Source organism: Lepidochelys kempii, chromosome 1 (genome assembly GCF_965140285.1).
Source record: "Lepidochelys kempii isolate rLepKem1 chromosome 1, rLepKem1.hap1, whole genome shotgun sequence".
In the NCBI taxonomy this organism is placed as follows: domain Eukaryota; kingdom Metazoa; phylum Chordata; order Testudines; family Cheloniidae; genus Lepidochelys; species Lepidochelys kempii.
The window spans coordinates 325,829,560-325,973,738 of record NC_136380.1 but is presented as its reverse complement, the minus strand read 5'-3'; the positions used below and the strand labels follow the sequence as shown (position 1 = coordinate 325,973,738).

General features: G+C 44.8%; 1 protein-coding gene across 1 annotated transcript; it reads right to left on the bottom strand.

Moving 5' to 3' along the window:
- Positions 1–135,655: 135,655 nt before the first annotated feature.
- CCDC71L (coiled-coil domain containing 71 like) lies at positions 135,656–138,852 on the bottom strand. Its single transcript, XM_073331822.1, has one exon. The coding sequence runs from the start codon at positions 138,615–138,617 to the stop codon at positions 137,919–137,921; it is 699 nt and encodes a 232-aa protein (XP_073187923.1). The 5' UTR covers positions 138,618–138,852; the 3' UTR covers positions 135,656–137,918.
- Positions 138,853–144,179: the final 5,327 nt, after the last annotated feature.

Genomic DNA, 144,179 nt, shown 5'->3' with positions numbered 1-144,179 from the left:
TCTGTGTAAAGCTTTGTGTTTTCAATGGGTGGGAGCAGTAGGTGGCCCTTGGCTTGGGGAAGCTAAGGCAGCAAGTTGTTTTTAGTGGAACTACACACACCCTTTTCTGTTGATGCTTTCCCCCCATAGTTGCCCCTCATCCATGTGTGTAAGGGATAACAGATTACAACCAGGGACCCACAAAGCTAGTCTCCAGCCCCTGGGCCAGTCAGGTTACATTAGAACTGTGTACCTGAACTGTCCTAAGTCACCATAGTTTTCTTTTGATGGAGGTTTTAAATTTTAGCAATGCCCTACTTTGATATATAACAGACTCTTGATTTTTCCTTCTCCTCCTCTCCTGGCTGACTAGGTATGTCTACACTGCATCTGGGAGCAAGCCTCTCAGCCCGGGGCCACAGACTTGTGTTGGCACGGCTTGTCCTAGCACAGTAAAAGTAGCTGTGCTTTGACATTGCAGTTCAGGCTGGAGTTCAGGTGCTGAAGCCCACTCACCCGTCCCCCAAGCTTCAGATCCCGAGCCACATGGCCTACACAGCGATTTCTACCATGCTAGCAAGAGTCTGTGGGCCCCAAGCTGGGATGCTCGCTCCCAGATGCAGTGTAGACATACTCTCAAGGAGCCTGACCCCTCCACGCTATAGCTGTGGCGTGGTGAGGAGCTTTGGTTCTGGAGCAAGAGGAGCTGTGACCTGTCTCCTCTGTGGCCAGGAGATTCTGAGGGGCTGTGGCATAGAGCATTGTGACAAGGGTACTGTGGATTTGTTACAATATGAAGAGTAATCCTTTGTGAAAGCCTTTTTCAAATACTTCCACTAGTCTTTGTACTGTAATGATTACTAAGAAGGTGTATTTGGTTGCCAGAGAGTGACATTTCCCAAATGTGAAGTACTGTACATATGTCTAAGGCTAACACAAAGGCCAAGACGAAAAAGTCGCCCGGCTCCATTCTGCTGGAAGATGGCAGTGCAGATGCACAGATTTGTGAGAATCAGCTGCTGCTCCTGAGCACTTCCTCTGGGTCATCAACAGAAGTTGCAGGGAAAGAGGCAAGTCGGGAGTGCCTGGAGCACTTCTCAAGCAAGTAATATGGCAAATGAACAGCCTTGTCATTAAAAAGAAAAGGAGGACTTGTGGCACCTTAGAGACTAACAAATTTATTAGAGCATAAGCTTTCGTGAGCTACAACTCACTTCATCGGATGCATAGCTGTAGCTCATGAAAGCTTATCCTCTAATAAATTTGTTAGTTTCTAAGGTGCCACAAGTCCTCCTTTTCTTTTTACGGATACAGACTAACATGGCTGCTGCTCTCAAGCCTTGACATTGTGCATTCTCCAGGCCAGTGTTTAGGTGGGTAGGTCAAGGTGAAATACAGCATGCACCAAAGAGGTCTGACGCCTAGGAGGAGCACTGTGGGTATCTCACTAATAAAGAGCATACATAGGGAGAGTGGCACAAGTTTCCAACACCTTTATTTATGGAATCGAATGACAGTGTTACCGGAGGAGGTGGGGAAGGGAAGATGCAAGATTTGAATAGCTAAGCTGAAGACAGCAAAGGACAGCATATAGTTGAGGGAAATGACAATTTCCTTTCTCCGTGTTGTAGCCTTCCTCTCACTTTCTAATCAAAATCCCTTCTGTCCAGGACTTTGTCACACAGAACTTTCTGCAGTCTGTCCCTCCCCTACCAGTGCAGTTTCCTAAATCACACCACGGTGGAAATCAGGAAAGGTCTTGGAGGTGCAGGATTAGATTTGAGAATGGTCCATGTGCAACCAATGAAAATGGATTAAGGACTGAAAAATTATACCACACACACATAAAGACGTCGGCTATATACAATGGCATAAAAAAACCCATTCCTTTCAGTGCACTCCCCATGGTGTATTTGTAAATTGCAGTCATGCTGGCTGTAGTAAGGGTCTCTGATACTCAGTGTATACTCATCTCAGTAGAGAGAGGTTTGAAAGAAATTATGGATAATACAAAAGGGCGGGCCAGGGCTGCAAGTTCTGTAGATTCAGTCTTTGGGAACCACTTAATCAGCCAGAGGGGACCCTGTTAAGATGCAAAAAGAAAAGGAGGACTTGTGGCACCTTAGAGACTAACCAATTTATTTGAGCATAAGCTTTCGTGAGCTACAGCTCACTTCATCGGATGCAGTGATAGAAGATTTAAAGTGTGAAGGTCTCAACACAGCAACCGTGAGGCTGGGAGGTTAGAGTGTCGGCTGAAACTCCTAACTCTATTAGAGATCTGGAGAAACCTCGGGGGAGATAATTTTCAGGAACTGCATAGTGGCATGACTGCATCCTGTCCCTTTCTACCATTCTTAGATTATATCCATAGAGATTTTGAGCTATGCATACAAAAAAAAAAAAAAAAGTTGACCCCAGCAGCAGGAGCAGCACCTGATGTCTTGGCAGACTGCCACCAGCACTAGACCCATCAGGGCCAGCCCAGATTTTGGCACCTGAGGCGGGGAGCTCAAATGTCGTCCCCATGCCCCCTCGCTTGTACCAAAACTCAGTTCTGCCTTCTTCCTGTTCTACTCCTCTCATGGTACTGCTCTGCTACCTACCCCAATGAAGGGGAACTAACAACTTAAAATGCCTTTTTCAAAAATTAAGTAACACTTAACTTTCAAATGCCTGAACAGCAAATGTAATGTTTTCTTGTCTGCATAGTAAACACTGGCATTTTTATCTGTTTGAATAATCAAAGTGGGGCTTTCCATGCCTTCTTAGTTGCAAAGATTTGAACTGCTTCGTGCTGACGGTCCACAGTCTGGGCCAGCTCATGCTCTACTGAGATGGTTGCAAGGCTGGCCAGCCTCTCCTGTGTCATTGTGGAGCTGTGATACAGGAGGGCCAGGGAGCAGTGGGAGAGTGCTAGAGGGGAAATATATTAAGCTCAAGGCTAATTAAGGCATGGTTCCCTGTAGACTAGTGAAGGTGGCTGCAGGTTAATTGGAGCACCTGCAGTCAATTAAGGCCCTGTTAGGAACCTAATAAAACCCCCTGCTTCAGGCAGACAGACCAGGACCAGGACATGGAGGTGTGCTGTGAGACTTGGAAAATCAGAGAACCGAACTATGCGGGACCCGGCTCCAGTACAGGAGGGAGACTCCCTTCCCCAGCATCTGAGGAGTGCAGGTACCCCACCCCAGGGAGAAGAGGGTAAGAACCCACAGGGGTTGAGTGGGGCTGGGGCTCAGAGTGAGGAGCAAACCCAGACCCCTCCCCCACTTCCCTCCTTTACCACCTTCCTGGGCCACTAGTGGGGCCATCAACGCCCCAAAGACAGGGGTAAGGGGTGGCATCTTAGCTCCCCGCCAAGAAAAGCACAAGGCCCACCAAACTAACATTGGCCATCTTGTCACAGAAGTGTAGATGTGTTTTTTATTAACTTCAGCTTGGAGAAGCTGCATTCTCAACTGGCAACTGTTTTAGGAAGTGTTAGAAGTATGCGCAGAGCAACAAAAGCATTTGGAAAGAGGGTGCTCATCTTATTTGTGCACATATATTCCAAAACAGCCTTTGGAGTTGATCCTGCTGAAATATATCTTGAAATGGCTTTCAATTCATCACCTAAATCACTCGCATCAATATCGTGCATGGCATCATGTGTCAACACTGTCTCTAGTGCCCTGCATTGCGGGCGTAGATCTTCTTCAGGTATAGTGAGGAGTTTTGGAATATCATTCAACATTCCGAATATACTGCTGTGTTCCTTGAGCTGCATGAAACGTTCTTCAACTGACTGTATTGCACAGTCTAGCAACTGGTTAAAGAATTCAACTTTGAATTGTTGTTTGGGGGTCTCTTATGGGATTATCCCAGGCCTCGTAATCAAAATGTCTTCTTCTTTGGTGACTCTTGTATTCTTGAATGGGTGGAAAAATAGCTTCAGTGTGAAGTTCCTCTGCCAACTTCTGTACGCGCTTCAGAACGTTTTGAAATCCCTCATCTGACCGGTAAGACTGTAGGTATGACTTTGCTCCAGATATATCAAGGTCAACACCGTGGAGTCTCTTGTTTACAACATTTATTTCAAACAGTATGTCAAGCCACAACGCTAAGCCACACAGAAATATGAAGTTATGTATGTTTCTGGTGATTCCATTTCCCTCTGCCACTCTTCTCCCACAAACAGTTCCTGTGATAGCATTATCCTCCATAACGGCAACTATGGCATCATCTATCTTCCCAATTTAGTGTTTGATAGGCTTTATTGCCTCCACTCAACTTTCCCATCGTGTGGCACTCAGTGGTTTCAGTATCAGAGGATGTTCCCAGAAGTTGCTTCAAAATTTGCCATCGATGAGTTGATGCAAAGAATACATAGATGCTTTGAATTACATTACAAAGTTTAGCAGCCTCATTAGAAGCTGATGCTGCATCACTGACCACCAAGTTCAATGAATGAGAACTGCATGGGACCGAAAAAAAAAAAATTGAGGGTTTAACTCTCAGATCTGTGTCTGCACTCCTCTGTTCTTTCCTCTCACGTTGGCACCATTATTGTAGCCCTACCTCTCACGTCAGCTATCACAATTCCTGCATCTTCCAGTTTTTTTAAGAAGCACATTTGTCATACCAGCTCCTGTAGTATCATCAGTGTCAATAAATTCTAGAAAATGCTCTGACAGTCACCATTGCAAGGACATTTTCACTAGGTTCTGTTACAAAACGCACCATTAAAGTCATTTGTTCCGTATGGCTGATGTCAGTGTGCAGTCCAGAATAACTGAGTAATATCTTGCTGACTTCAGATCTGTCATAATCTTTTGTTGCCAGTAACTGTATGATCTCATTTTGAATGGGTTTTCCAAGGTAGTGGTGTGTGTACATTTCTTGGGTGGTGACTCTTAGATGCTTCTGAAGTACAGCATCAAACTCTGCCATCAGCTCCAAAATTTTAAGGAATTTTCCATTGTTTGGCACATACAGCTGATCTGAAGTGCCACACAGTGCTAGGTTTTGGGTAGCAAGCATTCTCACAATGGCAATGAGCCTTTTCAGAACATTTTGCCAGTAAAGAGACTCTGATGCAATCTTCTCGATGCTTATCTATGGTGGCCTTTAACCTTAGTCTCTTCTCAAGCTCTTTCCACCTATGGAAGCCAAGATTCCAGTTGGATCATTTTAAGATAATTCACTGCAGATGAAAGATGCCAGCTTGGAAGTCCTGGAGACTGATATCCTTTGTTTAAATCACAAAGAGGTTTTTTTAAAAAAAAGAGCTATCGGGGGAGTTTTACTAATGGTGGGGTTTTACACTCGGGCAAGATGCAAATGACTACACAAGGTGCAAGGCAATGGAAACTCACCCCACTGTGTCTCAGACAAACACAACAGCCCTCAGCATTTATTCTAGCCTGTGCTATAGGTTATAGGTAATATATTTTATGTGGCATAATGGTTGCTGCACATCAGCAAGTAAAAAACCTTTGTAAGCATTTAAAAATATTCTCAAAGATGAGAAACATCTCAAAGTTAGTAATATTTTATTTCTTTTTCTCACACACAACTTCGAAAAAAAATCACCAGACTACTTTGGGGGGTGGGGAGGAGCACAGACAGACGTCACTTCCAAATCCACGCCTTTTATGCCAAGTTGCAGCCTAGAGTAAGTTTTTATGCCCAGTTAATAAGTCTCTGGAAAACTGAGTTTAGAACAGAAATGCTGACACATTAGCTAGCACGGTTCAGTTACTAGTTGATGCCATTGCCCCTGCCTGGCCTTGGCCAGCTGTCTAGCCCAGTGGTTCTCAACTCGCAGCCTGCAGGCCGCTTGTGGCCCAATCAGCACAGAGCTCCGACCCATGTGATATCCTCAGGGCCATACAGATAGCATATACATTGTGTGGATGCACCCAGAATAACACAGACAGCTGCATATGCATCACACAATGATAAATAGGTTGAGAACCACTGGTCTAGACAGACACCAGCCTGTTGTGATTGGATCCAACCACTGGATTCCATGTGCACTGGGTCTGGGCAGTGACGGGACACGTTCTTAGCTCTGTGTCTCACTGGTGACTCCCGGCTGCAAACCCCATGGCTGACACCCTTCTTGGGCAGTGGATCCCACAGTTCAGCCATCTTAGAGGCTGGAACCAGTGCTGCAGCACTCCTAAGGCGCCAGGGATAAAGCTAGTCAGGAATTTTTCAAGTAATTTTTTTTCCCCAAAAAAGTTTGGATTCATCCAAACCAAAACTTTTAGTTGAGAAAAGGGCATTCTACTTCTCCCTGTCTCAGATCTCCCCTGTTGGAGCCAGGCCATTTAGTATAAATAATTAAATATCCATTGGGCCAGAGAGAGAGAAACTGACTCTGTAGCTGGGTAGTTAGGGCCTTCTCTTGGGTTGAGAGAGACTCAGGTTACAAGTCCCTGATCTGAATCAGGCAAAGCAGGAACTTGAAGTTGGGTCTCCCACACCCCAGCTAAAATTCCCTAACCACTGGGCTACTGGCTATTCTTGGGTGGGATTCTCCCTCTTTTTTGGGGGAGTTTGTGATATCGAATTAAAACAAAATTTCAAAACCTCAATTTTTTGTGAAACAGAATTCTTGCTCTCTCACCAGCCCTGTTGAGTTGCTTAGTCATGTTCCCTCCAGAGTCCATGTGGCTGGGGGAGCTCTGGTTTCCCAGTTGCACCTTTTGGGGATCACATGTCAGTAAAGCAATGAACACAGACTTAGCAAAGGTATTTCTTACACACATGCACTTCACTCTTACAAAAGCGTACACATCTATGGAAAACAACAGACTCCAGAATGCAATACCTCTGCTCTGATCTCACCAGTCCTGAGAGTCCTGGGTTTGGTCCAAGTCTTTAGATTGGGCAGCCCTTCTGGCCTTCTTGGGTTGGCCATCTTGCATCTGACAGCAGAATAGTCTCCCTTGCTTAGAAAAGCACCCCTTTGAAAACTGACTCTGTGCCCTATCTTCTCACATGCTTAAAGCTGGGGGTGGGGGAAGAGATCCAGGCTCCTGCCCTCCCACCTGTCAGTTTCTGTGTAGGGAGACATTCAAAGTCAATGGCTCTGCTGGTAGAAACTCCATTGTTCGAACAGGGAATAGTCATTTGATGGTGATAGCTCTACTGGTCTGCCACCACTTCTCAGACGTAGTGTATGTCTCCACTTGGAGCTGGGGGTGTGATTCCCAGCTTGAGGAGACATACCCACACTAGCTCTCATCAGGCTAGTGCACCAAAAATAGGAGCAGCCACTGTGTTACAAGAGCTCATCTTAGAGGATCTGTGAGGATTTGTTTTAAATTTAAAATCTTTTGGGAGAGAAGCAGCTGCAGAGTGGGTCGATACAAGTTCCTTCCTCCCCACTTTTCTGGGCTGACAGCAAAGCAGCTATACTTCTGACTGACCTACTCAGAGTTGGTGAATAGTATTATCTGATAACCCACTAATGCATACGCAAAGTCAGCTCATGTCTCTACATAGGGGACCCTATGTGGAGAGGGTCCCACAACATCAGGCTTTGCATGTATAGAGTCTGGGTCAGTCTCTGCTCAGACAGATTATTTCTTTGTTTGAGTTGCATTAAGATGGCAGGGTGATATTTTTATTTGAGTGATTGGAAGCAACAACAATCTTGAGAAGTCATTTAACCAGAAATACCCCTTCCAAAAAGGTGCTTGAGTTTCCTGTGAGTTTGTCCTGCAGTGCTGTCCTTGGGCCTTGCACACAGGCTGTCAAGTCCATCACTGAGAGCAGGTTGCTTGGAGATTAGAAGTCGCACAATGTTGCAGTACTGACGCACCCAGGGGGCATTTACACAGCCATCATGCTGGAAATGCGCCCTTTACTAAAGTGGAGAATGACAAGCAGCAGCAAAGACCAAAGCTGCTTGTCTCTTGAGAGAGCATTTGCATCCCCTCCACCAGATAAAAAGCAGAAGCTGATAAAGACAGCAAACTCCCTCCACTATTCCCTTTGAAGTCTAGCAGGGAGGATGTTTTGTTAACTCATATCTGGTTTTAAAACAGCTGGCATGAAAAGTGCTGCCTTTTCTTGGTGCCTGATTCTCCTCCTACTTATATCATTGTAAATCAAGAGTGGCTTCATCCTCAAATGTATATGAAAGGAGAATCAAGTCCTTTGTTTTTAATTATACATTTGGGCATGTCTACTCTGCATCTGGGAGTGATCCTCCCAGCCCAGGGCCACAGACTTGTGCTAGAGCTCAAAAAATAGCTATGTAGTAGACATTGCGGCTCGGGCTGGAGTTCAGGCTCCAAAGCTCCCCCCAGCCCAGCTTCTGGGCCCAACCCACAGGATCAAATCACTGTCTACACAGCTATTTTAGAATGCTAGCATGAGCCCCACTAGCACAAGTCTGTGGGCCCAGGCTGGGAGGCTCAGGGCTTGCCTTCACCATGGAGCTAAATCGACGCTGCTGGAATCGATGCAGCGGCATTGATTTAGCGGCTCTAGTGAAGACATGCTCAATCTATGGGAGAGCGCCCTCCCATCGATTTCTGTACTCCACCTCAACGAGAGGCGGAAGCAATGTCGGCGGGAGAGCATCTCCCATCAACATCGCGTAGCGTGCGGACCCTGCAGTAAGTAGATCTAAGCTACGTCGATTTGAGTTACACTACCAACGTAACTCAAATTGTGTAGCTTAGATTGACCAGCAGCTGTAATGTATACCAGGCCTTACTCCCAGATGCAGTGTAGCCATGCCCTATAAGGCCAGGTCTATACTATAATATGTGACCATACTTGAATGCAGTTATGAATCACAGAGTTAGATGACACAAGGCTAAACATGATTTGTCCCAGACTACGCTGATCACAGGTCTGTTCAGCATTGTGTCATCTGACTCAGCTGTCCACAACTGATCAACCATAGTCAAATTCCAGAGTGTAGCCCACGCCTAAAGGAGGAAGGAAAAAAACAACACATCTTCATGAGCAAGATCATCAGGAAAGAGCATGAGCCAGCCCCTCACGTAGAAGAGGCCAAAATAAATGTAATCCAATTCCAGTGGTGGGAGAGTATCACCTTGTGTGATTGCCGTGTACACTTTGGAGTTACGCAGAGCTATGGAAAGTCTTGTGTTTAGGCCTAAAACTTCAGACAGCTACTGAACACCATTGAGGCCAGGGCAAATCTCAATATTAATTCCCATGTCCCTAATTTTCCTAGTTAGAGAGATGGTCCACTTAAAAATTCCATTTTAATAGACATCCCTAACAAATGACACAGGGATTCTGCTCTATTTTCCATTTCTCAGCTTGGAAGACTGAACAACCATCCAAACTCCACTGTTCCTAAACGTAGGGAAAGTTGTTTCATTTCCCAATCACTTATGACTTCTCTGCTGAAAGACCTGAATTATACAGACCTTCTAGAAGCTCAAGCTGATGGGTATGGGATAAGTGAAGAGCCTATGTTATTCACCTGTGGTTGTAGAGTGGCAAGGAGACAGCAAGGGGAAATAAAGTAGAATGTTTTCAAGCAGATTTTGCCTTTTCTTTAAAGGGCACCCACATAGAAGATGACTCGTTTCCCCTTCTGTTCACCCACTGTCCCTTTTTCTATCAACCAAAAATACAGCTTTGTTTACTAACACTACTAAAAAAAATAAAGCTATGTCATCAAAATAATTTTGAAAACTACTTAATTTTACTTAAAGTATCTGGCAGGAACATACTGTTCTTGCTCCACTCCCTTAAAGCCCCTCCCACAAGCTCTCACCTCACAGCAACATTCCCACCAGGTATATCACATGCCTCATGTACCTCCTTTCATAATGTCACTCTGATTCCAGGAGTTGACCAAAAGTGGGATTGGGCAGGGTCAGGGACTCACTCAAGAGGATGAATGAAAGACCCTTTCCCCCCGAAGCAGGGTGTGCTGCCTTGACATTTACAGTCACTCAGCAGCATCCAAATGCTGGTAGGATCAGAAAGGATAACCAAGGACATTGCCTTTCTTCACACTGTGTGCAGTAGAACGCTGAAAAATTCAGCAGTGTTCATAGGACCAATGGAATAAATCTGAAGGACACTGTGAATCCCTGCAAGGAGAGCAAGGAAAGGACTGCAGAGGAAAGCCAAAATTAAAGCAAGTAGTATGTTCTGAGATGATGCAAGGCAGAGCTCAATGAAACAGGGGCCCTAAAGGGAGTGAACATGTCAATGTGTACGAGATGAAAAACCAATGGTTTGGATGAAATTGGCACAGCTAAATTGGAACCCAACCCAATGCTGCAAATGAGTAGCACTAATTCAGGTAAGTAGTTCTTTTGACACTACTGACGCTCACTCTGGATCCAAACTAGTGCTCGTTGAAATCAATGGCATAACTTCCATGATGGGAGCAGGATGGAGACTTCTGCAGGCAGGCATCAGAGACAACAGTGTTTAGGGAGAGCACCCTCCCGTCGATTAAAGGCTTAAAGAATATTTTTAGGACTCCAGGAGACGCAGTTTGCTGGATAAACCCACTTATAACCTGTCATAGATGGAGTCATTACTTCTAAAACTAGGGCAAGTCTAATCCTTAAGTGATCCAAATAAATTTCGTATTTAAAGAATTTCCTTTATGAAATCTGCAGCATCCTGAAAAATAACCACATTGTACCTGTTTCCAACAGCATTTTTAGTTTTTTGTTTTGTTTTTAAGTATATGTACCTAGAAATAGACAGCATTGTCTCTATGTCATCCAAAGGTGATGTCATTCAGTACTGAGAAGCTACTGGTTCCAAAGCACAGTTTGAAAGGTCCAAGAACAGTTGACAGGGGACAAATAATTTCTTTTTCCTTTATCAGCTTGTGAATATAATGCACACACAATTTTTTTAATAAAAAGAACAACTGTTCATATCAGTTAAAGTGCTAACTGTAACATCAGTCAGAAAAATATGTACAGAACTGGTTCACATTCCAATGTGCCTTTATAAATATCCTTGATAGTCTTTTGCATAGACACTCTGATCATTTCTGCTAATGACTTTTAAATTGTCTCTTCCTGTTATGTTGTAGGGTTTTCATATAACATTGATATTCAAGTATGTTTTCTTCCTATGCATTCTTCATCCAGCACATACATTATGATCATTGTTTTTGTGAAGAACCATTTCTGTTTAGCTGAACTAGACTAGTCTTTCTGTCCTGCATACAGAAAGGCAAGTCTGATTTACTGTTTTAAAATTAGAAATGTGCCAAATTGCTCTGCAAATGTGGGATAACCATTGACCTGCATCTAGGTTGGATATTTTTCCAGGCTGACATGTCATGTCTATTTTGCCAGTTATATCATGTATTTCAACAAACCTAGAGAGAAATCACTTTCTGAAAAATGCAGTTACAACACAGAAGTCTTAAGAGACTGCTTTAAAATATATTCTTTCGAATAAAACCAGTCTTCTTACCCAAACAAAGTGTGATGTAATCTCTTTATTGGAATTTGTCTGCTTTTTTGATATTGCCTACAAAACACACACATGTACATTCAACAGGCTCCCAGTGAACAGCTGACTGTACCATCACCCATTCCACATCTGTGGCTGTTAAACAGATCTAGGCCAATAACAGGTGTTGAAAAGTTATTTCTTCTGTTCATTACACAAGATGATACACTAATAGATAATATACCCTAGATAACAACTATGGTTCTGATACCACAATCAGATTCTTGCAAGTGCACTCTTCCATCTATACGGAGACCCATTAACTTCATTGTATTTGTATAGATCAGATTGTAGGATCAGGGCCTCTGCCATCTTTGACCCACATCTAGACCCCAAAATTTCATATAGAATTGCAATTTTGGCAATTTATTTTTGGCATCAGGAGATCCTAGCTTTGACTTTTGTGGTTTGTCTGCTCCATCTCTGCCCTCCACACATGCTTTGTTTTCATCTGAACAGGAGGCAGAGATGCACAGCCAGATCCCATGAAGGGCCCTGTCAGTCTGTGCCTTGGCCAGCAAATACATCACTGAAATCCCCCACCACCCAAACCAAGAGAAATATCACCATCACCATGAGAGCCAGATCTACACTTGTCCCCACAGCAAGAACCCCACACTTGGTTTTGACAACTGCCTCAGACTAAAAAGCAGGCAAACCCCATTACATCAGCTACAAGCATGGTTGAGATTTGGTTTTGTTTAGAATATCCCCAGGTTCGATTATCATTGGGCTTTACGGTCTGTTACCATTCAATTTTTAAGTTCTCAGCCATTTTGACTTTACAGATTACACCCTTGTGACAGTATGGGCTTTTACGGCAGTGAGGCATATATCTATGCCATGCCAATGGTCCTAGACCCTTGTGACATCAGAGGTAACTAACCAATCACCATCTTTACTCTACAGCTGATTTGCATGCAACAATTTCATTGGTTGTATGAGTGAGATTGAACAGGTGGTGGATTACTTGGCCCACCTATCGCACCTGTACAACAGCACTGGCTTTCAGCTACTAGTATTAGTGTAGTCCTTCTGCCAGCTGGTAGACCTCAGCAACAAGGGCCAGGTTCATATGCTCAGGGATCCCCTTAAAACTAAGAAACACCACTGGCTTGAGCCGCACCTAGAGTTACTGGGATCACTAAATACCTTCCCTCAATGCCCTTCATAGGCAACGCTTCCCCACTTGTTAGCACCCAGTCGGTGTATAAAAGAAGGCAAGTTTTATTGGGAGAAAAAGAAACAGCACCTACTTGGGAAAGTATAGCAACACTACCTGTATGCATGACAAGTTAAACAGGCTGCCACCGTAACTTTGGCAGGAGTCAATTAACTCAGTTCCCCACCTGTCCAGGTGAACATCCAACAGGCAATTGTCCGGTTACCATTGCACTTCCCTCTTCTCCATCTGCTGAACTCCACTCACAGGCGGGGATCACTGGGTAGCAATCTCAGAGTCCTGGTGCACACTGGAGTAGACCTTTCTCCAGTCCCTTGAGAAGTGCAGCCTGGTCCTGTTCTGAGGCTTCTCCACCTATATCAGCTATAGAAATTTCAGCTTCATTTAGTAACTGGATAGGAAGGGGCCTTACCAGAGTTCACTCAGTTCTGCTGCTGTCATCACTGGCTTCCATGAAGAGCCCTCTCTGCATTGCACCCCATTTAGAGTCACCTTAATCACCATCACCTCTCTACAAAAGTCCTCTTACCAGCACAGAGCATTCACTGTAGGGAAATCAGTAGCATATAAAATCCTTAATCAGACTCCTTACCACTAAAAACATACTCCCTATAATAACAAAAACGGTTGAGAAACACCACTCTAGAGCTTTAGGCCACAGGGCTTACAGTAGGAAAGCATTTAAGGTAGACTGAGCTGCCTGTTAACACAATTTAGCAGGTGGCAATTGTTAGGATATAGATATTCAGGCCTGTCTGTAAAGGCCTATACTCTAAGAATTTAGGTGTATTCTTATCACTTGGCTAGTGATAGAGGTATAAAAGAAAGAATCAAAATCACTGTCTGCTGGTGTAAGGGCCTTCTCTTACTGTGACAGTCTGAGGCCCTGTTCTTAGGCTAAGGCCTTTGGCTAAGCAGCAGAGGCAGCCATAAGCTGGGAAGCAAACAGTCACATCCTCACATTCCAAACTAGTCACACTGAAATAAGGTGCTATTGGGCTGTTAGGAATACAATCCTGTCCTGATAGTTCCTATCACCTCCAGAGAAAGGGAAGTGCCTAGAAAATGTAAAAGGAAACTTAGTTTGATAGCATCCTGTCTGGCAAGAACTCACTTATCAATAGCTGGGATGTGAAATCCTCACTTCTGTATTGTTTTGTCATTATAGTTCCCACTTTGCTGCTGTTTGTCTGTATAATCTCTGTCTGGTTCTGTGATTGTTCCTGTCTGCTGTATAATTAATTTTGCTGGGTGTAAACTAATTAAGGTGGTGGGATATATTTGGTTACATAATCATGTTACAATATGTTAGGATTGGTTAGTTAAATTTCAGGAAAATGATTGGTTAAGGTATAGCTAAGCAGAACTCAAGTTTTACTATATAATCTGTAGTCAATGAGGAAGTGACTGGGTGTGGGTGGGGGTGGGCATGTGGGTGTGTGAGATGGGAACAGGGAATGGGGGTAAGAAAATTGGAATCATGTTTTGCTAAAGGGGGAGATGGGAACAGGGAATGGGAGTAAGAAAATTGGAATCATGTTTTGCTAAAGGGGGAGATGGGAACAGGGAATGGGAGTAAGGAAGATGGAATCATGTTTGGCTAAGGGTAGGAATGGGATCAGGGACACAGGTGTAAGGCTCTGTGGTGTCAGAGCTGGGAAGGAGGATACTAAGGAAGAAAACTGGAATCATGCTTGCTGGAAGTTCACCCCAATAAACATCGAATTGTTTGCACCTTTGGACTTCGGGTATTGTTGCTCTCTGTTCATGTGAGAAGGACCAGGGAAGTAAGTGGGTGAAGGAATAAGCCCCCTAACAGCAATGAAGAGGATTCCAGCATCATGCAGACAGTCAACTCTCCACAAACCATAGTTTGGGAACCACAACTATATTTTTAACAGCTCTGATGACTAATGCAGAGTTGAGAGAGATGGTCAACGAGACCCGATTTATTTATTCATTCCCCTGAGCTCCCAACAAAATCATCAACACCACACACTGAGCCTGTAGGCCAGGCAACCAGGCTCCAAATGAGGCAGCTGTTGTGAAAGCCTCCAAAATTCTGCTAGGCCTCCATAGCAAAAGAACTATTTGAAAGAGAGGCTAATGTGATATACGCCATCATATGCCAGCAATGCCCCTCTGCCATGTACATTGGTCAAACTGGACAGTCTCTACGTAAAAGAATAAATGGACACAAATCAGACGTCAAGAATTATAACATTCAAAAACCAGTCGGAGAACACTTCAATCGCTTTGGTCACTCGATTACAGACCTAAAAGTTGCAATTCTTCAACAAAAAGACTTCAAAAACAGATTCCAACGAGAGACTGCTGAATTGGAATTAATTTGCAAACTGGATACAATTAACTTAGGCTTGAACAGAGACTGGGGCTGGATGGGTCATTACACAAAGTCATACTATTTCCCCATGTTTATTCCCCACCCCCCCACTGTTCCTCAGAGGTTCTTGTCAACTGCTGGAAATGGCCCACCTTGATTATCACTACAAAAGGTTTTCTCTCCCCCCCACCCCCGCTCTCCTGCTGGTAATAGCTCACCTTAAGTGATCACTCTCCTTACAGTGCGTATGGTAACACCCATTGTTTCATGTTCTCTGTGTATATAAATCTCCCCACTGTATTTTCCACTGAATGCATCCGATGCAGTGAGCTGTAGCTCCCGAAAGCTTATGCTCAAATAAATTGGTTAGTCTCTAAGGTGCCACAAGTCCTCCTTTTCTTTTTGCAAATACAGACTAACACGGCTGCTACTCTGAAAGGAAAAGGTGTTCTAGGCAGGAGGGGAGGGATCTGCACTAACCTGCATGCTTTCCCACTGCACGAACCACATGTCTTCTGTGGCTACAGTTACAGAAGGCTATTGCTGCTGCTTAAAGGAGCATTACTCCCACTGTGCACTTGGTCTCCCCTGGGAATGGGAGGAGCGAGTCACATGGCAGCACAGCAGTGGGCCAGCAGCCAACAGACTGTGCCAGTGTAACTCACACACCTCCTGGTGGCACCCATCTAGTGGCACCAAGACCACTTAGAAAGAGATAGAGATTAATGAGTCTGCTCTACAGCCTTAACTAATAGCCATATGGCTTTTAGCTCATGCAGTAGGGGCTCATGCACTAAGCTCCAGAGGCCCCAGGTTCAATCCCACCTGCCGATGACCACGGCCTGTCTGTTGGTATTACACCAGGACGGCGTAGAATTCCCCTTGTCAGTCCTTGGTCTTACAGATTTTTAAATTCTTTCAGGCAAGGACAATGTGTTTTTATGTTTGAACAGCACCCACCACATCTCAAGGTACCACTGCCCCCTTTCTGATTGTAAATACCTAGACAAATTAGGTGTAGGGCATATTCCAGCACCAACTGCCTGTGGAACTTGAGGACATAAAACAAATAATAATGCCTAGCTCTTCCATTGCATTCATAGATCTCCAAGCACAAAGAAAGTTTTTATTCCATCGCTATTTTTTTTCTTAAAACAGAGAAGAAAAACCTGCTGTTCTATCTGCCCTGTAAATTGTTGCTGCAATGGACTAGCCCAGCGGTCCCCAACACTTTCAACCTGTGCAGCGCTTATTTAAAAAGAGGCAGTTCCCCTTCCCACGCCTAATTGCACACCCTTTCCTTGCTGTCACCTGAAAAACTAACACGCTTCCATTAATGGAACAGATCTCATTGCTTGATTATGGGCCCCTCTTTTTTTTCACCCCCCCCCCCAATCTGGGCCATTTCCTCCCTCCAGGTGTAAGACTTTACCAAGTCTCCTCGTGTTGCCTGCAACCCCCTGTGCTCTGACACTTCCAGGTGACTTTGCAGTTTAGTTCTGTTCCACTTCAATATCAATGTTGTCAGCAAGTCTGATCAGGGCTGACGTTTGCATCAAAGAAAGGCTGCGAAAGAAAGACTCATTACCAGACCACCCCCTCTGGGGTACAGGCCTACATGGAGAGCTGTTGGCAGGCATACAAGGAAGATTGGCTTGGAGACTGATGCATGAGCAATTTAATCTTTATAAGATGGGACAACCAGCTCTCATTTCAATAGCACATTGCTTCACAGACCACCTGGGAGTTCTCCTTGGCCCACACTTGGATCAATGGGGGAACACTCCATTTCTCTGAGTGCTCTGCCGCTTGCATGCATTTGCCACTGTTGCTCTAACATGTATGTGAGAACTCTACAACATAAGGCTAGATCTTTGTAAGGGAAAGGAAAATGTGATGTGCGTTCTTTGCTGAGATGGCTGTGCAGAGTTTTGCAATTTATAATACGTGTTATGCTAAATGGTGGTAGTGGCTGCCACTGGGTGGGTTTTAAAGCCAAAGACAATCCCAGATCTCATTAAAGCCAATGGAAGTGCCAAGCACCCTCTTTCAGGCTCAATGGAAGGAGCAATTAAAGAGCTGCAGACAATAGGGGTTACTGCCTGAGGCACTAAACTGCATGGTCAGGTCCAAGCAGAACTAATTCAGGTAGACTAACAGGGGTCTCCCTGGCTGCAGATGCAGGGACGTGGACGTTAGCTCGCAGGGACCAGCTGTGAATGTTGTTCTGAGGGAAAGCAGAGATTTCTTGAGCTTATACCTTGTTTGAATGGCAGATATGGGGATTTCTGAGTGAGGAAACTGCCTGCTGTTGTTTTTCTTGTGTTCAAGGAAACAGGACTTTTAGGTGCATTTTTTGGGAAATAAACAAGATTACACCAAAAAATACTCCTGACTTGTATCCTTGATGTCTCACCCTAACAGAAATAACCCTGCAAGGCCTCAACTATCTGCCAGCCACTTGGGCCTAAGAGGCAACATAAGCGAGAAGTGTCAACAATTTCTGAAGATAAGATGCAAGTCTGAAAGGCAAATTATATTTCACTTGGCAATTTTGAGTAGTCATGAAATACAAAAGCTATGCTTTGCCTATGGTTTAGTGGCACCAAACCTCTTATAACACATGGGATCAATTAAGTACAGTACTTGGAACTGATTGTTCAGTCATTTTCTGTGTTAAATTTTATTCTCTTGCCCAAACACAGCACGTATTTCAGGTTCCTTCACTTCAGATTGTCACATAAACTGCAAATTGTTAATGGTTTGCAGGCAGTTATTGCCCTCCTCCAATGACATTATTGACATGAACTGGGACCGTATAGATCATTGTTGCAACCAAAGTCCTGTAGTGGCACCAAATCTTGTATAAAGGGGGTCAAATGAGGTGTCTAAGACAAGGTTATGGTTTGCTGCTTATGATTATGCTATCTGTATATGTGTATCATTTTTATAGTTGAAGTTATGAATATTGGCTCTATACTGTCTGTATTTCATACTTATGCTATCCTTCTGGGTGACACCCCAGACAAGTTGGTGTCAGCTCTGCCTAGCCTGCTTGATGGCCCATTAAGGACTATCAGCTATACAACTGACCCACTGAGAGTAGACAGACATGCCTTGGGACTCAGCAAGGTATGCAGGCACATGCCTATGGGCAGAACTCTGAGGTGTTTCCATGCCATGTAATGGACAGCTTGTCTTTGGAACCAAGAAAGATTGACCACATGGCAAGAGAATATAAAAAGCTGCTGCAGCTCCTCCATCTTGTCTTCAATCCTTCTTCTTACCTCTGGAGGAACTTTGCTACACTGAAGCTTTGAACCAAGGACTGATGACCCATCCCAGCTGTGGATGTACTCCAGAGACTTGATTTGAACCTGCAGTTTATTCCATCACTGCTACAAGCCTGAACCAAGAACTTTGCCATTACTGTGTGTAATTGATTCCATTTAACCAATTCTAACTCTCATCTATATCTTTTTTCCTTTTATGAATAAACCTTTAGATTCTAAAGGCATGGCAACAGCGTGATTTGTGGGTAAGATCTGATTTGTATATTGAGCTGGGTCTGGGGCTTGGTCCTTTGAGATCGAGAGAACCTTTTTTCTTTTACTGGGGTATTGGTTTTCATAACCATTTGTCCCCATAACGAGTGGTACTGGTGGTGATCCTGGGAAATTGAAGTGTCTAAGGGAATTGCTTGTGTGACTTGTGATTAGCCAGTGGGGTAAAACCAAAGTCCTCTCTGTCTGGCTGGTTTGTTTTGCCTTGGTGTGCATAGAAACCTCAGCCTTGGTCTGTAACTGCCCTGCTTAAAGCAATTTGTCCTGAATTGGCACTCTCAGTTAGGTCCCACCAGAACCAGCATCATTACACCTCCCACTGTCAATTCCTAGGTAATTAATAAAGTGTCATTTGTCTATTTTCGTGATAGAGAAAAGGCAATATACACTTTTTGCTATTTACACACTTTATGCTTAGGGGTTTTCTTTATCTCTTAATGGCTACAAAAAAATCCCAGAACATTTTGTAAGATCACATGGATACATGCTATAGCCAGAACTGGTCAGGAATCATTTTGATTACATGTTTTTGTCAGAAAATTCCGATTGGTCAAATCTGAAACTTTTCATGGGACTGTGCCAGCCTCGGTGAAATGAGTCAGGAAGGTTTTTCAGGTCCAGGATGGAATTCCTGGTCAAAGGCAAGAAGAGAGAGAGACCCCATTGCCCAAAAAAGCCAATAGCCTGGTAGTTAAGAAATGCCCCTGGGATGTGGAAGATCCAGCTTCAGGTTCCTGCTCAGAAGCTAGTATCTCGCATCCCACCTGAGCTCCTTAACCACCAGGCTACTGGCTATTCTGCAGTAGGTTTTGCTCTCCCCTAGGTTTCATGCTGAAAAATTTCAAAAGGTCTCAGTTTTGTCCAGATGCAAAAGGGGAACATTTTTGAAGTCTCAAAATTTTTCACAGGACAGGAAATCCATTTCCTGCTCAGCTCTAGCTGTAGCCTCTGCTTATATGTGTATAAACTCAAAAATTTAGGTCTTCCTCCTCTTCATTATTTGTTCCATTATGGACAATGCTGGCTCTCCCTGGGCACTTGTGCCAATTACCTTGACTTCTCATCCATGCTTCACTTCCTTTTCTCCTCCTAGTTACTTCATTCCTAAGCTCCTCCCCGCCATATACAACTCTGCACTTCCACTCTCATTAAGCAGTCCAAACCCACAGAAAGATATGCACAGCCAAGCAGATACACACGGCAGTACTGCCATCCCCAGAAGTTCAAAAAGCATGAGTTTGACCCCTCAAAATCACACAACTGGGCCCAAAATCCTGAGATTTTTAAAAATTGATTCTATTGTGGTGGGTTGGGTCCGCCTTTTGATTTTTGAACTCCCACTGCACACCCCCAGTGTGTTTGGAACACAATTACTGTTGACAACTCTCCCAACTCTGAGTAAGGTGGTTTTATTCCACACTGCAGTAGCGGTCACTGGCTGCCTGATGATACAGAGCTTCCAGCTTCTCCCCCAACCTGAATAATTCTAATTCATTCATTCTGTATCTCCCACCACCACATCTGCCTGTCCCCACATAGCAATTAGTGATGCACCTCCTACCTCCTACATCAGTTAATTATGCACTCCTAACCCCCCACATCAATTCTGCACCCACACCAGTTTTGCTCCTCCTGCGGCTCCTAGGATTCTTTACCCTCCCTCTCCCAGGCCTGAGGAGGCAGCTGCAGTGGGGTCTTCTTCTCCCTCTTCCCAGGCTGGGGTCAGGGGCAGTTCCAGGAACTGTTCACCCCTTTCCCCGGGCCTGGTGTTGCAGAGATGTAGAGGGGAGATGGAGGAGCGGCGAGCAGACTGACCTATTTTTTACAGGAGGGAAGGAAGGAGCAGAGGTGCCTTGAGCTGCTGGGTCCGCCCCTCTCACGTATCCAGAAAACTCCTATCAGCTTCACAGCAGAGGGGGGAGAGCTCTGCCTGCCTCCTGAAGCAGCCCTTATTGGCTGCCTTCCCCATTTCCCTGCCTCCTGGGGAAGAACAGCCAATCACAGGGTTTTTGCCCAGGAAGAGCTGAAATACAAGAGAGGGCTGGAGCTTCTCCTGAGACCAGCTACATCCAAAACACAGTTACAAGGAAATCTTGAGATTTGGCAACACAGCGGTTGTATAACGGGGCCCTACCTGCATGCTCAGAAAGTGAGATAACTAAGGGAACCCAATAGTAAGGCTGTTTTTGGCAGCAGAATAAGGCTGGGATCCCCATCAGAAGTAGCTATGGGAAAGAAGAAAACAGAAGCAGAGTATTGGCTCTAGAGATTTGAGAAGGGAACTTTGTTCCTCCTCTCAGTTCTTTGCGTGAAATCCTGGCCCCAGTGAAGTCAGTTGGAGTAATGCCTTGGTCATTTGATCATTGGTCTGTTACCTCTACAAAGTAAGTATGCACACACAATTCACTTGCATTTGCATTCCTGCAGGCGATATTAGGTAAAGTCCACACTACTTTAAAGTGCATTTCTACTCTGACAAGTGACTAAAAATGGAATTAAGAGTGATATTTCTTATCTCTAAGTGACTCCACTTTTGTCAGATTAAAAGAAAAAGAACTGAGAATAGCACGCAAATCCCTGACCATCAGACCCCTGCGCTACAGTTAGACCACTTTGCATGGTAGAAAAGAAATGGTTTATGAGATTATATTGTATTTCTCCTTCCACTGCTCACCACTTCTAACAGCTGGTGTCTACTTTTATAATTCTGTAGCATTGCTGATGCTGTAATGTCATTTGCATAATTGCAGCTTGAAAGAGCAGGGTTGTACTTTGCAATATTCTAGAATTCAGCATGGTAATAGCCACCAGATTGACTTTAAATGAAGACAAAAAACTCTATTAACTAATGTTTGGAGACACCTACTCAGCCCACTATAGGGAATCTACTACACCATAAGCATTACTACTGTGAGTGTTAGATACATGTATAAATTAAGAAATTGAAGTCTTAGTAATGGAGAAAGAGTGTTAGACAGTTGAGCTCTCTTCATCCCATTGTAAATACAGTCAAACTTTAAAATGGATTTAAGAAAAGTAAAAAATGTCTGTCAAACACAAATCTGAAAAAAGAGCAATTACCATGTTTAACCTCCCAAGGATCATTGCCATCCAAGATCTTTGATCTGTTTTATCTGCATTACGAACTGGAGTGGCATAAAAGGATGTACTGTGGAACAACCTCTTTTCATTATCTTCAACAGCATGCCATGTGGGAGGTTATAAAAATGGACATTCTCCTTCAAGTTCTGCTCTTGCTTGTAATTCTCATTATTTTGACAAATTATAAAAATGTTTTATGGGAGCACAATCAAGGTCAAGGATTGGTGGAGGACTCCTGCATTTTCTTGAAATGCTACATTATTTTAGTACTTACAGTCTCTAGGAGTGATACTTGTAGCAGAAGCAGAACTTGTTGACATTTAGGCTTTAGTCATTTCACACATGGTCTGTCAAAACAGTAGCAATGGCAGATAAAACAGAAAGCATCTGCAAAAAAAAATACCCTTATTTTGAGGAGTGATGGGTTTCCTGCAATTGGTCTTCAAACCCTTTCAGTTAGGACTCTAAAATGCAGACCAGTACATTTTAGGGACTATTTTCGAAAGCAGAAGTGTCCCTACATTGATGGACTGCATTGCCCCTTATTGCATCAAGAAGCATAAATCAGTGTGTGCCTGTGAACATGCTCTGAAACAAAATGTCATTAAACAACATAATTTGGATACCAACACTATTTGATAACTGACAAGTCTTGAAGTGTCACAAATAAAGGAAGGCATTGAAGAACCAGACAGGGCTAACTATTGAGCATCACACATTACAGGGATAGTTTTCAAGACCCAGAGCACAGGCTAAAATGAAACTTTTATAATTCCAAGACACAAAATTACATTAAAATAGAGTTAAGGTTGAGAGTACTTAGTTATTTAAATGTGAAAAGATTTACAGAGATGGTGTAGTTATTCCAAAATGAATCATTATAAACCTAAAAAAGAAAAGGAGTACTTGTGGCACCTTAGAGACTAACAAATTTATTTGAGCATAAGCTTTCGTGAGCTACAGCTCACTTCATCGGATGCATGCAGTAGAAAATACACTGAGGAGGTTTTATATACACGGAGAACATGAAACAATGGGTGTTACCATACACACTGTAACGAGAGTGATCAGGTAAGGTGAGCTATTACCGGTGGAGGGCCGGGGGGGGGGGGGAACCTTTTGTAGTGATAATCAAGGTGGACCATTTCCAGCAGTTGACTATTTCCCCATGTTTATTTCCCCCCCTACTGTTCCTCACACGTTCTTGTCAACTGCTGGAAACGGCCCATCTTGATTATCACTACAAAAGGTTCCCCCCCCCCCAGCCCCCGACCGGTAATAGCTCACCTTACCTGATCACTCTCGTTACAGTGTAACACCCATTGTTTCATGTTCTCCGTGTATATAAAACCTCCCCAGTGTATTTTCTACTGCATGCATCCGATGAAGTGAGCTGTAGCTCACGAAAGCTTATGCTCAAATAAATTTGTAAGTCTCAAAGGTGCCACAAGTACTCCTTTTCTTTTTGCACATACAGACTAACACGGCTGCTACTCTGAAACCTGTCATTATAAACCTAAATTCAGATATAAGGTTACAACAGGTTTCAGAGTAACAGCCGTGTTAGTCTGTATTCGCAAAAAGAAAAGGAGGACTTGTGGCACCTTAGAGACTAACCAATTTATTTGAGCATAAGCTTTCGTGAGCTACAGCTCACTTCATCGGATGCATACTGTGGAAAGTGTAGAAGATCTTTTTATACACACAAAGCATGAAAAAATACCTCCCCCCACCCCACTCTCCTGCTGGCAATAGCTTATCTAAAGTGACCACTCTCCTTACAATGTGTATGATAATCAAGGTGGGCCATTTCCAGCACAAATCCAGGGTTGAACAAGAACGTCTGAGGAGGGGGTGGGGATAGGAAAAAACAAGGGGATATAGGTTACCTTCCATAATGACTTAGCCACTCCCAGTCTCTATTCAAGCCTAAGTTAATTGTATCCAATTTGCAAATGAACTCCAATTCAACAGTCTCTCGCTGGAGTCTGGATTTGAAGTTTTTTTGTTGTAATATCGCAACTTTCATGTCTGTAATCGCGTGACCGGAAAGATTGAAGTGTTCTCCGACTGGTTTATGAATGTTATAATTCTTGACATCTGATTTGTGTCCATTTATTGTTTTACGTAGAGACTGTCCAGTTTGACCAATGTACATGGCAGAGGGGCATTGCTGGCACAGGATGGCATATATCACATTGGTGGATGTGCAGATGAACGAGCCTCTGATAGTGTGGCTGATGTTATTAGGCCCTGTGATGGTGTCCCCTGAATAGATATGTGGGCACAGTTGGCAACGGGCTTTGTTGCAAGGATAGGTTCCTGGGTAGTGGTTCTGTTGTGTGGTATGTGGTTGCTGGTGAGTATTTCCTTCAGGTTGGGGGGCTGTCTGTAGGCAAGGACTGGCCTGTCTCCCAAGATCTGTGAGCTCGAAGGCAGCTGGGAGTGCTGGTAGCGTAGGGCCTGAGGAGGGAGTCTACATAGCCAGACAATCCTCCTGTCAGGGTCCCAGCTACCTTCGAGACACCACTTACTTCCTGAGGAAACTACAATCCATCAGTGATCTTCCTGATAACACCATCCTGGCCACTATGGATGTAGAAACCCTCTACACCAACATTCCACACAAAGATGGACTACAAGCCATCAAGAACACTATCCCCGATAATCTCATGACTAACCTGGTGGCTGAACTTTGTGACTTTGTCCTTACCCATAACTATTTTACATTTGGGGACAATGTATACCTTCAAATCAGTGGCACTGCTATGGGTACCCGCATGGCCCCACAGTATGCCAACATTTTTATGGCTGACTTAGAACAACGCTTCCTCAGCTCTCGTCCCCTAACGCCCCTACTCTACTTGCGCTACACTGATGACATCTTCATCATCTGGACCCATAGAAAAGAAGCCCTTGAGGAATTCCACCATGATTTCAAAAATTTCCATCCCACCATCAACCTCAGCCTGGTCCAGTCCACACAAGAGATCCACTTCCTGGACACTACAGTGCTAATAAACGATGGTCACATAAACACCACCCTATACTGGAAAACTACTGACTGCTATTCCTACCTACATGCCTCCAGTTTTCACCCTGACCACACCACATGATCCATCGTCTACAGCCAAGCTCTGCAATACAACCGCATTTGCTCCAACCCCTCAGACAGAGACAAACACCTACAAGATCTCTATCAAGCATTCTTACAACTACAATACCCACCTGCGGAAGTCAAGAAACAGATTGAGAGAGCCAGAAGAGTTCCCAGAAGTCATCTACTACAGGACAGGCCTAACAAAGAAAATAACAGAACGCCACTAGCCGTCACCTTCAGCCCCCAACTAAAACCCCTGCAACGCATTATAAAGGATCTACAACCCATCCTGAATGATGACCCAACACTCTCACAAATCTTGGGAGACAGGCCAGTCCTTGCCTACAGACAGCTCCCCAACCTGAAGGAAATACTCACCAGCAACCACATACCACACAACAGAACCACTAACCCAGGAACCTATCATTGCAACAAAGCCCGTTGGTAACTGTGCCCACATATCTATTCAGGGGACACCATCACAGGGCCTAATAACATCAGCCACACTATCAGAGGCTCGTTCATCTGCACATCCACCAATGTGATATATGCCATCCTGTGCCAGCAATGCCCCTCTGCCATGTACGTTGGTCAAACTGGACAGTCTCTACATAAAACAATAAGTGGACACAAATCAGATGTCAAGAATTATAACATTCATAAACCAGTCGGAGAACAGAGAGACTGAAGTGGTCACTTGATTACAGACATGAAAGTTGCGATATTACAACAAAAAAACTTCAAATCCAGACTCCAGGGAGAGACTGTTGAATTGGAATTCATTTGCAAATTGGATACAATTAACTTAGGCTTGAATAGAGACTGGGAGTGGCTAAGTCATTATGCAAGGTAACCTATATCCCCTTGTTTTTTCCTACCCCCCACCCCCTCCTCAGACATTCTTGTTCAACCCTGGATTTGTGCTGGAAATGGCCCACCTTTATTATCATACACATTGTAAGGAGAGTGGTCACTTTAGATAAGCTATTACCAGCAGGAGAGTGGGTTTGTGTGTGGGGGGGGGAGGAGAAAACCTGGATTTATCCTGGAAATGGCCCAACTTGATTATCATACACATTGTAAGGAGAGTGATCACTTTAGATAAGCTATTGTCAGCAGGAGAGTGGGGTGGGGGGAGGTATTTTTTCATGCTTTGTGTGTATAAAAAGATCTTCTACACTTTTCACAGCATGCATCTGATGAAGTGAGCTGTAGCTCACGAAAGCTTATGCTCAAATAAATTGGTTAGTCTCTAAGGTGCCACAAGTACTCCTTTTCTTTTTGCGAATACAGACTAACACGGCTGTTACTCTGAAACCTGTAATTAGTTAAGATGAGCTATTATCAGCAGAAGAAAAAAAACTTGTGTAGTGATAATCAAGATGGCCCATTCAGACAGTTGACAAGAAGGTGTGAGGATACTTAACTTAAGGAAATAGATTCAATATGTGTAATGACCCAGCCACGTCCAGTCTCTATTCAAACCCAAGTTAATGGTTATCTAGTTTGCGTATTAATTCAAACTCAGCAGTTTCTCATTGGAGTCTGTTTTTGAAGCTTTTCTGTTGCAAAATTGCCACCCTTAGATCTTTTACTGAGTGACCACAGAGGTTGAAGTGTTCTTCTACTGGTTTTTGAATGTTAGGATTCCTGATGTCAGATTTCTCTTAATCATAGAATATCAGGGTTGGAAGGGACCTCAGGAGATCATCTAGACCAACCCCCTGCTCAAAGCAGGGCCAATCCCCAATTTTTGCCCCAGATCCCTAAATGGCCCCCTCAAGGGTTGAACTCACAACCCTGAGTTTAGCTGGCTAATGCTCAAACCACTGAGCTGTGTCTATTTATTCTTTTGCGTAGAGACTGTCCGGTTTGGCCAATGTACATGGCAGAGGGCATTGCTGGCACATGATCGCATTTATCACATTGGTAGATGTGCAGGTGAACAAGCCCCTGATGCAGTGGCTAATGTGATTAGGTTCTATGATGGTGTCACTTGAATAAATATGTGGACAGAGTTGGCATCGGGCTTTGTTGCAAGGATAGGTTCCTGGGTTAGGGTTTTGTTGTGTGGTTGCTGGTGAGTATTTGCTTCAGGTTGGTGGCTGTCTGTAAGAGAGGACTGGTCTGTCTCCCAAGATCTGTGAGAGTGAGGGAATCATTTTTCAGGATAGGTTGTAAATCTTTGATGATGCGTTGGAGAAGTTTTAGTTGGGGGCTGAAGGTGACAGCTAGTGGCTTTCTGTTATTTTCCTTGTTGGGCCTGTCCTGTAGTAGGTGACTTCTGGGTACTCTTCTGGCTCTGTCAATCTGTTTTCTCACTTCAGCAGGTGGGTATTGTAGTTTTAAGAATGTTTGATAGAGATCTTGGAGGTGTTTGTTTCTGTCTGAGGGATTGGAGCAAATGCAGTTGTATCTTAGAGCTTGGTGGTAGACAATGGATTGTGTGGTGTGTCCTGGATGGAAGCTGGAGGCATGTAGATAAGTATAGTGGTCAATAGGTTTCCGGTATAGGGTGGTGGTTATGTGACCATCGCTTATTAGCACAGTAGTGTCTAGGAAATGGACCACTTGTGTGGACTGGTCTAGGCTGAGGTTGATGGTGGGATGGAAATTTTTGAAATCATGGTGGAATTCCTCAAGGGCTTCTTTTCTATGGGTCCAGATGATGAAGATGTGATCAGTGTAGGGCAAGTAGAGTAGGGGCGTTAGGGGACGAGAGCTGAGGAAGCGTTGTTCTAAGTCAGCCATAAAAATGTTGGCATACTGTGGGGCCATGCGGGTACCCATAGCAGTGCCGCTGACCTGAAGGTATATATTGTCCCCAAATGTGAAATAGTTATGGGTGAGGACAAAAAGTCACAAAGTTCAGCCACCATGTTTGCCGTGACATTATCGGGGATACTGTTCCTGACGGCTTGTAGTCCATCTTTGTGTGGAATGTTGGTGTAGAGAGCTTCTACATCCATAGTGGCTAGGATGGTGTTTTCAGGAAGATCACCGATGGATTGTAGTTTCCTCAGGAAGTAAGTGGTGTCTCGAAGATAGCTGGGAGTGCTGGTAGCGTAGGGCCTGAGGAAAGAGTCTACATAGCCAGAGAATCCTGCTGTCAGGGTCCAAATGTCTGAGATGATTGGGCATCCAGGATTCCCAGGTTTATGGATCTTGGGAAGCAGACAGAATACCCCTGGTCAGGGTTCTAGGCATGGGTCTGCACAGATCTGTTCCTGCGCTTTTTCAGGGAGTTTCTTGAGCAGAAGGTGTAGTTTCTTTTGGTAATCCTCAGTGGGATCAGAGGATAATGGCCTGTAGAATGTGGAGTTAGAGAGCTGCCTAGCAGCCTCTTGTTCATATTCCAGCTTATTCATGATGATGACAGCACCTCCTTTGTCAGCCTTTTTGATTATGATGTCAGAGTTCTTCCTGGGGCTGTTGATGGCGCTGTGTTCAGCACGGCTGAGGTTATGGGGCAAGTGATGCTGCTTTTCCATAATTTCAGCCCGTGCACGTTGATGGAAGCAATCTATGTAGAAGTCCAATCTGTTTCGACCTTCAGGAGGAGTCCACGCAGAATTGTTCTTTTTGTAGTGTTGGTAGAAAGGATTCTGGGGGTTAGTATGTTGTTCAGAAGTCTGTTGGAAATATTCTTTGAGTCGGAGACGTCGAAAGTAGGATTCTAGGTCACCACAGAACTGTATTATGTTCGTGGGCCTGGAGGAACAAAAGGAGAGGCCCCGAGATAGGACGGACTCTTCTGCCAGGCTAAGAGCATAGCTGGAAAGATTAACAATATTGTTGGGTGGGTTAAGGGAACCACTGTTGTGGCACCCTGTCGCATGTAGAAGTCAGTCATAGAGTCAGAAATAAAAATCCAAGACTTCTTCTCTTCCAGTCCCATGCTCTATTCAACTGATCTGTGATAGGAGGAAGCATGTTTGAGCACCAAGTTTGAAAACTACTTATTAAAAAATCCCATGATACTCATGTGTGTGTGTTATATATATATCTTAAAATATAAGATCTTCTCCATTGTGTCCAGATCCACCCTGCCCCCATGCAGGTCACCTCTCAAGCCTCCTTCTTTCAGTCAAGAAGGTTAAATTCCAGACAAGCCCCTGTGTGCTACGGGGCACTTCTTCAGCTACCCAGTGAGCAGCAGAGCCTAGCCTGTTTTCATGGTCTCAGTCACAGACACACACAGACCCTTGTTTTTCCACCACATGCACCTTTAATTCTCTGTTTTCAAACAGGGCAGGACATAGCACAGGTATATAGCAGAAAAAGCCAGCTACCCAGGTTCTCTTCCTAACCCAGCTCAACTTGAGCTTTCCCCTTGCTTCCTGTTCCTCCAAATTACATATCCTCCCAGTTACTGACGCAATTGTCTCATTAGACCCGCAGTTACCACCAAGTGTCAGTAACCTCCGCTACAGACAGGTCGATTGGTTTCAATCAAATCTACAGCTCTTTCTCTGTGCTGCGGCAACTTCAGGGACCAGGGTGCTACAGTTCATAGAATCATAGAATCATAGAATATCAGGGTTGGAAGGGACCCCAGAAGGTCATCTAGTCCAACCCCCTGCTCAAAGCAGGACCAATTCCCAGTTAAATCATCCCAGCCAGGGCTTTGTCAAGCCTGAGTTAGCACTCTGTCACAGACAGGGTTGCCAGATGTCCGGTTTTCAACTGGAACACCTGGTTTAAAAGGGACCCCAGCAGCTCCAGTCAGCACCACTGACCGGGCCATTAAAAGTCTGGTCAGCAGCACAGAGGGGCTAAGGCAGGCTCCCTGCCTGCCCTGACTCCGCGCGGCTCCTGGAAGCAACAGCATGTCCCCCATCCAGCTCCTATGCATAGGAACAGCCAGGGGCTCTGCACGCTGCCCCCATCCCAAGCGTCAGCTCTGCAGTTCCCATTGGCTGTGGTTCACAGCCAATGGGAGCTGCAGGGGCAGCATATGTGGACGGAGCAGTGTGCAGAGCCACCTGGCCATGCCTCAGCATAGGAACTGGAAGGGGGACATGCTGCTGATTCTGGGAGCTGCCTGAGGTAAGCACTGCCCAGAGCCTGCACCCCGACCCCCTCCCATGCTCCAACCCCCTGCCCCAGCCCTGATCCCCCCTCCTGCCTTCCAAACCCCTTGGTCCCAGCCTGGAGCACCTTCCTACACCCCAAACCTCTCATCCCCAGCCCCACCCGAGAGCCCACACTCCCAGCTGGAGCCCTGATCCCCCCACATCCTAATCCCCTTTCCCAGCCCGAAGCCCTCTCCTGCATCCCAAATCTCTCATCCCTGGCCCCACACCAAAGCCCGCACCCTCAGCCGGAGCCCTCACCCCCTCCTGCATCCCAATCCACTGCCCCAGCCCGGATGCCCCTCCTGCACCCTGAACTCCTCATTTCTGGCCCCACCCTGGAACCTGCATCCCCAGCCAGAGCCCTCACTCCCTCCCTCAACCCAACGCCCTGCCCCAGCCCGGTGACAATAAGCAAGTGAGTGAAGGTGAGGAGAGCAAGCAACAGAGGGAGGGGGGATGGAGTGAGCAGGGGGCAGGCCTCGGAGGAAGGGCGGGTAAGGGGCAGGACCTTGGAGGAGGGGTGGGGCAAGGGTGTTCGGTTTTGTACGAGTAGAAAGTTGGCAACCCTAGTCACAGAGAGTAATATAATTAATGCCAATCAACATGAGTTTATGGAAAATGGATCCTGCCAAACTAACTTGATATTTTTTATGAGATTACAAGATTAGTTGATAAAGGGAATAGTGTTGACATAATATAGTTACACTTCTGTAGGGTGTTTGACTTGGTACCACACAACATTTTGATTAAAAAACTAAAATGATATAAAATTAACATGGCATACATTAAATGAATTAAAAGATGACTACTCGGTCTCAAAATGTAATTTATAAATGGGGAATCATCATTGAGCTGGTATGTTTCTAGTGGGGTCCCCAGGAATCTGTTCTTGGCCTCATGTTATTTAACATTTTTAAATGGAAGAGAACATAAAATTACCACTCATAAAGTTTGCAGATGACACAAAAATGGTTGCAATGGTAATAAAGAGAGCAGGTCACTAACGTCGAGAAATCTAGATCGCTTAGTAAAGGGGGTACAATAAAACAATATGCATTTTAATAGGCTAAATGTAAATATATACATCTAGGAACAGAATGTAGCCACACTTACAGGATGGGGACGCTATCCTGAGAAGCAGGTACTCTGAAAAAAATTGGAGGTACAAGGTGGTTAATCAGCTGAACATGAGCTCCTTGTGCAATGCTGTGGCCAAAAGGGCTAATGTGATCCTGAGATGCATCAACAGGGAAACCTCAAGTAGCACTAGAGGGGTTATTTTAGCTCTGTATTTGGCACTATTGCAGCTTCTGCTGGAGTACTGTATCCAGTTCTGGTGCCCACAGTTCAAGAAGGATGTTGATAAACTGGAGAGTGTTCAGAGAAGAGCCACGAGAATGATTCAAGGATTAGAAAACCTGCCTTACAGTGACAGCCTCACGGAGCTCAATCTATTTAGTTTGACAAACAGAAGGTTAAGCTGTGACTGGATTACAGCCTACAAGTGCCTACATGAGGAACAAATATTTGATAATGGACTCTTCAGTCTAGCAGAGAAAAAAAGTGTAACATGATCCAATGGCTGGAAGTTGAAGCTAAACAAATTCAGACTGGAAAAAAGGTATCAATTTTTAACAGTCAGGGTAATTAACTACTGGAACAATTTACCAAGGGTTGTGGTGGATGCTCCATCACTGACCATTTTTAAATCATGATTAGATGTTTTCCTAGTATCTATGCTCTAGGAATCATTTTGGGGAAATTCCATAGCCTGTGTTAGCCAGGAGGGTGACTACACAGTCACTATCATCCCTTTTGGCCTTGGAATTTATGACATTCTTATCAGTTTTATAATGAAACTGACAAGAAAGTCCATTTCACTCAGCAGCTGCTAGGGCACCCAGGGTCTGTGGCTCTGGAGCAGCGATGCCATGCAGACTAGAAGCCTGGGGTTCCCAGTCCCGGGGCAGACCACAAGGCAGAGCTGACCAGCAGGCCCCAGGATGAGCTGGCAGGGTTCCGCCAAAACCCTGAATGCGATCTGACAAACATTCATCAAACCCAGCTCGCTTCTGAGAAAAATTTCAGGCTCGGCAAACCAGTTTTTGTCAGAAAATGTCTGACTAGCTCTCCTACCACATAGGTTATAGTTAGAGACAGAGCTGGACCCAGAGATGTACAACCCAGTTCGAAGTCTGGATCTGGAATTTATACACATGCCTGCCCCAACCCATCACTTTCCTTCCCTGCCCTGATAAGCTTGGAAATGTCCAGATTTGAGATCACTGTTCAGCCCATTAGAAAGATGGGTGCTAATCAAGACATTTGGACCTGGCTTACTCCAAAGCTCAGATATGTTTGGGTTCAGGTTCAGGCCTATATCTAGTTAGTAAACATTTTAAAAAAGAACACCAGAACATAAGAACGGCCATACTGGCCTAGACAAATGGTCCATCTAACCCAGTATCCTGTCTTCGGACAGTGGCCAGTGGAATGCTTCAGAGGGAATGAAGAGAACAGGGCAATTTTGAGTGATCCAAGCCCTATCATACAGTCCCAGCTTCTGGCATCTCAGGTCATCCAATGGAATTTGCATTTTCCACTGAAGGGAACACAGGCAATTCTCTCATGAGCAGGTGGCCCTCTCCTGCTGTTACACCCCTGAACAGTTTCAGGAAACCACAGTAAATTCCTCCTAATATTGCATAGAATTCCCTTATCAGAGCAGAGAGTTAACATCTATAGCAAATAGCAAAAAATGAGCAATGAAAATTTCCACATGGATCCCACCTACTGGCAAAAATCCCACACTAGATACAAACTGTAATAAACTTTGCTTACTTGTTGGGCTAACTGAGAAATTCTAGTACCAGGAGAACAAAATGAGATATTGAAAAATAATTATTTCTACTGATAAAGGGGCAGTTTGAGTTGTTCTGTGCACACCCAGCATGCAAAAGGAAAAGCAGAGTCATTTATTAGGGGGTCAAAGTTATGATGCAATATAAGTAATGAACAGAGAATCAAACACTGTAGTGCTTACAAACTGGGAAGGCAGGGAGCCCTGTAGGCCCTGATCCCTCTCCTTTCCTTAGCACTTGCTACCCTGTCCAGATGACAGTCAAATTATATAATCAATCAGCATGATCTTTTTTTCAAGTTCTCAGTATCTTACCCCTGTGCTGTGACAAAGCTCTGTCCTTGCCTCCATGGGTCCCACGTTTCCTGGTGGATTTCACTAGCCTCAGAGGTTCACTGTGACCCTCCACGTAACCCTTCTCTCTCTCTAGAGACAAGGGTCACAGTTACAGAGCCATTTTCATCATAAGCCATCAAGGGAGGTGAGGAGAAGTTATCCTTCCTTGCACAGTCTCTGTTGTCTCCCAGTCTCAGTGATTAATCAGGGGGCAAAGGTGACGGGAGCTTGGGCCTACCCTCTACTCCAGGCTCCAGCCCAGGGACCCTAATAGTATCAGCTATGGTAGCTGACCTTTTAGAAACATGACATGTACAATTCCCTGGGCTACTTCCCCCACAGCAGCCCTCACTTCCTCAAGCTCCACTTCACCCTTACCTCAGGGCCTCCTTCCTTGTGCCTGATATGGTGTGTACTGCTCAGTCTCTCCAACAGCACAACTTCCTCCCACAGCTCCTGATGTGCACACCCACCTGACTAACTGGGAGGCTTTTAATTAGTTTCAGCCAGCCCCTGATTGGCTTCAAGTGTCCCAATCAACCTAGCATTCTCCCTACCTTCTGGAAAGTTCTTAATTGGCCCCAGGTGTCTTAATTGACCTGGAGCAGCTGCAATTTCACTTATCCTGGTACCAGCGATTTGTTTAGTCTGGAGCTAATATATCTATCTCCCACTACTTTTCTATAGCCATCTGGCCTTGCCCCATCACAGTGCCCAAAAAGCTACTACTCTGGTGGCCTTGTTGCTATGGTTCACTTGATCAGAAGCACTGGACTCACTATCTAACGTCAGTCAGTAAAAAGAAAACACTGTTCAAGAGTCCAGTTAACAAAATTCAGTAGCAAGATTAAGGCAGGTTAACACCTGGATGGTTGGCTGAGAATTTATTAGGTTCTAAATGGTTTGTTTCTCTGTGATAGAAATGTTTACTTTTAACAATTAAAAATAAAAGATTTCACAGGGTTCTGATTTTGCCTGCGTGCTCATGGAGCTATGCAGTGTTAGGTGGGGGGGAACTTGATTACTATGTTTGGAGCAATAGTTATGAAGGCCCACATTTTCAAAAGTGTCCACTGGTTTTCTGTGCCCAACTTGAGACTCATTGGGCCTGACTTTCAGAAGTGCTGAGCACCCACAGCTCCAACTGAAATACTCAACTTCTGGGCAGGAGGTGGGGCAAAAATCAAGCCTTAAGTGTGTCCAGCAGAGCACCAAAAACTGAAGCACCCGACATTTGTGGACACTTCTGCAAATCTGGGCATAAGAGCCTAGTGGATAATTAGAACTCTAACAGCGGTGTTTCCACTGAGAGAAATTGATCCAACTTGCAAATTGCTGTCTCTCTGAGGTACTTGTATGGCCCCTAATATCCTAATATCTGAACATATTACAATCTTTAATGTATTTATCCTTACAACACCCATATAAGGTAGGGAAATACTATTTTACAGATGGGGACACAGCAAGACTAAGTGACTTGCCCAAGGTCACAGAGGTATCTGTGGCAAAGCAGGAATTGAACCCTGATTTCTTATGGCAGCTCTCTACCCACTGGACCATACTTCTTCTCCAGCTCTACTTCCTCTACATTTCAAAATATTTGGATCCAAGTTTTTGGTTCAAGCCAAAGTCTAGTTCAAACTACATGAGCACCCCCCCACACACAAATCCCCCAGCAGATATTGAGTGATAACTCACCCTAGCAAGGAAACACAAGATAGAAGCAATACAGTATGAGTAGAGCTGAGTGGATGGCTCAGTGGTTTGAGTATTGGCCTGCTAAACCCAGGGTTGTGAGTTCAATTCTTTGTAGGGGCTATTTAGGGATCTGGGGCAAAAACTGGGGATTGGTCCTGCTTCAAGCAGGGGGTTGGACTAGATGACCTCCTGAGGGCCCTTCCAACTCTATGATTCTATGAGTGGGAACTGGATTTTTAGTTTTGTGAGAGAATCAGCAAGTTCTGAAATTTTCCTGTTATGAAGAAGAACAAAAACAACAAAATTGAATTTGCCATGAAATTAATTCAGGAAAAAAATCATTTCTTCAAGTTGAACAAAACATTTTGTTCCAATTTTAACTTTTTTCATTTTATATTACACAAAATTTTCACAAACTGAAATGAAAAATGTCATTTCAAAATTAAAAAATGATATGTTCTGTTCCAAAAAGTGATCAAAATGCTTTTAGAAAACTGCCTTTCCAAATAAAGGTTTGTTGAAATTGGCACGTTGGTGTGAAAGGGTTCGCTTTTGATAAATAGGCACTGTTCTACAGGAAAACAGTCCATCAGGAGATTTCCAACAAGCCCTAACTCTCAGAAAACCTTACCATTGGCTGATCAGTGATCATGAGGATATGGCACAGGTACCTAACACTTTCTGACAACTGATTAATTCTTCAGTAAGCTCTGGAACCAGAAGGCTGAGGGCATATCTACACTACGTCTGGAAGCACGCCTCCCAGCCCTAGTCAGACTTGTGCTAGAGGGGCTCATGCTAGTGTGCCAAAAATAAAACTGTATAGACATTTAAGCTCAGCCTGGAGTTTGGGCTCTCAGGCAAGGGGAGCAAGGAGAGGGTGGAACTGGTGGCAGTGGTGGTGCAGAGCTGACTTTGCAGCAGAACCTGACCGGACCAGCAGCAGTGTGGCAAAGGAGACTTCACAGCCTCCCAACAGGCAGTGGCAATGAAACAGGGCTGGCTATGCAGTGCCCCAAAGGCAGCAGTGGCACAGAGCTAATGTCACAGAACTGAACCAGGTAGCTGCACATCAGAGTGGGACCTGGTGTTGTAGACATCTCTGGACTGGAGCAGACAGGCTGGGGAGACCCAACTCTTGACTACCACAGAGTCTAATTGGGCCTATGAGTGAGGCCTTAGGGAGTGAAGATTGTTGTGCGATTATGAGTTTTGGAACTGTCAAGGTTCCTTCCCCACACTGAACTCTAGGGTACAGATGTGGGGACCTGAATGAAAGACCCCCTAAGCTTATTCTTACCAGCTTAGGTTAAAAACTTCCCCAAGGTACAAACTTTGCCTTGTCCTTGAACCCTATGCTGCCACTACCAAGAGTGTTAAACAAAGAACAGGGAAAGAGCCCACTTGGAGACGTCTTCCCCCAAAATATCCCCCCAAGCCTTACACCCCCTTTCCTGGGGAAGGCTTGATAAAAATCCTCACCAATTTGTACAGGTGAACACAGACCCAAACCCTTGGATCTTAAGAACAATGAAAAATCAATCAGGTTCTTAAAAGAAGAATTTTAATGAAAGAAAAGGTAAAAGAATCACCTCTGTAAAATCAGGATGGTAAATACCTTACAGAGTAATCAGATTCAAAATGAAAAGGAGTACTTGTGGCACCTTAGAGACTAACCAATTTATTTGAGCATAAGCTTTCGTGAGCTACAGCTCACTTCATCCAGTGAGCTGTAGCTCACAAAAGCTTATGCTCAAATAAATTGGTTAGTCTCTAAGGTGCCACAAGTACTCCTTTTCTTTTTGCGAATACAGACTAACACGGCTGTTACTCTGAAACCTCAGATTCAAAACATGGAGAATTCCCCTAAACCCTTAAAAAGACACAAAAACAGGAATATACATTCCATTCAGCTCAGCTTATTTTACCAGCCATTAAACAAAAGGAAATCTAACACATTTCTAGCTAGATTACTTACTAACTAACAGAAGTTCTGAGACTGCATTCCTGATCTGTTCCCAGCAAAAGCATCACCCAGACAGACAGACCCTTTGTTTCCCCCCCTTCCCGATTTGAAAGTAGCTTGTCTCCTCATTGGTCATTTTGGTCAGGTGCCAGGGAGGTTATCTTAGCTTCTTAACCCTTTACAGGTGAAAGGGGTTTGCCTCTGGCCAGGAGGGATTTTATAGCACTGTATACAGAAAGGTGGTTACCCTTCCCTTTATTTTTATGACAGGAACACAACAAACCAAACAATTAATAGTTGGGACTATGGGGTCAGCCATATTCCTGATGTACCTGTAGCCTCCTCCTGGGCACTAAGGTCCCCTCCTGGTCCCCTGACTCCTCCCTCTTCAGATGCCCAGTGACCAACCTTAGCACCAGTGGGCTCTGGGTACTTTGAGCATGGTTCCTCCACTTAGTGGCCTTAACTAATAGACAGTCCCTATAAGGTCTAGGACATTACAATTCATACATACAGGAAATCAATGACCAACGGACTAGGACAAACACTGTTGTATCCCCAGAAATGATAGCACTAAATTAAAAAGAGGGAAAGGGAACAGGTAAGGAAATCAAGGATAGCAAATAAATAAGGACCCAACCAATCCCACAGCAATGAACACCACTGTGACAAGGCAGCCCATTGGTGCCAAGGGGCAAAGTGTTCACGGTTCATTACCAGCAACTCCTGTCTCAAACCTGACAAACTCACTACACCTAATACACCACTTTCTGGGTATTTATCGCTAAAGCACAGCATGCGAGGTCTCTACTGAAAGCTTGTAACTTATTCATATTCTTAATAGCTGTAAGATGTGTGTACAGGTAATGTTTAAGGCAGTGATATTCAGACCTCAGTGGTTCAGGAGCCAAATTAGCAATCAACATTACCCAAAAGAGCCACAGTAGTGTGAATTCATTGTTTCATTTACTATAGTACTATATATTCAACAGCTCTTCATGAGCAAGGAAACGTGATCACAGTAATAGCATCCTGATTGGTTAATAGTTAGATTAGTTAATAATTAAATCACACAGAGCCACTTGCGGCTCATGAGCCTCAGTCTGTGTCTCACTGATTCAAGGAATAATGTAACTGTATTGAAAATTATACCCTTACAGTCACCATCACAGACAAACTCAACATTGAAGCTGATTGGAAGTGAAAAGGAATGATATGAAGGTGAGGAGATCAACCTGTCTCCGAATAGAGCCAAGTGACTGACACAGTATATCACAGGGTAGAGAGAGACACACTGGATCCATTCACTATGGAGACATCTTGTTTCATGAAAGATTGGATCCTGGCTCCTGGGAAGCCAGTCAGCTCTGCAACAGGCTGAACATTGCAGAGAGAACCTACTCTATTAGTAGAAAAGATAACTATTAATAAATGTAGGCCCCAGTTTGCGTTTTATGATTTTGTTTTATATTATAACCATTTGTTTCCATCACTCTCTCTCATTTCTAGTGGAATCTCTATTCTTTCTTAAATAAACCTCCTTTTGTTTTGTTATAAGTGCTCATAAGTGCTATGCATTCTACAGGAGTGGTGATATATGGTAAAACTGGTAAACTGGAGTACACTGATCTTTTGGGAGCAGAGGATCTGGAATTTCTGTGAATAGCCAATGCAAGGGGCTGGATATCACAGGGTATTGCTTCAAGAGGATTTACGGACTGGGACGCACCTCTTATTACCCTGTAAGACCAAGGCAGGGCTGGCATAGCCCACAGGAGAGTGCTTGAGTGGCTGACTGGCTGGTGGTGTTCGGGAGCTAACACCCCACCACCACAGGCAAGACTCTCACTGGAAGCAGGGGGCAACAAGGTGACTCACAGTCCTGGGTGCCCTGAGAACAACTAGCCACAAACTAAATAAAAAATTAACAAAAAAGCTTTCTCTCTCTCTCTCTCCTCCAAAATTGTCCATCCTCCTACGACTCAGCTCAGGTCAGGGCAACCCCAGCCATATGCAGGTTCTGTGGGGCCTAAAAGTTGGTTGCCCTGGTTGCCATTTGGGCTCCTTATCCAGTCCTAGCAGGCTATGTCTCCCCTACAAGCAGAGGGGAGGCAGCAGGCTCAATATCTGCCTCTGTGGTGCTGTCCAGAAGCTGCTGAGAACTGATGCTTTCTGGCCTCAAACTGGCCAGGGGGCTGCGCCCCAATTAAGTTTAGCTAATTTTATTTGGTTAATGTATATGGTTATCGTGTTTCTTTTGTTATACATTTTTCCTGTTTCCCAAAAAAAAGGTACTTTGGGTTCCATATTCCCAATGTGAGCGGGCAAGAGTCCCACGCAAAGATGACCAGGGAGGTTTTATTTTAATTTCTCAGGCGTCTGGCTCTGGGAACAGCTCTGGGTGGGGTCTCCAGCCATAGTTTTATTTATTTTAGAAAAGAACCTGTGGACAGACCGAACCCCCAACCCTTGTACCTGCTATTGGCATTTGGCAGGAGGATGACACTTGATGGAATTTCTACACTACCTCTGTGGTTTGATTGCTACTTCTGTCATCGCCCTCCCTGGGGCTCAAATAAATGCAGAACTCAAAGCACCGTAACCTGCAGCAAGACTGCTAATCTTGTCAGGTTTCAGAAAGCTAGGTAAGGTCAAGGTCTGGTCAGTATTTGAATGAAAGTCCCTGAAAGAAAAGGTCCATGGTCTCCATAGCTTTAAAAAGAACAGGAGGACTTGTGTCACCTTAGAGACTAACAAATTTATTTGAGCATAAGCTTTCGTGAGCTACAGCTCACTTCATCGGATGCATTCAGTGGAAAATACACTGGGGAGGTTTTATATACACAGAGAACATGAAAGAATGGGTGTTGCCATACACCCTGTAACAAGAGAGTGATCACTTAAGGTGAGCTATTACCAGCAGGAGAGCGGGGTGGGGAGGGGTGGACCTTTTGTAGTGATAATCAAGGTGGGCCATTTCCAGCAGTTGACAAGAGCGTCTGAGGAACAGTTGGGGGTGGAGGGAGGGAATAAACATGGCGAAATAGTTTTACTTTGTGTAATGAACCATCCACTCCCAGTCTCTATTCAAGCCTAAGTTAATTGTATCCAGTTTGCAAATTAATTCCAATTCAGCAGTCTCTCGCTGGAGTCTGGATTTGAAGTTTTTTTGTTGTAATATCGCAACTTTCATGTCTGTAATTGAGTGACCAAAGAGATTGAAGTGTTCTCCGACTGGTTTTTTAATGTTATAATTCTTGACGTCTGATTTGTGTCCATTTATTCTTTTACGTAGAGACTGTCTAGTTTGACCAATGTACATGGCAGAGGGGCATTGCTGGTGTCCACGTGCCCTGATGTAATTCAATCAAGTTAGAAACTGGTTTTGTCAAACTGCTGACATTTGTGTGTGTAGACCAGGCCTCATTCTGGAGGGGTGCGAGCATCAAGCTACAAGATACAGTCCATGTCTTCCTACATTTGCTATATGTCAAATTCACTTGCCGGTACAAGGCATGAGTATCACTCCAGGTGCCAGTTTGGCTTGCTGCTTCTGAGGGGGTTTAGCCAAAGGCTTCTGCCAAATGAGGGCAGCTTTAATATTCACGAATGGCTCCACTGCAGCCACTCGCAGAATCTTCCTAAAGATATGCTGCTGATGGAGCATGTCCCCAGGCTACCCTAGACAGGCCCTCTCACCAGCCAGTGCTGTCTAGTCCTGAGGCTGTGCTTGCTGGCTACCCTCACTTTCCTCCCAAGAGAAGTTGTGAGTACCTTGCAATGCCACAATACCTCCTCCTCTCCCCAGGAACAGTTCCAAACTTTCCCCTCACCTCTTGTTCTCAGTTCAGTGAGGCTTAGGAGAGCACAGCCATTTTTGCATCCTGCTGCCCCTAAAATACACCATGTCTCCCTCGTACAGGGCAGAATCTGTACTACTTGAAGAAGTTCCATCCTTTACTGGGAGAGGCAGGAATTCCTATCTCCAGGAAATCATGCTATACACTCAGACGTGCTTCCCTGTTGCCTCTATTAGCCCAAATGCAGGTGAACAAGATTTCAAAAGGGAAGGGTCCAAATCATGAAGGAAATCCAGACAGTTTTCAGGAACTGCCCCCTCCTTCCCAACACCACTTTAACATTTCAACTAATTTTGCTTGTACTCCATGTGGCACTTCATCACATTGTTTAACTGTGAAAGGTAAACTCCACATTCATGAGAAGAATCGTGTGTTAATGCCACAACACAGCTTGACGTTAAGTGGCTTAAAAGGCATTTATGACTGTAGCAGTGTTTCATTTGAAATCCAATAGTCATTTGTAGCATTTCTGCAAAGAACTAAAGGCAGAAGAACAAAATCAATGACACACGGGTAGATATCAACCCTGGCTGAAGAAGAATCTTAACTAGGGCTGTCGATTAATTGCCGTTAACTCACGCAATTACCTCAGAAAAATTAATTGTGATTTAAAAAATTAATCATGATTAATCGCAGTTTTAATCACACTGTTAAACAACAGAATACCAATTGAAATTTATTAAATATTTGTGCATGTTTTTCTAAGTGGGTGTGGGGATGGGAAGTTTTGCCAAGATGGAGGTTGATTAGTTGTCTGTGTGAACCTGTACCAGAGTAAAAGGTCTCCTTTCTCAGTTCTTATCTCCTTGGGTCTCCCTACTACAATGGCGATGAGGATAAAACGAAAACATCAACCAGAAAGTTCTACACACTGTGTGAGTAAGTGACAACCTTCTTTTTTCATTGCAATAAAAAAAATACTGCATATGGAAAAATGAAAGAATATGATGCAGAGCAGGAGGACTGGATTCAGTGCTCAGAGAGACTCTCCCCGTATTCTCCCCGCAAATGATTCAGAGGATGATAACAAGAAATGCGCCATTTTAGTGAGCATTTGTGAAGCAAAACCATAGATTAATTAGAAGTTTGGTGGCACAGGAAAAGCCCAGGGCCAAATGCTTTGATGAAGTGGTTAAAGTTGTCACTCACCATCATAACCCCATGCCACCAGAGATTGTGCAGTGTTTTAAATTTACCGGGTTCTCCCGCCAACCTGGAATGTCCATGGCAGTTATTGTGGCAGAACTGTGCGTCTGTCAGAGCCCTGGGGTTTTGGAGATACATTAAATGCCAGGCTGTGGGATAGATGTGTCTGTGGCAGCAGTTGAAAGAATTCAGACACATCTGTTGGCAAAGTCCACCTTTGATTTTAAAAAAGCTCTGGAAATAGCACAAGGCATGGAAATAACTGCTCAGCCTGCTTTGGATTTACTGGGAAGCACTAAATAGCATGTAGTTAGCCAAACAGTCACAGGCACCAGGCACAGACTGTCCAGCGTTCTACACAAAGCAAATGAAACTTTAAGTAAACAGCGGTACCTCCTTAAGAACACACAAAATTGCTTGTCATGCAGGGAGAAACATGACCATATCTCCTGCCCATACAAGGATATGGAGTGCTGGATTTGCCAGAAGCGAGGTCATCTTGCAAAAATGTGCTGTAAAAAATGGATACATGGGAAGGAAAATGTAGGTCATAAGGCAGAGGTTCATAATACTGCAGAGGAGGAAGAGGTGCCAGAAGCCAAGGACTCAGTGTATACTATGTTTAATGTTACCAGCAAAAACCAAAAGGAGAAGCTATTGCAAGTGGATGTTACAATTAATGGACAAAGACTAATCATGGTGACAGGTACAGGAGCTTCCCGTCTATAATCAATGGCATTGCTTTTCTCCAGTTGTGGCCAAAGGACAATACACCACAGTTGGGAGTGGTAACAGTAGCATTAAGGCTAGGTAAGGTCAAGGCAACAGTAGCATTACACACGTATACAGGAGAACAAGTTCCAGTGAGAGGTATAGTCAGCGTGGAGATGACACAGCAGGACCAAAATCAATGCTTGCCTTTAGCAGTAGTGAAGGGGAAAGGCCCCAGCCTCATGGGGCCAGATTAGTTAAAGGTATTAAAATTTAATAGGGCAGACATCAACCATATCCATACGCTAAGTGTAGAAACGCTTCTTGAAAAACACTCAGGAAAGGTCTCTGAAAGGGGCCACTGGCAGAATTTAGGTGGATCCAGATGCTAAACCACGTTTCTTTAAGCCATGGCACATAGCCTAAACCACATGCCATAAGGTAGACCAAGAACTAGACTGATTACAGGAAGCTGGTATCATTGAGCCTGTCCAGGTGTCAGACTGGGCTGCTTCTTTTGTCTCAGTGTTGAAATCCAACGGTGGAGTGAGGATATGTGGGGACTACAAAGTCATGGTCAACCATGTGGCCAAGTTAGATACATATCCACTTCCTAGGGTTGAAGTTCTATACACTACCTTATCTGGGGAGAAAACTTTCACAAAAATTGTTTTAAGTAATGCATACCTCAATATCCATCTGGACAATAAATCTAAACCCTCTGTAATGATCAATGCTCCCAAGGGATTGTTTTATTACAACCGCCTCCCATTCAGAGTGTCAGCACCTGTAAGTATTTCTCAAAGGACGATGGACAATGCATGCCTCAGGTCTGTGTATACTTTGATGATATCTTGATTACAGAGGAATCTGAATTAGAACACTTGCAAAACTTGGCCCGGGTATTACAAAAATTGGCTGATGCAGGTGTGTGTCTTAAGAGGGAGAAGTGTATTTTCCAGGCTGCTGAAGTCATTTACCAAGGATACAAAATTAATGCAACTGGCTTACATCCAGTAGAGGACAAGGTACAGGACCAGTACCAAGGCACCACCACCAAAGTCAGTGTCCAGATTGAAATCCTTTCTAGGCCTGTCAATTATTATGGTAATTTTTTACCCAACTTGCCATCCATATTGGCCCCCTTACGCAAATTGTTACAGAAAGGGATAAAATTCCAGTGGGATCAAAAACAAAAAACTTTTGCAGAAGCAAAGTAATTGCTAAAGTCATCAAACCTTTTAGTTTATTCTGATAGTCATAAAGAACTAGAATAGTCTTATGATGCCTCACCATATAGGGTGGGAGTGGTACTAGCCCACCTCATATCAGATGGGATCTGAGCATCCCATGAGTTATGCATCAAGATCACTAGCTCCAGCAGACAAAAATGTATTCCCAACTAGAACAAGAAGGGCTAGCAGTGAATTTTTTGTGATAAAGAAGTTCTACTCTTACCTATATGACAGGCATTTTGTTAAAGATTCAGACTCTGAAAACCTCTGAAAGGTCTGTTCTGTGACAGCAAACCTGTACCCTTTATGGCATCTGGGCTCTCACCTTATCAGCTTCTGACTACAATTGCTCTGAGCAAACTTCCTTTACTGGCAAGCCTGCCAAAAGGACCTCAGCCAACAGAAACATCCTCCTTATTGAACTACTGTCCACTTCTCTAATCGAAACAGCACAGGTGAAAAGAGACACAGAGAGAGACCCATTACTGTACTGAGTGTAGAGAATGGGTACAAATGGCTGGACAGAGAGGGTAAGCACAGAGCTCTAACAGTTTTATTGACAAAGGAGTCTAAGTGTCGAGGATGAGTGCTTATTACTAGGGTCTCGGGTAATCATATATCCAGTAAGTACACTTGTGATGTTAAAGTTCTTATATGAAGCACATCCTGGTATTGTACTCAAAAAGGGCCACGCATGCAACTATGTGTTGGGGCCAGGAATGGATTGGGAAATCAAGATGGTTGTGCAATAGTGTACGGTTTTGCAATCCAGCTGTAATGCTCCACTGAAAGTTCCTTTGCACCCATGGAAGTGGCTTCTACGACCAGAGGCGAGGCATCATGTAAACCAGTGGCTCTCAACCTTTGCAGACTACTGTATCCCTTTCAGGAGTCTGATTTGTCTTGTGTACCCCAAGTTTCACCACACTTAAAAACTACTTGCTTACAAAATACACAAAATAACAAAAGTGTCACAGCACACTGTTATTGAAAAATTGCTTATTTCTCATTTTTACCATATAATTACAAAATACATGAATTGGAATATAAATATTGTACTTACATTTCAGTGTATGGATTATAGAGCAGTATAAACAGGTCATTGTCTGTATGAAATTTTAGTTTGTGCTGATTTTGCTAGTGCTTTTTATGTAGCCTATTGTAAAATTGGACAAACATCTAGATGATTTGGAAGACCTCTGGGTATCAACCACCAGGGGTATGCATACTCCTGGTTGACTGGAAAGGCTAAGATCCAGAACCCCTTCCCTCTGTGGATAGGTGTCAGGAATCAGGGCCTGCAGCAGATCTAGTCTCCTGGCAGCTTCATCAGTACAGCTGGCCTGCAGCAGCTGCCTGATTAGCCAAGCCATCTGATTGGCTGCTGAGGCCAGCAGGCTGGCTCTTAAGCCAGCAACAGCAGCATTTCTCTGGCTTCTCAACACTCATGCTCACCACTCTGTCTGCTGCACCTTGTTCCTGCTGCTTTGACATTGCACCCAGTTTTGCCTCTGCTCTGCACCTGCCTCAAACCCCTCCTTGCCTACTACCCTGCTTGCTTCAGTTCCTGACCTCTGTTCTCACTGTTGGCTCTGGCTCCTGACTACAGATGCTGGCTCAACCCTTGGCTCTGGTATCCAGTTTCTGCCTTCTGGTTTTAGTCTTTGCTTTGGCTCCTGATGACTGACTGCAGTTCTGATCCCAGCCACTAGGCCTGCTGCCTGTTCTGGCCACTAGGCTAGACTGCCCTGATCCTGGGTTGACTGACAATAGGACTGAGACCATCTTCCTGTGTAAAACAAAGAGTGGCATGGGGGCAAGATTTAATACCGCCCAGGTAGCGCCCTACCCTGGCACCTGTGCAAACCTGATTGTGGTGGCCTGCAGCCTAGTCGCTGTCAGGAAAAGGGTGCTGCCAGTGAGAGTCCTGAACTACACCCATTAGCCCATGGGGCTGTACCGCTCTCAGGACATTGCATGAGACCTTCACCTTCACTGGGAAGACATGTGATCCCCAAAGAGAGACCAGATGCCGTGAGTGCCCCTACCACCTTTGAGAGCAGCATTAGTGATGGCTCAGGAGAGGCCTGCCTCCAGGAAATAGACATGGGCACTGTCCAGACTATCACAGCACAGAGGGAGCCTCTGCCCCAGCTGATTCAGAAACACTCCTCTGCCTTCTCCAAGCACCCAGCTGAAATGAGGTGTGCAACCCACATCCAGCATCGGATCACCGCAACCACGCCTGAGCTCAAGAGAGGGTCCCTCCGGTCCCACTTGCCTTATACCAACCGATGAAAGAGTTGCTCAGTGAAATGAAGGAAGCAGGTGTTATCAGAGAAAGCTACAGTCTCTGGGCAGCCCTCATTGTCTTAGTAAAGAAAAGACAGGAAACTCTGTTTCTGTGTGGATTATTGGAAACAACCAATTTACATATCAGCATGCATACCCACTGCCCCGCACAGTGGGGGCGTTGGCCACCCTGACATCCACCTTCCTGTTCTCCACCATTGACCTAGGTAGTGAGTATTGGCAGATACTGAAAGTGCTGGAGGACCAGGAAAAATGGCCTTCATCACACCAAGCCTCTATACATAGGGTATCTGCAACCTGCCCCTTTCCTGTCAGCCCTAGAAAAATACCCTTTCACTTAGCTGCCTACAGGGCCTAGCTACTGAAATACCTGCAGTGCTTGCCTCTGAGTTGTGGTACACCTGGCATGCTACTGGCCCCTTTACCAAGCAGCCCCAGTATTCTAACATATTATAATATTTCATAGCAAGTAGCTGGGCAACCTGATTTGTGTAGCTCCATCCTCTCACCTACTTCAACCTATTGTCAGAGCTCATTAGTTGTGTCACAGTTACCACTCAAATGTAAACTCTTTGGAGCAGGGACAGTGTCTTCCTAGGAAGTCTTGTGAGGATGACTGGTTGTAGAGAAGGGGGATGTTCAAATATTTATGGATTTTTTTTAGTTGCTGAACCACTGCTGGCTAAGAAGGGCTTGCAGGGTTCATTTTAGAAACGTATTTAAAAAACTGTCAGAGGCATCCAGAGCCTGACTTGGGTGTGTTGGTTGTATAAGTCAAAATAAATAAACAAGAAAGCATCTCAGGGAGCATTTTAAACACTGGGGAATGGGGGGAGAATCAGAGAATATTTTGTTTCTCTTCAAATCAAAGTGCATAAACTGACAGTTTGGCAAACCAATAATTATTTTAAAAAGAGATTAAATCAATATAGTTGAGCAGCTGGTAGAAGGCCTCCTAGTCTCACAGATTCTAGGTTCACTAATCAATAGCTTTCGGTAGCTTGCTGCCCTGCAGCCAATTGTGAAGCCTGTCAATGATGTTGAACTGCTAGATGAAAACATAAAACATAATAAGTGACAAGATTAAATAATTCCATAGTCAGTTGGTTGGAACCTTTTCAAAGTTCATGTTCCCTGCTCTATCTCCTGCTGTGATAGAGAATTGTAATAGTTCTAAGCAGGGCCAGCTCTACTGTTTTTGCCGCCCCAAGCAGGACGTCTGAAGACAGAAGCTGCCGCCGAATTGCCACCGTGGCAGCCAGAAGAGTAAAGTTGCCGCCGAATTGCTGCCACAGTGCAGCCTGCAGAGTAGAGCTGCCGCTGAATTGCCGCTGCCATGGAAAGACAAGTGCCGCCCTGATGGCCCTTTCACAGTGCCACCCCAAGCACCTGCTTGGAACGCTGGTGCCTGGAGCCGGCCCTGGTTCTATGTGGGTGACCCCTTTTCCGGAAGTGAAGCCACAGCTGTTACTGCTTTGTCATTAAGCAACCTCACGGACACTACAGACAAAGAGCATTCTGCTAAAACTAAAATGACTAGTAATAAATTAACATCTGCTTTAGGGTAACTAAAACAGGATTCATACTCCTAAAAATCCTTAATGTTTTAACACTTGTTTGTGTGCATTTTCAAAGTCAGTCTCTGAATTCTGTTGAATTTACTCTATTATTTTAAATTGCATCATGCAGAAATTATAATAAATGTGGTCTTTAACCTAGAACAGGACCTCCTGGTTTTATTCTCTTTCTCTACCAACAGAAGGCAAGCCTAAGGCATTTCAGTTGTACAGTAGATGTTATTAGAAGGAGATTCTGTGGGCCTGTAGATTTAGGATATCGGTTTTGTCCTGTATTTGGTAAGCAATACTTTTCTGTACCAATTATACAGTGGGCAGCGCCCACAATGCCCTACATGCTGTACAGTATAACAAAATGTACATATAATTATGATGGCAGGTGGTGATAGGTCACATCTTGACAATTCAAAGTGTTAATGACACAATTCTTTAAATTTATATATGTACCGTTCCCAATCTCCTTGCAGTCATGTTGCTTTAGGTACGTGTATGAGGGACAGTCAATTTTTTTAAGTTGTTTTTTTCAAATCAAAATCCACAGAATTAAAAAAAAAAAAAGATGATGTAGCCACTTTTTGTCCTTGTTACTCTAAGACCCTGCATTCCACGAACATCACACTAGTCTCTCTCAGTTTGGATTTAGCTGGATAAATCACTTCAAGAGGAGTCACATCCAATAGCCATCATGACAAAGACATGAAACCTTTGTCCCCTTTGTAGGTGTATAATTATATAGGACTAATAGTATGAGTCACAGTGGTGCAATTCACCTTTCATCCAGCTGTGACTAGGCAAAGAAAAAAAAGTCACAAATTGTATTTACTCATTGGTTAAAGAGCTAGAACATGCTAAATCAACCATGATTCACCAATGGTGCATCACAAACCCAAGTTCCTTGGGTATGATTTATACAGGGCTTTTCTGAACAGCCTACGTTGCAACGTATTATTGCTTGATTTTTCCACAGCTATTTTTAAGCTATTGTGTAAAGGCCTTGGGGAAGGCAGTGGGCTAATGTCACGTACAGTATTTCTTTTCCCCTTTCTGTACCTCAGATTACCTCTCTGCTGTGGTACAGGTCAGAGGTTAGTCTTTTCAGGACTTTGAGATACACGTTATACAGAGTTAAATCTCTGATAGGAGAATGACTCAATCCCTAAAGGAAAATATATTAAAATTATCTATCTATATGGATACATAACAGTTTATAACCCTTACAACATGTGTGAATATTGTTAATAACTCTTTTAAAGACAAGACTTTCAGGAGAAAGGTGGGGGTCCCCCAAGTCCCAAGATTTTGTACTTGTCACTATCTCAAGTTCAAATGTAAAATATAAAGTATGTGTGCAAATATGAACACTCCCCTAGGGCTCTTCTCTATGAAGATTTGCCCTTCTCTCTGGCACGGTGCCCAAACACTCTATAGGGTACACAAGCTCCTTATAGTCTGGGAAACAAGTTATAATTCTAGTCTTCTTCGAACTCTCTTTGAGTCTCTCCAATGATTTCTTGTGATGTGCACAGCCTACAGCAATTTTAGGTGTCTTCTTTTCCAGTGGGGTGAGGAAATCCAACAAACTGGCAAAGCCCCTGCACCACTATCCTTAGAGCAGACCCTTCTGGTCTTTGCACTGCTGCTCCATCACTGGGTTTTCCAATTTGACTCACCCTCCGTTAGTGTTCCCATTGGTTCCTCTCAGAGATTGATTCCTGGTATGCACTGCCAAGCTGCTTGCCCACAATGGAAATCACTCAAATTGCTTCAAAATGCCTGCCACACCCAATTTCTGACCAATCCAACTGAGTCACCCTCCTCAGCTCCAGCAAGTCTGCAGGCACAGGCTCCCAAAACAAATGTAAGAACTATGTATTTTCCCCACTGCATGGCTCTTCCCTTATTTATACCACTCGCTGCTGCAGTGCAAACACATGGGTTACAGTAGCTCCAAAGAACTATCAATGACTTCATCAGCTAGAGAGGATGGGGTTTTTCGTTTGTCAAGCTAACATCATCAGTGTTTGACTAGTTATTTTACCTGACTCTTTTATTAAAAAACAAGATGTTCAGGTTTTCTTACTCTGAAATGCCAGGTTCTTTTTGTGGAAAAGGTGATATTTACTCTGTTTTATCATTCCAAGACTTCAATCATCTCTAGAATGGAACTAAGGTTGAAAATATTTAAGTAAGCAAAGGTGTCACATTCCGGGATGCAGTCCAGACCAGTGGGGAGTTATGTCACCACCTGCCCCGCATCCTTGGGTGCCTCACAATAATTTGCTGTTGTACCTCCCAACCTGGGCTGCTCACAAATAGCCAAACAGTATGCAAGTCACACCCTGAGTGTCTGTATATAGTTGCTGACCTGGTCCAGCAACTCTGACCCCAACAGCCTGTCAGCAACACACCAGCCACACTGGCTCCCACCAGCCTTGGTTATTACTTGCCAAGTGATCCCAACACACTCCCAGTCCTGAATTTTCCCCAGAACATGTGTTCTGCACTGTCCTGTGCTTTCCTGGACAGTTCAGATATTATAGGTCAGTTGCCCCTGTAAGGGATCAATGTCCAACAGCCTGCTACATTAAATGGAGTTACCAAACAGCTCAGTTTAAACACAACAGTTTTAATTAAAAATAAAAAGTTTATTTAACTACAAAGAGATTGATTTTAGGTGAGTACAAGTATAAGATATTAAAGTCAGAAATGGTTACAAGAAAAATAAAGATAAAACTCTGGTAGCTAGCACTTAAACTAGATGTGGTTCAAGGTAAAATCCTTACCACATGTTCCCAGCAACATTGCTAACCAGATTTTCATGTCAGGATCCCTCCCAAAGTCTAAAGACTGGTTCCTTTGTCATCTTAGATGAGAGGGAGAGAAATAAAGATAACCTATGGTGGTTTTGTCCCTAATTGTTATAGCCCAGTCGCCCTCTGAAATGCATTTTCCAGAGGGCTACCCCTAAATAAAGATCCTTCCAGCTGTATTTTTAAGTGATAAAAAATTTCACCCATGAAAGAGGTTCCATATTGTTGCTTGCTAAAATGCAGAATGATCTCTTCCTGCCCCACTTTGTTGCCAAAGCATGGCCATGTGACCAGTGATGGCCAAACAACTTTGATAACACCTGGCTAAAGGCATCAGCTTGTCTTTTGTCTTTGAGAAACCGGTTTACCCCTCTCACTTTCCCAAGGACCCTGTTTACTACTTATATGTAAATCGAGGTAAACACACATTTTGTTGTTTAGGATAGACCTGTTTAACTACATCTGCCTAGTTAGGACTACATAGGTTTGAACTTGTGCTAACATTACACAGGGGAAATTCATAACTTTACATAGAATGTTGCTACATACATTTCACCATGATATTCTTGACCAATGAGTTATTAGTTTTCATATGATACCTCACAAGGCATATTTTGTACAAAAATTATTACATTTGTGTGTAAGGTGTGAATACGGCGCTGCATTCGGTCATAAAAGTTGTAATTATCCCAAAACCAAACACTGCAAACCTCAGAAAATTCAGAATGAAGGTCACATAAAAGAAATAAGAATATTTTAGGGCATGGAAATGTACAGTTAAGTCACCCACACAACTTTTAACTGTATTCTATAGCGATACCATGCAACAACAATACAGTTATGATTGACACATTTTAGTGTCTATAGCCTCAGATTAGATTAACCTGATTTTTAAAAACATTTGGAATGTTTTCACATTTTTCCATCTAATAGTGTCAGTATCAGGCAGAGTTAAGGTTGTTTGGGTGCCTTAACTGCATTTCCATACTTTAAATATTTTTATTTCTTTTACATGTAGCCTTTACTATGAATTTTCTGGGTTTCTAATGCTTGGTTTTGCAGTAATCCCTTCACACCTCTTACCCTTAAATTATTGATATGTATGCTTAGCCTTAATTCTTTTTTAAACATAGTTTTTTGTCTTGGAATTTTGTATTTTTAAAAAATTTCACCCATGAACACTAAATGAGAAGCCCAAAGATAATGCTACTAAATGATATTTCTAATGATTTCTAAGAAATACTACTTAGCTTTTATCTAGCACTTTTCATCGTAGATCTCAAAGTGTTTAACAAAAGATAGCCAGTTTCTCTATTTTACAGATTTTACAGGAAACTGAGGCACGGGGCAGTGAAGTGACTTGATATACAGTATCAATCTTCAATCATTTAAAAAAATTAACTTTAAAAGGGCAGATTCACTGGTACACTGGAGCAGTGCAAAGCAGCTAGAGCATACTGGCCAGTTAAGCTAGGTTCATAGTTGCTTTCCGTTGTGAGAGCAATGCAAAGTAATGAATCTGGACCTTAATTTGCAACCAACTTACTGGGTTAGAGGGCTGCGTTAGTGAGACAGATGCTATGTGAAGAGAGGTAGGAGGAGCCCGGTCGCAAAGTGTCTGCTGTTTAAGGGTTTCCCCCTGCACTCCTCCTTCAGTTCCACCAGCAATGGTGTCTCTGTGTGCAGTGGAACAAAGTCAGCAGTACTTTGGTGAGCCTTTCAAGTACTGACACCCAGTTCAGCATGCAGACACAGCACATTTAAATTGCAGGGATAGTTGGGCTAAGAAGTGTATCAGCGAGAACTCATGGCCCATGTCCAGTCATCCTCATTCCATTGAGTCATTACAACCAACAGAGTTGTTGTATGCAAATTAGCTATAGAAGAAGGGTGGTAATTGGTTAAATTACTTCTGATGTCACAATGGCCCCACTTAAAAGTTATCTTAGCTGTTGACTTGACCCTATTTGTAGTCTATATAATAACATTTAGAATCAACAATCCATAATTTAACTTAATTACAATTTAGTTTCTTGAAAGTAGATTAGATTTCAATTAATTTTAACTATATGGAAATTTTGAAGAGTGTTTAATTCTGTTATTAAATCTGGACAAAGAAAAGACTGACAGATGCTAAATTTCTTAAATGACCCAGTTTTTAATTCATTTTTAACTCATACAATAATTAAAGGGTTTACTTTTAACGTCTCAGAAAATAAGTGCTGTAAATTTGGGGAGGAGAGTGGTTTTTTTCACAACATAACAGAGGTTGAATCCCTGCTTTAAGTGCAAAATTAAACTCAACCTCAACTCTGGAGTCACAACCAGCGTGCATCCATAATGCATAGTAATATACTTGTTTTCATCTTTAAAATTATAGTGCTTGTGAAAGGTGCTGTTGGCCTATTTAACTTCCTAAGTGGCTGGTGAAAAGTGCTGGATTAACACCCCTGGAGAATGAAGTCTTCTCGCTGTACAAAAAGAACAGGCACGGCACAGAAATAGGGACTTCCTCATGCTGCCAAGCCAATGTGCCTCAGCTGTAACCTAATATGGTAGCTCTCATGGTAAAAGAACAGTTTAATCTCTGTACTTATTCAGTCTTTAGCCTCTCTGTTGAAATTGCTAAAGTGTTTGACATTTAGTACCAACTATGGCAGTGGCTTTTGTGATCTACGCAGTAAGAAATGGACTCAAGTTACAAGCTCATTTCAAACAGGCCACCCATCTGGACTGCATTCAAACAAAAGAGGAGATGAGTATCCTATTCCTAATCCCGAGTCCTCTAGTTCCTGTGGATGGGCTTTATTGATTCACGAAACTTCTTTCCCAAACATATTAATGATATAATGCCTCTGAGTACAGTAAGCCAATAAACTGTCCATATCCAACAGAGGGCAGAGTTATTTTTAACTAACAAATTATTTGCATTGCACTACTATGTTAAGAAGATGTTTATCAGACAGTCACAAGGCACTAGTAATTACCACACCAAGAAGTTCTCCAAGTTCCAGCATGCCTGTTTACGTGGCTACTTTCAAAAACAAAATACTTCCTAAGGGTGTGTACAGGCTCTGGTCTTTGTCCCTTCTTCCTTGTAAGGAGTCTTAGGGCATGGCTACACTAGCGAGTTAGAGTGCATTAAAGCAGCACCCTGTGCTCTAACTTACAATGTGTCCACGCTGGCAAGGCACATAGAGCACCCGGACTCTGAGGCTAGAGCGTTCCTGGTATTCTACCTCGGCAAGTGGAATAATGTTTGATGCGCTCCCGCTGGAGCGCCACTGTGCCAGTGTGGATGCCCTGGTCTGTCAACGCTCTCTGATCGGCCTCCAGAAGTGTCCCACAATGCCTGTTCTAGCCACTCTGCTCATCACTTTGAACTCTACTGCCCTGCCCTCAGGTGACCAGCCGTCAGACCCACCCTTTAAATTCTCTGGGAATTTTGAAAATCCCCTTCCTGTTTGCTCAGCCAGGCGTGGAGTACTCAGCAAATCTTTCCACGTGACCATGCCTCCATGCACCAGATGATCCCCAGTATGGAGCAATGGCGAGGTGCTGGACCTCATCAGTGTTTGGGGGGAAGAAGCTGTCCAGTCCCAGCTGCGCTCCAGCCGTAGGAATTACGATACCTTCAGGCAGATATCAAGGGACATGATGGAAAGGGGCCATGACCAGGACGCAGTGCAGTGCAGAGTTAAAGTGAAGGAGCTGAGGAATGCCAGCCGCAAAACCCGCAAGGCAAACAGCCACTCCGGTGCTGCCCTCGTGACCTGCCGTTTTTACAAAAAGCTGGATGCAATACTTGGGGGTGACCCCACCTCCACTCTGAGTACCACCATGGACACTTCAGAGCCTAGTTCAACAAGGCAGGAGGAGGAGGAGAAAAGCGGGAGCAAGGGTGCTGAGGAGGAGGAAGACACCCCAGCATCCCCAGATGCATGCAGCCAGGAGCTGTTCTCAAGCCAGGAGGAAGGTAGCCAGTTGCGGTGGCTGGGTGCTTGGGGAAGGAAAAACACCAGAGGACGTGCCTGATAATCGGCTTTTATTTTGGGAAGGAAGTTATTCGGTGCGGGCTCTTGGGGCAAGGAGGGTTAGGGCTGCATGCATGCCTAGATGCAGAATAGGGCATTAATGTGCTCTCTCACATCGCAGTAATCGGCATCAGTGATCTCTTCAAAGGTCTCATCCAGAAGTTGGGCAATGTGCTTGCTCAGTTTCTTGGGAGAGCCACTGTGATCTTTGTCCCAGTCAGGCTAATATGTCCACACCACTGTGCCGTGGGGGCAGGGGGGGACCATTGCTGCACACAGGCTAGCTGCATATAGGCCAGGCTGGAAGCCGCATTGTAGTAAAAGACCCTCCCTTGCTTCCCAGGTTACCCTTAGCAGCGAGATATCTTCCAGGATGAACTCCTGTGGAAAATGTGGGGACAGTGTTTAGTATAGGGGCCCCCTGCAGCTGTTGGCTCTCCCCAAGGCACGGAAACCCAGAGGACAGTACGGCCGTGAAACAATCAGTCACGCTTGACCCTGTGCTTACTCACCATTTTGGGGCTCCCATGGGTTATGTGCGCTCGCTTTGGGACGCGCAAATTATGCTGTTGTGTAGACTGTGCTTGCCCTTAAGTACAGGGGAATCATTGCTCTGTCTGGTGTGAACAATGCTGCCTCTCTTAAGTGTTGCATTTTGCCTTTACAGATGCAACCTTGAGCTCTCAGCTGTCCATGTTATCACCAGCTGAAAGACTCCAAAGAATCAGAAAGAGGCCACCTAGAAGCAAGGAAGACATGTTGCGTGAAGTATTGCAGCATTCAAGTAATGAAAATCAAAAAGCGCAGGAGTGGCAGGACAGTGAAAGGAGGATCCACCAGCAGAATGAGGAGCACCAGCACAAAAGCACGGAGCTCTGGCAGCAAAGCACAGAGCAGCTGAAAAGCATTATAGGGCGCCAAGCAGACTCGATCCAGGCGCTCGTAGCCATGCAGGCGGGGCACTACCTTGCCCCCACCCCTGCAGCCCTTGTGCCAAAACTCTTTCCCTTGTGCCCTCATGTTACCTTCAACCCACTTTCCCCAACATCCAGGTTCTTATCGCCACCAGCTGCCTCCAACACCTGTAGCTTCACCACCCAGCCCTGAAAACTACAACCCTTACCCACCGCACTCAACCCCCATCACCGTGCAGTATAGCCATCCTGAAGAGCAGCACTCATTGCACAGCACTCCAGACAGGAAGGCTGAGTGTGGTAACAGGACATACGCACACCTGTGATTGTACCGTTCCCCACCCCACCCCCTTGCCCTTTCTGTTTCCCAAGCAATTGTGTTTCTTTTCAATAAATGGATTTTTTGGCTTTGAAAACATTCTTTATTATTGCATAAAATAAAAGATACCTTAGCCCAGGAAAGCAACATGCACTGCAAGTCAGCGTAGCAATGACAGATTCCTACTAACATTGGAACCACCGCACTTCACTCTTGTGCAGGGCACCAAACGTTACTGGTGGTTTTCAGCCTCAAATTGCTCCCTCAAGGCATCCCTAATCCTTGAAGCCCTGCGCTGGGCCCCTCTAATAGCCCTGCTCTCTGGCTGTTCAAATTCAGCCTCCAGGTGTTGAACCTCCGAGTTCCATGCCTGAGTGAATCGTTCACCCTTCCCTTCACAAAGGTTATGGAGGGTACAGCATGCAGATATAACCGCAGGGATGCTGTCATCAGCCAGATCCAGCTTCCCATACAGAGAGGGCCAGCGGCCCTTTAAACAGCCAAAGCACATGCCACAGTCTTTCTGCACCCGCTCAGCCTGTTGCTGAACCGCTCCTTGCTGCTGTCAAGGCTCCCTGGGTAGGGTTTCATGAGCCATGGCATTAAAGGGTAAGCAGGGTCTCCAAGGATCACAGTGGGCATTTCGACTTCCCCTATGGTGATCTTCTGGTCTGGGAAAAAAGTCCCGGCTTGCAGCTTCCTGAAAGATGCTTCCTGTTCTGAAAGATGCGTGTGCCATGCACCTCTCTGGGCCAGCCTGCATTAATGTCAGTGAAACGCCCACGGTGATCCACAAGTGCCTGGAGAACCATAGAGAAATACCCCTTCCAATTAATGTACTCAGAGGCTAGGTGGGCTGGTGTCAGAATTGGAATATGCATCCCATCTATTGCCCCTCTGCTGTTAGGGAAACTCATTTGTGCAAAGCCAGCCACAATGTCATGCACAGTACCCAAAGTCACGGTTCTTCTGAGCAGGATGCGATTAATGGCTCTGCAAACTTGCATCAACACAATTCCAACGGTTGATTTTCCCACTCCAAACTGGTTAGCGACCGATCGGTAGCTGTCTGGAGTTGCCAGCTTCCAGTTTGCAATAGCCACCCACTTCTCCACCATCAGGGCAGCTCTCAATTTCGTGTCCTTGCGCCGCAGGGTGGGAGCGACCTCCTCACACAGTCCCATGAAAGTGGCTTTTCTCATCCGAAAGCTCTGCAGCCACTGCTCATCATCCCAGACTTGCATGACGATGTGATCCCACCACTCAGTGCTTATTTCCCGAGCTCAAAAGCAGCGTTCCATGGTGATGAGCATATCTTTGAATGCCACTAGCAATCTCATGTTATATGCATTACTCGAGTCAATATCATCGTCGGAGTCCTCACTGTCAGTTTGGATCTTAAGGAGTAACTCGACTGCCAAACATAACGTGCTGGCAAGACTCGTCAGCATATTCCTAAGCAGTTTCGGCTCCATTCCTGCAGACCGAAAGGGAAGACAGAGCATGCAGTACAAAAAATGTTGAAAGATGGCGCCAAATGTGGACGGAAGTTCAGGGATTGCATCACAGAGCACTGGGACAGGACCCAGAATGCCCCACACCACCCATCCCTTTCCCACAAGCTACAGTGCCAGAATGGGAAGAGGTGCTCTGTGGGATAGCTGCCCATAATTCACCGCTCCCAATACCGCTGAAAGTGCCACAAATGTGACCATGCCACTGTGCTTGCAGACGTCAGTGTGGACAGACTGCAGCGCTTTCCCTACTGCGCTCGCCAAAGGCTGGTTTAACTCAAAGCGCTCTATATCTGCAAGTGTAACCATGACCTTAATATATGATTTTCTCTGGTCATAGGCAGTTAATGAAGATGTGTTACACATCCTTTAAACCTATTTCACACCTATATGAGGGTACCATATTAAAATGCTCATGCATATCAAGAAATAAGGAGAAAGAAGTGAAGGGAGAAGAGAGGTGGGGAGGGCAGACAAGAGGAACCTCTGCTGTTTTATCTTCTTCTCTTTCTGCACTTTTCTCTTCCTGCAAACTTTTCAGTCCTGGAGAGTAAATTTCCAAAATGTGTGACACAACATTGCTTGTGAATATCCTTCTAACCACCTTTTTCCAGCTCAGAGATCTTGACTCAGTCTGTATCAATCCATCTCATTTGAGCTACTATAATTGTGTCTTTATTTTCATTATAAATCTAATTTTCAGATGAATGTCAACAGACCGGATTGGTGGACTGAGACTTTTCTGCATTCACTCAGCTTGCTAAGAGGTTAAGTTGTGGGATCTGTATGATTCTAAACAGGGTGGGCCAATTTCTGCCCTTACCCATTCAACCCCATTGAGTTCAGTGTCTGGCACTGGTTGTTCTTAGAGGATTGCTGTCCTGCACCGGCGAGAGAAGGAGAGATTTTTTTTGCTGCACAATTATAGTGACTCAAATGAAATGGACTGATACAGACTGAGTTAAGATCTCACAATTGGAAAAAGGTGGTTGAAAAGTTAGTTCTATTAAAAAACAAACAAACTTGGTTCTACAAGACAATGTTCTGAGTGGAATTCCCTACATTTACACTTAAAATGGGAAACAACGTTCCAGATTCTCTGGTCCACCAAGTTCATTTTGTGCCACCTAAGCAGCTGGATATTGCCACTGGAGAATTCCCCATCTGTAGGGGGAGTCTCTGCCAGCATAAAGGTGGTAGAGGCAGCTCTGATGCCTTCCACACCAGAAACAACCCCCGACCCTTGCCAAGGGGATGGGACGGGCAAGGCTGGATCTATACCTTACACGCCCCTAGGCACAGCATCTTCAGCGCCCCCGCTGCCTTCAGCTGACCTTCGTGTTTTCCGTAAAAAATGAAACTTTTAATCCACTTTTAACTTTTCGGCGCCCACAGAATGCCGGCTCCTCTAGGCACGTGCCTAATTGGAAATCCAGCCCTGGGGATGGGATGTGTCATGGTGGAGCAGGGAAAGGAAGGTGTCATGAATGTAGCAGAGCCTTGCTCCATCAATACTCCAGCAGGGTTAGCTTCCTGGGGGTCTTATGTCAGTGACATACATTAAAGCTGCCTTCAACTTGCACTGAGACTGAGCAACTGCGAATCCAGGAGCTGTGACCAGCTCTATGAGAGTGCCCCATCTGCATTGCCCCTGAGTAGAGCATCGGCACAAGGGAGAATCAAGCCCAAAATATCTCAGGCTGTTGTGTTGTGTGTTGTTTCCCCACCACATCTAGCTGCTGTACGAAGGAATCCTAGCCTTGTTTTCTGACCGTAATCTCATATCCACTCACTTCTAGAGGCTTTTGCTTTGCAAGATACACAAAGTTAAATTATACCTTCAATTAAATACATAAAATCAAGACCTGATAAGCTGTTATATAAAATCAGATAGTGCAAGAATACAATAAATGGAACACGGAGCTAACTCCCACAGTCTGAGTGGCTACTGTACAGAGTATTAATTCTCTGGAAATGCCCTGAATATACCAATTGGAACCACCTCACTAATAAATAAAAATCCATATTCCTCCCTTTGTAGTCTTTTTCAACATGCAACAGCAACAAGTACCTCAGTGGAATCAGTAGAGGGCATTGCCTATAGATTAATGGTCAGCTGAAGTAAGTGACTTCTGATCATTTATCCAGAGGGAATATTCTGCACCTTGGGCCTGCTGTGCTTTCTTAACTAACTACAGGCCTTAGAAATGTTAACTGTTCTGGGTGAGAAATGAGGATCTTACAAAACAAATGAGAATTTTATTAACCATTACTGTATAATCACAAATTCTGGGTTTCTTCTTCATATTCTTAGGGTGGAACAGCCATAGGGTTAGTAGAAGATACGGAATGTACAGATTCCTGAGCAGGACTCTGGAAGACCTGTAATGTTGTCAACATTATTAAGAGTCTCATAATACTTAGTGTTTTACATAAAGCTCCAGTTCTTGGAGACAAGTGATTACCTGGGAATCTCAGCTTTGATTTTTTTAAAAGAATAAATTTCTAGCCCTCATGGTTCCACAGAAAAGGTAGAAAATATGATCTGAGTGCAGTCTAATAGCTGAAAACCCAGAAGGCAAATAAAAAGAACACAAAATTTATTCTTTTTTAAACTCATGGTTTTGTAAGCCAACGTAAAGATTTTGGTGGGGAGCTAACTCAATTTTTGAATACTTGGGGTTCACAGTACTGCACCAAATATAGAACATATTGTCCCCATAGACTCCTCAAGGTTTTACACCAAGCAGTGCATGCTGGGAGATTACTCTAGGAGTCTAATTAAAGCAGCTTGTAATTATGTTCCTTGCTGTTGAAGCTCAGTGCCGTGTTTTAAGGAGCTCCCAGTAACAAGGATCACAGGCTGATTTGCAGTATTTTGAGGCAATAAATATATGGTCTAAATAATATTTAGTTCTGCCAGGAGTGCAGGGGACTGGACTAGATGACCTTTTGAGGTCCCTTCCAGTCCTATGATTCTATGATATACCTACTTTTAGGTGGCTATAATTGGTGCTTCATGGTCAGAACAAAAAAGCTTTAGAGATGAGCAGTCTAGACCCTGTCCTGTGCTCTGGATCCATTACTGATCTCACAGCATGAGTTGGCCAACTTAGTTGGTCACTGGATCATTCTCCCAAGATATGGGAATTCACAGGTGGCAAAGAGCTATGTTAATGGCTCCTACACCCCTTCTCCTGGCCATTGGTGCAGGGGTTTGCCCGGGCATGGCCAGGGCATCCCTGGTCACTGGAATGGCCTCTGTGAACAGCAGGGTAAGTTAAATTGTCAGCAGGGTAAGTTAAACTTGGAACTGCACTGACAGTTCCAGCCCCTGGATCATGGGTGCACAGAAACTCACCATTGCTCACCTCAGCTACACCATGCACTGCTTGGCCGCAGCTGAGAACCTGGCACATAGCTTCCAATCCCTCTGTTTAGCACAACTGATTTGATGCAAATGCTTCAATCATGTAATAAAACACCTGGATCCCTTACAAAGTCAATGCTTTTGTTCCAGCTCTGGACTAAGGAGGCCAAGATCCCAGTCAATGTTGGGTTTTACATCCGCTTCTCCCTGCCTCACTGCTATATGCCATGGCAACATTCCCCTACAGGCACACAGCAGTGCCTCTTCCCAGATAACTTCTGACCTACTGTTTTCTTTTGGCAGGTTTATTTGCTGCTGCTGAAAGCAATAAATGAGATTATAGAGCATCAAGCCTGTTAGAGAATTAGTGCCAGGAAAACAAGCACAGCAGCCAGGAGTGCATGGGAATAACAGGGGTGAGCAAAACTACAGAAGTCTGGGTTCTTAGGTAGATCTCAGAACCAAGCCTGGACTTGCATCTGTGCTCCAGAAACAAGGATGGGGAAAGCAGAGAGCTTGACTGGCCTTTTTTATTTTGGGGACTGAAATGGTGAAGCAGTGATATAAGCCCAATGAAATGGTGAAGCAGAGACTGAAGTGTAGACAGGGACAACGATGTCTATAAAAGCACATTCTTCCTGTTCAGCAGACTGGAACACCACCATTATCACCCCAACTCTTCACCCAGGCCTAGCGCTAACAGAGGTTTTTTTATTGTGCGTGAAGACAGCGGGCCCAATCCTGTATTCAGTGGGAGTTGAGGGTGCTCAGCACCTTGCAGGACTGAAGCCAATGTCTTCCTTTTCCTAGTGAAATGAAATGTGTCAATATTATTAAGAATTTTTGGACAGCTATGAAAAGTTACTAAAATCCAATGGTTCCAATAACTAGATTATTATCTGACAGTGGGTCAAGCCAGAAATTTTGTAATGTACTATACATTATATAATATCCCCCATTTCTACAGTACTGGGAATAACCAGTAAGTATTTCTTGCTAACAAAGGGAACAGCATTAGAATATCTTCATGCAAATACTGCTTATGAGACACAAAGGGAAAGGGAGGATGGAAGGAGGGTGATTTATTATTGTTATGCCAAACAGATTTATCTGTTCACTCAAAGGCAGAATGTCTTCCTAAGAAGAAATCATTGCTAGGGAAGCAGGGGATAAATAATTTATAATATAGATATTTTAAACAAATGGTCTGAATCATGGCTCAGAGAGAATAAACAACCTTTATGGAAGTTTAGACAGATCGCATTAAGGGTCAGATTTCTTTTAATTGATCCTAAATCCCACAACTTTGGACTTCCTTATTCCCCCATTGCATGCAACAGTAAACTAAATTCTCTAATATAATGCAGCATTATTTGGTCAGTGATTTTCATTCACACTGTTCCCCAAAATGCTTCCCAGAGAGTTAAATAAATCATAGCACAGGAAAGAAAAATAGATAGTTTCAGATAACATGCAAAAGTCGACAGAGAATATAAGAGGCCAAAAGCACATGGCAAAAAAATAAGGACCAAAATAACTTTGGTGTTTAGCTTCCAACAGGAAGTCCCCTTCCCATATTCTGTTAGTCAATTTGTCTGTAGCTAACTTCAGATAAAGCAACAAGAATAAAGACTCGTAATCCCAAGTCACATTGTCCAGGTGACAATCAAGTTTATATTGAACTCAAAATAACAATTTGAAATGAACTTAAGCAAAACTCATACCCATCCAGTGCTTAGGAACCCCCACAGTTATGCTTTAGTTGCGTCTTTCCTGCTGGCTTCTCCACCAATTGCTTTCCTGATTAGGTTTTAGTAAGAACATAGCTCCCTTCCTTTACCCTACAATTAGAGAGCTGGAGGGAAGCAGCTGTATCTTGCTAAATCAGATAGTGACCTGACTTATACACATGTGAGTGTGGTCCTTTTGATTTGTGAACCAGAGGTGGGGAGCCACTTGTCCACAAGAGCACCCCTCAGAGGCCCTGTACATCCCACTACAGAGAACCAGCAAGACATATGGATACAGGAAGGCTGTTCTTGATGGTGGGAATGGCAGAAGAGATGTTTCTTCAAGCAATACTGGAGAGATTTTGTGAAGGGATAGAGAATAGGCCAGTGATAAGTTTTGCTTTCAGTCAGTCTAACAATGGGCCTGATTCTCCTGCCAGTGGTATAAATCAGAAATAACTCCAATGAAGTCAACGGAGATACACTAATGTGCTTTAGGAATTGAGAAGTTTTATGATCTGTGTTGTATAGGGGCGCAGATGAGATGATCACCATGGTCCTTTCTGACCTTACAATCTATGAATCTATAAAATGGGTATAAGTGGGTGGAAAAATCAGGTCTAAGGGGCCTGTGTCTCCACTGCCTTGCACCTTTTATAGTCATCTGCTTCTGTGCAATGCAAAGTGAATGCAATAGGCTACTGTTCCGCTATCCTTTTACCCCCAGCTTTGCACACGAGTAATGACTACACAAAGTGCAAGGCAGTAGAGAGTCAGGCCCATAGTCTGTCACTTCTTTTCAAATTCGCCTGGTTTCAGATAGGTTACCAACCCTGATCTTCTTATCACTATAGTTCAAGAAAAATGAGAGACATAGCCCTGTAATAGTTTTACTTAGCCCAACCTTTCCGTATTAGATAGACCCATTTCAATTTCCCCAAAAGATGACAGCTTCTCTGGTTGTCCTGCTTTTTTGCCACAAACATCACCCCAGATCCAGTTTCTGTTCTCTTGACCAGTGGTTCTCAACCAGGGGTATGTGTACCCCTGGGGATACTCAGAGGTCTTTCAGGGGGTACATCAACTCATCTAGGTATTTGCCTAGTTTTACAACTGGCTACATAAAATGAACTACCCAAGTCAGTACAAACTAAAATGTCATACAGACAATGACTTGTTTATACGGCTCTGTATACTATACTCTGAAATTTAAGTATAGTATTTCAATTCCAATTGATTTATTTTATAATTATATGGTAAAAATGAGAAAGTCAGCGATTTTTCAGTAATAGTGTGCTGTGACACTTTCGTATTTTTATGTCTGATTTTGTAAGCTTTTGAATGAGGTGAAACCTGGGGGTACACAAGACAAATAGAGGTACAATAGTCTGGAAAGGTTGAGCGCCACTGCTCTGACTCAAGTGAACTTGAAAAGAAGATGAAGACCAGCCACTGAACAAAGTCCTGGCTCTCGAAGGAAAGATTCCAATCTAGAAATTTTTTAAGCAGGGTGTTTCATCAAGTGTTCCTAGCAAGAAGGAGTGTGATCCCTGGCAGTAAGGGAACTTGGGCTCTAATCCCAGCTATGCCACTGACTCCTTGTGCGAGCTGGGGTAAATCACCTAACTTATCTTTGTCAAAGGTTCCCCATTATCAAATGGGGCTAATGATACCTACTCTTGTGAAGGACTTCCAGATGAAAAGCGTGGTGAATGCCATGTAGTATTGTTTTATTATTAGCTAAGAATCTAAATGGATTTCTAATTTTAGATGCCCATAGAATTTACACTTAGAATGCAGCTTCAAAGTCTTGTCTTTAAACTTGCATTTCTGCTTATGGAACAGACCTGCACAGAGAACAGTAAATTCAAACTGTCTGAAAGGTACTAAATACATTGACAAGAATCCCAAATCTTTTGCCGTTCTCTTTCCTTTTGTTTTGTTTCAGCAAGCTTTGAAAAAGACAAAACCACTGTATCAGATGCAGCATCTAGTCACTTAAATACCTACAGTCTCGAAAGCTACACAATCATCTTCCCACAAACAACATCCTAAAAAGCTCTTCATAGACCTCAATCCAAACAACACAGACAGAACAAGGAACAAGTGCCATTAAGAGATGCTGTGAGAATGTGAGAACAGTATCAGGGAGGGTCCCACTGGCAGTCATGAATCCAAGAGAAGAAGAAGGAGATCAGGCAGGAAGGCGTGGAGAGACAACAAAAGATTAGAAAGGAGAACCAGACAAAAGAAAGGGACCAGATGGAGTGGAGTTGGATGGGTAGAAGGAACCAGGAAGGCCAGGAGACAAAGAGAAGGCCAGAGAGCAGGGAGAATCGGCGGACACAGCAATGGGAAAGGAAGTGGTAAAGGGAAGTGTTGGAGCCAGGAAGGGTGCATGCTTCCATTTGCAGCTTCCCCTAGCCCAGAGTGTATGCTGCTTCTGTTTCAAAGAATAAAACTGTGCCTCCAATGAGCATCTCACCCCAGTCCTCCCTCTGGACTCTTGCCCAAGCTGGAAGGATCCCAAGAGAAGAGGGACTGAAATAAGCAGGGTAGGATATTATAAGATGGTCTGGTGAAAAGGGTACAGTGTTGGGAGTCAGAAGGTCCTGAGGAATAATATGGGCTCTGCCACTGTCATGCTGTGAGACCTTGGGAAAGTCACTTCACTTTTCTATCTCAGTTTCTCTATCTGTAAAATGGAAATAGTAATACTTACACATCTACCTCACAGAGATATTGAGAGAATCTGTTGGTTAATGTCTCTACAGTACTTGGAACTTAAAAGGCACTATATAAAACCTAAGTACTATTTGTGGTCCTCAGTCAATTTTCAGACCATGCAAAAATGTTCATGTCCAACACATTTCAATTAAATGAGTGGTATTTCATGGGACAATGTATGAAGTGCTTTACTGAATTCAAACACATTACATCTGCTACATTCCTTTCAACCACTACTTCCGTAATTCCATTTTTTTAAAAAGCGATCAAGTCATTAATTTCATCCCCCACCTCATTTTTAACATGTCTACTTTTTCCTCTTGTATTTCTCCACTTCACACCTCTTCCCCATCCCCCCTCCACCCCCCATGCATATTTGTAAAACCTTCCCTATTCCCTTCCGGCTACAGGATTATGAATACATTTGGCAGTTTTTCAAAACAACCTCTCTAGTCCAGTTTGGTTGCATCCCCCATTTTCATTTTCACTATAGTTGTTTTTACCCTCAAATCTTTAAGTAGTTCAACATACAGCCAATTAGATACTTTTCATTCTTTACCTTTTTTTCCTTCTTCAGAGGAATTGAGATCTGTGTGCCTTTATTATGGTATGCAGCTTTATTCCACACTCATGGGCCAGAATTTCTATCTTCACTCAGCTCTTAAAGAAAAGTGAGTTTTAAGATATAGAAAGTAGAGAATCCAAACGGCAGAGAAGCACTTCTTCTATTAGAAATTACTAACTGATAGAGAATAACCTATTAAAATATGAGAATAATAAGGAATTTTGGTACCAGTGGTCATGAGCTATTGTTGAAAAAATGAGACCAATGGATCCTGCTTACCTAAAGTAAGGGGACTGCAAAGTATTTAGGGGCTATGGACAATTATGTTGTCCTGGGACTCTGGGTAAAGGCCTAATACAATACAGGCCTTAGTTCAGCAACATCTACAGAAGTCTCTCAAAACAAGGTGCCCAGAGTGCATTAAGTCCCTTTTTAACAATAAATAAGCTGTTTCACGTTTGCCTGATTAACAAGCTAAAATTATTTGGGTAAAAGAAATTCTTAGAAGGACCTGAAAAATTTATGGACAGAGTCTGTAATTTTCCATATGACTGAAAGATATAGAAACCAAGAGTGACTTAGGGGAGTTGTTTGGTTTGTCTTTGCACTGTGGATGTATGTCTCCTTTCTTTTGCTTGTAATTTATTTACAACTCCAAGTTACAAGTTAAATTGGATTGGATAGAACCTTCCTCCCTTCAGGTGTCAGTGTTTCTTGGTTCTAACAATTTAAGCCTGATCCAAAGACCAATGAAGTCGATAGAAAAACTCCCATTGATTTCAATGACCTTTGGATCAGGCACTTAGGCCCATATTCACAAAGGTACTAAGGCACGTAAGTCCCAGTTTTAGGCTCCACTGTGATCCACAAAGCTCCTACCAGACCCTGAAGGCCCCTACATTTTCAGGGTGAAAGTTCCCTCAGCATCTATGTTTCTATCTCTGAGCATGCACAATGCTGCTTCACTCAAGTCATCTGGATGCCCATCTCCCACCTAAGCCCCAAAGCCATCCATGAACCAGGTGAAGATAGGTGTTCATCTGTCTAACTCATGTGTGAGGCCCAATCTGGTAGGCATGCTCAGAGGTCACCTACCAGATCAGGTCTCATTCAAAATCTGGCTGGAAGAGGCAGCAGCAATGCAGTGGCCTTATAAATTTTAAATTCATAGTTAGAGCACTCCCCTGGGGCATGGGAGAGTCAGCTTCAATTCCCCCTTCTCTGTTGGAGGGGGAGAAAGGATTTGAAGAGAGGTCTCCTACTGCTCAGGAAAAGGCTCAAACCACTGAACTATGGGATATTTAGAGATGGTGTACTGGCAATCTCTCCTATTGAAGCTGTTCCACTTTGGATTAAATAATGAAAGAGTGATTGAGCCAGAGAGAGAGAAACTAACTGTATCCTCAAAAAGAAAAGGAGGACTTGTGGCACCTTAGAAATGAACAAATTTATTTGAGCATAAGCTTTCATGAGCTACAGCTCACTTCATCGGATGCATTCAGTGGAAAATACAGTGGGGAGATTTATATACATAGAGAACATGAAACAATGGGTGTTACCATACGCACTGTAACGAGAGTGATCACTTAAGGTGAGCTATTACCAGCAGGAGAGCAGGGGGGAAAAAACCTTTTGTAGTGATAATCAAGGTGTGCCATTTCCAGCAATTGACAAGAATGTCTGAGGAACAGTGGGGAGTGGAATAAACATGGGGAAATCATTTTACTTTGTGTTCTCGTCTCTGGGTCCTTACCACAACACCTTACACTAGGAGGAAAAGGAAAGATAGGTGACTCCTTGCAGCCTAGATTCAAAGAGAGGGTGTGGCTTAAGACACACCCCTATTGTCAGCATCTCCCATTGGCTAATTTAGGTGGGAGCCAACTAGCTTGCACCTTTGTGGATCCCATTCTGAGGCAGCTGTCTCTCCTTATTCATTAGCCTAGGCACCTAACTCAGGCTTTTTGGATCACAATGTTGTTCCTGTGAATTTTCTAAGCACTTAACACAGAGCTAAGGTGATTATAAGAATAGTCTTGTAATCAAAATGATGCTCAGAACACAAAATTGAGTTTGGTAGTTAGAATTGCAGAAAGCTTGTACTATCAAACAGAATTGATAAGCTGTATGTAGTGTGCCTCAGCAGTAGTCCTCACGGCACTGTCCCAGTACAGCTGTGAACTGGTCTAGTCTTTCCCAAGTAAGGTGAGCAGGATTTGAGCAGAACTTTGAGTCAGTGTCTTCCTGAAACTCCATGGGGTGCCTCATTCTGCTAATACGTCAATAGTCCTGAAAACTCCAATCAACCCATTGTTTGAATGTTCATTTCCATGATGAGTTTTTCCTTTCCTTGTATTAAATGATATTCTGGTTTTTCTATTTTTAGTCATGTTTAACGTGCTGATTTCTCTACTGTTTCTGGCAACTTCTTTAATTCCTTTCACCTATTTTATTTTTAGTTTTCCTTATGTAAGTTATCTATTGAATTTCTGAGATAATTATATCTGTACTATACATATCTATAGGATGGCTTTAAAACCTTTAGAAAGGTTACCCTTCTTTATTAAACTACATAGGCTAGAATAATTGCTACAGAACATTATGTTCCTCCTGTTGAATTTATAGAACTCTTTCATAAAATGAATTGATAATTTAAAGACGCTCAATACAATAACAAATCAAAAAGTAAGATAAATAAAAGTTCTATAAACAAATTAATAAATTGACCCTTATCTTGTCAAAAGTATAAAGACCCCACAATCATTTTGGGATTCATTTTAAAAAAACAGCAAATCATAAATTACATCATTTGACCATTCAAAATAAAACTCCATGGAATAATTTGCATAAAACTCCATGGAATAATTCTATAGGAAACAGAAATTATTTTCTTTCTAATAAGAAAACGAATACTTGTGGCACCTTAGAGACTAAGAAATTTATTTGAGCATAAGCTTTCGTGAGCTACAGCTCACTTCATCGTATGCTGTAGCTCACGAAAGCTTATGCTCAAATAAATTTCTTAGTCTCTAAGGTGCTACAAGTCCTCCTTTTCTTTTTGTGAATACAGACTAACACGGCTGCTACTCTGAAACATTTCTTTCTAATAGTTTTCTTACATGTACTACCTTGCATGCTGAAGGATACTAAAGCCCTTTACAAATTACAGCAAACAGATACATGCACCACTTCTAGGATGATAAGTGACAACTGTTAAACAGGACACAACAGCACTAAATAATAGTTTAGGAAAGAAAGTGAATACTATATCTAGCTGAAAATGATAAGGGGAAATTAAGCAGGCAGAGCATATTAACCCAAATTGGAATTTGGCCCAAACACGCATTGGAATGTTTACTCTTATAAAAAGTGCCAGGGGTCTTTAAGAACCAAGAGTGGGCAGCACCTTGGTTTCATGTTTCATTATTATTAAATATTTGTTTACAGAAGTGCCCACATTGTGCCAAGAGATGGCACCTTCAGAAGCACAGTGCCCACTAGCATCTCACAAGAGCAATGGCTCACAACTGACTTTGAGAGAAGACTGTCTAAGAATGGATCCACATTCTTGAGATAAGCATGACTCCAATATCTTGTATATAGAAGTATCCGGGTTTTGAAGGTATTACAGAGGGCATGACCTCACCTCTCTTCAGTACTTTCACCTTTAATAGAGGAATTCCTTTACAAGAGATGGGAGAAGTGAGGGAATGTGAAAAACCATAGTTACTTATTTTTAAATTAAATTTTTAAAATAACTTATTTTTTCTCCTTTAAGATTTCCCCTTATGGATCCCCACTCTTGGGAGATGAGCAAGCAAGTAATGATGCTCAAGAAGGTGGGTCTGATGAGCATTAGTTAAAAGTGACTGCAAGACTGTGCCTTCAAATTGGTCATCTGATCTACAGGTCAAGTCCAGGGAGTAATGTTGCAAAAAGATCATACACCGCTCTAAGTTGTATATTTGCATATTTCAATGATGAAGGCAGTGTGAAGGCATGTTGTGGAAGCGATCTTAGACTGAGCTGAGTTGTGCTTGGCTCTTAAATGGCAAAGGGTTTGTCTGCACTAGAAGGGGTTTGCTGGTACAGCTATACAGATATTGATATACCAACAAAAACCCTAGCAGAGACACAGCTTATACTGGCAAAAGAGTTATTTTGCTGGCGTAGCTTATACCAGTTCCCAGAAAAAAAATTGCTATACTGACAAAAGGGCTCTTTTGCTGGTATAACTGTGTATTGTGGGCTCTTTGCTGTTATAAAAATGTTGTAAAGAGTAACACCCCAACCGACATCATTACATCAGCAAAAGTTTCTTGTGTTGTGTTGGTCTAAGTCACTTTGGAAAATGGGATGTAGGCTCTTAAATCACTTAGGTGCTTTTGAAGTTTTTATCCTTGTCCTATATTGATAATTACTTAAGGCTCTTTGGGCATCTAAAGTATGGAGCATCTGCCTGGATGTAAATGAGGCTCGGTGGAAAAACACAGACCAATTAGTGGCCTGATTAAAATGGAAATCCGCAATAACTTTACACAGGATTCTGGGGTGAGACTGAGGCTGTGGGAGCCCCTCCATGCCAGCTGGCAGCAGGCCCACCATACTTTAACTCACATCAGGCCTGACACACAATGCCCCCAACACACTGTTGTCATAATAGATATCTAAAAAGTGTCATGTAAGGTATTGTATGCACACTGATTACATGCTAGTCCCAAAAATCATTGTGGGATGTATGGGTTGTGTATAAGCTGTTATCCGCATGTGTTGGAAATATGGTCTTATAATGTGTTTGGGATGCAGTGTGTACACCAAGCCTGACAAAGCCTAGACAAAGGCATGTGGATTTGCCTGTCTGATTGGCATCACTGCAGGCAGAGGACAATGGAAGTACATTTAAATATAAGGTAAACAAAGCCATTAAGCTAACAAACAGGCAGAATCTTAGTGAGCTCCCTGGGGGACAAAATTTGCACCCCAGGATGCCTTCCTGCTCTTGAAGCAGAGACAATAGACTTTGGTAATATAAGGGGAGCAAAACGATGTTTGTGTTATCCATCGCTTATGGGACATAGGGTACAACAACGAATGAGCCTATGAAAGTTGGATCCCCTAGTCTGAAGGGCTAGAGATGTTGGTAACTACTTGTGAGTAAGGAAACTGCTTAGCCAAAGACTTGCTAAAATTAAGTTTTAGTCCCTAGAAAGCATATAACCATTTTGTTTGTAACCATATCTGTCTTTTTTCTCTCTTAGTATCACTTAAATCTGTTTTGTTAATAAAAGTAGTCTTGTGTTATTAGAAAAACATCTCAGTGCTTTGTATTAAAGTGAGGTGTGAGTCTTCAGCTAGCTTAACAGACTGGTTTATACACTGTCTCTTTGGAGGCAGCAAACTGAATAGTTCTGTCCGTGTCACAGTGAGAGGGATTGGAAACTGCAGAGAGATGTCTCTGGGGAATTCAGGAACTGGGCAAAGTGAAGACTGGCAGAGTCTCAAAGTTTGCTGGTGAAGCAGACAGACTGGTGTGGCAGAGAGCAAAGCTCATAATTGCTAACAGTGGCTCACAGCCATGAATGTCCTGAACAGAATATCGCAAGGATACAGGCCCATTTTATCCTCAGGCATAGATCAGCTATTAGACCTGAATCTCCCTAACTCTCTGGGCTGATGTTATGGCTTTGAGGAATGCTGTCTTCACAGAGAAATGGGAGAGAGAACAGTCTGACAAAGGTTTGAAACGAGACCTCATGAGTTTTGTGAGAACAAGTTTCAGATCCTATAGCAATGGTGATCAATACATGCTAGAATACATAGGAACATGCAGCAATCCTTTCAGAAAAGTACTGTAGGGTAAACAAAGACTGTTGATCTGTGCATCAGTAAGTAGAAAGATGAGGCAGCTTAGTGGCTCCCAATAGAATCATAGAATATCAGGATTGGAAGGGACCTCAGGAGGTCATCTAGTCCAACCCCCTGCTCAAAGCAGGACCAATCCCCAATTTCTGCCCCAGATCCCCTAAATGGCCCCCTCAAGGATTGAACTCACAACCCTGGATTTAGCAGGCCAATGCTCAAACCACTGAGCTATCCCAATAGCTCAATACAGTTTTACTGTTCCTAAAGTAGCAGATAGACCAGCAAAACAAAATGAAGTATTTTTTCACACAATGCACAGTCAACCCATGGAACCCCTTGCCAGAGGATATTGTGAAGGCCAAGACTATAACAGGATTCAAAAAAGAGCTAGATAAATTCGTGGAGGATAGGTCCATCGATGGCTATTAGCCAGGATGGACAGGGACAGCGTCCCTAGCCTCTGTTTGCCATAAGCTGGGAATGGGTGATGGGATGGATCACTTGATGATTACCTGTTCTGTTCATTCCCTCTGGGGCACCTGGCATTGGCCACTGTCAGAAGACAGGATACTGGGCTAGATGGACCTTTGGTCTGACCCAGTATGGCCATTCTTATGTTCTTAAAAACAATGGAGATTTGTCTAGACATAGACGTCTTGATTTCCAGAAGGATGTTTTGGAACTCAGCAGAACTTTCTTAATTTAGTGTTTCCAACAATCCAGAGCAAATCTGTCAGCCTGCCAGATTTCTGATCCAGGTAGAGAATTGTGCCTAACCCTGAGATGAGATCCAGTAAACTGGGAAGCAGGACTCACAGGCCGATTCTAGTTATAGGAGATTAGCTAACTCCAATGGATGAGCCCAGGTCTAGGTTATGAACAGACTGTGACAGGTTCGCTCACAGATACCCCCTTGGGACTGTTACCTGATGTGCTGAGACTACCTCTGAGCCCATTTCCCTGCCAGATTGGGACTTCAGAACCCTGCCTTGTTGAGCCAGACATGCTAGTCTGCTGCAAACACAGACCCAGGTCTGAACCACGTCCCCCAAAGCTGCAGGCTTTAACTGAAAACAGCTTAGCAAGTGCTCCTCTCTCCAGCACCCAGACACCTAGCTCCCAATGGGATCCAAACCCCAAATAAATCCGTTTTACTCTGTATAAAGCTTATTCAAGGTAAACTCATAAATTGTCCACCCTCTTATAACACTGATAGAGAGACATGCACAGCTGTTTGCTCCCCCAGGTATTAGTCACTAACTTTGGGTTCAAATAATAAGAAAAAGTGATTTCATTAAATATAAAAAGTAGGATTTAAGTGGTTCCAAGTAATAACAGACAGAACAAAGTAAGTTACCAAGCAAAATGAAACAAAACATGCAAGTCTAAGCCTAATGCCTTAAGAAACTGATGACAGATGAAATCTCACTCCCAGAGATGTTCCAATAAACTTCTTTCACAGACTGGACTCCTTCCTAGTCTGGGTCCAGCAATCACTCACACTGCCGTAGTTACTGTCCTTTGTTCCAGTTTCTTTCAGGCATCTCTTGAGGATGGAGAGGCCATCTCTTGAGCCAGCTGAAGACAAAATGGAGGGGTTTCCAGGGCCTTTTATCGTCTCTCTCTTGTGGGCAGAAACCCTTTTGTTCTCCTGTGCAAAATCACAGCAACAAGATGGAGTTTGTAGCCACCTGGGCAAGTTACATGTCCATGAATGATTCAGCTTTTTGCAGGCTGACGCCATTGTTTACATTTTAGTTTGAATGTTCCCAGGAAAGCTCAGATGTGGATTGGCATCTCCCAAAGTCCATTGTCAGGTAAGTGTTTCTTGATTGGGCACTTACTGAGAATAGTCCTTTCTCAAGAAGCTGACCAAATGCTTCACTGAGGCTACTTAGAATCAAACATATTGAGATACAAGTACATAGCCAATATTCATAACTTCAAATACAAAAATGATACACACATACAGACAGCATAATCATACCCAGCAAACTACAACCTTTCCATAGACACCCACTTGACCTCTTCTGTACAAGACCTGGTGCAACCATAGGACCCTGGTTGTAACAATGATCTATACAGTCACAGTTCGTGTCAATAATGTCACACAGACTGTCTGACTTTCTGGATCACTCATCAAGGGCAATGGGAGAGTAGCAATTTCAGAAATACTTTTTGGGTGACAGGAGCTGTAATGTTGAATAACTTCTTTTGGTTTGTGACTATTTAGAAATGAAACAGTAGAAAGTTTTTGCATCCCGGTTGCGTTGCCTCCTTCAAATAACCTCCCAGGCTTCTATCTGACCAACACCGGGAGGGAATGTTGAAGGATGCACCACAGTTGCACCTGTTCTAAGTACTGACCAGGCCTGCGCCTGCTCAGCTTGTGAGGTCTGTTGAGATAACAGCCCAACTTGTTATGACTGAAGACAGTGCTCCTAGGCAGAGATGAACATGAACTTAGAAAGAGCTTTGTGGTTAAATTAACTGTGGGCAATTGTGCTGTTCAGAGCCTCTGAAGAGAAAGCAAAGTGCAGGCACTCTCCTGTTTAGGCAGTCCTGTGATCCTCGAAAAATGCCGATCATGGGGAAGAAAGACATGGACAATGGTTGGGAACTGGAAGTGGGTGCCTTCACTGGACCACGGAGGGGAAACACAGGTGCAGTTGCTCTGAACTGTGACAATTTATGCACAAATGCAAGAAGTATGGAGAACAAACAGGAAGAACTGGAAGTCAGTACACAAGCTAAATTGTAATTTAATTGGCATCAGAGAGACTTGGTGGGATAAACTTCATGAATGGAATATTGATATAAAGGAGTGTAGCTTGTTCAGGAAGGACAGGCAAGGGAAAAAGGGAGGAGATGTTGCATTGTATGTCGATGTAACAGAGTAGCTCGCCCCTTGGAGGCTGGAGTGAGCCAATCCTGTTTACAGGATAGCTGCACCTCAGAGAGATCAGGCTGATTGTCCTACAAAGAGCAGCAGAAGGCTGCAATGAAGGGGGAGGGGAATGTTCAGGGATTAGAGACTGCTAGCAGCAAGCGGGCTCCAGCAGAGTCCTGGGAGTTTGGACTTAGACTTCAGCCAGATAAGGCCTGGGAGTGGCCTGCCAAAGCAGGAAAAACCCCAGGCAGAAAGGCCTGGGAGGAGGAAGAGAAATCTTTGTTTGTGTGAACTTTTGGATGAACTTGAAAACTTTATTTTCAATTTTTGTTAATGTGATAAGCACAACCCAAGAAGGGCTGGGAATGGACAAAAGCATTTTTTGAATTTCTTGAACAAGAGAGGAAACTGAGGCAGGCTGGCTGTAGTGTAACCCTAGGCCACAAGGAGGCACACAGGAGGCAGCCAGCCCACTACAGCCAAGAACACAGTCATTTGTTCTGAGCTCCATAGAATCATAGAATCATAGAATATCAGGGTTGGAAGGGACCCCAGAAGGTCATCTAGTCCAACCCCCTGCTCAAAGCAGGACCAATTCCCAGTTAAATCATCCCAGCCAGGACTTTGTCAAGCCTGACCTTAAAAACCTCTAAGGAAGGAGATTCTACCACCTCCCTAGGTAACGCATTCCAGTGTTTCACCACCCTCTTAGTGAAAAAGTTTTTCCTAATATCCAATCTAAACCTCCCCCACTGCAACTTGAGACCATTACTCCTCGTTCTGTCATCTGCTACCATTGAGAACAGTCTGGAGCCATCCTCTTTGGAACCCCCTTTCAGGTAGTTGAAAGCAGCTATCAAATCCCCCCTCATTCTTCTCTTCTGCAGGCTAAACAATCCCAGCTCCCTCAGCCTCTCCTCATAACTCATGTGTTCCAGTCCCCTAATCATTTTTGTTGCCCTTTGCTGGACTCTCTCCAATTTATCCACATCCTTCTTGAAGTGTGGGGCCCAAAACTGGACACAATACTCCAGATGAGGCCTCACCAATGTCGAATAGAGGGGAACGATCACGTCCCTCGATCTGCTCGCTATGCCCCTACTTATACATCCCAAAATGCCATTGGCCTTCTTGGCAACAAGGGCACGCTGCTGACTCATATCCAGCTTCTCGTCCACTGTCACCCCTAGGTCCTTTTCCGCAGAACTGCTGCCTAGACATTCGGTCCCTAGTCTGTAGCTGTGCATTGGGTTCTTCCGTCCTAAGTGCAGGACCCTGCACTTATCCTTATTGAACCTCATCAGATTCCTTTTGGCCCAATCTTCCAATTGGTCTAGGTCCTTCTGTATCCTATCCCTCCCCTCCAGCGTATCTACCACTCCTCCCAGTTTAGTATCATCCGCAAATTTGCTGAGAGTGCAATCCACACCATCCTCCAGATCATTTATGAAGATATTGAATAAAACCGGCCCCAGGACCGACCCTTGGGGCACTCCACTTGATACCGGCTGCCAACTAGACATGGAGCCATTGATCACTACCCGTTGAGCCCGACAATTTAGCCAGCTTTCTACCCACCTTATAGTGCATTCATCCAGCCCATACTTCCTTAACTTGCTGACAAGAATACTATGGGAGACCGTGTCAAAAGCTTTGCTAAAGTCAAGAAACATAAGAACCATAAGGAGCTAAGAGGCAGACCAGTTGAAAGTCATGGGGTGAAGATAAAGGGTGAGGGAAACAGGGGTGACATGACAGAGGTTCTCATGCTGACATAGCTTCAGCTGTTCATGGAGGTGGTTTTATTATGCTAAAAGGAGTGCTCTCTCCCATCAGCATGCAGTGTCTTCAGCACTGTATGTGTAGACATGCCCTAAGACATAAAATGAGTTACACCTAGCAAGGGATGTACAAGGCAACAAGAATAGGGTCTATATACATTAGGAGCAAAAGGCAGACAAAGGAAAGTGTAGGTCTGCTACTTAGCAGGGAAGAAGAGTTAATAATAGGATACAGGGAGAAAGCTGAAGTGTTTAATGCCTATTTTGCTTCAATCGTCACTAAAAAGGTTAATTGTGACCAGATGCTTAACACAATTAATATTAACAACACAGAGGAAGGAACACAAGCCAGAAAAAACAGATTAACACATATTTAGATGTATCAGCCAAGCCTGATGAAATTCACCCTAAGATACTTAAGGAACTAGCTGACGCCATCTCAGAACCATTAGCAAATATTTTCAAGAACTCGTGGAGGATGGTTGAGGTCCCAGAGAACTTGAGAAGAGCATGGCTGAAAAAAAAAAACGCCACACACTCAGAGAAGTTACTAATAGTTCTAAGTGCTAAGGTCTAAGTGAAAGTATGTATCTTATTGGGTCCCTCAGGGGTGTGTCCTGTGTCTGTTACTATTCAATATTTTCATTAATGGCTTTGATAATGGAGATGAGAGTATGCTTATAAAGTCTGCGGATTACACCAATATGGGAGGAGTTGCTAGCCCTTTGGAGGACAGGATTAGAATTCAAAATGAACTCAGTAAATGGGAGAAATTGGTCTGAAATCAGCAAGATAAAATTCAGTAAAGACAAGTGCAAAGTGCTACACTTGGGAAGGAAAAATCAAATGCACATATACAAAATTGGGGGAATAACTGGCTAGGCAGTAGTACTGCAGAAAAGAATCTGGGGGGTATGGTGGATCATACATTGAATATGAGCCAACAATATGATGCAGCTGAAAAAAAGGCTAATATTCTAGGGTGCATTAACAAGATTGTTGTATGTAAGACAAAAGTGGTAATTCTCCTGCTGTGGTTGGCGCTGGTGAGCCTCAGCTGGAGTAGTGTCCAGTTTGGGGTACTAGACTTTAAGAAATATGTGATCAAATTGGAGAGAATCTAGAGGTGAGCAACAAAAATTATACAATAAACCTGACCTCTGAGGAAAGGTTAAAAAAACTGGAGAAGTTTAGTCTTGAGAAAAGGTGATTGAGTGGGAACCTAATCACAGTCTTCAAATATGTTAAGGGCTATTATAAAAAGGATTGTGATCAATTCTTCATGTCCGCAGAGGTAGGACAAGAAGCAATAGGCTTAATCTGCAGCAAGGGAAATTTAGGTTAGGTATTAGGAAAAACTTTCTGACTATAAGGATAGTTAAGTACTGGAACAGATTACCAAGGGAGGTTGTGGTTAGACAAACACCTGTTGGCGATTGTCTAGGTATACATGGTCCTGTTTCAGCATGCGGGAATGGACTAGGCAACCTTTTAAGGTCCTTTCCAGCTCTACATTTCTATTAATGGCTCATGGCTGTGAAAATGGCTTCTTTTAACATATTACCTACATAAATGAGTAATAGTAGTATTCCCTCCTGAGCCCATTTACTCAAAACTAGAATGAACTGAGCTATGCCCTGGTTGCATCAGAGATGACAGCTGCACTCTTCCATCTACATTCTCATGCTTTGCCCATCATCATGTTTGAGTGCTTGCTGTCATCTGGTGCAGTCTAACTGTGAACATCCAAGGCTAAATTCTTGAAAGCCAGAGATAAGGAGTTCTTTGTTTCAGGCCCTTGCCTGTGGAATGACCTACTTGGAAGAGATAAGAATGAGCCAACGTCTGTTCTCAGGCACGCACTTCTGGAAAAGTCTTTGGGCAATAATGACAGACAAGGAATAACCACAGGAAAAGGAAGAAAAGAGTAAGAAAGCTGCCAAACAAAGAATGGTGATGAGCAGAATGCATTAATGACAAATCTGCCACTCAAACACTATGGTGATGAGTCAATCATACCTCACCCACCCACCTCTGATCCCAATCCTGCAGCACAGCATCCCTTCTTTGCAAACTTGACATTCCAGAAAAGAGTGATTTATCTTTATAATTTATGTTTGGTTTTGCTGGGAGGAGAATCCTTCTGTTTTCTTAACTTGTAGGGAAATGAACAATTATGCAGTATAGGTGCTAGGGCTTAGAACTGAAAAATTTTAAAAAATCTCTTTTCTATATATTGGGGGGGAAATCCTCTTTCTGAGCTTTTATTTAGAATCTTTCCTTGTCTTGTCATATATTTGAAACGCCAATATTCAACTTTGTCTCAGCTGACAAGGTGTCTCCTTGTCCCTTAAAGTCCATTTTGTGGACATAAAAGATTCTCTCAAATTCAGTTAATATATCTTCTCATCAGAACAAAAAGTGAGAACTTTGGAAAAAATGGAAAATCTGGAGTTGTTTTCATTATGAAGCACTCAAAATAGACTCATTTCCACCCAATTCTTTTGGCAATCCTCACCCCCATTTTTTTTTTTGTCAAAAACATTCTAAATATGACAGGTTTCAGAGTAGCAGCCATGTTAGTCTGTATTCGCAAAAAGAAAAGGAGGACTTGTGGCACCTTAGAGACTAACAAAACAGTTATTGAAGTTTTTTATTTACCAAAAACCCACAAAACTGCATCTGTACCTCACACTTCAGCACACATTACAAACGCCTGTGTAAAGCCCATTTTATATATGAAACACTACACAGGATAGTCCAAATAGATACCTTCTGCTGTAGAGAATGCAGAGCGTTGGAGAAATGCATACACATGATGGGATTGCCCAGGAGTGAAAATACTTTGGAAGCCGGTTTAAAAATATTCTAAAACCTCCTTAACCAGCTATCATCTACTTAAAAATCATCATCCATTTGCCGACTGAAGTTTTACTTACTATTGTTACAAGTAAATGCTATAATGAAAGAGATTACAGAAAAAACGTAATTTTTCAGATTGTTGCTTTGTGCATTTGACTTCTCCTATGTAGGAAGTTAATCATTTTCCTCTTTTGTTTGTATGGGTCTTTCCCACAGCAATGAGGTGGAGAAACAATGTTACAATTGGAAGACAAGACTGCAAAACCACACAAATTGGTAGGGAGTCTCGGGGGCAAGTGTAGGACCTAAAAAAATATTGAGCTCATTTTTTAAAAAACTGGCTAGATTTCAGTTTGATCATGCCCCATTAAATTCAGATATAATTTGGTGCTCAAATTATGGGGGGAAAGTAGAGGGCTCATGAATGGCAAGTGGCTTGCTTTAATTTAAACAGTAGTGGGACTTAAGGGGATCATAAGATAGAAGTGAGGTAGCCCCTAAAGCAGAAAGGTCCCCCAAACATTTTTCCCTGTAATTCGCGTTTGGATATATCCCAATGTGGCAAGAGCATTGCTGGGATACATTAACATAGAGAGAGATTTGGAACTGCTCAACTTCTTGTTTCAGACTGTCCAAATAACAATGGCAACAGAATGGAAGTGCCCCTTTGTGCCAAGAACAACAAGGTCGATGCATGAAGCCTGAGAATTCCTGGCAACAGATATTACTCAATTAAAAACTCTAATATGCACTATTTTTAGATTTGGATCCTTCTATTGGAAATGGATAGGATAAGACTCTGGCAAGCAAGTCACGTAGTTTGATCCCTTCCTAGAAAATAAAGTAACTCTTGATAGTAGAATCCACATTTAATTCCAGAAGATATTTTTCTTCATTTTGATTATTTACTGTAGTTCATATTCTCAAAAGGACAAATTATCATATATTGACAAACAAACATCAAGATGGGGAGAGGGAAATGTGAGGCCCACAAAAGTTTGTGCTTATATCTCAAGTAAATACCAGTGTCTGTAGTTTAATAAGATCCTGAATGTCCCCATCTCCCATTGACAACAATGGAAACCCTTGGTGTCCAGATCCTTGCAGAAGGCACACACCATCCTACATGATCAGGGCCTACATGAACAGAGTCAAGTGTTTCTAACTCTCATTATAAAATCATAAGTCTCATAATATTTGGTGATTTTGTTAAAGTCCCAGCTCATGGAGTCCTGTGATTGTGTAAGAATCTCATTTTTTTTAAAGCAAGTAAAAGTAAATAAATAAATCTTGAGACTGCTGAGAATGTTAACCCTAAAGACTCAAAAGACAGAGAGCAAATTCAAAGTCCCCCTCCCCCCAAATTTACTATTTTAAAAATCTCATGATTTTTAAGCCAACCTCAAGATTTTGTGGGGGAGTGGGCAATTTGTGATTTTTTAATCCTTGAAGATGGCAATACTGCGATCATTGTTGACAAAATTTTCTGACGTTACAGAAAATCTCATGAGAGATGTTTTATTTAGACTGGACAGGAACTGTCTTCTTGCTTTTAAAATTCTTATTTTAATCATAATACAGTACTAAGGAAACAGGAAGCCATCATTTTGCTCCTCTCCAATGTAGATCTTCATTCTGCTTCTATTGAACTTCATGACAAAACTCCCATTGATTTCAATGGAGGCAAGATCAGGCCACCAGGTTGTAAATAAAGAAAATGCTGCCCCAAATTTAAATACCAGAAAGTGACTGGAGACTTCCACAAAAATCTAAGAGAAATTCTGTGGATTAATAGAATTGTTGTTGGTAATTCAATTGTTCAGTATATGCAATATTGGCATTTTTATGTATTGTTATTTGTATTTTCTACATACCTTTTATTAATGACAAGAAAAATGTATCTTACACATGAGGCTGCCTTAAGCCCTTTTCTCTCTGCAGTCTCTTTCATGCATTCATATGATGATCAGTAGTGCTCTTTCACTGTCAAGAAGCATCAACAGATTTGACTTTCTAAAGAGAAGTAAAAAGAAAAGGAGTACTAGTGGCACCTTAGAGACTAACCAATTTATTTGAGGATAAGCTTTCGTGAGCTACAGCTCACTTCATCGGATGCATACTGTGGAAAGTGTAGAAGATCTTTTATACACACAAAGCATGAAAAAAATACCTCCCCCCACCCCACTCTCGTGCTGGCAATAGCTTATCTAAAGTGATCACTCTCCTTACAATGTGTATGATAATCAAGTTGGGCCATTTCCAGCACAAATCCAGGTTTTCTCACTCCCCCCTCCCACCCCCCCAACACACACACAAACCCACTCTCCTGCTGGTAATAGCTTATCTAAAGTGACCACTCTCCTTACAATGTGTATGATAATCAAGGTGGGCCATTTCCAGCACAAATCCAGGGTTTAACAAGAATGTGGGGGGGGGGGGTTAAGGAAAAAACAAGGGGAAATAGGTTACCTTGCATAATGACTTAGCCACTCCCAGTCTCTATTCAAGCCTAAGTTAATTGTATCCAATTTGCAAATGAATTCCAATTCAACAGTTTCTCGCTGGAGTCTGGATTTGAAGTTTTTTTGTTGAAGAATTGCAAGTTTCATGTCTGTAATCGCATGACCAGAGAGATTAAAGTGTTCTCCGACTGGTTTATGAATGTTATAATTCTTGACATCTGATTTGTTCTTTTACGTAGAGACTGTCCAGTTTGACCAATGTACATGGCAGAGGGGCATTGCTGGCACATGATGGCATATATCACATCGGTGGATGTGCAGGTGAACGAGCCTCTGATCGTGTGGCTGATGTTATTAGGCCCTGTGATGGTGTCCCCTGAATAGATATGTGGGCACAGTTTGCTACGGGCTTTGTTGCAAGGATAGGTTCCTGGGTTAGTGGTTCTGTTGAGTGGTATGTGGTTGCTGGTGAGTATTTGCTTCAGGTTGGGGAGCTGTCTGTAGGCAAGGACTGGCCTGTCTCCCAGGAGAAGTAGTGGTAAAATAGCAGTGCTCATCAAGAGAGGCTGGGAGATTCAAAGCTATGGGAGGTTTCAGAGTAGCAGCCTTGATAGTCTGTATTCGCAAAAAGAAGAGGACTTGTGGCACCTTAGAGATTAACGCATTTATTTGAGCATGAGCTTTCGTGAGCTACAGCTCACTTCATCAGATGCATTTCCACTGAAATTTGTTAGTCTCTAAGGTGCCACAAGTACTCCTTTTCTTAAAGCTATGGGAGATATTAAAAACCTCAGTCATGCAAATGGCTCCATACAGCCTCAGTGGTCTGCCTGCATGGAGCCTGTTACTAAGGGCCTGATTCAGCAAAACATTTAAGCAGGTGCTGGGAAGTCACTGGAACTACTCGTGCTTAAAGGTAAGTATATGATTAAGTGCTTTGCCGAATCAGGGCCTTGAACGGTAATTGGCATTTTTAAGAAGTATTTTGAGAATTTAAAAGAATTTTAAACTTTTAAAATATATTTTCTTATCTTGGTACCTGTTCAATGTAAGCTAGTATAATTACTGCAGTGTTTTCCCCCTTTACAATTATTACAAAAGGATAAAGAGGTAGGTTTGTTGCTGAGTAAATTTTATCTTCATGCTCAAGTATATATTTAGATTAATTCTTCCTAAGTTACTTAGTAAAGCAATGTCATCGACAAAGTCAGGTTATGTAACTCTTCTTCACTACCCCATTTTACACCATACATGAGGCCGTTTGTTGCTCGCTTCATCACCAGTCTATTGCTAATGCAGAGAGGATTGGTAATAATACACACCATTGTCTAACTCGTGTCACAATACCAAACAATTCACCAGTCCCGTATCCAATCCTACTGCGTATCTATTTCCATTGTATGTTGGACATCATATGTCCTTATTATGTTAATCAGCTTGACCAGCATTCCGTAGCTCCCAGCACTATTCCATGGGGTCAGTAAAGTTGATTACAATGGATTTTTCCCAAGCAGTAGCTGTGTTGATGATCTGTCAAAGAGCAAATATCTATTCACAATGCAGGATGGAACTAGGCCTGTCCATCTCATACTATTTCATCCACTGCTTTCTGCATTCTATTCAGCATAACTGTATGTGATGCTCCACCGGGGTACCCAGAGTTGGGAGGCACCACAACCTGCCCTTAGCATGAAGCACTCTTGTCAGCTCCCTGAAGCCACCAGTCTGACAGCAGGAGCAGGACTTTCTAGGTCCCTGCACACCTCACTCTCTCTGTACAGGCAGTCCTTGGAGCTTGCCCTGCAGTGTCCAGCCTCTTATCCACTGAACACTCACAGAATTACAGGCCTGCTGTTCCCAAGGCAACAGTACACACCAGCTTGTAAGATTCAGCTCAGAAGCATCACTTTGGTTAACACCACAGCACTTTGATATTTATAATGAAAACAAGAATACGTTTATTATCAAGGATCAGAGATTCAATTAATAATGAGTAAGAATATTGGAAACAAATGGTTACACATAAAATCATAAACATGCTCTATAGAGACTCGACTCAACTAACAAGTTACTCTCTTGTTGGGCTATCACCAGCAGGAGAGTGAATTTGTGGGGGGGGGTGGAGGGTGAGAAAACCTGGATTTGTGCTGGAAATGACCCACCCTGATGATCACTTTAGATAAGCTATTACCAGCAGGACAGTGGGGTGGGAGGAGGTATTGGTTCATATTCTCTGTGTATATATAAAGTCTGCTGCAGTTTCCACGATATGCATCTGATGAAGTGAGCTGTAGCTCACGAAAGCTTATGCTCTAATAAATTGGTTAGTCTCTAAGGTGCCACAAGTACTCCTTTTCTTTTTGCGAATACAGACTAACACGGCTGTTACTCTGAAACCTCTCTTGTTTACAGAAGCTTACTCACTCAAAGCTCTCTCCAGCATTTTCAGCCAAGTCTTCTTGAGAGCTTTTTTTCATGAAGCAAAATCACTGTCCTTTTATTGCCTCAGTGAAGGATGCCCGGGTGTCTTGTCTGCCCCCCAAATATAGTTGAACCAACCTTTGAAATGCACCTCAAGATAAGGTTCTCTCCCCTGCTGGTTTTCTCTTCCTGAAGTTCTATATGTTGCATTCAGTTCAGACTGGTGATAGGAAGCCCACTGTGAATGAACATCTCTTGTCTGACAGAAAATCTGTTTGTCCCCTTTCCTGGTAACCAACCCCCCGACACTAACTTTAAGAACATATTTTCTTATGTTCTTAGACATAACTCCTTACATGGTATCTGTACATACATTTTACGAGGATATTGATGACCAGTGTGACACTGGCTTTTATCTGAGACCTCACATAAGACTCTTTGGTGAACTGGAACATACAGATCAGACTCAAGAGACCCTGGTAAGATGAGGTATAAGCTGACCCCAAAGCATGCCCCATCTGCTGTGTCAAGACAAAATCGCATACAACCTGAGGCCCAGCTGTGAGCCTCTTGCTGAATTACTCGCTCTCCCACAGGTCCTGTAAGCCCTGGGTACAATGCCATGCCCACAAACCCATACTCCCAGCCATAGGCATTCCTCCAATACAATCTGTACGATAGGTCCTGGATCACCCTGGACCTCTGACCCATCCAGATCCAACTGGGTAGCCACTGTTGTGGCCCCTGTACAGAACAAATGGGAGACCTACTTTTTTGGTGGCAAGCCCAAAAATGACAGCCCCTTCCTAAACCCTCCCACATTTGTAATTTTGTTAGGAAGGAACAGTCCCTCATGCAGGAACAGGGGATCTTGACTGAGTGACCACTGAGCCACATATGCCCCCAGTGCCCATACAGGACACAGGCCCCCTCACCAGAGTGGTGCAGAGCAGCAGCCTCGCCAACCCCAGCCTGATCAGGTTTTGATCTGCAGACTTTGAGCCTTAGAGAGTCACCTTCTCACTGCACATACTGTTGCTTGAGTGCCTGCCCCAAAGAGTCTCCCTTGGTTAAGAGGAACAACTCACTGACCCACAAGGCCTGGGAGAAAACCCACGGGAACGGTGCTGTCATGCGGTACGCACACCCCATCCTCCTTTGGGGGCGGGTCAGGGTTGTGATACCACGGGGATTACAGTTTACCCGACTGTCCTTAAGCTGAAAGCAACACAGCTCAGATGCTAGAGTCAATATAGTGGCCCTTGGGTACAGGGCTGCGCGGCCTAATGGCCAGAGTCAACACAGCTGCCCTGAGGTTCAGGGCTGTGTGGCTTAACAACTAGTGTCCATACAACTGCCCTTGGGGTATCGGGGTTGCATGGCCTAGTGGCCAGAGTCTATGAAACTGCCCTTGGAGTCGGGGCTGCATGGCCTAGTGACCAGAGTCAGGGAAGTGGGCCACCACGTAGGGATGGGCGGGACTGTCTGAGGGGCGGGACTTCCACTGCCCACAGTGTGGAGTTAACCCTTTTCTTCCCAGTGCAGGGTATGCGTATGCCGTCACAGATGTTTTGAAGAGTACAGCCTCATCCCCTGAATGTTAGATCCAGGAAGAACCTCAGTTAATTGTCTAAGGACCTGCAAGGTCACTGGCTTGCTGGCATGGCTCCACATCCCAGCAGCCCGGGCCCAACCCTTCCGCATCCTTCAGATCATGGATCCCTGATAGAGGTCCGGATGACCCGCAGATCTGCAGTAAAAGGCCACCCCAGATAACTGGTTAGCCATAGCAAGACCATGAACCACCGAATCTGGAGTCCTGGTATAAGTCAGGCCTGGGTAGACCCTCAGCCCCTGAAACTCCTCAAATGCCATTTTGTAAGCTAAAAAGGTGCATGGTGCAAGTGCTCCTTGGGTCATGGATATCGCTTCTAGAAACCAATATTCCATAGGGATGCCAGCATCTGTTCTGGGACTTCCTTTGCCACCGGTGCTTGTGCTCTGAATCTTTTGACCTGCAATCAAGAAAGCCTGGGCACATGCTCGACAGTGAAATTAATATTGTATGCATATTTCTGTTTGGTAGTGTTCATTATTAAACATCTCAAGACAGCAGAGAGTGCTCTGAGAGCCTTAGTCACATTAAGGTTTCCATTCAGGTGGAGTCACTCCTTCCTCTGCCTGTGAAGGGCTGCTGTGTCCTTTGCCTGGAAGGGAAATCTCCCTTCTTCCATACCTCAGAGGGTGAGACACAGAATAGACATAGATAGAATAAGCCCTGTGTGACAGGTTGGATCATAGAAACCCCCTTTGGGACTGCCACCTGATGTGCCTAGACTACCTCTGAGCCTGTTTTCCCTGCCAGCTTGGGACTTCAGTGCCTTGCCTTGTTTGAGCCAGACACGCTTGCCTGCTGCAAACACAGATCCAGGTCTGAACCACATCCCCCACAAACTGCAGGTTTAACTGAAAACAGCTTAAGAAGTGCTCCTGTCTCCAGCACTCAGATATTCAGCTCCCAATGGGGTCCAAACCCCAAATAAATCTGTTGTACCCTGTATAAGCTTACACCTTGTATAAAGTTTATACTCCTAAATTGTTTGTCCTCTATAACACTGATAGAGAGATATGCACAGCTGTTTGCCCCCCCCCCACCACCACCAAATTATTAATACTTACTCTGGATTGATTAATAAGTAACAAGTGATTTTATTAAATACAAAAAGTAGGATTTAAGTGGTTCCAAGTAGTAACAGACAGAACAAAGTAAATTACCAAACAAAATAAAATGAAACATGCAAGTCTATGCCTAATAGAGTAGGAAACTAAATGCAGGTAAATCTCACCCTCAGAGACGTTCCAATAAACTTCTTTGACAGACTAGCCTCCTTCTAGTCTGGGTCCAGCAATCACTCACACCCCTATAGTTACTGTCCTTTGTTCCAGTTTCTTTCAGGTATCTCTTGAGCCAGATGAAGAAAAAATGGAGGGGTTTCCCCAGGGGCTTATATACTCTCTCTTTTGTGGGTGGAAACCCTTTCCCCTCTCCTATGCAGAATCCAGCTCCAAGATGGAGTTTTGGAGTCACATGGGCAAGTCACATATCCATGCATGACTCAGTTCCTTACAGGCCGATGCCACATTCCCAGGAAAGCTCAGACGCGGATTGGCATCTCCCAAAGTTCATTGTTAGCTTAAGTGTTTCTTGACTGGGCACTTACTGAGAATAGTCTTTTCTCAAGAAGCTGACCAACTGCTTCACTGAGGCTACTTAAAATCAAACAAGTTTCAGAGTAACAGCCGTGTTAGTCTGTATTCGCAAAAAGAAAAGGAGTACTTGTGGCACCTTAGAAACTAACCAATTTATTTGAGCATAAGCTTTTGTGAGCTACAGCTCACTGCATTGGATGCATACTGTGGAACATACAGAAGATGTTCTTATACATACAAACCATGAAAAAATGGGTGTTTACCACTACAAAAGGTTTTCTCTTCCCCCACCCCACTCTCCTGCTGGTAATAGCTTATCTAAAGTGATCACTCTCCTTACAATGTGTATGATAATGAAGTTGGGCCATTTCCAGCACAAATCCAGGTTTTCTCTCCCCTCTCCACACACACAAATCCACTCTCCTGTTGGTAATAGTTTATCTAAAGTGATCACTCTCCTTACAATAAGAAAAGGAGTACTTGTGGCACCTTAGAGACTAACCAATTTATTTGAGCATAAGCTTTCGTGAGCTACAGCTCACTTCATCGGATGCATGCTCCGGAAAATGTAGAAGATCTTATTATATACACACAAAAAGCATGAAAAAATGCCTCCTCCCACCCCACTCTCCTGCTGGTAATAGCTTATCTAAAGTGATCACTCTCCTTACAATGTGTATGATAATCAAGTTGGGCCATTTCCAGCACAAATCCAGGTTTTCTCACCCCATCCCACCCCACCCCACCCCCTCCACTGCCCCCCACACACACACAAACTCACTCTCCTGCTGGTAATAGCTTATCTAAAGTGATCACTCTCCTTACATTGTGTATGATAATCAACGTGGGCCATTTCCAGCACAAATTCAGGGTTTAACAAGAACGTCTGGGGGTGGGGGGTAGGAAAAAACAAGGGGAAATAGGTTACCTTGCATAATGACTAAGCCACTCCCAGTCTCTATTCAAGCCTAAGTTAATTGTATCCAATTTGAAAAGGAGTACTTGTGGCACCTTAGAGACTAACCAATTTATTTGAGCATGAGTTTTCGTGAGCTACAGCTCACTTCATCGGATGCATACCGTGGAAACTGCAGCAGACTTTATATACACACAGAGAATATGAAACAATACCTCGTCCCACCCCACTGTCCTGCTGGTAATAGCTTATCTAAAGTGATCATCAGGTTGGGCCATTTCCAGCACAAATCCAGGTTTTCTCACCCTCCGCCCCCCCCCACACAAACTCACTCTCCTGCTGGTAATAGCCCATCCAAAGTGACAACTCTTTACACAATGTGCATGATAATCAAGTTGGGCCATTTCCTGCACAAATCCAGGTTCTCTCACCCCCTCACCCCCCTCCCAAAAACCACACACACAAACTCACTATCCTGCTGTGTAAAGAGTTTTGCACGGCTGAGGTTATGGGGTAAGTGCTGCTGCTTTTTCACAATTTCAGCCCGTGCACATCAGTGGAAGCACTCTATGTAGAAGTCCAGTCTGCTGTAAGAAAATAACAGAACGCCACTAGCCGTCACCTTCAGCCCCCAACTAAAACCCCTCCAACGCATTATTAAGGATCTACAACCTATCCTGAAGGACGACCCAACACTCTCACAAATCTTGGGAGACAGGCCAGTCCTTGCCTACAGACAGCCCCCCAACCTGAAGCAAATACTCACCAGCAACCACATACCACTCAACAGAACCACTAACCCAGGAACCTATCCTTGCAACAAAGCCCGTTGCCAACTGTGCCCACATATCTATTCAGGGGACACCATCACAGGGCCTAATAACATCAGCCACACGATCAGAGGCTTGTTCACTTGCACATCTACCAATGTGATATATGCCATCATGTGCCAGCAATGCCCCTCTGCCATGTACATTGGTCAAACTGGACAGTCTCTACGTAAAAGAGTAAATGGACACAAATCAGATGTCAAGAATTATAACATTCATAAACTAGTCGGAGAACACTTCAATCTCTCTGGTCATGCGATTACAGACATGAAAGTCGCTATTTTACAACAAAAAAACTTCAAATCCAGACTCTAGCGAGAAACTGTTGAATTGGAATTCATTTGCAAATTGGATACAATTAACTTTTTTCTTTTTTTTCATTCTTTTTTCTTCATCCTCCTCCTATATTATAAGTAATAGGAAGTAAATGAAAATAAAGTGAGGTACCTTGATTGGAGCAGAGGATTGGGGTGCAGGAGGGAGTCCAGGGGTCGGGCTCTGAGAGGGAGTTTGGGTGCTGGGTGCAGGCTCTGGGCTGGGGCAGGGGGTTGTGGTGTGGGAGGGGGTGAGGGCACTGAGAGGAGGTTTGAGTGCAGGGTGAGGACTCTAGGCAGGGGCAGGGCATTGTGGTGTGGGAGGGGGTGAGGGCTCTGAGAGGAAGCTTGGGTGTGGGGTACGGGCTCCGGGCTGGGGCAGGGGATTGGGATGCAAGAGGAGTCAGGGGGTGGCGTTTACCTTGGGCGGCGCAGCTCCCAAAGTGACCAGCACACCCCTCTGGCATCGGCATCTAGGCGGGAAGGGGGGCGGGGGGTCTCTGTGCGCCGCTTCCCGCAGGTGCCGCCACCACAGTTCCATTGGCCGCAGTTCCCAGCCAATGGGAGCTGAGGAGTCGGCGTTCGGGGCAGGGGCAACGCGTGGAGACACACACACGTGCGTCCCCCAGGGGCTGCAGGGACATGACGGCCGCTTCCAGGAGCGGCGTGGCATGGAGGGAAGGAGGCAGCATGGGCAGGGAGTCGCCTTAGCCCTGCTGTGCTGCTGCGGGCACGTCTCTGCGTGCCCCTTGAGGGGAGGGAGGCAGCGAGTCTCCATGCGCTGCCGAACTGTTTGTTTCATGGTAAATCCGCCTCTGTAGAGGCGGCTTCTTACTCGACAAACAGTCGCTTTAGCTCTATAAGTGAGGACTCACTGGAGAGGGAAAGCGTGAGAATGTCTGTTGAGACATTACAGCCTCCAGTTTAAGTGAACAACCAGATCAGTTCTGCAGAGCCTCACATACAAGTCCCCCTGCAGCTCATCCAGCGTTTGCTCAAGGCACAGCTCACAGGGCTTTTTTAGCACCTTTCAGCAGATGATCACCCCCATCAACTTGGTTTCCATTGGGAGCGGTGTGGCTCAGCAAGGTGTGGGAGTCTTCATTTGCCTTTCAAACGCAGATGATTGTCCTCTCTCGGCTTGTACATTAAACTTGAAAAGGCTGCATTCATGGACAAAGACTCCTGCACTCCTGGGGGAGGAGCAGAGATAAAGAGGAGACAGGCCCACTACTTTTTCTGTTTGTTTGTTTGGGGTGGAGTGGGGAGAAGCAGCTTTTATAACCTCTACTCTGTAGTCTGTAAGTGTTGTTGGGATTTATGGACACTGACAGCCAAGGTTACCAGAACTCAGTGACAGGTTTCAGAGTAGCAACCGTGTTAGTCTGTATTCGCAAAAAGAAAAGGAGGACTTGTGGCACTTTAGAGACTAACACATTTATTTGAGGATAAGCTTTCGTGAGAATACTGTATGCATCCGATGAAGTGAGCTGTAGATCACAAAAGCTTATGCTCAAATTTGTTAGTCTCTAAGGTGCCACAAGTACTCCTTTTCTTTTTGCAGAACTCAGTGGAAAGTTATGAATAGAGGAAGTTTGCCCTAATGTAACTACATCAGTGTGCAAACCCCTAACTAAAGTGCATCAGTCTGAAGCAGGGCTTTAACCCAGTGGCTCTCAACTTTTCCAGACTTTACCGTACCCTTTCAGGAGTCTGATTTGTCTGATTAAATCCTGGATTAGTGCTGGAAATGGCCCACCTTGATTATCATACACATTGTAAGGAGAGTGATCACTTTACATAAGCTATTACCAGCAGGAGAGTGGGGTGTGGGGAGAGAAAACCTTTTGTAGTGATAAGCATCCATTTTTTCATGGTTTGTGTGTATAAAAACATCTTCTGTATTTTCCACGGTATGCATCCGATGAAGTGAGCTGTAGCTCACGAAAGCTTATGCTCAAATAAATTGGTTAGTCTCTAAGGTGCCACAAGTCCTCCTTTTCTTTTTGATTTGTCTTGTGTACCCAAAGTTTCACCACACTTAAAAACTACTTGCTTACAAAATCAGACATAAAAATACAGAAGTGTCACAGCACACTGTTACTGAAAAATCGCTGACTTTCTCATTTTACCATATAAATCAATTGGAATATAAATATTATACTTACGTTTCAGTGTATGGTATATAGTGCAGTATAAACAAGTCATTGTCTGTATGAAATTGTAGTTTGTACTGACGTCACTAGGGCTTTTTATGTAGCCTATTGTAAAACTAGGCAAACATCTAGAAGAGTTGATGTACCTCCCGGAAGATCTCTGTGTACTCACTGGCATATGTGTACCCCTGGTTGAGAACCAGTGCTTTAACCCATTACACTACTGTAGAAAAGGACCTTGAATCTATATTCAGATTGGAAATGGACACTATTTAATAGTGTTTGATTTTCTCAGTCGTGCTGACCACATCCCAGAGGGACAAAGTCACAGGCAGTACCAACACCAAACATACCAGCTATTGCCAGCAACTGGAGGTTTCCATATGCACTTCCAAGAGTGCCAGTTTCTATGTTTAGGCTGCAAGCATGGCTGGTGTCTCAGATTATGGGGGGAGACCATAAGTATGGGGAATGCTCAGACAGAAAGGGGGCTTTGTACCTGGAGCAAGAGCCAAGCCAGGGAGTGTCAGACCCAGTCCCACATCCAGGCAATCAAACGAGCCACCACATGGCCTGGCTGGAGCAGTGATGGGCCTAGGGTAAGAACGAACTAGATTATCACAGAAAGGCAGAGTCACCTTGTGCATCCCACCCCACAGACTGGTGGCAGACTGGATTTACTCCCTGGTCAAGCCAGCCAAGGGCACATCCAACAGCTGCTGTTTCTACCAACTCAAGTCCCGCAGGACAGCAAACAGCCCCTCATGGGCCTGGCCCACTGCTTGAGGCAGCCAGGATTCCCCACCAGGCCATGGGGCTCAGCCCTGTGCATCCTAGGAATTCCTAACTCCAACCTCCCTACTGCCCCACCTCCTGCAGGGCCCACTGTGGAGGGGAGGCGGCCCTTACCTTGGCCCAGGACCTGGCATGGGGCACCATGAAAGTAAATCACTCCAAGGTGAAGTCAGCCGGGCCCCATCCTAATGGCTCGTGCAGCTCCTAGCCCACCTGCAGAAGCAGTAGGAGGCAGAGCCCAGGGAGGCTGCCCTGTTTGACCCTATCCAGAAGGACAGAGGAGGGAGGGTGGGTTGACTGCTGGAAACCAGCAAATAGGAAATGGATCCAAGCAGGGGTGTGCACAGGAATAAAAAGTTGGCCGCTTTTGCAGGGACACTTTCTGTGCCCCCCATGGCTGGAGGAGCGGCTCTCCCCAGCACTGGAGAACCTGGTTCTCCCTGCCGTGGCCCCAGGGCCAGTGGAGCGGTCATCTCCTGTCCAGGCCTGGGGTTTGAGGAGCTCGCTCTCCACACCCTGGCCCCAGAGGAATTCTGTGCCCCAACTGATTCGGGGTCCCGTGCCCCTCCTAAGGTTGCCAACTTTAAAATGGCACAAAACCGAACACCCCTGCCCTACCCATTGCTCCACCCCTTCTCCAAGGCCTTGACCCCCCTCACTGCATCCCTCTCCCTCCATCACTCATTCTCCCACACCCTCACTCACTTTCACCGGGCTCGGGCAGGGGGTTGGGGTGTGGGAGCGGGATGAGGGCACCAGTTGGGGGTGCAGGCTCTTGGGTGGGGCCAGGGATGAGAGGTTTAGGGGGCGGGAGAGGGCTCTGAGCTGGGGTGTGGACTCTGGGTGGGGCCATAAATTAGGGGTTCAGGGCGCAGGAGAAGGCTCCAGACTGGGGCCGAGGGTTTCAGAGTGCCTAGGGGCCACAAGGACCTGGCGGCTGCTTCTGGGATCTGCGTGGAGATAGGGCAGGCAGGAAACCTGCCTTAGCCCATGGGTCCCAAGCTGCGCCGCCAACTGGACTTTTAGCGGCCCCGTCGGTGGTGCCGACCGGAGCCGCTGGGGTCCCTTTTCGATCAGGCATTTTGGTCGAAAACCAGATGCCTGGCAACCCTAGCCACCCTTGCACACACCCCTGGATCCAAGCACATGGCTCTTACAAAGGCTCCAAATCTCATGCCAGATCCCATGAGATCTTATAGCTCCAAATTAAGTGCCAAATACCACAAGATCTCAAGCCTACTCTGAAAATCCTGTGGGGTGTGGAAATCTCAAAGGACCCACCCCCTCCAGTCCTTTTTACCTTCTCCCATTGTGGAAGCCCCCAAAACACAGCCCTCACTAGGCTTGAGGACCTCTTTTTGAGGGCTATTTCAATAGCATAGCAAGCCAGAGAAGAGGAAGTCAAGACACTGGGAGTACACTGCTTGCTTAAGGAGCTTTGACATGAAGGGAGGAGGGAGATTTTAGTAAAGGGCAGAGAAGGGGGTAGGATTGAGTGAAGTCTTCTTAAAGACAGAAAAAGCAACAGCAGGCTTGAAGGCGGAGGGAAAGAAGCCCAAGGAGAGATTATTTAATGATAGGATACCAGGAGGGGCTGAGGCAGGTAACTATAGGAAACGGGAGGTAGAAAATAGTTTCTCATAGAATCACAGCAATGTAGAGCTGGAAGGGACCTTGAGAGGCCATCTAGTCTGGCCCCCGCTGGTGAAGCAGGACCAAGTATATCTAGACCACCCCTGACGCTGCAGTTTCCACAGTATGCATCAGATGAAGTGAGTTGTAGCTCACGAAAGCTTATGCTCAAATAAATTGGTTAGTCTCTAAGGTGCCACAAGTACTCCTTTTCTTTTTGCGAATACAGACTAACACAGCTGTTACTCTGAAACACAACTTCCCTTGGTAATCTGTTCCAGTACTTAACTATCCTTATAGTTAGAAAGTTTTTCCTAATATCTAACCTAAATCTCCCTTGCTCCAGATTAAGCCCATTACTTCCTATCCTACCTTCAGTGGACCTGGAGAACAATTGATCACCATCCTCTTAATAACAGCTCTCAACATATTTGAAGATGTATCAAGTCCCCCTCCGTATTTTCTTAAGACTAAGTATGCCCAGCTATGGCACAGTAGCTCTGCCAGCATAACCTCCTAGTATAGATGCAGTCTACAACAGAAAGGGTTTTTCCATCTCTGTAGGAACAACGCCTCCTCAAGCAATGGTACCTAGGTTGAAGGAAGCATTCTTCTGTCAATCTAGAAGTAGCTACACTGGGGGTTAGGTTGATGTAGCTACAGTGCTCAGGGACATCAATTTTTCACACTCCTGACTGCCATAGCTAAGTAGACTTAAGTTTTACATGTAGATCAGGCCTGAACTGTTTTCCATCCCATACAAATGGGTCCTGGTCTACAGTAAAAAGTTACATCAACCCAGCTACATCACTCAGGGATATGAAAAATCCACACCCATGAGCAGCATAGTTCAGCTGACCTAACCACCAGTGTATACAGCGCTAAGTTGATGGAAGAATTCTTCTATTGACCTAGCTACCACCTCTCAGGGAGGTGGATAGCTATGATTATGGGAGAATCCCTTCTGTAAGGTTAGGTAGTGTCTACACTGAAGCTCTACAGTGTTTCAAGTGTAAACAAGCAGTAGGTCTGCATTTGAAAACAGAGTGGGAAAAAAACCTCCTCAACAGCAGTTCCCAAACTTTTTGCTTGCATGAACCCATTTTGAGACTTGCTGTTTCCTCTGACCCCAGACAGCAACAAAACAATGTAGGGACCAAGAAATCCATGGAATTTGCACATTAAGTACAGTATTTAAAGATCTCTAATGCGACACATGGATTTGCAAGTTGCGACACAGATTCTCAAGTCTGGTGGCATGATAGAAATTGCACATCTAATCTCTGATGTGACATCAATAGTAGATCAATACTAAGACTTGATGGACACAAAAGCCTTGTCATATTTGTGAGCACATTTCTTGCACTCTCGTTTTTCATTCATAACTGCATCACTAGACTCACTGCTGGAGGTTGAAGCAGATGCTCTGCATAAAAATGAGTCCATAGTGCCTCTTATCACAAATCAGGAAGAGGAATTCACTGTTAAGCAAATGAGGCCAGCACTTAGGAAGGTCCTGTGCAGTGATACTAGGACAGCACAGAAACAGTGACTTACAATGATTCTTTATCAAGTGCCAAAGAAGCTTTGGGCCCTGCCTTAAGGACACTTACAAGCCACAGCAGATTCCCATCTCAGTAAAGGCTAGCACAGGCTCCTACCAGCTCAAGCAGACAGGATGCCCTGTTGATAAGGCTGCTGCTAAGAGATAAGGATCTTTTGGATTCAAGTCTCTCAGCTGGTTGCTTGCACAGCCAGATGGTGCAAATGGCAAAATGACGTCCACACAGTGACCTCCACGCGCCAAATGTCCAGACCTGCTCAACAAATGCTGCACCAGGAGGCCGTCATTTTACAAAACAGCAACCTCCATGCCACATGAGCTCACATGGACAGTACATGCAAGGTCACACTATGTGAAGGCCACCATTTAGGGGCAGCCTCCTGGTGTGGTGGTTGTGGAGCAGTCTGGACACATTTGGGGGCAGAGGGCATCATCTCGCAGGCTGAGTGTGGCCAGTTGGACCCGAACCCATCTGCTGATGGCATGACCCCAAGTCACAGTTTGGGGACTGCTGCTGTGTGATTGTTCCTAATACAGGGCTTTCTTCCTCCTTGTTTGAAAATGTCTGTTTCAATCATTTTGATTAAATGGGTGATCTTGTTATCCATATGGCCACTGGATGCTTATAATGCAGTAACAATGCCTGAGTAACACAACCATTAGCGGAAAATGCCTTTTATTGTCATGGATTTTCCTTGAGTTCTTTTTACCTCTCATTCAGCATGTTGACCTTCCTTATCAGTGAAGTGAGAACTCTTTCTAGCTAGAGATCACATTATTCAACAAGAAGTGCCTGAAGCAAACAAAATAATTGTTGTAAATTAAGCCGTTTTATTCTTTAAAACAAATGATCTGGTTATTGAGGTACTGATCAAATTAACAAGAGATGAAGTTAATTAATGATTGAATTAAATGGTATGCACATCAGCCTATTGAGAGCAAAAATACATTCTTTTTCTAAAGCAGCAGCAGCAGCAATGTCCACAGACATAAATGAAAGGCTTAAAATAATCTCATGTTGGTTTATTTATTTTTAAACATATATAATTTGGTTGGGGTAAGAGATGGGAATTGAGAACATTTTGCAGATGTTCAGGAAATCGTCATGTGTAAACTGTTCATTCATTTGCATTAAATACAACAGGAGAAAAGAAACCGAGCAAAAGAGAAGGTAGAATTAACGGGGGAAGAGGAACGAACTCTCCTTTTGTGGCTAGATGATGAATGTGTGGCTGTGTTAGCTCAGGCCTGGTCTACACCCAAAACTTGGGTTGATCTAACTATGTTGCTCATGGGTGTGTGAATTTTTCACACCCCTGCATGACATAATTAAGCTGACCTAACCCCCAGTGTAGACAGCATTAGGTTGACAGAAGAATTTTTCCATTGACCTAGCTACTGCTTCTTGGGGAGCTGGATTAACTACAGCGACAGAATCACATCACTGAATTAGCAAGTGACGAGGTGCTACAAAGGCACAGCTGTGCTGCTGTAGCAGTTTAAATGTACACATAGCCTGAGAGGCGGATTTACTACAACAACAGAAGAACCTCTTCCATCACTGTAGCAAGTCTACACTACAGCGGCACAGCTGTGTTTCTAGTGTAGTCATACCCTCAGGCAGGAGAGTCAATCCGTTCTTCAGCTAAACAGAAACAAGTGTTCTGGCTAAGGTCATGCAGAAAGACAGGACAAAATCAGTTTCCTGCATGGAGTTTCCCCTTTCTCCCAGAGGCAGCCTACAGGAGGCACTTGTCAGGTGCACTGGTAGGCTCTAAGGCCCAGATGCACAAAGGGATCCATACAGAGTAACAAAGGGTTGCTTTACCAGGGCTGCCAAAAATAAAAGATGCAAATGCCTTAGGTACAATTTCCTTAACAATCACAACAAAAGATCAAAACAACAGTTCCTAACCCAGATCTTTGGAGAGCACTCCAGTACAGGGTGTCAGGGTAAGCACACCCTGTGGAATTGCTCAAGCTGCTACCTTTATCCTCCTGCTACTGATACGGCTGGTCCTCTGCCAGCAGTAGGCTGCTTCCCAGCCTGACTCTCAGCTTTCAGTCCCATCTCTTGGGATGCCTGCTGCCAAGACTCTCCACAGACAGAGCCCAGACAGCTGTCTCCAGCCTGCTGCTCTTGCTCATATCCTCTGGCTCCCACCCAAGCAAGTCCCCTGTGACCCAATGGCACAAGCTCTCACAGTGGTATTGCAGGGCTTACAATATTGGTGTTTTTCTTAATGTCCCCATTTCTGGAGTGAAGTGAATACACTGAATTTCAGCTGTCATTTTAAAATATGAGGTATGTATGCATCTAGCTTCCTGGTTGCAGAGAAACACCTGAAAACGTGAAGCCTAAAGACACAAAAAAGAGAAGGCAAATAAAAGAACCCCCAAATTATTATTTTTTAAAAATATCATGGTTTTTAAGTCGCTCATGATTTTGTTATGTATTGGTGGCTGACATGACTTCTGAACAACTGAAGTTGGCAGAACTGCTAATGTCAGAAAATTACTTCTTCTTCCTGTACTCTTGATATTATGGAGCCATCCTATAGGCTGGATGCTTTCTATCCAACTGAGCAAGGTGGAGAGCTATCATTCTGCTTTGATAACTCTTTGCCCAGGGGTAAATGCTATACAACGTGCAAGGCAGTGAAGTACAAAAAGTTATTTACCTGTATAGCAATTGGAGTTTGAGATGCCTTGTCCATATGTATTCCACTCTTTATATGAATCCAGACGAGACAATGATGAAGAGATTGCCACCTCTTCTGGAGATGAAGAGGAGAGGCCCACTGATGCCTGAATTTCCTCATCATGGGGTTGTTCTTCCTAATTAGAGATTTTCTCTGGATGCTGTTTGCCATAAAGAGATGCCTGAGACTGCCTTGTCTGCTGCCTCTGAGCAGCAATCTCTATGAAGTGGCGTATGAGAGACCCTATGAGTTTATATGGCTATGCAGGAAAATTATAGGGAAAAGGAATAGGAGCCCAAAGGAAGGGTACCATGGCATTTGGCTACCATCATAGCTCTTATGTAGTCTAGATCTGTAGGAAACCCTAGACTCTCTTTCTAAACCAGTGGTTCTCAAACTTGTACTAGTGACCCCTTTCACATAGCAAGCCTCTGAGTGTGACCCCCACTTATAAATTAAAAACACTTTTTTATATCTTTAACACCATTATAAATGCTGGAAGCAAAGCGTGGTTTGGACTGGAGGCTGACAGCTCATGACCCCTGATGTAAGAACCTCGTGACCCCCTGAGGGGTCCCAACCCCCAGTATGAGAACCCCTGCTCTAAACCATAGAACTCAGAATAAGGAGCGCTCAGGAAATAGGTTGGGGATCCCTCAATACTTCTCTGCAAGTCAGGAGAAGAAGAAAATTCTACCTCTCAGGCTTTGTCTACACTACCCATCTTTTAGTGACACAGCTGTGCTGCGACAGCTGTGCCTCTAAAAGGTTGCAGAGTAACAGCCGTGTTAGTCTGTATTCGCAAAAAGAAAAGGAGTACTTGTGGCACCTTAGAGACTAACCAATTTATTTGAGCATGAGCTTTCGTGAGCTACAGCTCACTTCATCGGATGCATACCGTGGAAATTGCAGTAGACTTTATATACACACAGAGAATATGAAACAATACCTCCTCCCACCCCACTGTCCTGCTAGTAATAGCTTATCTAAAGTGATCATCAAGTTGGGCCATTTCCAGCACAAATCCAGCACAAATCCACTTTGTGTGCGGGGGGGGGGGGGGGGGATGGAGGGTGAGAAAACCTGGATTTGTGCTGGAAATGGCCCAACTTGATGATCACTTTAGATAAGCTATTACCAGCAGGACAGTGGGGTGGGAGGAGGTATTGTTTCATATTCTCTGTGTGTATATAAAGTCTACTGCAATTTCCACGGTATGCATCCGATGAAGTGAACTGTAGCTCACGAAAGCTCATGCTCAAATAAATTGGTTAGTCTCTAAGGTGCCACAAGTACTCCTTTTCTTTTTTCTAAAAGGTTGGTTCTCCTGCCAACAAAAAACTTCCACTCCCAACGAGCGGCAGCAGCTTTGTCAGAAGGAAAGCACTCCTGCCGACAAAGCGCTGTTCACACCGGCGCTTTTCGTTGGTAAATATATTTGTCGTTCTGGGGTGTGTTTTTTTCACTCCCCTGAAAGACAAAAGTTTTGCCAGCGAAGTTCCAATGTAGACAAAGCCTCAGGGTGAAGCAATGGGCATATGTACTGATTGAACATCAAGTCCTAGAGACAGGAAAGGGGATTTAGTTCTTCCATAACCTGGAGGTCTTTCAGTACTATGTATATCAGCACTGGTACCAAAGTGGATGGGTCTGTGAATCCTGGGACTAAAGTATAGCCCCAGAGGTACCTAGAGTTAACGCACTCAGAACCAATGCGCTTGGTAACAATACTGTTATCGGCAGGGGTGACAGTGGGCCAGTATGGCGTACCGGTAAAAAGCGGGCGCCGGTCCTGGCCCGTACGCAGGCAACGTTAAAGCATTGCAGCGGCAGCACTGTAACGTTGCTGCCCCTTTTGACCCCCCCGGGCCACTGACAGATGGGGCGAAAAGGGCAGCTGCCCCGGGGCCGGCAATTTAAAAGGGCCCAGGGCTCCCAGCCACCGCTGCTGCTACCATGGCAGCAGTCAGAGCCCCGGGCCCTTTAAATCACCGCCAGGGCCCCAGGCAGCGCATGCCAGGCAGCGCGGATGGGCTGGCTGGGAGAGGCTGACCCTCAGCCCGCTCCTTCAGGGGGCCTGGAGCTGGGCCCCCGTATCAGTAAGTGTTTAATGTTACTTTCACCCCTGGTTATTGGTGCTGAAGAAAAGGTAGCAGCCAGTGCCAGTGCACATGAACCCACAGTCACCTCAGTAGGTAAAGTCTCAGTACTGACATGGAGAATGTACCCTCAGCGAACGGTACCACACTCCCTGGAAGTACCCAAATTAGCTCATGATGTGTCTCCTTAGACCAGGCATGAAGAAAAAAATTTGACTTCTTCTTTACAGAAGTCTTAAGAGGAGATCCTCTTCTAAAAGCATGGACAGAATGATGCTTCTGTCATTCAGAACTTTTAACAGGAATTCTCCTGCCAGAATCCCTGGAAGTTAAAGGTTATTCAGTGGAGCCTTGGAGCTAACTGAAGCCAAGCTCACAGGCTGAGGTACTGGGCGGGGGGGGGGGGGGGGTCAGAGAGACCCCAATCTGAGACAACCTGCAAGGAGCAGTCAAGAAGAAATATTTTTAAGCCTCATTCTCTGGCTTTTAAAGTTTTCTGTGAAAAGGACTTACACACAATGCATTTACTGGGGATGTGGGACTCCCCACAAACAAAAGACTCCTCACATGCCTATCAACTACAGGGATTGTTACCTCTCAAGAGGGGCAATATTTGAATCCAGGAGACAAAACACCACACTAAAGGCCTGGTACTGGGAAGGTCCCAACTGAGAAAATGTACAGGGGGGGAGTATTTAAATAATTCCTCAAAACTAACTGAAACATCAACAAGGAGGGGCCAACGGGCAACTGACTGTACTAATATATACACCAATTCTAAAATGTTTCTATTAAAGGGAGAGAAGGGCATCTCAAAGCCATGGGTCGTGAGAAGAAACTTGGCCTGGTCTACACTTAAAAATTAGATTGACCTTCTGGCTTCTGCCTCTGTCCCGGTCAACAAACTACTCAGAGACCCTTGTGCTGGTCCAACACCTTGTGCAGTTTATTTACAAATGGATTCCCACCTTCATAATATATATGCTCCTGTAAGTAGCAGGGGAGAGCGAGCGAGCAAACACTCACACTCTCTCTGCTTCCCCCCTTTCCACTTCCTTACTGTGCCTTGTGGGCTCTGCCTAATGGCTTAATTAGCCTTTCTGCCCTGCCCCACGCACAAATTAGGTACCGTTCTGTTTAATCAGCTTCATTCTGTCTTGCTTGATTGGAGCGGCTGTGAACAGTGTGCTGACTCAGTCTCTTTTGCCTAGCACTCTTCACACTACATCATTCAGGTTTTTGAAAACTGTCTCACCCTGAGAGCACCATGGTTAAGTTGACCCAACCTGCAGTGTAGAGTGTGGCTAGATAGATGGATTAACTACATCAATGGAAAAACCCCTTCCGTCAATGTAGGCAGCATCTACACTACAGCACTACAACAGTATAGCTGCAGTCCTGTAGCTGTGATGAAGTAGGGTAGACACTCCGTAAGACTATGCGCACACTACCAAGCCTCTCCCAGCATAGCTATGTCAGCCTAGTCCACCAGTGTAGACACAGAGGACACCGTCAGGAGTTTTTGTGCTGATGTAGAAACACCACCTCCCCGACTGAAGTTGGTTATGCTGACAGAGGGAGGAGGAGAGGTGTTTGCCAACATACCTATGTTGCTAAGGGGGGGGGGGGGGTTTCACACACCCCGTCTTGCACAGCAATGCCAGTACAAAACCCAAGTGGCTGTTGGTCCTACACCACTCTTTATGCCCCTGGAGAAGACTTCAGGGCACATGTGTAGATCCAACAAATGCTGCTGGCCAAAAGGGTCCAATCTCAAGCACAAGGGACACACATACACCAAGCATATATGGACAAATACGCAAAGAACCAGGCCTTCAGACTCCACATTAATCTAAAGCCATGTCTATACAACAGACTTATGTTTACACAAGTTATATCGGCATACAGCCACTGCAATTAGTACCTCGCTTGTGCACGTGCATACTTGGCTCCTTGTGTCAGCAGTGCACATACTCACCAGGAGTGCGTGTGTCGATGCAGAGTGCGGTGCACCATGGATAGGTATCTGTGACGTTCCCCTCTGGTGTTATATGGACCAGTGATGTACTAGGTCACTCCAATCCTTGACTCTGGGAGCCAGCCTTTACCCTTTTGGGGGGAGGGATAGCTCAGTGGTTTGAGCATTGGCCTGCTAAACCCAGGGTTGTGAGTCCAATCCTTGAGGGGGCCATTTGGGATCTGGGGTAAAAATTGGGGATTAGTCCTGCTTTGAGCAGGGGGTTGGACTAGATGACCTCCTGAGGTCCCTTCCAACCCTGATATTCTATGATTCTATGCTCTGCAGTGAGAATCCCCACTCCTGGGCTGTTCACGCACAGCCTCTGGCATGTAAGCTGCTCCTTGGATTGTGCAACCAAATGACACTAGCCAAAATCTCCGGTCCCAGAAACAACCCTAGGAACCTCCGTCTTGCAGTGTCCAGTTATGCCCGCTGGACACTGCAAGCTTATATGAGTTCATCAATTTAACAAAGATATTGATATGTAGCAAGCTTATTATCCCAAGGAGAGTCTTTGACACACCTCAAACCAAACGCACTGCTGCAGGTAGAATAAACAAACAAATTTATTAACTATAAAGATACATTTTAAGTGATTATAAATCAAAGCATAACAAGTCAGATTTGGTCAAACGAAATAAAAGCAAAACACATTCTAAGCTTATCTTAACACTTTCAATGCCCTTACAAATTTATATGCTTCTCACCACAGGCTGGCTGGTTGCTCTTCAGCCAGGCTCTCCCCTTTGATCAGCGCTTCAGTCGCTTGGTGTGGTGTCTGTAGATGTAGGTGGAAGAGAGAGAGAGAGCATGGCAAACATCTCTCCCTTTTATCATATCCTTTCTTCCCTTTTGGCTTTGCCCCACTCCCTTCAGAGTCAGGTCAGCATTAACTCATCACAGTTCCAAACTGATCAAAGGAAGGGGGGTGACTCACTGGAAAGTCCAAGAGATTATTTTGTTGCTGCCTAGGCCAGCGTCCTTTGTTCCTGTAAGGCTGGGCTGGGTTTGTCCTATACATGCCCTGATGAGGTGTGAACTGCCTCTCTGCTCTTGGAGAGTTTTTGCCTGGGCTTATTTTAAACCATGAAGACATATTTTCAGCCTCATAACTATATTCATGAAATTATAACCTGTAACATTACTATAACAACAATGCTCAGTGTGCCATGAATCTTCTGAAGACACCCAACATGATAATCTTTGCATTGGATACCACACAATCATTTTACAAGGATGAACATGGGGGTGCTGGGTGTTCCCCCGAGGTACAGAGTGTCACAGTATCCCACTGTGCAGCTCAACACCATCCAACACACTATCTTTTGGGAAGTTTTGGCAATTCATGAGAGCGCCTAAAGAAGTCACACAGGGGTGACTGGGATCATGAGGTCAACTTCCCAGTTTGCAACTGTCTTCATCCCATAATGTTATCTGTATCCCATAATTTTTTCGCCTTTTTTTCAAAGTCCCACAAAGTCTGCATGACCCTCCTCACTGTCCACTGTCTCTGACAGAAGCATGGAGCCTGCACAGCTGTCATGAGCATTGCAAGCACAGGGCACATGATCCTGCAGTATTTGCAAAGCAGCGCAAAGAACTGAATGAGTGGGGAACATGATGATTTCTTGGAGGACAGAATGCTGTGGGACATAGCAAGAATCAATTCAAGGTTGTTGGTGGTGTTCATGGAGCAGCTACAGATGATTGAGTGCCACTTTTGGACCTAAGAAACAAACACTGGTTGGTGGGATCACATCGTAATGCAGGTTTGGGAAGATGAGCCATGGCTACAGAACTTTTGGAGGCACAAGGCCACGTTCCTGGATTTGTGTGCCACGCTTGCCCCAGCTCTCCAGCACAGGGACACCAAAATGAGAGCTGCACCAACAGTGGAGAAGCAAATGGCAATCACATTGTGGAAACTTGCAATGCCAGAGTGCTAGCAGTCAGTCGGGAATCAATTTGGGTCAGGAAATCCACCACAGCGGCTACTGTCATGCAAGCGTGCAGAACCATTAAGCACCTTCTGCTATGCAGGATTGTGAATCTTGACAATGTGCAGGACATAGTGGATGTATTTGCAGAAATGGAGTTCCCGAATTGTAGTGGGGTGATAGATGGAACGCATATCCCTATTTTGGCACCAGACCACTGTGCCAGAGAACAGAAAGGGCTACTTTTTATGGTTATGCAAGTGCTGGTGGATCACCAGGGACACACTTCACAGACATCAGCGTGGGCTGGTCAGGAAAGGTGCATGACACGTGCATCTTTAAGAACACAGGACTTTTCAGAAAGCTGCAAACAAGGACTTTCTTTCCCAACTAGTGGATTACCATTGGCACTGTTGAAATGTCCATAGCGATGCTGGAGGAACCAGCCTACCCCTTGCTCCCCTGGCTCATGAAGCTGTGCACCAGCCTCCTTGACAGCACTAAGGAATGATTCAACGACCAGCTCAGCAGGTGCAGCATCACAGGCACCATCTTCCTCTGGGCCCTGCAGGATTTCAACCTCCAACTCTGCCCCAGCCCCACCTTCACTCCCACCCCACCCCTTCTCCCAAGCCCCCACCCCCATCCCACCTCTTCCTGCCCAGTTCCACCCCCTCCTCCGAGCACGCCCTGTCCCTGCTCCTCCTTCTCCCCCAACAGCGCCTCCTTCATGCTGCAAAACAGCTGATCACAATGTGGGCAGACGGTGCTGGGAGGAAGGTGATGGAGTTGATCGGCAGGTCCACCACCAGGCGGGAGGCGCTGGGGGTTAGGGGAGGCTGGCTGCCAGTGGGTGCTAAGCATCCACTAATTTTTTTCTGTGGGTGCTCCAGCCTTGGAGCACCCATTGAGTCGGCGCCTATGTGCAGCATGAGAGTTGAATGTGCCTTTGATAATTTGAAAGGACACTGGCATTGTTAACTCACAAAATTGGACCTAAGTGAGAAAAATATCCCAATGGTTATAGCTGTCTGCTTGTGCTGTATTTAGGGTGACCATATTTCCCAAAGAGAAAATGGGGAGGGCTCGGGCAGTGTCCCAAGACTCCTCTCTCCCCTCCCACCGTGCAGGGCTGGCCCAAGCCTCTCACCTGAGCCCTGCCCCTCCTTCCCTGGGTAGGGCAGGCGTCACTGTTTCCCTTCTCACATGTTTCTCCACACCCCACTTTTTTGACAAAAGTGGGCATTTGTCCCGCTTGCTTTTGCCAGCTGATCAAATCGGGAAGAGCAAGTCAGTGTAACAGAACACTTACCTCAGTGGGAGACAAATTTAAGTATAGACACCTCGGTTGACATTAGCTGCCTTGCATTGACCTAAGTTTGTAATGGAGACCAGGCCTAACTCCAGGCAGGGGAGGTGTGGTTTGAGGGAGTGTTCACTGAAAGCCCTCTTAGAGGACATACAACAATGTTACACCACCACAATAGTTCCTGGGCTTGTCCCTGACATACATGCTCTCACCCAGCCACCGTCAATTTCACCAGCACTGTTGGCTAATGACTCTTTTAAATAGGTAGTCTACTGGAGTTTACAAAAGCCTTTACAACACTGGTTTTAGTATGGGGACAAGCATTGAAAACAGGGAGATTCCAGTTTTTAGTGACACATCAGTACTGTATTTATAAGAATAGAAGCTGGTTCAAAATTGAAAACTGAAATATGAGAAATTTCTAAGTGGTTTCCATTCCACAGGGTTCAAAACTGACTGACTTTTCAAAATATTTTCACCATTTTTTAAAAAAACGAACTTATCAAAACATTTAGTATTCCAAAATAACGAATTTATTGGAAAACAAAAATGTTAACAGTTTTAAGTTTAGATAAAAATGTAAAAACAAAATAGTGCACACAAAAATAGCGGCTTTTTGCAAAATTCTTCCTTTTAAAAAAAGTCCATTTTTAATAACGTCCTTGAAAAAAAAATCCTATCAGAGGGTGAGGTGCATTCACATTATCTGGGATGGGATTTGATCAGAGAGTAAGAGTCAGTTTTAAAAAAAAAGAAGGTTACATAGGAAGGAATTGGTAATTTTCTTATTTTGCAGGAGGCTTGAAGGTGAGGGGCAGGTAGTTAACATTTCTTTTTTGCTGCTAAGCTGGTTCAGAGCATTAAAGTCATTAAAAGAAACATGGTGGGTGAGATAGTATCTTTTATTAGACCAATTTCTGTTGGTGAAAGAGAGAAGTTTTTGAGCTACATGGAGCTCTGGGAAGTCACTTAAGGCACCTGGTTCTGTGGTATGTGGGATGAGATTGCACTAGTGGAGTTAACTGCTAAGCAAGGAAGTAGATTTGTACATGCAGATAAAATTAATTAGCATATAGTCATTACACAAAGGATCACTACTTATTGATTATAAATGAGTGGCTAAAATGAAGTTGATCAGCATCAAAATGCCTATTGTGCTTAAAAGGAAAAATAGGAAAGGGATCTGTTCTCTGTGGCAAAGCTCTCCACATTGGAGAATTTTATCAAATTGAATAAGGCTATAACAAAAGGAAAGCTGAGAATTGAGACTGAGTAAAAATGGCTGTGGTGCATGGAAAATTTTGAAAACGGGAAATTGCCCAAGGGTTTTTAACCTCCTCCTGCCAATTTTCTGGAAACACGTATCAGGGAGCATCTGCACAATCTGAGTCAAGGACATAAAAACCAAGCTCCAAACAGGACCAGGGTCGCAATTTACAGTTTCTAGAACACGAAAAAGCAGAACCCTCCTGGTCCTCAGATGGTTCCTGCTTCTTTTGTCACAGTAGTCTCACTTTGGCTCTGTCCCCATGATGTTTGTGTTCCCACTCCTCTTCATGCTGACTTCTTCTCCCTCAATTCGTACTTTCCCCCCTCTTCTCTCTATCTTTCTATTGGCCCTTCCCAGCCAGAAATGTATAATGTTTCATACTAAGCATCTTTCTGTTGGACTATTTTATCTGTCAACTCAATGTTGTTTACAGCTTAATTCCAACTAATCAATACTTTTTAGATTATCTGAAGGATCAAGAGTGAATTGCAAGAAATATTCATACTGTATAAGAAAATACAGACAAGGGAACCAATTGTCCTTTATAGTAAAGACCTTTTACACCACTCAGGCAAGTTTCTGCTTTTGGAGTCCTGCCAAAATTCGGGCACAAACTCAGCTCCTTAATACACATAAACAAGTCCCCCCAAGAAAAACAGAAAGACAAAGAAAAATAATCAGAGCCAACCATAATAGAAGCATCCTCCCCAGCCATGACAAAGTTGAATCCCCTCACCAATACACCCCATGCCCGTGGCATGCCAGTCTCTGTGACATCTAGGGTAAGAGCAGTGAACCACACCTTTGGTGCAACATCATTCCCCCTACCTAATACCATAATCTCATTCCAGTTCCCACCATGTCGCAAGCTACACGCTCTCCAGCATCCGCTTACGCCTTCACCCATTCCCTCTGAACCTATTCCAAGAGGTCTCTGGGCCTCTAGACTGGTCTCTGTCCCCACCCAAAATAAGAGGGATTGGACACAAACCCAACCCATATTAAACTCAGATGTGGCTCCGCCATTGCCTGTCCCTTTCTAGGCAGCGCAAGCCTTAGCCCTCAGTTCTGTCCAGCTTGTCTGTACTAACTCCTCTGGGGAAGCCCAGGTCATGGGGCTCTTTCAGATCAACACCTCATATCTCACCTTCTAGAGAAATGAGCATAAAACCATGCTGATGAGAGAGGTCCATTGGATCTGAGAAAACCCTGTATCCCTCCCAAGCCCTCTCTTGTCCTAGAAGGACAGGTACATTCAATACCATCATGTGACGCTTTCTTGGGGTGTCCAGAACTGTGAGACACCTTATTACCCCTCTTTCTCAGTGAGAGAGAGATTTGCTGCTGCTAAATTGTGGATTACCTCTATGACACTCCACTCTGTTAGTCAGTCCAGCAACCCCCCAGGACGCTGGCAGTCCTTTCCTTGGCTTAAAGTAACTCTTGGTGCCACCAAGGCCTCTGGGAAGAATGTTCCACTGCAATACCCAGCCCTTGAAACTGGACACTGACAGAAATTACCAAATCTGCTGTCTCCAAAGAGAAAATATACACACCAGCTTGTTGGCTCAGCTGAGGACTCACACCTCACTATAGTATAACAGCACTGAGATGAATTTATAACAGCAAGAATAAGTTTATTAATAAAGAACAGAGATATAAGTGATACTAAGCAGAGATATCAGGAACAGAAAATGATTACAGATGAAACAAAAACATAATCACACATCCTAGTCACTAAAACTTAATTCAACAGGTTACAACCCTTGTCTAAGGCAGTTTTCTTATTTTCAGCCACTTCTCTCAGCGTCACCAAACTCACATAGTTGGGGATCCACCATTCATGGATTGCAAAGACCGCTGACCTCTCTGTTTCCTTAATTACTGATAACCAGATGCCCTTTTTCTTCTCCTGACATTCCCCAAATTTCATTGTCTTTGTCTCAAGAGTCAGGATGAACCCTGGCATTCAGACTTTTGGGGTCCTCTTGTACTGATTTCAGATCATGACATTAATTTGTTCCTCCTGTTTACCTCTGATGCAAATGAAGTGTCCATTGTGTTGATTTCACAATACTTGATTCACAACAGATACCCAGACAGGCTGGTAAATCTACATTCCTTTGTCTGAGGAAGACTTATCAATCCTGCTTGGCTGCATAGTTCTAAACATATTTTCAGTATACACATACAGCTTTTTGATTAACATACAATGCCTATGATGACTAATGTGACATAGGTGTTCATTTGATATCTTACACAATATTCTTTACAGCAGTGATTCTCAACCGTTTTGGACTCAGAACCCATTTGTAACTGTTTATGTCCTTTCATGACCCAGTAAATAGTCTGGGGGTAGAGGTCCTGGGGTGATTTCAGTCGGATCCAGTCCTTCGGCAGGGGCTGGGTCCTGCCCAGCCCTCATCCTACACTAGCGGCTTCTGTAGCTTCTGTGCTGTAGGGCTGGTTGGGCTTGGCTCTCTGCTCCGGGCTTGCAACCTCTGGGGTTGCCCCGCCCCCCTGACTAGATTAAATGTACGTAAGTGGAGTTGTGACGTGGCTCACGGGGTTGCAGTGCCACTCACTCAAATTTGGTCTACCCAGATTCCCATCATTATGACAGCTGGGCCAAACCTGACTGGTGCCTGGACCACATAGGTTGCAGTGCTTAGAGCAGGGAGGCAAGCCCCACCAGCCCTGTGGGACAGCAACTGCCACGCAACCCTTTGAAAAATTCTGGCAACCGAATTTGGGTCCTGACCCACAGGTTGAGAAACCCGGCTTTATAAATAAATATCATGACAGCAGTGTGCTAGGCGAAGTGAGTTTGTCAGGCCTGATGGGAGTTATATAGCAGTGGACCCTTTGCCAATGGGCATGGAGGGGCTCTTAAGCTGACACCACACCAGCTCTTCCTGCACCTATTGAGCCCACAGACAGTCCATCAGCATCTCCACATAGCTGAGATGCCCCTTTCCCCTGCTAACTCCACCAAACTGGGCAAATACACCCATTTATTATCCTCTAACCCTCTCCTCAGCTTGACCAGTAAAATGTGTTCCCCTGCCCCAGCCAACTACAGAGCTTCTCTCCCTTGGCTAGAATCACTGTTTTCCACCTGAACCATTCCTGAATCAGTTCATAGGGAACCATGTTGCTCCTAAACATAACTGTTACTTCTTTATGCCCAGGGCAGTTAGAGAGATGGCCAATGCATACTGCCATTCCCCTTTACCTCAAACCCTCCCATAGTGCCCCCAGAAGCTCTCCACCCCTTATTCCTGAAGCAAAAGTTACTCCTAGGGAAATTCTGCACCACTGCACACTGCAGAATTTTGCAGAAATGTATGTTGTGCATGCAGAATTTCCTTTCCCCCACAGGAATGGGCGGCAGTGCTGCTAGCTGCCACTAAGGGCCACTGGACCCAGCAGAGCCCAACTCACACATAGAAGACACTGCTGGGGGGAGGGAGAGGGAGCTAGAGCAGTGGTGGACAACGTGCGGCCCGTCAGGGTAATCCGCTGGCGGGCCGCAAGACAGTTTGTTTACATTAACCGGACACAGGCATGGCTGGCTGCAGCTCCCAGTGGCCGCGGTTCGCTGTTCCCAGCCAATGGGAGTTGTGGGAAGCGGCAGCCAGCACATCCCTGGGCAAGAGGGGGCCCTGTGGCTCGGCTCTGGGGGAGAAGGGGTGTGGGTATCTGGGCAAGGGGTCACCCATGGCTGGGCTCTGGGGAGGAGGGCTCCGGGTATCTGGCCTTGGGGTGGGGGGGCATGTGGCTGCGCTCTGAGGGCGGGATAGGGGGCAGAGAAACAGAAACTGGGTTGTCATAGGGGTTTCTTTAACTCTCTATTCCTAGGGGAATTTTTGTGTGTGTCTGTATTGTTAGACATACTTGCTGACAGGTATTTTGAAATAAATTAGCAAAATAATTGAAATTGGCATGATTATGTAGTGTTATTTTGACAAATAAAATATGCAGAAATTTAAAATATTGTGTGCAGAATTTTTAATTTTTTGGCACAGAATGCCCCCAGGAGTAAAAAAGTCCTTTGACCCTGGCAGCTGAATCTCTATTATGAGGGCCGAAGGTGCAACCTCATGCCTTTCAAAAGGAGTCTCAATTAAGACATGTCTCTTTGGCATTATTAGGGAAACAAACAATGTACGTTCTCATCTATCTCCAGTTACTTCTCCCTGTACTCCCACTTCCCACCCTTTTTCCAACCCCACACCCTTCCAGAGTCAGCCCCCTGCCCTCAGTGCTGCCTTCCATCCCTTCCACTTCCAGATCAACTGGTTGTATACAATGGTATTATGCTAAAAAGAGTACCAAGTAAGGTCTTTTATGAAAGCTTCTAATGTTCTGAACTTGATCATCCTTATGAGTTAAGTACACAGTCTGTACTTATGAATCTATATGTTTATGTATATAGACTAACATGTTCATGATTTGTATTACAATTTCAAATACACTTCACAGCATGGAGAGGCTCCTCTCAAGCTGGTTGTTTACACAAAGCTAACTTCAAGTATCCATCCATTGCCCAGCCAGGAAAAAACAATGATGGGCCATTAGAGTAAATGGGGAAATATAAAAACAACTTTAAACTGAAAAGAAAACCCCAGTCTTGGACCACTACCTTGATCATCAAGCCTGACCTCTTGTGTAACACAGGCCACAGACAGAACTTCACCAAAATAATTCCTAGAGCCTATCTTTTAGAGAAACGTCCAATCTTGATTTTAAAATGGTCAGTAACAGATAATTCACCACGACCCTTGGTAAATTTTCCCAATGGTTAATTACTCTCACCATTAAAACTTTACACCTAATTTCCTTCATCTGAGGAAAACCCTGGGGGGGAGGGAATTACATGTGTCAAGAATCCAGCATCATTGCTAACATCATGACTAATTTAAATGTTTAATGTTAGCTGCTTTAGTTTCAGTCTGCTCATATTACTATATTTTATTTTACTGTCTTGGACAGAACAGCTATTTTGTGACAGCCTCAAAGCTGATAGGATACCTGACACATCTGCTGCCTCTTTAGTTACATACACAGATAGTAGGAGAAAATAATTATCAGATTACCCCATTTGGAATAGACATTAGATTGAGTGTCATTTTGTTCATATGATAGGCAAGGATTGCTTGGCTTTCTGGTGCTCACCTGTTCACCATCAAAAACGTTCTACAATGCAGATTAATTTAGAGGGTGTGGGTATAAATCAAACAGACCTCTCAAGTCCTATATGTTATAATGCACAGAGCTAGAGGCTGGGAACTAATACCAGACATCAGAAACAGTTTTATTAATTCACTTATAATCCTCCAACGCAGATAACCAACTTATGTTAATGCAAAGTTTAGCCTCCCGATTGTGGTGTAGACATACTCCACATGAGCTGCCTCAGCCCTCCCTCTGTTCATGACTGCTCCACCATCAAGCTCTCATGAGAAGGGTAAGAGAGAGAGAAGATGTCATCCTTTTTTCCACTGCCTTCCAAGACTGAAGAAGCTGAGCCCTGGTCTACACTAGGACTTTAGGTCGAATTTAGCAGCATTAAATTGATGTAAACCTGCACCCGTCCACACGATGAAGCCCTTTATTTCGACTTAAAGGGCTCTTAAAATCGATTTCCTTACTCCACCCCCGACAAGTGGATTAGCGCTTAAATCAGCCTTGCCGGCTCGAATTTGGGGTACTGTGGACACAATTCGATGGTATTGGCCTCCGGGAGCTATCCCAGAGTGCTCCATTGTGACCGCTCTGGACAGCACTCTCAACTCAGATGCACTGGCCAGGTAGACAGGAAAAGAACCGCGAACTTTTGAATCTCATTTCCTGTTTGGCCAGCGTGGCAAGCTGCAGGTGACCATGCAGAGCTCATCAGCACAGGTGACCATGATGGAGTCCCAGAATCGCAAAAGAGCTCCAGCATGGACCGAACGGGAGGTACGGGATCTGATCGCTGTTTGGGGAGAGGAATCCGTGCTATCAGAACTCTGTTCCAGTTTTCGAAATGCCAAAACCTTTGTCCAGTGGCATGAAGGACAGAGGCCATAACAGGGACCCGAAGCAGTGCCGCATGAAACTGAAGGAGCTGAGGCAAGCCTATCAGAAAACCAGAGAGGCGAACGGCCGCTCCGGGTCAGAGCCCCAAACATACCGCTTCTATGATGAGCTGCATACCATTTTAGGGGGTTCAGCCACCACTACCCCAGCCGTGTTGTTTGACTCCTTCAATGGAGATGGAGGCAATACGGAAGCAGGTTTTGGGGACGAAGATGATGATGATGAGGTTGTAGATAGCTCACAGCAAGCAAGCGGAGAAACCGGTTTTCCCGACAGCCAGGAACTGTTTCTCACCCTGGACCTGGAGCCAGTACCCCCCGAACCCACCCAAGGCTGCCTCCTGGACCCAGCAGGCGGAGAAGGGATCTCTGGTGAGTGTACCTTTTAAAATACTATACATGGTTTAAAAGCAAGCATGTGAAAGGATTACTTTGCTCTGGCATTCGCGGTTCTCCTAGATGTACTCCTAAAGCCTTTGCAAAAGGTTTCTGGGGAGGGCAGCCTTATTGCGTCCTTCATGGTAGGACACTTTACCACTCCAGGCCAGTAACACATACTCGGGAATCATTGTAGAACAAAGCATTGCAGTGTATGTTTGCTGGCATTCAATCAACATCCGTTCTTTATCTCTCTGTGTTATCCTCAGGAGAGTGAGATATAATTCATGGTCACCTGGTTGAAATAGAGTGCTTTTCTTCAGGGGACACTCAGAGGAGCCCATTTCTGTTGGGCTGTTTGCCTGTGGCTAAACAGAAATGTTCCCCGCTGTTAGCCACAGGGGGAAGGTTGAGGGGGTAGCCACGTGGTGGGGGGGAGGCAAAATGTGACGTTGTAACGAAAGCACATGTGCTATGTATGTAATGTTAACAGCAAGGTTTACCCTGAAAGAGTGTAGCCACTGTTTTATAAAATGTGTTTTTTTAAATACCGCTGTCCCTTTTTTTTTCCTCCATCAGCTGCATGTGTTTCAATGATCACAGGATCTTCTCCTTCCCAGAGGCTAGTGAAGCTTAGAAAGAAAAAAAAACGCACTCGCGATGAAATGTTCTCCGAGCTCATGCTGTCCTCCCACACTGACAGAGCATAGACGAATGCGTGGAGGCAAATAATGTCAGAGTGCAGAAAAGCACAAAATGACCGGGAGGAGAGGTGGCGGGCTGAAGAGAAGGCTGAAGCTCAAATGTGGCCGCAGCGTGATGAGAGGAGGCAGGATTCAATGCTGAGGCTGCTGGAGGACCAAACCAGTATGCTCCAGTGCATGGTTGAGCTGCAGCAAAGGCAGCTGGAGCACAGACTGCCACTACAGCCCCTGTGTAACCAACCGCCCTCCTCTCCAAGTTCCATAGCCTCCACACCCAGACGCCCAAGAACGCAGTGGGGGGGCCTCCGGCCAACCAGCCACTCCACCACAGAGGATTGCCCCAAAAAAAGAAGGCTGTCATTCAATAAATTTTAAAGTTCTAAACTTTTAAAGTGCTGTGCTTAAAGTGCTGTGTGGCATTTTCCTTCCCTCCTCCACCACCCCTCCTGGGCTACCTTAGTAGTCATCCCCCTATTTGTGTGATGAATGAATAAAGAATGCATGAATGTAAAGCAACAATGACTTTATTGCCTCTGCAAGCAGTGATTGAAGGGAGGAGGGTCGGGTGGTTAGCTTACAGGGAAGTAGAGTGAACCAAGGGGCGGGGGGTTTCATCAAGGAGAAACAAACAGAACTTTCACACGGTAGCCTGGCCAGTCATGAAACTGGTTTTCAAAGCTTCTCTGATGCGTACCGCGCCCTCCTGTGCTCTTCTAACCGCCCTGGTGTCTGGCTGCGCGTAACCAGCAGCCAGGCGATTTGCCTCAACCTCCCACCCCGCCATAAACGTCTCCCCCTTACTCTCACAGATATTGTGGAGCACACAGCAAGCAGTAAAAACAGTGGGAATATTGGTTTCGCTGAGGTCTAAGCGAGTCAGTAAACTGCGCCAGCGCGCCTTTAAACGTCCAAATGCACATTCTACCACCATTCTGCACTTGCTCAGCCTGTAGTTGAACAGCTCCTGACTACTGTCCAGGCTGCCTGTGTACGGCTTCATGAGCCATGGCATTAAGGGGTAGGCTGGGTCCCCAAGGATACATATAGGCATTTCAACATCCCCAACAGTTATTTTCTGGTCTGGGAATAAAGTCCCTTCCTGCAGCTTTTGAAACAGACCAGAGTTCCTGAAGATGCGAGCGTCAAGCACCTTTCCCGGCCATCCCACATTGATGTTGGTGAAACGTCCCTTGTGATTCACCAGAGCTTGCAGCACTATCGAAAAGTACCGCTTGCGGTTTATGTACTCGGTGGCTTGGTGCTCCGGTGCCAAGATAAGGATATGCGTTCCGTCTATTGCCCCACCACAGTTAGGGAATCCCATTGCAGCAAAGCCATCCACTATGACCTGCACATTTCCCAGGGTCACTACCCTTGATATCAAAAGATCTTTGATTGCATGGGCTACTTGCATCACAGCAGCCCCCACAGTAGATTAGCCCACTCCAAATTGATTCCCAACTGACCGGTAGCTGTCTGGCGTTGCAAGCTTCCACAGGGCTATTGCCACACGCTTCTCAGCTGTGAGGGCTGCTCTCATCTTGGTATTCATGCGCCTCAGGGCAGGGGAAAGCAAGTCACAAAGTTCCATGAAAGTGCCCTTACGCATGCGAAAGTTTCGCAGCCACTGGGAATCGTCCCAGACCTGCAACACTATGCGGTCCCACCAGTCTGTGCTTGTTTCCCGAGCCCAGAATCGGCGTTCCACAGCATGAACCTGCCCCATTAGCACCATGATGCATGCATTGGCAGGGCCCATGCTTTCAGAGAAATCTGTGTCCATGTCCTGATCACTCACGTGACCGCGCTGACGTCGCCTCCTTGCCCGGTATCGCTTTGCCAGGTTCTGGTGCTGCATGTACTGCTGGATAATGCGTGTGGTGTTTAATGTGCTCCTAATTGCCAAAGTGAGCTGAGCAGCCTCCATGCTTGCCTTGGTATGGCGTCCGCACAGAAAAAAGGCGCAGAATGATTGTCTGCCGTTGCTCTGACGGAGGGAAGGGCTTCTGACAACACGGCTTACAGGGTTGGCTTCAGGGAGCTAAAATCAACAAAGGGGGTGTCTTTACATCAAGGAGTATTTCAGGCAGGACTTCACGGAGGGTTCCAATAAGAAATGGTGCACCAAGTTATTGTTCTTATTGGAACAAGGAGGTTAGCCTGGCCTCTGATTGATACATGGCTAGATTTACCTCGCTGCACCTTCTAGGTCACACTGCAGTCACTCACAGAGAGGAATGAGTCACCTAGACAGGGGAGGAGGCAAATGAGTACAAAACAAATCTGGTCTATTTCTTGTTTTGATCCACTCCATCTATCTTTTACATCTTTGGCTGGCAGCAGACAGTGCAGAAGGACTGCATGCCATCCACATCTCATGGCTGCTCGGCAGAAGATGGTACAGTACGACTGCTAGCCATCCTCATCTCTTGCCTGCCTGGCAGAAGATGGTACAATACGACTGCTAGCCATCCTCATCTCTTGCCTGCCCGGCAGATGATGGTACAGTACGACTGCTAGCAATCCGTATCGCCTGCCTGCTCACCATAAGACGGTTCAATAGGACTGACTGCAGGACTAAAGAGAATGACCTGGTCAAGTCACTCCAAATTTAGTCCCTGCGCCCATGTCTGCCCAGGCGCTCCCAGCCGACATGGCCAGGAGCACCTCGGACACGACGAGAACGACTACCAGTCATACTGCACCGTCTGCTGCCAGAAGGCAATGGGTTGCTGCTACTGTGTAGCAAAGCCGTACCGTGTCTGCCAGCACCCAGGAGACATACGGTGACGGTTACCTGAGCGGGCTCCATGCTTGCCGTTGTATGGCGTCTGCACAGATAACTCAGGAAAAAAGGCGCGAAATGATTGTCTGCCCTTGCTTTCACGGAAGGAGGGAGGGAACGGGGGCCTGACAATACGTACCCAGAACCACCCGTGACAGTGTTTTAGCCCCATCAGAGTGCTCCATCGTGACTGCTCTGGACAGCACTCTCAGATGCACGATTGTTTGCCGTTGCTCTGACGCAGGGAGGGGCGACTGAGGACATGGCTTACAGGGTTGGCTTCAGGGAGCTAAAATCAACAAAGGGGGTGTCTTTACATCAAGGAGTATTTCAGGCAGGACTTCACGGAGGGTTCCAATAAGAAATGGTGCACCTAAGTTATTGTTCTTATTGGAACAAAAAGGTTAGCCTGGCCTCTGATTGATACATGGCTAGATTTACCTCGCTGCACCTTCTCTGTGAGTGACTGCAGTGTGACCTAGAAGAATGAGTCCCCTAGACGGGGGCGGGGGGAAGCAAATGAATACAGAACAAATCTGGTCTATTTCTTGTTTTGATCCACTCCATCTATCTTTTACATCTTTGGCTGGAGCAGACGGTGCAGAAGGACTGCATGCCATCCACATCTCATGGCTGCTCGGCAGAAGATGGTACAGTACGACTGCTAGCAATCCTCATCTCTTGCCTGCCCGGCAGAAGATGGTACAGTACGACTGCTAGCAATCCGTATCGCCTGCCTGCTCACCATAAGATGGTTCAATAGGACTGACTGCAGGACTAAAGAGAATGACCTGGTCAAGTCACTCCAAATTTAGTCCCTGCGCCCATGTCTGTCCAGGCGCTCCCAGCCGACGTGGCCAGGAGCACCTCGGACATGACGATGAAGGCTACCAGTCGTACTGTACCGTCTGCTGCCACAAGGAGTTGCTGCTACTGTGTAGCAATTCCGTACTGCGTCTGCCAGCACCCAGGAGACATAGGGTGACGGTTACCTGAGCGGGCTCCATGCTTGCTGTGGTATGGCGTCTGCACAGGTAACTCAGGAAAAAAGGCACGAAACGATTGTCTGCCCTTGCTTTCACGGAGGGAGGGAGGGAACGGGGGCCTGATGATATGTACCCAGAACCACCCGCGACAATGTTTTAGCCCCATCAGGCATTGGGATCTCAACCCAGAATTCCAATGGGCAGCGGAGACTGCGGGAACTGTGGGATAGCTATCCACAGTGCAACGCTCCGGAAGTCAACTCTAGCCTCGGTACTGTGGAAGTACTGTGGAAGCCGAGTTAATGCACTTAATGCACTTAGAGCATTTTCTGTGGGGACACACACACTCGAATATATAAAACCGATTTCTAAAAAACCGACTTCTATAAATTCGACCTTATTCCGTAGCGTAGACATACCCTAAATGAGGAGTTTGCCCCAATTTCTGCACCAGCTGATTCAAAATAGAGTAGAAGGACACAGAAAGCCTATTACACAATGTTTCCTGGCCCAGCTACTTCTCTCTTGTGGCCTCTTGTCAATTCCTGGAGTGGCTTCAGCCGTCTTAAACAATTTCTATAAGAACTGGAGAAGTGCAAGATCCTCTTCTGCAGAATTCTGGTGATCCTCTGTTGTGGATGGGTGGGAATCTTTTAGATACCAAACACCTAACAAAGTGTTGTTGGAATCCAGTTGTTGGACCATATTAAAGAAGTTCTGTATTAAAATCACAAATGAGTTTGATTCTCCATAGTTTAAATTCCAGAGTATTACTAATTAAGAGGTCTCTTGGTTTTTGGTACTGTTTCTCTCCTTCTATGTGTGAAACTTGCAAGCTGCTAATTGCGTTAGTACATTCTAAGACAGAATGTCTTTGTCCTCAAAGCAATTCACACAGAGAGAGACTCAAAGGAATACTCTGTAACAACAGAAACAGCACCCAGAGACTCCCCGCCCTTTTGTTGTATTAACAATTGTGATTAAAATAGAGATAGAGGATGTATGTGGATGGATGCTTGGTGTGGATAATAACTGAATGATCAGGGAGGTGCCAGCCTAAGAATCCAGTGTCCATCGGCTGAAGAAGGCATCAAGTGGAAATAACCAGAGGACCCCCGGAGGGCAGACTGGAATCCACCCAACAGCCTCAAGAATGGGAGAACTAAAGAACAAGATAGCACATTCCTGACGGCTCCGTGCTGCCATATGTTATCTGCTGATTGATTCAGCAACAGCATGATGAAGCAATTCCCATAGACTGGCATAAGAAAAAACTCCTATAAAAATGGACTCTAGAAAGTGAGAACTTTGGGGTCTGATTTTGCAAACCAACTTCCAGGAGCATCAGATGAGCATCTGACAAGGCCCTGCTCCCTCCTCATTTCCAGGCCACCTGGCCAGTGGCTTGGCATGAGCAACTCTAAGGCTGGTTACTATGATAACAACCTTGCAGAACCTGTGTGTGTGTGTATGAATGAATGTGTGAATAAATATGAGATTGAATGGAGTGTTATAGCTATAACTAACTGCTTACTATGATTCTTTCTGTATTCACAATAAATGTGGTATTTTGCCTTTTTCCCTTTAATAAGATCCTGCTGGGTTTTATTTTATTGGTATAACACAGTGGTAGACATACTGTGGTTGACGTAGTACAAGTGTAGACACTGCATTACCTATGTCGACCCTGACAGTCCTCCAGCAGCTGTCCCACAATGCCCAACAATGACAGCTCTAGTCACAATTGTGAACTCCACTGCCCACGGGCCACAGAGACCCCACCCTTTAAACCCCTGTTTATTTTTGAAATGCCCTTTCCTGATTGCCCTAGTTGGCAAGCACACCTAGCAGCTCTCCTTTGCTGCGTGCAACTGCCCAATCGATGATGCAGGCTACATGCTCTAGACAAGCCCCTGCCTGGAGCAGACAGGAAGTATTGAGTCTTGTGGTCCTGTGGAGAGAAGAGGCTGTGCAGGCAGAACTATTGACCAGTCAGAGAACCACAGACATCTACAAAAAGAATGCACAGGGAATGTAGGCAAAGGGGTAAGGCAGCAACCAGAAGCAGTGTCACATGAAAGCAAATAAACTGCAGCAGACTTACCACAAGGCCAGGGAAGCCAACTGACAATCTGGTGCTGAGCCACAGACCTGCCACTGTTACAATGAGCTGCATGCCATATTTGATGGAGGCCCCAGCAGCGCCCCATAGACCACCCTGCTTACCTCCGAGGAGCACGACAGAGAGACCCCTGCCATGAACAGTGAGAAGGAGAAGGAAGATATTAAAAAAAGAGGAGAGCGTCCAGGTAAGCTGCGAGCCAGGATCTTTTCAAGACTCCACTGCAGTCCACCTAGTCTCACCAGCTGAGCATGGATGAGCCTGATCCAGGGAAAAGAACCTTGGGGAAGTGTGGGTATCCATTCTCCCTTACAATATTTAAAAGTGAAGATGGAGCCTGACCCAACTCCAGGTTAGCAGGACACAGGTACCTACTTTTCATTGTTTTACTTGTATGAGAAGAGGTAGAGGTACAACCAAACAGAGATAGAGTTACCTGCTATTCATTCCCCTGTAGGGTTGGGGGTGAGGGGATAAGCAGTTTGTTTATATACACAGGGATATCCCTTGTATCCTCCTGAGAGATCTCAATGAAACTTTCATGGAGGTACCCTGCAATCCTCTCCCCAATGTTTCCAGGGACAGCAGCCTTATTTCTTCCTCCACGATAGGACACTTTCCCACAACTTCAGCAGGCACCATTGCACTAAAGAGGCGAGCGGCAAATGGGCCTGGGTGGCTTCGAGATGCCAGCAGCAGCTGTACTCTCTTTGCCTTTGTTACCTTCAGGAGTGAGATGTCAGCTAAAATCGTCATTGCCTGTGGAAAACAATGCCAGTTCCCAGTGCCATTGCCCCATACTCACACCCATGGAAACAGAGGCTGACATTTTATTGTTTTAAGAAACTGAACAATTCGCACCTGATTCCCCCATCCCCTCCGCAGGCCATATTCATCAGGGCTGCAGCTGGAGACTCGTGCTGCACAGAGGTGCTCCAAAGCTGTCAATAAGCATGAAGTGTCAGTTAGCATGTCTTACTTAAAACTCATGGGAATAAGGGAAGGGAGTTCTGAAACTTAACTTTCTCTTTCCACTGTGACTGACTGTTTCATCTGTAGTTGTTGTCATTGTGATCTTGAGGAGTGCCCCCTCCACACTCATGAAATTCCTGGCCCGGAGAAGGAGGAGAAAGAAGCGGACTAGGGAGGACATGTTCACACCAAGATGCTGCACGTCAGTGGTGCATTGGACCATGAACAGAAGGCCTGGAGGGTGAATATAGCAGATAGACTTAGAAAGAGAAAGCAGAGAAGAGAAAGGCCCAGGAGTCTCAGCAGGAAAAGGAGAGGAAGATGTACCAGGACATAAAGGGGCCATCTCCGGCAGCAAACGCAAATGCTTCATTCTTGCTGACCTACAGTTACAACAATCACAGGCTTCCCTCCCTCTGCAGTCAGTGGAGAGCTCCATTTCAGCAGCGCCCTACACCCCCCAAAATTCCACATGGCATCATGGACCACATCCTTACCCCTACCGCTCCACACTGCAGGACAGTAGGGAAAACCACAACTTCACATACACTGACCTGTGAAAGCCAATGGCTGTTGTATGTTTGGCAGAAATGGATTTAAATGGACAGTACTGTTCTACTTTTAAAGTTCTGTTAATTGATTTCACAAGTTTGCACTGTACTGGTTTTTAATTGCACATTAGTGTTTTGCACTTTTTGGTATAAAATAGTTGTTTTTTAAATCATCTTTATTACTTCATAACTTATACTGCAGAAAGCCTACCACTACTCAAAGCACGTTGTGTAACAGAACAGGACTGGAGAACTCATAGTTAAGCACAGCATAATTCAGAGGTTCATTAAAAGACTGTGATATTCACAAATGTACACCCAGCTCTACACAATTCCTAACAACCCCCAAAACTTCAGGGCCTGGCAGAGCACCATCCAGCACAGCACATTACCGTCGCTGCCTGTTAAAGTGCTCTTCCAAGGCCTCCCTCAGCTGCATAGCTCTGCACTGAGCTCTTCTAATGGCCTTTGTGTCTGGCTGTTCAGACTTAACAAACAGCCACTCCACTTCCGCCCTCCATCTGGCAGCAACTTTTTCCCTTTTGCCTCAAAGATATTGTGCAGGACACAACAGCCACTTATAACCCTTGGGATATTTTTCTCTCTCTGATCTAATCTAGCGACTAAATACCACCAGCAAACCTTTAACCTGCCAAAAGCACATTAAACAGTCATTCTGCACCTGCTAAGCCAGTAGTTGAATCTTTCCCTGGAGCGATCAAGATGGCGAGTGTATGACTTCATGAGCCAAGGGAACAAGGCAGAGTCCCCAAAAATCACTACTGGCATTTCAACATCACCAATGGTAATCTGCCCCTGGGAAAAAATGTCCCTGCTTGCAGCTTCCTGAACAATCCTGTGTTCTTAAAGATGTGAGCATCATGCACTTTCCCTGATCATCTCACATTGATATCAGTGAAGCATCCCTCATGATCCACCACTGCTTATATAACCCTAGAAAAGTAGCTCATTTTGTTGATATACTCTGTGATAAGGTGGGCTGAAGCCAAAATAGGGATGTGCACGCTGTCTATCGCCCCACTGTAGTTTAGGAGCTCCATAGCTTCAAATCCAACCACAATGTCCTGCACATTGCTTACATACACAGTCCTGCATCACAGTAGTCAATTAATAGTCCTACACATTTTCATGAAAACAACCCCCACTGTGGATTTTTCAACTCCAAAATGATTTCCCACTGACCGGTAACAATCCGGGCATTGCAAGTTTCCACAGTGTGATTGCCCCTTGCTTCTCAACAGTCAGTGTAGCTGTCCTTCTCGTGTCCATATACTGGAGGGCTGGGGTGAGCTCGGCACACAAATGCAGGAACGTGGCCTTCTGCATCTGAGAGTTCTGGGCACTGCTCACCATCCCAAACCTGCATGATGATGCAATCCCACCAATCAGTGCTCATTTCTTGGGGCCAGAAGCAGCGCTCCACCAACTGCAACAGCTCTGTGAAGGCCATCAACAACCTTGAATTGTTTTTCACTATGACACCTAGCAATTTGTCCTCAAAGAAATAATCATGTCCCCCATTATTGCGGTACTTCCTGTGGCTCTGCAAATACCAGAGGATCATTTGTGCTACGTATGCAACATTCACAACAATAAGCGCAGAGCTGTGTGAGCTCCATGCCTCTGTCAGAGATGGACAGCAAAAAGTGGTGCACAGGTTTGTGGGATTTTTCAAAAAAGTGTGAAGATTATGGAATAGAGATGGCATTATAGGATGGAGAAAGTTGCATGATGGGAACTTGACTCCTTGCTCCCAGACCCCCTGCAAAACTCGTGTGAACCACACATCATAGAATCATAGAATATCAGGGTTGGAAGGGACCTCAGGAGGTCATCTAGTACAACCCCCTGCTCAAAGCAGGACCAATCCCCAATTAAATCATCCCAGCCAGGGCTTTGTCAAGCCTGACCTTAACAACTTCTCAGGAAGGAGATTCCACCACCTCCCTAGGCAATGCATTCCAGTGTTTCACCACCCTCCTAGTGAAAAAGTTTTTCCTAATATCCAGCCTAAACCTCCCCCACTGCAACTTGAGACCATTACTCCTTGTCCTGTCCTCTTCCACCACTGAGAATAGTCTAGAACCATCCTCTCTGGAACTACCTCTCAGGTAGTTGAAAGCAGCTATCAAATCCCCCCTCATTCTTCTCTTCTGCAGACTAAACAATCCCAGTTCCCTCAGCCTCTCCTCATAACTCATGTGTTCCAGTTCCCTAATCATTTTTGTTGCCCTTCGCTGGACTCTCTCCAATTTATCCACATCCTTCTTGAAGTGTGGGGCCCAAAACTGGACACAGTACTCCAGATGAGGCCTCACCAATGTCGAATAGAGGGGGACGATCACGTCCCTCGATCTGCTCGCTATGCCCCTACTTATACATCCCAAAATGCCATTGACCTTGGCAACAAGGGCACACTGCTGGCTCATATCCAGCTTCTCGTCCACTGTCACCCCTAGGTCCTTTTCCGCAGAACTGCTGCCTAGCCATTCGGTCCCTAGTCTGTAGCTGTGCATTGGGTTCTTCCGTCCTAAGTGCAGGACCCTGCACTTATCCTTATTGAACCTCATCAGATTTCTTTTGGCCCAATCCTCCAATTTGTCTAGGTCCCTCTGTATCCTATCCCTGCCCTCCAGTGTATCTACCACTCCTCCCAGTTTAGTATCATCCGCAAATTTGCTGAGAGTGCAATCCACACCATCCTCCAGATCATTTATGAATATACTGAACAAAACCGGCCCCAGGACCAACCCCTGGGGCACTCCACTTGACACCGGCTGCCAACTAGACATGGAACCATTGATCACTACCTGTTGAGCCCGACAATCTAGCCAACTTTCTACCCACCTTATAGTGCATTCATCCAGCCCATACTTCCTTAACTTGCTGACAAGAATACTGTGGGAGACCGTGTCAAAAGCTTTGCTAAAGTCAAGATACAATACATCCACTGCTTTCCCTTCATCCACAGAACCAGTAATCTCATCATAGAAGGCGATTAGATTAGTCAGGCATGACCTTCCCTTGGTGAATCCATGCTGACTGTTCCTGATCACTTTCCTCTCATGTAAGTGCTTCAGGATTGATTCTTTGAGGACCTGCTCCATGAATGGAATGGATGAATAATGGCCCTGAGGAGCTTGGCTTGTGCTCTAGCCCACTACTTCTGTCCTGAAGCATCAAAAAACCTTAAGAGCTGGAAGAATTCCATTATCAATTTCATTCTTAAGAGCTAAGTCTCAGGAGTGAGTATTCTGCACAGATGGAGATTCTTAGGGGAGAAAAATGTTACTATTCTGTCAAGGTTACCTAAACAATTTTCTATTGTACTATGAATTTAGAGTTTGTTAAGTACACTCATTTCTGAGAGCTCACCCTCCCTCCAGAAATATACGCTCAGTGCTCACTAGTTATCTCTTGTGTAACAAAAGCAGGAGACAATCTCAATTATAAATTATTGTAACAATCCTGAAATGAAAGAAGTGGGTGATTATTTTTGGAATTACTGAACTGGAAAAAGTACTTTAACAATGCAGTATTCCCACTGTAGAATTCAAGAGTATGAATGTGTGGGCTGTGTAAGGAGGATAGTGGAAGAAATCTCCCCTGCTTCCCACCCAAGCACTAACTTCTAAAAATCCTTGTAGGAGAAACACTTAAGGGTTTTGACTTTTCATCCAGGAAAGTCATTTGTATACTGACTTGAGGCCTTCATTCACCCTACAAACCTGAGATTAGGACAATGCACATTTTTAATACTTACTATCAATATGCAATGGGTGTACATATAACTATGACCTCTTTGACTTCTCACATATTGCTGTAGCAGCAACATTTGGTGTGGACTTCATACACCAACAAAGTGGACTGCTGGAGCATGTGGAAGATGGATTCAGAGAAGGTTGAAGATAAAAGTAAAAGTCTTCCTGGGGAGGAGAGAAAGCCAACGGTACCCAATAAACTAAAATATAGCAACTTAAAAAGTTATTGTACAAGCCAGGCACCTGACATTTGCTATAGATCACTGACTGAGTAGCACCCTCCCCAGTCCACCCACTGCAAAAACAGCAGGAGAGGACAGTTTGCATTTCTGGAGCTGCAGAGTTTTAAACAAGGGGATGTTTATTATTTTCAAATAAAGGTTTGGGGGTTTTTGCTGTGTTTGTTTCTTTTTTAACCTTCAGAATATCAAGTCTCATCCTCCATAATTTTGCTTGAATGTTTTGGAATACAATAAACTGGAATGGGAGCTTTCTCAAACTCCAGGAGACTATGTCAGGAAATATTTGAATCTTTAACAAAGACAGCTTTTTCCTCAAGAATATCTATTAGATGTTAAACAAGTAAATGTAAACCATGACTAACATTCCATTCCCCTCAAACTCCTGTGATGTCATTAAATGCTTCTGGTTCTGCAATTGTTCATAAAGTTCCTCAGCAAAAAACGGGTAGATATAACTTGAAATTCTTGATATCAAAAACTTCTGAAAACACTTTCAGGTCTCCTTACAGTATAAGAAAACAGCAGCAAAAAATCCCCAAAACAAACAAATCACAAACTTTTTTTACAAGCCTATAAAGATTCAGACAGATTTAAGAACATATATTGTTCATGCATTATGGAGCACTAGCTCTGTCAGAGTTAAGGATGAGATGAACTCTAAAATCCTCATACTCCCTTTGTCCTGTAAATTGGTGTGCCTCAGCAAATCTGGAGCAATTGGTTGAGAGGGTCCTAAGATATGATGATCTCCTAGAAAGGACCAGTCAGTAAAATTTCCCAGTTCTTACTTCTTTTTATGTACACTAGGGCTCAAACTATAGCACTGATAAACCCCAAAATGACAATACCCAATTGGATTTGCTCTAGCACTCTCTGCCCTATCTGGGAAGAAATATTTAAAAAGTTTTTAGGAGTTAAAGTTAACTCTACAAACTGGCTCGAACCTGGCTGCAAGCTGCAGTGACTTGCACACATACTGTGGGACTACTGCTCTGTGGTGTGCAAGTTTGTGGAAACAGAGTCACTGGCTAGCTCACGGCAACATGCTGATGCTATTGAACCAAAGCAAAACACAAACACTGTGAGTTTAAATCCTACCTGTGGCAAATATCTGAGATTATTCTGTGCCAGCATTTTCCTTGAGGCCCTTTTGGAAGTTTGGGCCTAAAAATTGAGCTTTTTGTTTAAAAGCCAGCAACTCGTGCTCTAAAGGCCAAATGCATACAGATTGTTTTGAAAATTTCTATGCTCCATCAGGGTAGAGAGAGAGTGGAGCAAGTTTGGGATCATTTAATCAAGGGTTTCCTCAGGTACAACCCTCACAGGAAATAATTGATTTTAATATTCAAATTGCTCTAAATCCCACATGCACATGGAGACTTGTCATGAAAACTTGTGTGCAATAATAGGTAGTTTGTGGTGTAAAACTGGGGTCATTTGGTCAGGAAGCTCCCAAGATGTAACCCCCACGATACAAACTGCTTATAATTTTCAAAATGCTCTACAATCTATGTGCATTGGAAGATTGTCCTGAAAACTCGTATTCTGCAACAGTGGCTAGAGCAGAATTTGTGGGACAGATTTTGGGTTACTTGGCCCAGGGCATTGAGGAAATATTCCCCACACCCTCACAAAAGCTGCTTTTAATATTTTCAGATTCTTATAACTTTTTTGGTGTAGACCTGGGGGCGGGAATGGGGAGAACTAAGGCTCTGATCTCAGGAAACTTATATCACTGAAGTGCCCCTAAGATCAGCTACTCAACACTACAAGGACCTGTTTAGAAATATTCCAAAACTTATTGCACTACAAAAGCTTTATACTCCTGGGAGAATTCTGGGCCACTGTGCGAGCGCAGAATTCATGTCCCCTACAGATTTCTTTGTTTCCCCACAAAAAAATGACTTTCTGACAGGGAAGCAAAGGGAAGCTGCAAGAGCAGTTACGTACCACTCCCTAGCTGCGCAGGTATATTGTTTCAGGCACCCAGAGCAGCCGGCCAGTAGCATCTACCTTGAACAGGGATCAGCTGGTAGTCCTGGCTGGGCTGGAGGCAGGGGAAGATGGGATTTCCTCTTCCCCTGCAAGGTGTGGCTGGGGCCGTGTCAGACCCACCCCTAGAAACCTCTCCCAGCTGCAGGAAGCTCAGCATCCTCCCCTGCTTCTTGCCCTCATTGCTCCTCAGCTGCAGGGGGAGGGGTCACTCTATGGGGAACTGCTCCCCCATCCACCCAACCCCATGCATCTGTACCTCCCATACCCAGACACCCCCACCAAGCCTCACCCCATACACCCAGAACCCCCCAGCCCTCTATACCCAAACCCCACCCCACTGAACTTCAACCCCTGCATCTAGAGCACCCTCCCCCCAAGCTCCCTGCGTTCAAACCCCCACCCTGACGAGCCCTACCCCCCACACCACACTGACCCCCAACTAGTTGCACCCCCACCCCCACCTCAGCAAGCCCTACTCTTCCAGCACCCACCTGCTAAGACCCCCCCACACTGACCCCTCCGCTGAGCCTCAACCACTTTCATCTGGAAGCCCTTGCAGAGTCCCATTGCCCCTGCACCTAGAACCCCCCCAATGAGCCTCTGTGCATCCAGATCCCCCCACTTTAGCCCCCCCACTGAGCTGCCTGCACCCAGATTGTCCCACACAGAACCCTCTGACCCCACACTGAGCCCCTCCACACTTAGATCCTGTCTGGTTGAGCCTGCCTGCTCCACACCTGGTGTACCTGGAGCAGAGGGGCAGGGCCCCAGTGTGTTTCTGGGGTAATAGGCCTTGTGCCATGTCACAGTCAGGTGCAGCCCCAACACTGAGTCTGTGTCCCAGGGGTGGGGACATAGGCGCCGACTCCGTGGGTGCTCCAGTCCTGGAGCACCCACGGGGAAAAACTTAGTGGGTGCTGCTCTGCACCCACCGGCAGCCAAGCTCCCCTCCCCCTCTGGCCCACCTCCGCCTCCTGAGCAAGCTGTGTCCCCGCTCCTCCACCTACCTCTCAGTGCTTCCTGCCCCGCTGCTGCCAAACTGTTTGCATGCTCCAGATGTGGGGCGGGGGAGGAGAGTGGGAACATGGGGCGCTCAGGGAAGGAAGCAGGGAAGAGGCGGGGCCAGGTTGGGGATTTGGGGAAGGAGTTGGAATAGGGGCAGGAAGGGGGCGGAGTTGGGGCAGGGACTTTGGGGAAGGGGTTGGAATGGGGGTGGGGCTTCATGGAAGGGGTGGACTGGGGGCAGGGCCCCGGGAAGTCAAGCACCCAGGGAAAAGAGGGGAAGTCAGCACCTGTGGGCAGGGAAGCTTGAGGGTGACCTCCCACCTTTGTACAACCAATGGCCTGTGCTCCCCACTGCCATGCTGGAGCCTCTGCATTTATTTCTTGACAAATAAAGCTTGCAGAATATTGCAGAATTTAAAAATATTATGCGCAGAATTTCTAATTTTTTGGCACAGAATGCCCTCAGGAGTAGCTTTAGTACCTCTGCTGACCAACAGCATCCTCTGCACGCTATTGCTTCCTCAGGAAATCCTTTGTGAACTACACTTGCTGAGTAATGGAATCACATGATGGTTCAAGGGAACTAAGCACTGCCCCTTGAAACCAAGAACATGCATGCAAACCCTCTATGCAGGAGATTTGGGGACCGTGCACATTATTGTTCTCAACCTGCGTTTTGGTTGGTGTCTGGGGCTACAATAGGACTTCTTTTGAAAGTGGGAATATCGTGAAAATTTTGAAATTCAGTATCCCACAGGTGTACCCCAATGCTGTATGCACAACTCCTCTCCTAGGACAGTTATGGGGGCAGGAATGTGTCCAGGACATGAGACCTAACATGATGGTGTTGGGCAGGGCTCAGAGAGGAGGAACTAGCTACAGTAACTCCTCACTTAAAGTCGTCCCGGTTAACGTTGCTATGTTGCTGATCAATTAGGGAACATGCTCATTTAAAGTTGTGCAATGTTCCCGTATAACGTCGTTTGGCAGCCGCCTGCTTTGTCCACTGCTTGCAGGAAGAGCATCCCATTGCAGCTAGCTGGTGGGGGCTTGGAACCAGGGTGGACCGGCAGCCCCCTTATCAGTTCCCCACTCCCCTAAGTTCGCTGTGGAGCAGCAGCCCAGCAGGGTATCAATTGCCAGCAGTTCAGCTGTCCCTTCCCCACTGCCATGTGCTGCTCCTGCCCTCTGGCTTGGAGCTGCTCTCCAGAGCCTCCTGCTTGCTGGGGTTGAAGGGGGAGAAAGAGAGGGGCTAATGTCAGGGTGTTCCCCTCCCCCCTGCTCCTGCACCCCGCTTACCCATCTCCATAGAGCAGGGGGACACAGGACAGGGCTCAAGCTGGAGGGAGCTTCCTGGCAGCGGCTGCTGTGGTCTCAGCTTGCTGATTAACTTAACAAGGTAGTGTATTTAAGAGTGGTGTCAGCCTACTTAAAGGGAAAATGCGCATCTCTCTCTCTCTCATACATAGGGTGTGTGTCTCTGTCTCTGTCTGCCATGCTGTCTCCCCTTCCTCCATTCCTGCTGCCTTGCAGAGTGTGAGGCTACATTAACAACGAGTTAACCCTTGAGGGCTCAGCCAATTGCTAGTTCATCATTTAGAAATATCCCACCCTCTGACTCCACCACCTCAACCAAGCTTCACAATCATCATCGCTGTGTACAGTATTGTTTGTTTAAAACTTACACTCTGTGTGTGTATATATATATATTTATTTATTTATTTTTCATTCTGGCAAAAAAAAATTTTCCCTGGAACCTACCCACCCATTTTCATTAATTCTTATGGGGAAATTGGATTCACTTAACATCGTTTTGCTTAAAGTCACCTTTTTCAGGAACATAACTACAACTTAAAGTGAAGAGTTACTATACTACACTGAAAATGATGCCAGAGAGGATGGCACAAGAGTCCTAGCCAGGATGAATCACTTCTGTGCCAGGAGAGGCTCAGTGAACTCCTGGCAGGAAGCACCGTGAACTGGATCGGGGTTGGGAACATGCCTGCACCATGTACGCTCACCGTGCTGAAACCAGGGTAGAGAGCTGAAAAAGAGTGATGTTCAATCCTGCCACACATACAAAGAGGCGAGGGCTTGTCTACATTTAAAATGCTACAGGAGCACAGCTATGCCCCTGGAGCACTTCAGTGTAGATGTTAGCTATGCCAACGAGAGGGATTCTCCCCCTGGCAGAGGTAATCCACCTCCCCAAGCAGCAGTAGTTTGGTCCTTGGAAGAATTCTTCCAGCAACCATTGTCTACACTGGGACTTAGGTCAGTTTAACCAAACACTGCTCATGGGTGTGGTTTTCTCACACCCCTGATTGACGTAGTTAAAACTTCGGGCAACTAACAGAAGTTGGTAGATTGAAATCTCCCATGAGAACGAGGGCCTGCAATCACCCTGATATCTGCTGGGAGAGCAATATAACGGTGCACAGACAATCCAAGAAGTTTTTGGAAAGTGTAGGCGGCAATTTTCTGGTGCAAGTGCTAGAGGAACCAACTAGGGGCAGAGCTCTTCTTGACCTGCTGCTCACAAACCGGGAAGAATTAGTAGGGGAAGCAAAAGTGGATGGGAACCTGGGAGGCAGTGACCATGAGATGGTCGAGTTCAGGATCCTGACACAAGGAAGAAAGGAGAGCAGCAGAATACAGACCCTGGACTTCAGAAAAGCAGACTTTGACTCCCACCAGGAACTGATAGGCAGGATCCTCTGGGAGAATAACATGAGAGAGAAAGGAGTCCAGAAGAGCTGGCTATATTTTAAAGAATCCTTACTGAGGTTACAGGAACAAACCATCCCGATGTGTAAAAAGAATAGTAAATATGGCAGGCGACGAGCTTGGCTTAACAGTGAAATCCTTGCTGCTCTTAAACACAAAAAAGAAGCTTACAAGAAGAGGAAAGTTTGACAAATGACCAGGGAGGAGTATAAAAATATTGCTCAGGCATGCAGGAGTTAAATCAGGAAGGCCAAATCCCACCTGGAGTTGCAGCTAGCAAGAGATGTTAAGAGTAACAAGAAGGGTTTCTTCAGGTATGTTAGCAACAAGAAGAAAGTCAAGGAAAGTGTGGACCCCTTACTGAATGAGGGAGGCAACCTAGTGACAGAGGATGTGGAAAAAGCTAATGTACTCAATGCTTTTTTTGCCTCTGTCTTCACAAACAAGGTCAGCTCCCAGACTACTGCACTGGGCAGCACAGCATGGGGAGGAGGTGACCAGCCCTCTGTGGAGAAAGAAGTGGTTTGAGATTATTTGGAAAAGCTGGACAACCACAAGTCCATGGGGCCAGATGCACTGCATCAGAGTGCTAAAGGAGTTGGTGGATGTGATTGCAGAGCCATAGGCCATTATCTTTGAAAACTCATGGCAATCAGGGGAGGTCCTGGACGACTGGAAAAAGGCTAATATAGTGCCCATCTTTTAAAAAGGGAAGAAGGAGGATCCGGGGAACTACCGGCCAGTCAACCTCCCCTCAGCCCCTGGAAAAATCACGGAGCAGGTCCTCAAAGAATCAATTCTGAAGCACTTAGAGGAGAGGAAAGTGATCAGGAACAGTCAGCATGGATTCATCAAGGGCAAGTCATGCCTGACTAATCTAATTGCCTTCTATGACGAGATAACTGGCTCTGTGGATGAGGGGGAAGCAGTGGACGTGTTATTCCTTGACTTTAGCAAAGCTTTTGACATGGTCTCCAACAGTATTCTTGCCAGCAAGTTAAAGAAGTATGGGATGGATGAATGGACTATAAGGTGGATAGAAAGCTGGCTAGATTGTTAGGCTCAACAGGTAGTGATCAATGGCTCCATGTCTAGTTGGCAGTCAGTATCAAGCAGAGTGCCCCAAGGGTAGGTCTTGGGGCCAGTTTTGTTCAATATCTTCATTAATGATCTGGAGGATGGCGTGGATTGCACCCTCAGCAAGTTTGCAGATGACACTAAACTGGGAGGAGAGGTAGATATGCTGGAGGGTAGGGATAGGATACAGAGGGACCTAGACAAATTAGAGGTTTGGGCCAAAAGAAATCTGATGAGGTTCAACAAGGACAAGTACAGAGTCCTGCACTTAGGACAGAAGAATCCCATGCACTGCTAAAGACTAGGGACCGAGTGGCTAGGCAGCAGTTCTGCAGAAAAGGACCTAGGGGTTACAGCGGACGAGAAGCTGGATATGAGTCAACAGTGTGCCCTTGTTGCCAAGAAGGCCAATGGCATTTTGGGATGTATAAGTAGGGGCATTGCCAGCAGATCGAGGGATGTGATCATTCCCCTCTATTTGACATTGGTGAGGCCTCATCTGGAGTACTGTGTCCAGTTTTGGGCCCCACACTACAAGAAGGATGTGAAAAAATTGGAAAGTGCCCAGCAGAGGGCAACAAAGATGATTAGGGGACTGGAACACATGACTTATGAGGAAAGGCCGAGGGAACTGGGATTGTTTAGTCTGCAGAAGAAAAGAATGTGGGGGGATTTGATAGCTGCTTTCAACTACCTGAAAGGGGGTTCCAAAGAGAATGGATCTAGACTGTTCTCAGTGGTAGCAGACGACAGAACAAGGAGTAATGGTCTCAAGTTGCAGTGGGGGAGGTCTAGGTTGGATATTAGGAAAAAGTTTTTCACTAGGAGGGTGGTGAAGCACTGGAATGTGTTACCTGGGGGGGGGTGGAATCTCCTTCCTTTGAGGTTTTTAAGTTCAGGCTTGACAAAGACCTGACTAGGATGATTGAGTTGGTGATTGGTCCTGCTTTGAGCAGGGGGTTGGACTAGATGACCTCCTGAGGTCCCTTCCAACCCTGATAGTCTATGATTCTATGAACCAAATTTTCTAGTTTAGGCCAGTCCTGAGATCTGGGGGAGATGGACTTGGGTGTAATCTTCATTGAGTTGAATGGGGTAGTTCAGGCCCCTCAGGGCTAGTGTTTCAGCCTATATTCATCAGCATGGCATGTTCACATTCAACTGAAGGATGAAAAAGCCACTTCCCACCTCTGTAACCTCCCACACCGCAGAATGCCTTCGTACGCTCTTCACAGGCCATTAGCTTTCACTTTCCTCTCTAACCCTCGCGGAAGGCAGATGCAGTAACTGAATGGTGGCAAAGTATACTTGAGAACCCTTCTCAATCATGGCCCCCTCCCTTCCTCAGAAAACAAAGGAAATTCATGGACAAACTTTAACACAGAGTTAAGATTGTCTCTCTTCTGTGTTCTGGAAAGACACAAGGCAGGGGTAGACAAACAAACCTCTGGAAGTCAGGAAAGTTAAAGTTAACATCTCGCACCTAATAGTCCCACACAACCTTAACTCTGCCAGTAGGCAGAGGGGACCAAACCAAACCTGATCTATCCCTAACAATTTAGCATTGTCTTCGTTTATCCCCAACAATTTCTAGATCATCCCTCAGTATTCTTGTCAGCAAGTTAAGGAAGTATGGGCTGGATGAATGCACTATAAGGTGGGTAGAAAGCTGGCTAGATTGTCGGGCTCAACGGGTAGTGATCAATGGTTCCATGTCTAGTTGGCAGCCGGTATCAAGTGGAGTGCCCCAAGGGTCGGTCCTGGGGCCGGTTTTGTTCAATATCTTCATAAATGATCTGGAGGATGGTGTGGATTGCACTCTCAGCAAATTTGCGGATGATACTAAACTGGGAGGAGTGGTAGATACGCTGGAGGGGAGGGATAGGATACAGAAGGACCTAGACAAATTGGAGGATTGGGCCAAAAGAAATCTGATGAGGTTCAATAAGGATAAGTGCAGAGTCCTGCACTTAGGATGGAAGAATCCAATGCACCGCTACAGACTAGGGACCGAATGGCTAGGCAGCAGTTCTACGGAAAAGGACCTAGGGGTAACAGTGGACGAGAAGCTGGATATGAGTCAGCAGTGTGCCCTTGTTGCCAAGAAGGCCAATGGCATTTTGGGATGTATAAGTAGGGGCATAGCGAGCAGATCGAGGGACGTGATCGTTCCCCTCTATTCGACATTGGTGAGGCCTCATCTGGAGTACTGTGTCCAGTTTTGGGCCCCACACTACAAGAAGGATGTGGATAAATTGGAGAGAGTCCAGCGAAGGGCAACAAAAATGATTAGGGGTCTAGAACACATGACTTATGAGGAGAGGCTGAGGGAGCTGGGATTGTTTAGCCTGCAGAAGAGAAGAATGAGGGGGGATTTGATAGCTGCTTTCAACTACCTGAAAGGGGGTTCCAAAGAGGATGGCTCTAGACTGTTCTCAATGGTAGCAGATGACAGAATGAGGAGTAATGTTCTCAAGTTGCAGTGGGGGAGGTTTAGATTGGATATTAGGAAAAACTTTTTCACTAAGAGGGTGGTGAAACACTGGAATGCGTTACCTAGGGAGGTGGTAGAATCTCCTTCCTTAGAGGTTTTTAAGGTCAGGCTTGACAAAGCCCTGGCTGGGATGATTTAACTGGGAATTGGTCCTGCTTCGAGCAGGGGGTTGGACTAGATGACCTTCAGGGGTCCCTTCCAACCCTGATATTCTATGATTCTTTATATACTTTCAAAGACCCCCATGTTACCTATAGCAATACTGAGCCAGGGCTAGTTAGAGCAACTTGACAAATTCACACTGCTCTCTTGAGATGCAGCTACAGCTAGAACAGGGGTTCTCAAACTGGGGGTTGGGATCCCTCAAGGGGTCACAAGGCTATTGTATGTTTTTAATTTGGGGGTGGGGTATCACACTCAGAATCTTGCTATGTGAAAGGGGTCACCAGTAAAAAAAAGTGTGAGAACCACTGAGCTAGCAGAAGCTGGGTTCCCTATTTTCTGGACTGTTATGGAGCTGTAAAAACAAGAAAGGGCTTCTAGAATAGCTGCAACTGCCATCTCCGGAGGCTGATATTCCACTATGGCTATGAAAAAGACAGGAATGAGTCCTTTGCCCTACTCTAATGAGGCACAGCCTCAATGAAACAAAAGTTTTAGGAGAAGAAGAAACAAGAGTTTTGAGATTGGTAACTTGAGCACTCATGTTCCCACACCCTTGCTTCCTACCTGCAGCACTCAGTAATCTCTACCCCTTTCCTCTTCCCTAAAAGAATCCCAAGCCACACCACAGCATCCCTGCACTCAACTATATTTATACATTGTGTTCTTTCTCATGCACGGTGTAGTATTATAAATACTACAGTAAGAATGGTGACTTGCAAACCACTAGCTACCTTATCAGAATGAGGAACTGAATTAACAAGGCTGGGATTTGAACCAGAGGCTGATTTGACACACACACTCTGTGCAAACCGCCCCCATAAACTACAGTGATCAGTGTTGCGTATTTCTAAGAAATAATTTTAAAAAGCCAAACACAAAGTCACAGTTCAAACTCCACCTATGTCTAGTGTTTTAAAACATTCCAGAGAGTCTAAATATGTGATGTTATGTTGAACACACAAAATAGTAATAGATAAAATTCTGATCCTATTGAAGTCAGTGGAATGTTTATAATTGATTTCAATAGGGCCAGTATTTCACCCATTTTCTTATTTATTGGTATATCAATCCACAGTCCAACTTGGGGAAGTCAGTGTCATAACTAAGTCAAGACCAAATTTGGCCCTTAATACTCTGTACATTTGCATATTTATTCTTATTACCAATTCATCATACAATAAGGTTTTTCAACATATTAATTACACCAAGGTATGTCTCAGAAAAATGTAGGCTTGAGATAGCATTTGTATAAATATACCTTGATCTTTCATGATTTCCTAGAGATTTGAAATCTGAAATGGTAGTAGGGTACAGCAATCAGCTTGTCATCACATTTTATGTATTTTTAAAAGCACAGCACCTACAAGATTGATGAAGATTTTGGTTTTAGAAAGATATGGATATTGCCATTTAGATTTAATGGAACTACAATGGTATAAATAACCCAAAATATTAAGATTAAAAGAAAGGGAGAGAACTACTTTTTAATTAAAATTAGCACTGTATTATAACAAAATTTGACAAATGTCACTATAATCAAATCTAATTTGCTTCTTGGCATTTCTGCTAAGAACGAACAATAGCATAAGCCTTCTGAGGAAAGGAAGTTAGAATAGGAATTTGAAGAACCATTAAATTGAACAGGGAAATCAGGAAGCAGGTCCTATTTCTCAGGACCTATAGGGATATAAATGATCAGTTAAAGCAAGTTACTTGTTCCTCTTTTGGAATTTCAAAGATCTTCTTCCCTCTCCCTACCGTTATCAACTTTACCTTCCCCACTGGGACTATTTCAGTTTTTAGTATTGTGAAAGCACCAAAAAAGATTGACAGAAGGAGGGGTAAAATGTTAAACAGTTTTAAATATCTAGCAAAGGCTTTGTAGTTTGCCTTAAAAATGGGCATCTGTACAAGACAAGCCAGCCAAAATACAAAGCCTCAGTCAAAATAAGCCTTTAGCCATAAAACTGTAACACTCTCTAATGAGTCCTTGCATACCATATTTTAGCTGCAACAGATTTTTAAAAACAATACCTGAAGAAGAAACATGTTAATATGAACATCCACTACTGGACTCTAGACACTGAAGTGACAACCTGTGCTATTTTAACTAAGAAGGCACTAGCTACCACAATAGAGCATTGCTACCTCTATTAAAAAAGGCACTTAAATAATCTGGAATTCTGATATTTGGCCACTTGAACTAATCACTTGCTAGCATTAATGATGAGACTGTAATCATGATACACAGTTATTTCTCTTTTACACTAGATTTTAAATAAATATTCTTCACTTTAAATAACTTTGGGTTTGTTTACTAGAGCAGTAAATATATCAAACTATTTGCTTGTTCCACCGAATTACACAAAAGGTGTATGTAACTATCCAACAACTATCCATCCCTTTGCAGTTAGTTTCAATGTACTGAAACAGCATTAGTTGCTCTTTCACTTTTATTAAGTTCACTTACATTGACCAAATAAGTATCACTAAAGTAGAGAGTATATAAAATAAGAGTGATTCAATGGCTTCCGGTGCTCCATAAAAACCAAGTACTTAATTCAGCTATAAAACTTTAGAAATGACTTTAGATACAAAAAGTACAGTACACAGAACATCCGTTTATAGATCACTAAGGAAACTTTTGCACCATTGAGACAGCCATAAGTTCTGAACCTGTTTTTGTTTTGTTTTTTTGCATCCTTGGTCAAAGCTTCAGTCAGTTGAAATTGGGAACACTTGGGATTCAAGATACCCTGAGCACATACTAGTGCAACATCACAAAAAACATAACATAATCCAATGAATCAGAAAAAAAAATGAACCAAAAGTCAGATGGTGCTTTATTATACAAGCATGACAGCAAGTTCCTTTGGAAAATAACTTCTTGGGTGGACTTCCAGATCAGTGAGGTAGTCCCATGGGAGAGAATGGAAGGGAGGAGACCTTAGTCCCTACTTGAGATGCCTGCCAAATAGTTTCTCAGTTTGGAGCATAAATACGATGGGTGAGGACCGTGGCCCCTACTAGGGAACATAGCGAAACAGCCTCTCAGTCCAGGTGAGGGTGGTAGTCGCAGCTGGTGACAGGGGCCAGGCAGGTTCTCAATCTGGGTTTGGGTGGGCAGGAACCTGGCTCTGTGGAGGAAATGTTCCCATCAGTCTGAGCCATAAAGTGCAGTAGAAGAACACGGTCCAGACAAATGCAATGTAAACAGGTGACTGACACTTGTCTCTGTTCGCTTCTTCCAGGGGAAAAGCCTCCCCCCCCGCCCCAGATGTCCCCGTTCCCAGGCGGGGCAGCAGCTCACGATCTGGCTACGGGGAAGCGGCGGATCCTCACCACGGGCGCCAGGTCCACTTGGAGGATCCGCTGCGCCTGGCGCCGCGCCGCCTCCAGGCTCCGCGGCTTCCAGACGCTGCCCCGCACCTTGATGGTGGGGAAGGTGGTGAGACTGGGGGTGGCCGCTTTCCAGATCTCCTCTAAGGACCGGCCCGCAAAGGGAGCACACGAGGGCACCTCGGCCGAGCCGACCTGCTCCTCCTCGTCCTCCTCCCGCGGCCGCTGCGCTTCCCTGCCGGAGGGACCGGCGAGCGCTGGGGCGCGTTTCCTCCCCTTCTTTGCGCGGCCCGGCGCTCCGCGCTTGGCGCCGGCGGCCAGGGGGCGCCTCCTGGCCGCTCCGCGGCGGGTCCGGTGTCCCGGCGCCGGGAGCCGGTCGGGCACCACGGCCCGGCAGGAGGCGTAGCCGTACACGTCCTTGCTGCGCAGGATGACCGGGGAGAACTGGTGCTTGAGGCTGCAGAGGAAGTTCCACAGCTCCGAGTCCGAGCTCATGAACTCGGTGGAGCGGGGCATGAAGAGCTTGAAGGCGTCGCCCAGCGCCTTGGTGCCGGCGAAGGACACCTGCGACCGGGAGTAGACAACTTTCTCCGCCTCGCCCTCCTCGCCCCACGCCGCCGCGCCAAGCCCGGCAGCAGCTCCCCGGCCGGCTCCCTCCTGCTTCATCCTCCCGGCTCCTCGCTCCAGCGCCGCCTGCCTCCGACTGCAGGGCGCAACGGCCGCAGAGTGAGGGCTGCTGGCCTCAGCGCCGGCCCCACCACGCCGCTCGCTCGCCTGTCTCCTGCCGCCGCTGCTGAGCCAGCCACAGCCGTACGCGCTCCTTTGCCTGTCTCTCCTCCTCCCAGGGCGGAGAGCAGCGATCAATATCCTACCGCCCGGCTGGAGTGCTCCTCCCCATTCGCTCCCCTCAGGCACAAGAGCCAGCGTGGCTATTACTGAGCGTGCGCGGATAAGCTGCGCGTGCTCAGTAACAGCCACTGAAGCCGTTCGCTGCCCTCACTCTGCCCTTACTTGGGGAGGAGGCGAGAGAGTGTGCCGGCTGTGAAAGCCGAGGGGGGAGGGGTGGGCAGAATGTGTGCAGGGGCAAACTGAGTGCACTGGAGGCATGGGAAAGAGAGGGTGGGAGCCGAGATTTGGAAGGGGTAAATGTTAGCACAGCAGAGGTGAGCAGCTGTTTGGAAAGGTGGGGGACAGAGGGGCTCCCTGCTCCTTCTGCACAGAAAGGAAATCTCCACACCCGGCCTACAGGCACACTCAGGGAGGCCACTCATCCAGTTTTGTACTGGAGGGTCTGGCTTTTTGGCTGGTTTGTCCCCTGTCCTGTACTGGGACAAAAGCACATCCAGTTCTGTGTGGTATCAAACAGGGGACACCATTTTGAAGCGCACGCTGCTCTGCTCCTGCCTGCACAACCTCACACGCTGCATGCCTGGGCAGGGCAGGGCCCTTTTGAAAATGTTGTCCCTCAGCGGCATGACTTTGCACACACCACATATGTGAGCTCATGTCCGTGGGGTCAGGGCAGCTGGCTCTTGAAAATGGTGACCCTGGTGATATGACCTCGCACACATTGTGCATGCCAGTGAGGGAGGGGCAACTTGCTGTTGAAAATGGTGTCCCCTGTGCAGCGTGACTGGCACACACCATACATGTGAGATCACACCAGTGGGGGCAAAAGAAGCTCACTCTTGAAAATAGTGTCTCCTTTGCAGCATAACTTCGTCATGATGGCAGGGGCAGGGTCATGCAGACAGGGGTGGAGTCACACAAGCAGGGTCAGGCCTATGCTGTTTTGGGAAGTGCCAGAATGTCCAGTATTCTAGGAACAGTTAGTGGGAACCTTACACACAGTACCTAGCCAAAGCTGCTTTTCCCTATCGGAAATGATGGTTGAACTGCTAAAGGAGACAGGATTCAGTTAAATATTTTATTCACATAACTCCTAATATATATATATATTCATACATTTTTAGTGTTTAAAAGAATCCCTTATCTGTTTATATGTCTGCATAAAGCCTCATACAGTAATTCACAGATTTGTCTTATGTGCTATTCTGATTTCCTAAATTGGACTCCCTTGCTTGTAAACCCCTATAAATATAGTTTCACTCCTTTTAATTATTTATTTTAAAATATTTTTATTATTCTTAGTACTTCATCATTTACCTTGTTAACATTATACAGCTGGATGTCACTGTGCTCTTGATATTTTTAATGGCAAATAATTATTGGAAATAATAATTGCTTGTAACTTCAGCAATCACATCTCATTAATAGGCAGCAGATTTAACACAAACCAAAAGGAAGTATTTCTTCACACAACTCACAGTCAACCTGTGGAACTCCTTGCCAGAAGATGTTGTGAAGGCCAAGACTACAATAGGGTTCAAAAACTAACTAGATAAATTCATGGAGGATAAGCCCATCAATGGCTATTAGCCAGGATGGGCAGGGGTGGTGTCCCTAGCCTCTGTTTGCCAGAAGCTTGGAATGGGTGACAGGGAATGGATCACTTGATGATACCTGTTCTATTCATTCCCTCTGGGGCACCTGCCATTGGTCACTGTGGGAAGACAGGATATTGGGCTAGATGGACCTTTGGTCTGACCCAGTATGGCCAGTCTTATGTTCACACTATAGCACTTCTGTGACAGCGGGACATCCCACTACCATCTTCTGCTCTGTCTACACACTTAGACTCAGAGACTTTCCGTTGTTAAACACCACAGTGCAGTTTTCTTTACACTCTCTCTTCCCACCACCTTACTAATGCGTAGACTGTATTTAGTTACAGTTTCATTTTCTCCTCAGTTCTGTGCAAAAGAGAGGGAAGAGATCTCTCTACCCAGAGATCCATCCTGGTTCCGGCTCTGCCAGTTTCCCCCTCTCTCCTGCACCTCCTTCCTGTGTCTTCTTATACCTCCTGTGTTACTGGGCCAGTTTGCTCATTAGTACCCCCCTCCCCAAGCCCATTCTAATCTATTAATTTGGCCCCAACATTTCCACTTTGTGGGAATTAAAGGTATTTAAGTGACCAGAGTGCTGGCTCAGTTGTTGGTTCCCAGCACCCATTTCCCAGGACTTCAATAGGTGTTGCTTCCCAGCATTCTGTCAAAATGGCCCAAGTTTTTATTTTGATTTTGTAATTTGCAGTTTGCACCATGCACTCTTTTGGATTTCTACTTGGAAGATGAGGTAGAGGGAGCAAAAGGGCAGCGATGGGGCTTTTCCTGGTTCACAGCAATTCTTCCCAATTACATTTGGTGTTATAGAGGCAGAAGGAAAGGTCTCACCCAATAATCATCTAGCACGACCAACAACAAAAAATTACCTGGTTATCACAGTAGCCCTTCCATCCCACCCCACCCCTCAGCCAAAGCCCTAAAAAGTAACTGCACCCCCCATTTGCAACTCCTATCTCACAAGATACTTCCTTCACTGAACGCCTCACAATACCACCTGGCTTCAGCTCACTCCAAAATAATAACATAATCAGAATTTCCAACCTGTATGTCAAATGTTCATGCTTCCCTCACTTTTCAGGTTGCATTCAGAGTCCCTTTACAGGGTTTTCAAGATGCAGCAAAATAAATTTTCTTGTGTGTATTTAAAAAGAAGGATTTGTGTAGCAACTATAAGGGGGACAGGATCCCCAGAGAAAGAACAAAAGACTCAAAAGGAGAACCCAGGTGAAAAGAACAAAGAAGTGGACAAAATTCACATAATACTAGATTAAAATTATGCTCGTGTTTATATAATACTATCTACTGAAATCCCTAGATCCTATAGGCTTTTTGATTACCAAGAAAAAGTTATTGCAATGCTGTAAATCATTTATTCAGTTCACTGATGTGTTGGAAGATATTGATGTATTCACAATATTTACATAATTAATTTTGTATCCTAGGATAGCACATTGGTTATGAAGTCCAAAAATAATGACCGTGTCCTCCAGTTTGTTGATTTTTTTTGTGAGCCACCATTTTAACCTGGTTCACAGCACCATTCCTCACTGTGTGGTACTCATAATGCTTTCCAGCACTGCAATACAATTTTCTCAGATATCAACAAATTACGTCTTTCTCAGCCTGTGACTTTCAATAACTTAGAGATCGATCCTAATAAAATAGACTAGATATAAACTGAAGAGTCTTTGAATAAAAGCAAGGAGTCCCCCTCTGTATCCAATGTCTCCAGGAATCCTTAATCTGTGTGGGGACTATTTACATTTTTGAGATTTTTTAAAAATCTGAGGCTTAAATGACTCACTGAAATACACAAGGAAAAAATTCTTCATAAGGAGACATTTTGGCTTAGTCCACACACTAGAAATTGTGTGCCAGTTTAGCTATAGTCTCCTTGTGTAGCTGAACTTTTTACTGGTGTAAAAGTGTTTTGGCAGCATATTTTACACTAGTTCCCCAAACAAAATAAGCTATACCAGAAAGCACATTTTTGCAGATATAACTGTGTCTACACTAGGGCTTTTGCTGACATAAATGTTTTTTAAAAAAAAAGTTACACCCCTAACTGATGTTACTATACTGTTAAAAGTTTTAAGTGTAGACCTGACCTTGGAAAAACTACCTTAAAAACTAATCCGAAAATGAACAAGTCTTCCTACAGCTAAGTGAGATTTGGAATATCTTTGACGGTTCTACCTCTTTATTTGCTTCTCTGAAGATATCGGATGAGATCCTTGCCTACTATACTCTTCCTTTTACATTGCATGAAAGGGCTGGAGCACTGTAAAGGGGCCCTAAAAACCTCATAATCTACCATGAGTCCCCTCAGCTCAGGAACTGCAGAGACTGCTGTAAACCAGTCTCCTGAGGACCCCTTTGCAAGCCCTGGCATATGGCCAAGGCTGAGGATGCAAGGGGTGTACTGGGGATGGGACCATAGCACTGCCGAAATTTCAGGGAATGCTGCAACCCATAGGGCAGCCTGCCTGAAATTTGACAGGCCCCATGGTTGTCTAAATTAGAACAGAGATCTCTCCAGTAACCACAACAGCCCAGTATCAGGAGGGTGCTGTCACAGATCAGGGCAATTGAACCTTATTTTCCCTTAATGGTTCAGCAAGGGTACTGATCCTCAGGCTTGTGACTTCCTAGCCATTGCCTTTCTTGGGTGGAGACCCATTATCTCTCTCCTTCCTGACCAGAGTATTTCCCTGTCTTCACTGTGTTATCCCCAGCAAACAACGGTCAGCCTAAACAGGCCAACTTGTTTCGTCTTCAGAGACTGATAATAATGTAATTATTTATTTATAAGTTATCACACAGTTCTTTATAAGCAAGCATATTTTATTCTTAAGCACTACAGAGAAAACATATTAAAAACAATAAAGAACCTACGTGCATACTAAGAAGCTTACCCTCCCTTGCCATCTCCACCAGGGCTCTGGTTAGTGTAGTTCTTCCAACCCTTCCCTAAGGATTGGGGCCTTCCATGGACAGGAGGTCCTGTTCCTTTGTTGGAACTGAACCAAAGCCCTGAGTCAGTTCACCACCAGGTTATTTATGGAGTGTCCTTTCTTTGTCTGCTGGTCTCTAGAGAATCCAATTAGAACCTTTGAAGACAGCATGAATAGGTAATCAGACAGACAATGAGTCCCTTCCCCGCAGGGAAGCTTCAAAGAACTGATAACAGGAGGAATTACATTAGCATACACCCGCCTCCTAAAAGCAGTTACATACAATCTTACAATAACACAAACTATTGCATTTTAATACAATGGACCCTAAAAGTATTAGACTTAGTTTAATAAGGTTTATGACAATATTTATGACAATATTCTGGATAAACCTTGCTGGATTATCTGTCATGGGCACAAAGGTGGTTAACCCTTCCTCGAAGCTGCAAGTTGTGCCCATTGTATTTGCGTGTATTCCTACTCTCCGCCTCCTTCCACCATTCATTAAGGAGATAAAATTTTCAATGACTTTTTTCTAGGGCTCTCAAGTGATTAAAAAAATTAATCACAATTAATTGTGCTGTTAAACAATAATAGCATACCATTAATTTAAATATTTTGGGATATTTTCTATATTTTCAAATATATTGATTTCAATTACAAACACAGAATACAAAGTGTACAGTGCTCACTTTGCAAATATTTGTAATAAAAATAAATATAATGTCAAAAAAACAAAAGAAATAGTACTTTTCAATTCACCTAATACAGCTACTGTAATCTCTTTACCATGAAAGTTGAATTTACAA

What these genes read in the sequence shown, in the direction of transcription:
- CCDC71L (XM_073331822.1), bottom strand. Translation starts at nt 138,617, where the DNA reads ATGAAGCAGGAGGGAGCCGGCCGGGGAGCTGCTGCCGGGCTTGGCGCG.